This window comes from Arachis hypogaea, chromosome 5 (assembly GCF_003086295.3).
Source record: "Arachis hypogaea cultivar Tifrunner chromosome 5, arahy.Tifrunner.gnm2.J5K5, whole genome shotgun sequence".
NCBI classification, from domain to species: domain Eukaryota; kingdom Viridiplantae; phylum Streptophyta; class Magnoliopsida; order Fabales; family Fabaceae; genus Arachis; species Arachis hypogaea.
This window is the reverse complement of record NC_092040.1, coordinates 30,624,903-30,769,081: the sequence shown is the minus strand read 5'-3', so window position 1 is coordinate 30,769,081 and position 144,179 is coordinate 30,624,903. Positions and strand designations below refer to the sequence as shown.

Below are 144,179 nucleotides of genomic sequence, written 5' to 3'. Positions count from 1 at the left end.
AGGTGGTAAAAATGCAGAAGTGTTTGTAAAATTTGTTAGCAAGATATTTTTAAATAAAAATTTAGAGTGTTAGATGAATTTATGATGGTACAAACGGCTAAGAATTTTATGGTCAAGGGCTAATGATTAGTAAAAAAGGTCTGTGAAAACAAGAAAGCTAGGGAAAGACTGAGATAATCTCGCCCCTGAGAGTGAGAGAAAGGGTGTGTTGCTTGGAAAACAAGCAAGAGTATTTAGGGTCTCTAGGAGTTATTTGCAGAATACTAGTAGGAAGTCACTTCGGAGTAACTCTTACTGTGCGGTAAAATAACTAACGGCTGAGATTTATTCTTAAAGAAATAAATTATGAATGGATGGCTAAGATTAATTTTGGGACACAATTACAAAGATAGAAATTATTTTACCACTAGTTTCGAGGTTTTTTATTACTAACTTTTTTCTGGCACGCGCAAAACTATCACTAAAAGTGAATTTTTGGCTCAAAAAGTTTCTAGCGAGAAAAATAAACCATTGGCAATCAAGTCTTCACTTTTTACTAGTCAAATTTGACTTAAAGGAATTAATTACCCTCGTAAAGTCAAGTTTGACTCATTAATTACCTTATTTTATTTTATTTTTTTTACCATTGGACCTGCCTCACTAATTCTTATTGAGTCGTGGTTTAAAATTTTGCGGAATAAGTTACAAAATAGTCTAAAAAGTCAGTTATCAAAATTCATATTCTTACAATAGCTGCAACATCTTCTAATTATGATGGAAATACTTATAATAAATGAGGCATGTTGTGAATGCTTTTGGCTTAGGAGTCTGATTGGATATATTCAATCATCACGTGGGTTGTCTGACAAGAAGATAGCCCCTACAACGTTGTATGAAGATAATGCGGCGTGTATTACTCAACTCAAAAGTAGATATATCAAAGGTGACCAAACGAAACATATTTCTCCCATGTTCTTTTTCACATACAACCTTCAAAATCAAAGAACAATTGAAGTTCATCAAATTTGTTCAAGTGATAATTTGACAGACTTATTTATCAAGTCACTTCCTGCATTCTCCTTTAAAATTCTAGTACACAAAATCAGAATGCGTCACTTTTTGAGATATTATATGATGTTGACAATAAGACGAGAGACTATCCTCTTTTTTCTGATAAGGTTTTTATCTATTATTTTTTTATGAGATTTTTTAATGTGATAGTTCTCATTTGTACTTTTTTTTTAGTCAGTTTTTATCCTACAAAATTTTTAATGAGACATATTCCGAATAACATCTAAGAAAAAATGTTATAAAATGATTATTGTTGTGGATGTCATATCATGAAATATTATTATATATAATAAAATATGAAACATACATAATAGAATACGAAACATTATCAATTAATAAAATATGTGTTTTTATAATAGATTTCTACTCATTAGTAAGTGTGTTAAGTAAATAATACCCTACCAATATTTAATTCAATTAAAATTTCATCTATAAATAAATCTTAAAAAAAGATTTTAACATACTAAAAATAACACATAATAAAAAATATACATAATTATCTATCACAAGTAGTCTTTTACAGAAACAAATTCAATAGGAGCGTAAGTAGTACTGTAGTAGGCTTGGTTTCCAAAATTTTAAAGAAGTAAGTATATATATAACAGATTTGTTTTATTATTTTGTTCTCGTTTTAAAAATAAATCTTGGATTTTGTTTAATAATAAGCAAAAAGACTAACTTTATAATTTGTGGTTTTAGAGAAACAATTATTCATATAGTAAACCAATTTTAGTACTCGAATACTATATTATTTTTATAAGGGATGATATATTTTTATTATTTTAATATTTTTATTCTTATTATTAAAAATTTATTAAATATATTAAAAAATAAAAAATTAATAATTTAATAACACTCAAAAAAAATTTATATTTAAATTATTTTATTAATTTAATGATACCCAAACTAATCCTGATATCTAAAGCCTAAAACCTCGCTTGGCTGAACCTTCGTATCAACTTGCAGCTCGGACGCACCCTCGCAGCCCTCCTTCTCCCTTCTTTATTATTACTTGTTTTACTAAATGACAAAAATTAAATAAGATTTGAGATTCTTATCGATTAGGATTTGAATATTTTAAAGTTTGAATTTTATTTTAGAGAGTAAAATATAATTTTTTATTATTAATTTCATAAGTGGAACTAATAATAAATATGAAAGAGAAATTATTCAAAAATAAAAGATGATACTTTATTTTTTAAAATAAAATTCAAACTTTCGAAAATCTAAATTAAAAAGGGTTAGTTTAGTACACAACAAAATCAAAATTAATTTGATTTTAAAATTAACTTTTTTTTTATTTGAAATGAATAAAAAATAGGAACGAAAAACACTTCTACTCTCCAACAATAACATGGCTTTGATGTTTTCAGTTTAAAAGTCTTAAACTGCAACAATCCAACGTTCCAAACCCTGCCTATGGCTTTGAGGGCGGCTGCGGTTGCGGCGCAGCCTTCGTCGCGCAGTTTATGGCGGCTGCTCTCGAGCCGTTCTGCTTATCCTCCGTCGGCTACTGCCGCAGCGTTTGCTCCACAAGCGGTGGAACCCAAATCCTCCCTCTTCGTTTCCGGTATGTGTTACTTCCTCTTTGATTTTGACCTCAGAAAAATTCCGAAAAAAAAATATAGAATTTCATTTTTCAACTTTGTATTTTTATAAATTTGTTAATCAATAATTCAATATCTAACCGGATTTTATCCTCTGCAGCTCTGCTTTGTGAATATGGTTTTGTATTATCTGCCACATGACTATAATGATTCAATATGCTTAATTAGATTTAGGGTAAATTATACTGACTACCTGTTCCATGAAATTAGGTGATTCATTACTAATTGGATTCGTTAATTTAGTGTCCTGTTACAGAAAATTTGGGAGAGACTAGTGTATAGTTTTGCAAATAGAATGGTGTCATATGTAATATTGCATAGCTTGTTTGGAATTCAGTGTAATTTAGACTAGTGAGGGCTTATAGTTTGATATAGTTATTGTTTTCAGCTATAATATGGCTTTTGCTCTTGATAATATGATGTATGAGTGATGATTGATGAGGTTCAAGTACTGAGGAACTAACCAGTAACTTTCAAGTAGTAAGTGTTGGCATTGTTGCGCATAATTTTAACTGAAATTGCTGCTAGGTTTTGGATTTTTGGGGTAGTTGTTTTCGACTCATTTGATGTTGGAGAAGGATTTTCTAGAAAAGAAATTTAAATATTTAATCATGTGATGCTTAATCTACTCATAATTACTCATTACTCTTTAGTTTTGTTACTCACACTATGTTTTTAAATTTTAAATACCAAAGAAAGATCTTCAGTAGGGTTATTGTTTTGAATTTTTTATTAATTCATATGTTATCAGTTAAATGAGGTGATTTGGGTGCTAAAATCTTTTATCTGGAAAGAATTGCATTACAAATTTACAATGCTATTACCTGGCCTGCTTGGCTAAATCTTTTTCACTTTGACAATGTCAAATGTGTTGATTTTCATGTATCTTTAATTTTTCAGGGCTTAACAAACGGACGACATCTGAACGCCTACTCCAAGAATTTTCTAAGTTTGGCAAAGTTGTTCGCAGTTTGTTCTCTTCTCATCTCTAAGTACTAAGTAGATATAACTTTCATGGTGTACTGCTTTAACACTTTGATACCTCTTGTTTTTGTTTCAAGGATATGCATAGTTCATAAGGGTTTCATCTGTGTTGTTTTCAGCTAGGGTGATGATCGATAGAGAAGGTTGTTCTAAAGGGTATGGTTTTGTACAATATGCCACTATAGAAGAGGCTGCAAAGGGCATCGAAAGCATGAATGGAAAGGTAAGCTGGATTAAGCCCCTATGCTAACTTGTGATCTACTGGGAGATAGTAAAGGATTTGTTGTTGTCGTACTCGGATGTGTATTTGCATGCATATTTCGTACAAATTGTGTTCCAATATGACATCTATGTGTGATACTAAGTGCTAATGAATGTGGCAACAGAACAATATCTAGAAGATGAAAGTGTCAAATTTCAACAATGCTTCCATCATTCTTGAAAGCACAGCTTTGCATATTAGCCGCAAATTTTGCAACTGATCTCATCTTTATTTGCTGATTGCTTTGCTTCTGATTGTTAATCCTCCTCAACTTTCACATTACTCTTAATACTGCGAGTTCCCAATGGCGAATGTGATTGATAATGAGGATCCTTTTCTAGCTTATTCATGCTGATGTGATGTAGGAGCTAAGTTGCTCTTGTTAATTGTTCTTTAAGGTTGATCCCTTACTTGCTCTTAATTACCTCTTTCTTTGTAAGCTTATTTCTCTGGGTGTTTGCTAATTATTGCTTCCCCATTCTCTACAGTTTTTGGATGGTTGGATTATATTTGTAGAGTATGCCAAATCTATCCCAGAACCTACACAGCAATCTCACCGGTATCTCCGGCAGTAGAGGTTCGTAATTGGCTAAGACGATAAACAGGCCAAATGCGGGTGGCTTGTCTTCGTGCTTCAAATTCTAACTAGAAGCATTAGTTTTTGTAGAAGTTTTATATTGTAGTGCAATGGTTCTCTTTGGATGCCGTGATGTATCATAAATTTGATTTGTAATATCACTTGGTTGAGATGAGAGCTAACATTATTATTCATCATATAAAACATACACATTCACTTGTATTTTCTGGGAAAAGGAAAAAGGAACATTTTTTCCAATCTTCAGTTCTTAATTATATATACATAATTAAACACAATATCTTGCAAATTAAGAGGCAGCCTTTAATTTTTTGAAAAACCACCCAGCAACCCTTTGAGTTGTATAGTCATCAGGGATGTGAAATTGGATAATATCATATAGTAAGAGGCAGGCCTTAACCAAATAATCCAACATTTATTTAATTCTTTGAGTTGTAGTATTTGAATTTCTCAGCTCGGACATTCTTGTGAATTGTGATCCTACGTATGATCCCAAGTATGCACATATATGGGTGAAACTAAGAAACAAAAGTCATGGATCATTCTTTTTAGTTTTTACTATTAACTTTTTACCAAAATTTTCATGCTTAATACCCTCTCAAAAACAATAATAGGATGCATGAATAAGTAGATCCTGAATATAGATGGTTCCATACGCAAGCATCTTGTATTACACAGGATTTGGAAAATGATAACTGAACTAGTAGTCTGATTTAAAAATATATATCCATAACATTCATCTATAACTTAGAAGTCATTCGGAATTAGCTCAATTATTATTCCCAATCTCCCTTTCATAAGTATATACTTAATAATACTTAAAAAAAATCATTTTATTCGGGGTTTTAAATTTTATTTTGTGTATAAAACAACTTATTAACTAAAAACAAACCTTTAAATACAATTTTGATCACTACAGATTAGTATTTGATCTGCCGAGTTAAAAACTAACGTGCGGAAAAAAAAGTCATCTTATTATAATTTCTATAAATACATATGTTAATTACGTCATCATCAATCTAATGATTAAAATCAGTGCCCTTTCAACACGAGACAGGCCACCACCTCCTTTGTCTTGTTTCCGTGAAATACTGAACATGCATATATCACCATCATTATTCATTACCAGCTAATGCTTTTACAAACACTTTTCTAAAGGGGAAAAATATTTTGCTCAATTATACTTTTTTTTTTCTTTTATATTCGTTTTGCTTTAGTTGCCACTCGCCATTTGCCAACACATTTCCACTGAATCCCTAATAGGGAGCCAAGCCAATAATTTCAGTCATTTTCATTTTTCAAGCTTCAAGTCAATAGTAGACTGTTACCAAGAAAATTCAAAGTTGCACTCCATTAAATTGTCGGTGCAACATTATATAATAAGTTGTATCATTTAGAAGAAAAATAAAAATGTTTCTTGATATTTCAACTAACCCAAATCAGAGGTGAAAAATAAAAGCTTGTGTATTAAAATGCTGATTTCCATTAAAATCTAAAAATAATACAGTGAGTGCCAATAGAGGAATCAATATTTTAAAAAACATTTTTTATTTGTTATGCATTCATATAAAAAATTTTAAGACTCTGCCACTTGAATCAACAATCAGAAACATGGTAAATTTGAGCCCGGAAAATAACGCCTACAATAAATATAAGAATTTAGCTAAAATCATAACCCTAACACAGAATTATTATTAATAGAATTTTTTAAACGTTTTATTTTAAGAATATTGTAATGTTAATTGGTAAGAGCACCGACACTTCCAAAAATATTATTAGACTTTTATTTTTTTTAATTTCGTTTAAAATTAATCACAAGATCTAGAAAATTGTCAAGCACTGATGCAGCCGAAGATAAAATAATTAAAACGTGACAGAGGGAAATTAAGATTTTGAAAGAAAAATAAAACTCTAAATGCAATTATATAGGAAATAATGATGGTATTCATTTTTAAGATAGTGGTTAAATTAAAATAAAGTATTGTCAATACAGATTCCATTTGTCCAGGTAGAGTTCATTCAAATTGAACTCCAAGAATCAACTCAGTTTCTCGAATGCAGCGGTGTATAAAAGTATTTTCAAATAACATAAATCCACACATTTTTGTAAAACACAATCCACTCCAACTTTGAACTATTGTGATGAAGAATTGCAGTAAACAATCAAAGAATTCTTTTTTCTTTGGTCTCAACCAATCAAAGATGTTAATGTTGCTTATGGATAAGAGAAATGTTATTTAAATATTTAGCCAATAACTTTTTAGTCTTTGATCAGCCTTTAAGTTAAAAAATTAATTATATTAACTTTTTATATATTCACTTTTCAGTTTTTTCAGAAAACAAATCTCTTACTCAAATTAAATTCGATCTTCATTCCTAAAGCTTAAATCTCTCTCATTCATCAAACCTTCTAAAATTAGTTATATGAATACCCAACTCATTTAAATGAATGAGAGAATCATGTCCAAAAAAATGATTGACGGAAATCTATCTTTAGATTTAATGTTTATATTTTCTCTTTTCTATATTTAAGATATAAAATCATTCTCTCAAAAAATTAGTACATTTAATTTAAAATAAAAGATTATCTAAACAAAAATAATAAACTCTAAATTTAAAATTCTAAATTAAAATCTTAAATCTTAAATTTTATATTTTTAATTTTTATTATAACATTTTATTTTTAATAATTATAATAATAATAATAATAATAATAATAATAATAATAATAATAATAATAATATGAAACATTAATTTATCTTCATAGTTTATAATTTTCAATCAATTAACAATCAATCAGATTACTTGTTATTTACTTCATCTTTTTTTTTTCCTTGTTCTTTCACAATTTTATTATCTTTGTGTACTTTCTATGTACTCTTTATATACTCTTTCCGTTTTATTATCATTACTTTATTTTATTAAATCTGTTAAATAGATTAATTACTAAATTAAGCAAATAGTGATGTTCATTCTTTCATGTTTTTAGTGATTTTCTCTGTGTTAAATCTGTTTTTGTTTTTAGTGTTTGTTTATGATTTTGTTATAATTTGATTTCAGTTGAACTTCTGAAATTTTGATCCAAGTTAAACAGTGATCAACTATGCCTGAGATCTAGACAGTTCAAGGAATTAAATTGAATTTGATTGCGGAGAGATCCATTGAAGACAAATTTAGTATCCACGAGGGCAAATTATTGAAAAACGTTTTATTAAGACATTTACGGTGATAAGAATTTTTATTAAGTGAGGTAGACTTAATTACTAAAAAGGACAAAATTTTGTCAATTGTTATATAGGGGATAAGTGGCATTTAATGAAGCTTGAAAGAAAATTTATGGATTCTAACTATGTTTAAAAGATTTCGATTGTAAATATGATGAATTATTGAGAAAAGTAATTGGAGACTTTTCAATGACATTGCTCTCTCTCTCTCCATAATTCAAGAAAGTTTTATGGAGAGATAACTATGTATAATTTTGTTGTCAAGGATAATGTTGGATATCTGCACGGAGGTATTGAATGTCCAAAATCAATACGAGATATCACAAATGAGATAAAAAATGACAGAGACTACTTCAAAAATGCAATAAAGCAGTATTATACAAATAACAAGAGAGTACCTCGTAAACTTAGTGATGTGTTTATTTTATAGGTCAATGCTTTATATATATTTAATTTTATCTTCATAGTTTACAATTTTCAATCAATCAACAATCAATAACATTTTTTTATCTCTTTTTTTTTCCTTATTCTTTTACAATTTTATTATTTTTGCATATTCTTTATGTACTCTTTATGTACTCTTTCCGTTTTATTATCATTATTTTGTTGTATTAAATCTGTTAAATAAATGAATTACTAAATTAAGCAAATTGTGTTGTTCACTCCTTTATGTTTTTAATAATTTTTTCTGTATTAAATCCGTTTTTAGTGCTTGCTTATGACTTTATTTCCCTTGTACATATCCTTGCTAACACATGAAAAAGTCTAAATATTTTCCCAATTTGTACTAACAATATTTATCTCATTATTGTCAAATAACAGGATTCTTTAATTCTCCATTACAGAAGAAGTTGGAATAAATCTTCCCCCATTTTAATTGCATGTTGTTCGAGGTCTTGTGTTATGGTGGTCTAATAGATGTTATATTTGGAGAGTAGCTTTCAATTTGTAAGATTGTTACTAGAATTTTCTTTAGTCTAATAGATGCTGTATTCTTTATATACTCTTTATGTATTATTTCCGTTTTACTATCATTACTTTGTTGTATTAGATATGTTAAATAGATTACTTACTAACATAAGCAAATTGTGCTTGTTCACTCCTTCATATTTTTAGTGATTTTCTCTGTGTTAAATCCGTCTTTAGTACTTGCTTTACGACTTCATTTTTCTTGCACATATCCTTGCGAACACATGAAAAAGTCTAAATATTCTCCCAATTTATACTAACAATATTTATCTCATTATTGTCAAATAACAGGATTCTTTAACTCTCCATTACGATGATATACAGAAGTTGGAACAAATTTTTTCCCATTTTGATTGCATGTTGTGTTATGGTGGTCTAATAAATTTTGGAGAGTAGCTTTCAATTTATAAGATTGCTACTAGAATTTTCTTTGGTCTAATAGATGCTGTATTCTTTATGTACTCTTTCTATTTTATTATCATTACTTTGTTATATTAAATCTGTTAAATAGATTAATCACTAACTTAAGCAAATTGTGGTGTTCACTCCTTTATATTTTTAGTAATTTTCTCTGTGTTAAATCCGTCTTTAGTGCTTGTTTATGACTTTATTTCTTTTGCACATATCTTTGCGAATACATGAAAAAAATCTAAATATTCTTTTAATTTGTACTAACAATGTTTATCTCATTATTGTCAAATAACAGAGTTCTTTGACTCTCCATTACGATGATATACAAAAGAAGTTAGAACAAATTTTTTTTCATTTTGATTGCATGTTGTTTGAAGTCTTGTTTTATGGTGGTCTAATAGATGTTGTATTTGGAGAGTAACTTTCAATTTATAAGATTGCTACTAGAATATTTTTTGGATTTCTTGGTGGCTTGTGATTTTTTATTAAAAGATTTGTTTTTAATTAGATAGGCGCTGGACTTTATTTCAATCATTGGTAGATAGCTTTCTATGTGGCAAACTCTTTGAGGAAGCTTTGCCTCAAGAATCTTTTAATGATTTTAAAAAAGACGAGAGAGATCGGCCCGCACATAGGCGTAGGAGGATTTAGTTGCAGGTCTCTCAGTCAGTGTTAGCAGAATCGGACTGGACCGGTCCGATTCACCGATATTTTTTGGTGGCTTGTGATTTTTTATTAAAGGATTTGTTTTTTATTAGATAGGCGCTAGACCTTATTTCAATCATTGGTAGATAGCTTTCTATGTGGCAAACTCTTTGAGGAAGCTTTGCCTCAAGAATCTTTTAATGATTTTAAAAAAGACGAGAGAGATCGGCCCGCACATAGGCGCGGGAGGATTTAGTTGCAGGTCTCTCAATCAGTGTTAGCAGAATCGGACCGGACCGGTCAGTTCAACCGGAAAATCGGTGAATTGGACCCTTTATCGGTCCGGTCCGTTGTTTGGACCGTATAAGGTTTAAAACCGTTGTGAACCGGTTAAACCCGGTACGAACTGGCAAAAACCGGTCGAACTCAGTAAAGTTCGGTCCAACCGAACCGGTTAGAAATTAAATTTTAACAAAACGTAACATAAAGAATTTGAACCCCTCCCCCTTGGAAGAGTGACTCTATTGACAGCCACTAAGGTGGGATGGTTTTCATTGATATATATGCAAATTGTAATATATATACATATCTTTTATCAAATAATTTATTTCTACCCAATTTATTTTAAATTTAGTTATAAATTCATTTATTCTTAAATTAATTATATTTTTATTTAACAATAATTATAAACTCATTTATTTTTTTTATAATTATATAATATTTATTAGCATTATTTTTTAATAAATACTTGTAATATATAATAATATAATAGATATAAACTAATTAATAAATTGTTGAAATTTAAAAATAATAGTTATTTTAATATAAAAACAAAATAAAAATATTTATAATAGAGTAAAAATAATAAAATACTTATTATTTCTGGTCTATATTATTTTAAAATATTTTGATATTCTTAAAATATTAGTAAAAATATGTATTTTAAATTAAAATTTTAAATTTTTGACTATTTTTATTTTTTATTTATATAGTACCGAGTCAACCGGTTCAACCAGTGACCCAACAGTTGAACCAGTAATCCAGTGACCCAATAACCTGACCGGTTCGATTACCGGTTCGGTTCTGACAACTATGCTCTCAGTTTCATACAACGTGCATTATAAGTAATGGAGTTAATATTCAATTTGGTCCCTGAACTTATTTGCTAGTTTCAATTTAGTCTCTGAAGTTTCAATTGTCTCTATTTAGTCTCCAAACTTGCTCACATTAGTCCTTGGGACGATTTTCAGTATAAAAACGTTAATAGAATGCTGATATTGATCGTCAGATGCAGTTTTAGTTTTGGCATTCAAATCGCTCTCACTTATTTTGTTAGGTAAAATTTTAATAAATACCACTCACGATGTTGTTTTTAGGTTATTTGAGTGTCAAAATTAAAATCACATCATTTTACAAAATTTAGTGTGGCATCCGGCTATCTACAACAGTGTTCCGTTAACGTTTATACGTTAAAAATTATTTTAAGGACTAACATGAATTATGTTCGTAAAATTTAAAAACTAAATAAAAGCAATTAAAATTTTAGGACCTAAATTAAAACTCACATACAAATTCAGGTTCAAATTAAATATTATCTCTGAATAATGTTAATGACTTTAGTTAGCCAAAGTAATTATAATATTTATTTATTTTATATCTCGTGGACTTTATGTTTTGGTTTTGAAATTTAGACATGGACAAACGTATCTGATCAGCAAGAAAACAGGCCGGAGAGGATTTTGGGCCATGTCAACAGTTTTGGGATAATTTTTGCATGAAGGAAAGATAAAAATAAAGCTGTTAAAAAACGTTCAATAACAGTAGGCCTAAGGATGGAAAAAGCCTAGGTTGGACTAAATTTGTTAAATTTATGTTTATGAAGATGTAATGTAATTAATATATTTTTCCTGTATAACCAAATATATATATTTTCTAAATATAGTCTAATGAGTTCAGAAGAAATTATAAAATAAAATATAGTTAATAATGAGAGTTATAATTACAAGTACATCAGCGATATTTTCTTGTGTTTATTTCTATTTGAGTATGTAGTTTTATATTTGACTTATTTTATTTTCAATAAAAACGAGATAATAGATGTTCTATCCTAATAAAATAAATATATAATATTTAACATAATACAAATTATTAGAATACTTTTAGGATACTATATATTAACATATCATATAGGTATATCTCATTAATTTTATGTTTATTTAGTTTGATATGTAGTTAATTTTGTTAATATAATTATATTATATTCTTGATTTATAAAGAGGGTGGAAAAAGGTTAAGTGGAGCCTACAGTTTAGCCTGTGTTTAGCTTGGTTTAATCTGTTGCAAGTTCAGATTCTTGTAAAAAATTTTGATATGTTAATAGGCTAGACCCAAATTTACTAATTAGTCTTATTGGCCTATAAAACTTACCTGAAAATGTTAACATATAATTAAATATATAAATAAATTTTTAATTATTAACAAAATTATGAGATATTTTAAATTTATTATATTTTAAATATTAAAAATTTTAAAAATTTTATAAATATTAAATATGACATATTACATATAAATATTTTTATTAAAAATAGTTTTTTAAATGATATTTTTATTTTTGTATAAAAAAAATTATCAGGCCTTTTAACAGGCTTCAGATCAAGCCAGGCTGAATAACAGGTCAGGCTTAGTACTTTTAAAAAAGCTTATAGCAGGCTGCAAGTGTAAAACTCGCAAAATTAATAAATAATTAGTCAATAATTTAATTATTATTTAAAAAATTAAAAAAATTAAATTTAATAGTTTAGAATAGAAGAAATAATTAAAATACGAATTTTGACAGTAATTTTAAAGATTTTGACCCAAAATTAGACCAACAAATCAAACCGGTGAAACCGAACCCAAGACCCAATCCATTTCAACCTCCTTTATTGAATTATTTTGATGGTTTAGGTGAACTCTAGCAGCGGATAATCAGTAAATTTTGTCCAATTGATCCCTAGGTAAGGTAAGAAATTATTGAACCATTGAGAATCATTAAATTAGTGAATCTTATGATGATTATAGTGATATTGTGTGAATTAGATTGTGTTCTTGTTGATTTGGAGTTCAATTGGGCAGTTTGGAACGAAATTCGGGTGATTAAGTTTCAGGAATTAACGTTTGGAAGCTTAGAGCTTGTGAAATGAGAGATTTTTAAGGAATTCTAAGCTTAGGGAGGAATCGGCCAAGGTATAGTTTTGGTTTCTTGTAGTTAATGTTTAATGTCACGTGAAAATTTAGGCTAGAAGTCCTTAAGATAGGAATGAATTGAATGAATTATTGATGGATTGTGTATATGGTATATGATGTGTGTATAAAGGGTGAATAATTTGTATGAGTTGGATTATAATTCTGATGACCTCGGCAAGTCTTAGTCCACCTAGGCAAGACTAATGACCTTGACAACTTATCTATATCTTCATGCACCAAGACGTAAATTATATGTTTACAAGGTATGCCAAATGATTCCATTTTCATACATGAACAATTGAACTCCATCTCAATGTCACAAAATAAAACACGCCGTATCTCATTTGGTAATCGGTCCAAACCGATTGAATAAATCACCTAAGAGCCAGTTTGCCTCATATTTATTACCTTCATTGATGCAGCTCGTACAAGGATTGGTTGGAATATATAAAATATTAATAGGGTGTAAACATTGGCAGCATTCCTCTCTAACTGTTCAAAATACGTTTGCATACTGGATTTTTCATTCACACATGTGAGGTTAGCCTGGACCTCTTTCCACCGAATATGGTCAACATATCGATTAAAGTGTTGAATGAATTCAACCAGATTGTACCTTGAATTGACATACTTCGCAATGATCGAGTTTAATCCCTCACACCGAGAGATAGTCTGAAATCCAGCAAAACACTTCCCTCTTATATGTGCAGTTGCATGCCCATGAATGCCTCTTCTTATACATATTTAGGATCCAATTCTTATTTTCGACACTAAATCCGTCAACCATTTCAAACCACTTTTGACGAAATACATCAATTTCATAGTTGCCTAGCATAAACTTTTTAAACATGGAAGTGAACTAGGACTTGCCAATATTACTTGTTGCATTGCGAATTAGATGCTATGCATATAATCTATAATGTGCATTAGGAAAATCTTTCTCAATAGTGAACTTCATTGTTGGATCACCATCCGTGATAAGCGAAACAGGTGCTTTCCCATTTATTGCCACCTTCAATTGTTATAAGAATCACCTATATGTGTCTTTTTTCTCATGGCAAATTAAAGCAATAGCAAAAACAATTATTTGGTTGTGATGATTGACACCAAAAAATACCACCAATTGACACATATATTTATTTCTCTTATAGGTAGCATCAAAAGCCAATACATTGTCAAATAATGAGTAATCTGCCTTGCTGAGACCATCACACCAGAATAAATTACGCAAAGTACTATCGGCATCCATATGATGATTAAAATATATAAAATGGTCATTTGTTGTTTGATCTTTTAGATACTTCAAAGCTGCATATGCATCATCCGGTAACTGGCGCCTTTGCTTTGCTATTTTATTATACATGTCCTTTTGCGTGAAAGAGAAATACTCATAGTCACCTGCCTGATTTGCTAATGCCCGATATATCTATCCAACACTAATTCTACCCTTTTTCATTTAATCATGTGACCAATATCAGTATCGGACATGAGTCTACGCCCACGAAGCAATCCAATCAACCGAGGATCCAGAAGCGGATGATTGTGTTCATTAGAAAAATAAGAAATAAACCAACAGCCACTAGGTGCATCTAAACAAATCTCCATCATTGCACTACAGCCACACCTTGTCTCTGGCATGGATTTCTTCTTAACGTTTTCAATGTCATAATTATTTTGTGGTCTAAATCCTTCATAATAACATACAAAATTTTTCAACTTAAGTACGCTCATACGACTCTTCCTAGTCCTGCCGCTTTTTCGAGCACTAAAACCTCTTGTCCTTGCATATCTATTATAGAACTCAAATACAGTTTCGACATCAGAAAAGTAAAAGTGGCATACGTCTTCATCTCTGATGTTCCAAAATTCAATCATCTCAATGTCTTCGAATGAATCAATGTTATACCTTTCATTGAAGCCGTGATCGGTAAACATTGATTCCACATTTGTGTCGTCTTCATTCATATACTCCCCGTCAACTTCTTCTGATTTTTCTTCATCCTACCCATATTGGTTATATGATATATGCTAATTATTAATCTCTTCATGAAAAAATTCCTGACCATTACTTCCTAAATACTAATACAGAATTCAAAATGAAATCTAAGTGTGTATATAAACTACCAAAAATGATAAAAGTAAATATTTTTAAAATATAAACCAAATTTCTTATATATCATGCACACATTTATGTTTGAACCATTCATGCAAATTAAAGAAAAAAATAACTACTCCAACACTTTTTTTTTCTTTCATAAATAGTTTAAGTTTTTTAATAATTTTTTAAGAGAAATTTTTTTTTTAAATCATATTCTGATTAGCTCTTAAAATCTAATTCATATAGAAAAATTTGAGTGGAATATATATAATTAAATAACTTACACATAAAGTAGTGAGAAGTGTGATAAATACTAATTTAGCTACATCTATGTGTGAAAAATAAAGTTGAACATATTAAAAAGATATTTACTACTAAGATTAATCATATCATAGCCAAAGATAAAAGAGAAATAACTCTTAGCAGAACAAAATTACAAAAGAATAAATATATCTCCTTTTATTCTATGAACAAGAACAGGTTTTGAAAATTGATAGGAGGTAAAAATGAATAAGTGGCAGTGAATTTTTTAGGATAAAAATGATTATAATTTGTGGTTATATGCTTTGTCCTAGTGGTACCAACTACCAACATATCTGTATTTGACTATTTTATAATCTCTGTTAATCCAAACTATACATGTTTTTACAATTTGCTTAAGATAAAAAATTACAGTTTTATTTTTATAAGTTTAATGTATTTGGAATCCTCAACAAGAGTGTTGGTATAGTAACAAAGATAAATTAAAATATAATAATATACTTTAAAATCCTCAACAATAGTAGGAATTAGCCGTAGAAAATTCTATTTGAAAATGATTAATTTCCCTAATACTCTTACTAATAATTCTCCTAACTAATAGATTTAGAAAATCTTGAATATTTTTTTTTAATATTTACAAGGCATTGAACACCTTTATTTTTTCATTTAATATTTTTTTATCTAATATTAGAAGGACTATTAAGAATACATGTTAGAAAGATGTATATATCATTACTAAGTGTTTTTTATATTTACGTGCTCTCATACAAGAATGTAGGACAAGACAAAAATGTGTTATAGCGATAAATTAACAAAAAAATCTATTATTCATAAGATTAAGAGTGCAATTTAGCTTTGACCTGTTGATTTTATGTTTATTCTATTTTTGCTTTTATAAAAAAATTGTTAGTCATTTTTTGTTTAATTGATTTACATATATTTTATTCTAAAAGCTTCCTCTTATTGAATTTATCAAAAAAGAAAATGGAAAGTTTTGGAATGAGCATAAATTTGGCTGTGTACTATTATATGTAAGTGGTAACTATCTACCTTTAATTTTGCTACTAATTAAAATTCTTTATTCCTTTAATTGATTAGGGGTGGCAAGCGGGGAAGCCCGCGCCCGACCCGCCCCGCCCCGCCAGAAGCCCGCCTTTTGGCGGGTTGGCGGGCTGGCGGGCTAAGCCCGCCAAAACTCCTCTTTTTTTTTTTACTATTAACTACTAAGTAATATATATAATTTCACAACTATATTAATAAATTTATAATTTCTAATGGCATAAAAAATTATATTTTTTATATTCACAAACATTAAAGTCTTTGTAATTATAAATATCTAATATGTTAGAATTTGGTTGAATTAGTCCCACATTACTTAGGATAGCAAATGGAGTGGGTGGCCTAGGCTATAAATATGAGGCTAAGTTCTCCATTTGTTTTTGCACCAGTCAAAAATACTTTAAGCTTGTATCTGATTTTTCTTTTCCTCTGTACTCTTTGATTAGAGAGTGTTGTGAGGTGTAGTTAGATATTTGCTTTGAGAGAGTGTGGGTGTACTGGGGTGCCGGTGAGAGAAAGAAGTCTATGTGTTGTAACAATTTTCACATAGTGATATTCTCTGATTGTCATTTGACAACGGCCGTGGTTTTTTCTCCGGTAATTGGAGTTTCTACGTTAAATTCTTGTGTTGTGATTGTGTCTATTTTATTTCTCTGTCAAAGGTGTTTTCTCAAGGGGAAATGGTGTATTATTGCCAACAAGTGGTATCAGAGCTTCGGTTCGGTGGGATTTATTCTTAGTATGCTCTGTGGTTGCAGCCTAGTCTGACCTTCCACATCAGAAAAGAATTTTGTCCTGTGGCTTGAGGTTGATCTTTGGTTGCTGTTGTTGTTGTTGCTGGAAGGCAGTGTGACTCTGTGAGAGTGCAGTTTGGAAAAGGTTCTGGCTAAGGAAAGACCTGGTATTTAAGCGTGTCCATTGTGACCCACCTCTCTTTCCTGGGGACCCTTCCTAGTGCACGGTCTACAGTTGAGTTATACTATTCCAGTATACGGTTGCAACAATGTCAGGGTATTCAAGTGCTGTGAAGCTTGAAATAGAGAAATTTGATGGAATAATCAATTTTGGCTTGTGGCAAGTACAAGTCAAGGATGTGTTGATACAATCAGGTTTGCACAAGGCGTTGAAGACAAGAAGTATCCTCATGGTATTACCGCACTGCCATGGATAAGGATAAGTTGTGGCAATCGGGTCCACAATTGCACACGGGCATTGGTTGGCGTTGAGATGCAAGGTGTGTGGCGGAGTTAGATCGATGGCTGAAGAACTTCCAGGAAAAGCCAATTTGGAAGTTGCACCATGAATTTTCAGCAAGGTTTCGATCTGTACCAAGGTGAAATGCTTGGAGTGGTCTAATTTCAAGTGAGTATACTTTCATGGTGGAGTATGATAGTTCTCTGAACTATGATTGTCGGTATAGACAATGGCAGCAAAGAATTGTCGGTGTTGACAATGGAAGCTGAAGATGTGTGACTATTTCAATCAAGGTGGAGATTGTTAGAATTTGGTTGAATTAGTCCCACATTGCTTAGGATAGCAAATGGAGTGGGTGGCCTAGGCTATAAATATGAGGCTAAGTTCTCTATTTGTTTTTGCACCAGTCAGAAACACTTTAAGCTTGTATCTGATTTTTCTTTTCCTCTGTACTCTTTGATTAGAGAGTGTTGTGAGGTGTAGTTAGATATTTGCTTTGAGAGAGTGTGGGTGTACTGGGGTGCCGGTGAGAGAAAGAAGTCTATGTGTTGTAACAATTTTCACATAGTGATATTCTCTGGTTGTCATTTGACAACGGCCGTGGTTTTTTCTCCGGTAATTGGAGTTTCGACGTTAAATTCTTGTGTTGTGATTGTGTCTATTTTATTTCTCTGTCAAAGGTGTTTTCTCAAGGGGGAATGGTGTATTATTCCCAACATAATAAATATAATTATAAACCAAATTTTCATTCAAAATATAAGTATAAATATTCTCTCCAAAGCAAAATAAATATAATCCAAAACATAATTATAAATATTGTCTCCAAAATAACATAAACATAATTCAAAACACTCAATTTTTATCTTCACACTCTTGTAAGTTAGGTTCAGGGAAGTTAGGTTTTGGCAAAAACTTGCAAAAATACCCCCTCACTAATAAAAACCTTAGCCCGGCGGGAAAGCCCGCCCCGCCCCGCCAAAGCCCACCAAAAATCGCAGTTTAAGCGGTGCGGGTTAGGCGGGCTTTTGCTATTTGGCGGTCCCGATTTTCCAGTCCAGCCCGCCTTTTTTGGCGGGTTACGCGGCCCGACCCGACAGGTTTAGGCCCGTTTGCCATCCCTATAATTGATTGTATCACACGGTAGCAAGAAGAAAAAGAAAGATCAACGAACAGCTTGGACCTGATAAAAGTGAAAGAGAGCTTCGTCAATTTAGTATGAAAAGTTTTTTTTATCAATTCTTTTTTATTGATTTGTTTTTTAACAAATTGATTCTAATTAACAATAACCTAGCAACTAAATTAAAATACTTCTGAAGTTTAAACTAACAAATTTCATAAAATACATCATGAGATAAAATCAATTAAATTTTTTTCTCAGTCATTCTTATTTTATTTTATTTTATTTCATCCAACAAATCCGTATAATTGAAAACATCATTGACTTTCTAATGATATAATCTCTAAAATTTATTCCTAATCTAATGAGTTTTCTCGTATAAAATATTATGTATTATATTTTAATTTTTCACAATCATTATCCTAAAAAATAGGAACCTTATTCAATTAGAAATTAAAATAGTTACTACCAAAAAAATCACAACAATCAAATTCAATCATTCAAGCATAATCAAGGACTTCTAATTCATTTTAAAACCTTTTACTGATTTATTATGAAATTCTTTTGAAATTAAAACAACATTTAATATTCTGATAAACAAAGAACATTTAAATTCATATAAAATTTTTATAGAAAAAAATAAAGTACAATAAAAATAAAAATAAAAATAAAATAGAACTTTAAAGGAGTAGGTCGCAAAGGCAGAGGTGGAAGGTGAAAGATGGAGATCAGAGTTGCTGGTGACGAAGAAGAACAGAGAGGTGACAGAAAATAATGAAGTGGTAGACCCAAATGCAATGGCGGCGGTGGCAGAATGTTGCAGCGTCGAAGATCAGAGAACAAGTACGGTGCAGGGGAGAACGAGCAACCGCACACATGGAGATGATCAGAGAATGACCATAACATAGGAAGAGAATTAGAGAACAACCACAACATAGGAAAAAGAACAAAGAACGAGCGACGTTGATGGGAAGTAAAAAAAGTAACAAAAACTCTAATAAAACTCTAGACTCTTCTCCTTAAAACTTAGATTAAAAAAAATAAGAAGAATGTGTAAAACAAAAAAAAAACTAGAAAGACAAATATTCAATTATCAATTCTTTTAAAAATAAAAAAATAAATTTATTTTATAAATATTTTAGTAATAGTTAATCATATTCCCACATAAAAGTAGAAATAAGAAAATCGTGACCCAAAAATATAATAGCTTCTTGTTTTATTTTAATGAACATTTTCTTTTTTTTTTTCCTTTGCTTTCACTTCTCCATCTTTTTCTTTTTTTTTCTTTTTATTTGCGTTTTTCTTGTTGTTGGATGAACTAATTAAAGTAAGTGATTACAATAATTATCTACTTTGATAAATCCTCTTTCTTTTTTTTTTCTTTTAGGATTCGGCTAATATGTTTTTAAAATACAAATTAAAGTTACTAATTAAAAAAAGTTTTTTAAAAATATATAAAAATGTAAGTTTTTAATACATTTATTGAATTAAAAAAATTTAAAACTTTCATTAATAACAACATTAACATGCATGTACTCTGAGGTAACTAAATCCTTTCTTTGACTAGATGTATTGTTAGCCCGTGTTTGCTGATCTTCTACCATCAAACAATTATTTAGATTATAACTATTTGGTTTAAATAAATTTTTAATTCCTATAAAATACTTGTTTTGTGGTTTTGGTCTACTTATAAAATTTTTCTTTTGGTTGTGGTCCATTAAAATCTAAAAAGTTTTGCTTTTAGTCCCCCTTTTTTGTTTGCTCCATCAAATTAAATATTGACGTATGAGAGATTAAATTGTGACGCAGACAAGATAAAATGTAAGTGAATTATTATCTCAGTTTTTGTTTATTTTTCAAAATAATAATACGATTTTTTAAGATAAAAACGATTAATTTTGGTCTTTATTCTTTATTTCTTTCACATAATGCAGTTTTTATGAGCATTTTTTCATTAATTCTGAACGAAAAACGTTAATATGTTAGATTAAAAATAGACAGAAACCTAATTATCTCTAAATTTAAATTGATTAGAGGTTTATTTGTTCTTATTCTTTAAATAATATTTTTTTCAAATTATTTTTTTATTCATAATATTAATATTTTTTTGAATAAATTATTGAATATATGGTGTAATAAGTACAAATTAATTAATAAATTATTCAAATTTAAAAATATCATTTATTATGAAACTAAATAAAATAATTCTCAAATATAATTTTTAAATATATAAATAATAAACATTAAAATATAGTTAATACGTTAATAATAATAACTCTATGATGTACTATTAGTATTATGATCTAGATAATTTTTACAATAAAATAAAAACTAATGAACACATTATTTGATATATAGTAAAATTTTTCTAACTAATAACAAATTTAATTTTTTATCTCTTTAAATTAAATTAATAATTATATTTGATATCTTTGTACTAAAATACACTATGTGAGTAGAATACTATTAATCAGGTTATAGATCGATGAAGATTTATCAATATAAAAATAATGTGAATTAATTAAAATTTTATGTGTATTAAAATTTAAGTAAATTTACATATATTTTACTCAAAATCAATTAAAATTTTACGTATATTTTGAATAAAATATATGTAAATTTAATTAAATTTTAATATACTTAAAATTTTAATTAATCTATGTTACTCTTATATTAATAAATTTTTATTGATCTATAACCTTATGACAATATGTATTATTAATAAATTAATAATATTATTAATATCTTAAATTTGTGGAGTTTATAAATGGTCTCTATAATATATATATATATATATATATATATATATATATATATATATATATATATTTTATTTAGTATTAGTAGCTTATTTATAGTGTATTTAAGTACAAATATATCAAACAGAATTATTAATTTAGTCTAAAGAGATAAAAAATTAAATTTGTTATTACTCAAAAAATTTTTACTATATATTAAATAATGTGTTCATTAATTTTCACTTTATTTTAAAAATTATATAGATCATAATACTAAAAATATATCATAGGATTATTATTATTAATGTATTAATCGTATTTTAATATTTATATATTTAAAATTATATTTGAGAATTATTTATTTAATTTAGTAACAAATGATATTTTTAAATTTGAATAGTTTATTAGTTAATTTGTACTTATTATACCATATATTTAATAATTTATTAAAAAATATTAATATAATAAATAAAAAAATAATTTAAAAAAGATATTATTTAAAGAATAAAAACAAATAAACCTCTAACCAATTTGAATTTAGAAACAATTAGGTCCCTATCTATTTATGAACCTGATAGGTCAGCATTTTTCATTCAGAGTTGATGGAGAAATACCTACAAAAATTGCGTTATGTCACAAAAATAAAAGACAAGGACCAAAGTGAATCATTTTTATCTTAAAAAATCACGTTGTCATTTTAAAAATAGACAAAGACTAAATTAGTAATTCACTCATAAAATGTTAATGTGGACTAAAATCTTTCATCAGAATAAAGTACGTGGTTTAAAGCCAAAACCCTTTAAATTGTATTAAACCATAAATTTTTCTTATAAATACTACTAAAATAGTGTAACTAAGTATCTTTTAAAAATTATCTTTTATTCAGTTTTTAGAGAAGAGAAAAATAAAAAATAAATAATTTCTCTAATTTTTAAAGTATCGAGACTGTTAACTTAAGAAATTAACTAAATTAATTAGTGATGACAAAAATTATTTTTGGGCAAAATAAATAATTAGTGTTGATTAATTATAATGGTATATTACTAATTATTTATTGTTGCAGACTAAAATTCAATTTTATAGCCCAAATGAAATGAAAAAAAATAGCAAAGATGGTGGGCTGAAAGCAAAAAAATTAGAAGTCCAAGGAAAAGCAAAGAAAGAAGTCAGATGGGCCAAACGAGTTGCTTAATGAATATCCGATCGAAACCCAACTCAATTTCAAATCCCTCCAATTTGGTCTCACTATCAAAGCAATGTTCTTCTCTCCTCTGTCTTAGTCAAATCACAAAACTCAGAAAAGTGAGAAAGAGAAAGAGAAAGCTTCTTTCCTAAGGTGATCATCAAAGAAGTAAGAAAGAGAAAGTCCAAGCTTGAAACGCAGAAGTCTAATCAGCAAACACAAACCAAATCAAGCTTAGGTTAAAGGTAACCCATTTCCTTTTACATGCAACACACTTTCTTCTTTTCAACTCTCTGTCACTCCGTTTTAAGCTATATGAAAAAGAGGATTTCTGTTCCTCTCTGCTGTAAATCCACGCTCTCAAACATGTCTTAGGGACCAAGTTGGTTTTCAAGGGTTTAGATTCGGTTTACCTTTGGAAGACTTTTGTGATTGCTGTTTTATGGCTTTCGGTCAAAATGGAGAAGTCAGAAGCAAAATTTCTACTCTGATGTTTAATGAAAAAAAGTGAGTTTGTGGGTTGGTGAAGCTCAAGGCTCAAGAAGTTGACCTAGGGTGAGCAACCAAGGAACATGCAAGGAGATAAAAAGAAGCTTTCTGCTCATTCAGAACCAAGAAAAGAAAACCAAAGTTTGAAAGTTGTGTTCTGAAAAGAAGTTCCTCGACTTGGATAATGATTTCTTTCAAAGAAGCATTTGGCCAATACTAAAGAACTGTATCTGAGGTTTGCAAATCTGATTTTGCACATAGCAAAGAAGCTGCTGATGAATTCAATCTCCTTCATGTTTTACAGATTATGATGTACTTTTCTATGTTTATCTTTCTGTAATTTTTTGTGAGAAAAGGCACTGTGAGAAAGCTCAAGTAAAAGTCATGAGTGGAAAAAGATTGAGTGATACACTTGAGAGAAAAGCCTAGAGTTATTTTCTGATTTCTTTAGGTATGTCTATGTCTTGTATCTTGTATCTGTAAGGTATCCCTTTCTTAGTTAGGTTAGCACTAAGAGTGAATAGTTAGGTATTAGCATAGCCAATGTCAAGTTAGGTTAGAACTTGAGTGTGAAAGGATTGGGTCAATCCTGTGAAATTGGTGTATGTAATACTTTTAATTATAGTGGAAATTCTTCCATTGTTGTGGAGGAGACTAGACGTAGGTTGCATAGCACAAGACAAATGAACCAGGATACATGCTGGTGTTAGCTTTTCTCTTCTCTGCTGTGTTCTATTTTCTGATATTCATGAGACAAAAATAAATTGTCTCATAAATTTCCGCGGCTGAGTACAAACAGAATTAGAATTGAAAGTTTATTTTAAAAGGTCATAACAACAACTTAAAAGGAAGGCATAGATTCAACCCTCCCTTCTCTAAGCTTACCATAACCTTCAATTGGTATCAAGAGTTAAGGTCTCAAGAATCAAGCTTAATTGCTTGGAGCAAAGATCCAATGGTGAACAACTTGGGCATAACCACAGTTGCCTACACCCTCACTGAAGGCCAGCCAAACAACCGGCCACTTTTCTTCAACGGAAAGAACTATGCCTACTGGAAAGAGAGGATAAGGATCTTCATCTAATCCATTGACTACAACATATGGAAGATTGTTGTGAGCGGTCCCAAGATCCCAACAAAAACAAGTACTGATGGAGTAGTGACTCCAAAAGAAGAAGCTGAATGGAATGAAGATGATAAGAAGAAGATAGAGTTGAATGCTAAAGCAATCAACCTTCTTCACTGTGCTATCAGCTTTGAAGAGTACCAGAAGGTGTCTAGATGCAAGACAGCCAAAGAAACCTGGGAAAAAATCCATGTTACACACGAAGGCACTAAACAAGTCAAAGAAACGAGGATTGATATGCTGCGAAAAAAGTACGAGATATTTAACATGAAGGATGGAGAAAATATTGATGAAGTGTTTGAGAGATTCTCAATCATAATCAACAACCTTGATGCTATGGGTACAAACTATACAGAACAAACCTTGGTGAGAAAACTCCTTAAAAGCCTCACAAAAGAATGGAAAACCATTGCCACTGTCCTAACCGAGAGCAACAACCTAAGCCCCATAACCTATGATGAGCTGAGAGAAAAACTCCTTGCCTATGAAACCACACACACAAACCCGGACTCAAAGAAAAAAGAAATAGCCCTCAAGTCAAAGGTAGAACCCAAAGAGAGTGAGTCTAGTGATGGTATTTTAAATGATGAACTCGTATTTTTTGTTAGGAGATTTAGAAGAATGATGAAGAACAAGGGCAAGCACAAGGGTTCAAGCTCAAAGGAACACAAGGTGGACTTGAGCAAAGTGACGCGTCATCATTGCAAGGAGGCTGGACACTTCAAGCTAAACTGTCCTAAGCTAAAAAAGGAGGACAAAGGCAAGAAAGAAAGGAGAAGAGTGCTCATGGCAGCTTGGGAGGATCTTGAGAATGACTCAAATGAAGAAGAAGAATCTGAAGGTGAAGATAAAGACTGCTTCATAGCTGGAAACAACAATCTTGATGAGGTAAATTATTATGATTTGACCATTGATGATCTACATGCTATTATTGATGATATCACTTTAAATACCTCAAAACTGCTTGACAAGTACAATGAATGCAGATCTGAAAGAGATGTGTTGAGAGATGAAAATAATTTTTTAAAAGAAAAAGTGAAGGAAACTGAATGTGCTTTGGACATTATTGAAGAAAACAGATTTTTAAAATCTGAACTTGAAAAATTGAAAGGAAAGCACATTATGGATCCTTCTCATGAGTTAATTGTTGAAAATGAAAGATTAAATGATATGATTAAAAGGCTGAATGGTGACTTAGCAAAATTTGCTCAAAGTTCTAGTAACTTGGACAAATTACTTGCAAGTCAAAGACCATTATTTGAAAAATCTGGTTTAGGTTATATAGCCAAGGAAGATGCAATTTTTAATGATTCCTCTATAAAATTTGTGGCCTTCTTCATCAAATATTAAATCCACACCAATCAAATCTGGTATTGGATATGTTCCAACATTTGAAGAAAAATTTGATGAAGTATACACAAGTGAAACTAAACCTTCACCAAGAACCGAACCTACCTCAAACAGGCCAGGTTTGGAATTCAACTCGAAAAATGAGGTAGCTTTCAAGAAACCACCTTTTTACAACAAAACCTCATTTTTGAAAAATCCAAAGGTTTTAAAAAATTCTGGTGAAAATACTTTTGCAAAGAGGAATAATTATAACAAAAATCAGTTTGTCAAAAGAAATGCACCTCTTCCAAAAACTAGAAAATTTCAATTAGTTAATCATTTCCAGTATGGTAGCTCATCAAATTTTCAGCAACATCCATCAGAAAATCATTGTTCTAATTGCAAAAAATTTGGTCACTCATATGAACAATGTTTCATTGAAAAGAGAGTTGTGGGAAACCAAATTTATAATGTTATTTGTGATTTCAATATACTTGGGCAACCAAGATGGATTAACTTCAAAGGATTCAAATTAATTTGGATACCTAAGGCTACTTGAAACTCTCCATGCAGATTTGCCTAGCATCCAAGAACAAAAAGGACATGTGGTACATGGACAGTGGATGCTCAAGGCACATGAGTGGAAAGTCAACTTATTTCATCAAACTAAACAAGTATGATGGAGGCTTTGTGACTTTTGGAGATGATGGTAAAGGTAAAATTATTGCTGTTGGAAAAGTAGGTAATGAACAATCCACTTTCATTGATGATGTATTTTTGGTATGTGGTTTGAAGCACAATCTTTTGAGTATAAGTCAGCTGTGTGATTTAGGATATTTAGTGACTTTCAAAAGACTTGAATGCTGTGTTGTTGATGAGAAAATAAATGAAGTACTTTTTATTGCCAAACGTTTTAATAATGTGTATGGACTTACTCTTGATGAACTAAAGGATCAAAATGTAGCTTGTTTTTATTCTAAAGAATCTGAAAAGTGGTTATAGCACAAGAGATTGGGCCATGCAAGTATGTTTCAAATAAACAAACTTGTAAAGAAAGAATTAGTAAGAGGTCTTCCTTTGATAAAGTTTGACAAAGACATCACATGTGATGCTTGCCAAATGGAAAAACAAACAACAAGTTCTTTTAAACCTAAGGAAGACATCTCTACTAAAAGACCACTTGAGTTGCTACACATTGATTTATTTGGTCCAACAAGAACTCAAAGCCTAGGTGGTAAACATTATGGTTTAGTGATTGTGGATGACTATACTAGGTTTGATTGGGTTTTATTTCTTGCACACAAAAATGAAGCCTTTTCGGCCTTTGAACCTTTTTGCAAGAAAATTCAAAATAAAAAGGATTTAAAAATCTCTTCTATAAGAAGTGATCATGGAACTGAATTTGAAAATAATTTATTTGAATCCTTTTGTGAAAAATTTGGAATATCTCACAACTTCTCTTGTCCAAGGACACCACAACAAAATGGTGTTGTAGAAAGAAGAAATAGAAGCATACAAGAGATGACAAGAGCTATGCTTTGTGAGTGTAATGTTCCAAAATTCCTTTGGGATGAAGCAGTTAACATAGCTTGCCACATTTTGAATAGAACAATCATAAGGAAATTTTTGAAGAAAATCCCTTATGAACTTTGGAAAGGTTACCCACCAAACTTAGACTACTTGCACATCTTTGGATGCAAATATTTTGTTTTAAATAACAAGGATAATTTGGATAAATTTGATCCAAAGGCGTATGAGTATTTGTTTGTAGGATATTTCACAACTAGTAAAGCATATAGAGTTTATCATCAAGATGCTAGGATTATTGAGGAGTCCATACATGTTACATTTTATGGTACTAACTTGGTGCAAAGTATTTTGGAAGATTGTGATGCAGAGAATCAAGCTCAAAAGGATAATGAAACTGCTCAAAATCATGAAAATGAAAATTTTGGACAAGCTGAACCAGAAACTGAAACTGCTGAAAATTCGAGAGACAATTCCATTTTGTCTCATGAATCTGAAGGAAATCCTGAAGCCAGCAGCCCTCAGAATCTAGTGGTACCTGAATCTGCCTCCAAATCCACCAGACCTCGTGAATGGAGATTCTTGAAGAATTATCCTGAGAAATTTATTATTGGAGATGTTTCTCATAGAGTTAGAACTCAGTCTTCAACTAGAAAGGCCAATGAAGAGACAAACATTGTCCTTCTCTCTCAAATGGAGCCTTAGAATGTCAAAGAAGCCCTTAGTGACCCCTCTTGGGTTAAAGCAATGGAGGATGAGCTTCTTGAGTTTGAGAAGAACCAAGTGTGGACTTTGGTTCCAAGGCCAAGTGGAAAGAAAGTGACCGGCACCAAGTGGATATTTCGGAACAAGTTGGGAAAAGATGGAAGCATTGCAAGAAACAAGGCAAGGCTAGTGGCACAAGGATATGACCAAGAAGAAGGAATAGACTTTGATGAATCCTTTGCCCCTGTTGCCCGAATGGAAGCTATAAGACTTCTCTTAGCTTATGCTGCATTTTGTGGTTTTAAATTATATCAAATAGATGTGAAGTGTGCATTCTTGAATGGTGTGATAGATAGAGAAGTGTATGTGGAGCAGGCACCTGGTTTTGAAAATAAAGAGCATTCTAACCATGTTTTCAAATTATCAAAAGCTCTCTATGGTTTAAGACAAGCTCTTAGAGTTTGGTATGAGAGACTTAGCTCTTTTTTTTTTTGAAAAATAATTTTTAAAGAGACACCACACACACAACTCTATTTATCAAGAATTCTAATGATTCTTTCATTTTAGTCCAAATATATATTGATGACATTATTTTTGGATCAGCCAATGAATCCCTTTGTTCTGAATTTAGAAAACTCATGACAAGTGAATTTGATATGAGTATGATGGGTGAACTTAATTTTTTCCTTAGGTTGCAAATTAAACAAACTGAAAATGGTATTTTCATTCATCAAGGAATGCCAAGGAATTAGTTAAAAAATTTGGTATAGAAAATGCGAAACCCATGGGAACTCCCATGCACCCTAATTCAAAATTAGATAAGGGAGAAACTGAGAAAGATGTAGATGAGACTAGGTATAGAGGAATGATTGGTTCTCTTATGTACTTAACTTCCTCTAGACCCGATATTGTGCAAAGTGTTGGATTGTGTTCAAGGTTCCAATCCAAACCAAAAGAGTCACATTTTTCTGTAGTTAAAAGGATCATTAGATATGTTCATGGCACATCCAACTTTGGTCTTTGGTATCCTAAGATTGATGATTTTTCTGCAGTTGGTTATTATGATGCAGATTTTGCAGGTGATAGAGTTGATAGAAAGAGCACTTCTGGCTTTTGTTGCTTCCTTGGAAAGTCCTTAAATGTTTGGTCAAGTAAGAAGAAACCAACAGTGGCTTTATCCACTGCAGAGGCTGAGTATATAGCTACTTCTTCTTGTTGTTCTCAACTTATGTGGTTAAAAACACAGCTCACTGATTATAAGTTAAATGCTGAAAATATTCCCCTACTGTGTGATAATATGAGTGCAATTAATATTTCTAAAAATCTAGTTTTGCACTCAAGAACTAAACATATTGAAGTGAAATTTCACTCAATAAGAGAACATGTTCAAAAAGGGGATATTAGCATTCAATTTGTTAAATCAGAAGAGCAATTGGCAGATATTTTCACTAAACCATTGCCTGAGGACAGATTCTGCATGCTTAGGACTAGTCTTGGAATTTTCAGTTATGATTCAATTTTTGAAAATTGCTAATGTGTTTGCTGGAGCATTTTGTCTCATAAATAGGCATGAGACAATGCTAGGCAGGTGATGAACATTACCTTCAATCAGCGTGGTCTAGGCTTGCTTCAAGTGAAAGTTGATCTGGGCCAACCTCAAAAATTCAGATCATGGGTGGTCCTATATGTTTCCTTAAATTCAACCATCTTTGAGTCCAAATATGAATGTTACATTTTTTTTGTTTGGTTAATTTTTGTTGGGTTGAGTGTTTAATTTTTTTTGAAAGGGTTTCATTTAATATTTTCTGGTCCAAAAGATTTTCAGATTTGATTTAATTTTTCAAAAGGGGTTTTCAAAATTTAAAATTAATTTTTAGTTTTAGTTTAAAATCAAATAAAATCTTTCTTTTATGAGGTCATGTCTTTTCAAGTCTTTTCAAAAAGATGATGCAGTTGCATGGTTTGTGAAAAACTTCCTTTGGGTATGGTTACCAATACTCCCTCTCTTCCCTCCATAACTTCTCCTCCTTCGATTTCTTCCCACTCACTTTACTGCCTCTCTTCCCTCAAAAGCCTGTTTATCCCTTATTGGTCAAATAATTTTATGCCAACATGATATATCATGAAGGCACTGCTCACTCATATGTAAATGGCTGAGACATAGTTTTAAACAATGAAGTATACTGATGTTGGGCCTTGTGCTTACACGTCAGTTAAGTGGGATGATGGTGTTGGTATTTCCTACAATGATGCATTGGCTCACATCTGTGAACATGTTTCTTTAATTGATGGCATCACACCCACTCATAAAGCCCTGGGATATGAGCGTGCTCAGTTGCATCAAATGGTCAACCACATTATACTTCCTCAAAGTGGTTCATATCAAAGGGTTTTCTACACTGATACTCTTGTTTTATATGCACTTCTCACCAAAACTGAAATTTCATTTGCATATTTGATGGTTAGATACATGTTTGACTCTGTTAGGAGTGAAAAAGACAAAGCACTTCCTTATGCCATGTTTCTAACTTGCATATTTGAGTATTTTGGTGTTGACTTGACCAATGAAGATTATCAAAATAGACATTCATATCTAAAGGGAGGTGGTGCAGTGAAACAGCAAAAAGGACCTACTCAATCTAAAAGAGTGGTTCTAGATGATGATGATGAAGAGTTCATTCCCGATGAATCTCCTCCTCCTTCCACCGAGGGTACTTCCATCTCTACTGGTCAAAAATCTACTTTGCTGAATGTAGTCAAAGATGTTGTTCAGGAGTTCGTTTCCCAATCCAATCACATGATTGCTATGAGCAAAGAGCAAAGGAAATTAGCAAGCAAACATGAAAATTTCCTAAGGAAATCAAGGGATAGAGTGGCAGTTTTTATGACATTCATTGATAACCTTCAAAAGGATGAAGATCCAGCCACTTAAGTTTATTTTACTTCATTTGATGGACTGTGCACTGACTCTTTCTTGCAGGATTTACAGTTGATGCTTTTGTTGGTCTTACCTCTTATACACCCTTGATGACAAAAGGGGGAGTAATAGGTTGCTTGCATTCTGAATTGCATTTGAATTGATTGATTTTGACTGCTGCTGAATGGACTATATTGACATAACAATTGAAACTTGCTGTTATATGTGTTGCTGATTATGTAGTATCCCTCAGTCAAGTTACATGTTGTAAATTTCTTTTTGTACGTTTAATGTAAACAGGAAATAAAAGGAAAGAGCATAAATCCAGCGGGAGCTAATCTTGAAAAGGAAAGGGGAGCAACACTAAAGCAAAAAACATCAATCAAAGGGAAGTTTTCTAACTTAACTGAAATTTCAATCCTTTTTGGTTATTGTTTAAATATGTTTATCATCAAGGGGGAGATTGTTGAGTTAAGAAATTAACTAAATTAATTAGTGATGACAAACATTATTTTTGGGCAAAATAAATAATTAGTGTTGATTAATTATAATTGCATATTACTAATTATTTATTGTTGCAGACCAAAATTTAATTTTATAGCTCAAATAGAATGAAAAGCAAATAGCAAGGATGGTGGGCTGAAAGTAAAAAAAAATAGAAGCCCAAGGAAAAGTAAAGAAAGAAGTCAGATGGGCCAAACGGGTTGCTTAATGGATATCCGATCCAAACCCAACTCAATTTCAAATCCCTCCAATTTGGTCTTACTACCAAAGCAACGTTCTTCTCTCATCTGTCTTAGGCTTGGTTTGGTAAAGCTTTTCGAAGATGTGCTTGAGCTTTTTAAAAGCATAAGCACTTCATTTTGTGTTTGGTAAATAAAAAAGATCATGTGCTTGTGCTTGCAGCCTTTAAAAGACCGGGATACTTTTGAAAGCACCTAAGATAGAGCTTTTCAAAGTTGGCTTGTGCTTTTCAAAATTTAAAAGTCTAATATAACCTCATATGTTAACTAATTTTCAAATTTAATACTTGCATTTATGTCTATTATAGTATTTTTAAATTTTAAAAGCTATTTTACCAAATACAGTTGTTGTTACTTGTGTTTATTAAAAGCAATTTTAAATTTGATTTACCAAACATAAATGCCACAACTTTTAAAAAGCCATCTTTTAAAAGTTAGCTTTTATAAGATACTTTTGAAAAGTAAAAGCTTTACCAAACTAAGCCTTAGTCGAATCACAAAACTCAAAAAAGTGAGAAAGAGAAAGAGAAAGCTTCTTCCCTAAGATGATCATCAAAGAAGCAAGAAAGAGAAAGTTCAAGCTTGAAACGCAGAAGTCTAATCAGCAAATACAAACTAAATCAAGCTTAGGTTAAAGGTAACCCATTTTCTTTTACATGCAACACACTTTCTTCTCTTCATCTTCAACTCTCAGCCACTCCGTTTTAAGCTATATGGAAAAGAGGGTTTATGTTTCTCTCTGTTGTAAATCCATGATCTCAAGCATGTCTTGGGGACCAAGTTGGTTTTCAAGGGTTCTGATTCGTTTTACCATTGGAAGACTTTTGTGGTTGCTATTTTATGGCTTTCGGTCAAAATGGAGATGTCAAAAGCAAAGTTTCTACTCTGATGTTTAATGAGAAAAAATGAGTTTGTGGGTTGGTGAAGCTCAAGACTCAAGAAGTTGACCTAGAGTGAGCAACCAAGGAACATGCAAGGAGTTAAAAAGAAGCTTTTTGCTCATTCATAACCAAGGAGAGAAAACTAAAGTTTGAAAGTTGTGTTCTGCAAAGAAGTTCCTCTACTTGGATAATGCTTTCTTTCAAAGAAGCATTCGGCCAATACTGAAGAACTGTATCTGAGGTTTGCAAATCTGGTTTTGCACATAGCAAAGAAGCTGCTAATGAAGTCAATCTCCTTCATGTTTTACAGATTGTGATGTACTTTTTTATGTTTATCTTTCTATAATTTCTTGTGAGAAAAGGCATTGTGAGAAAGCTCAAGTAAAAGTCATGAGTGGAAAAAGATTGAGTGATACACTTGAGAGAAAAGCCTAGAGTTATTTTCTGATTTCTTTAGGTATGTCTATGTCTTTTATCTTGTATCTGTAAGGTATCCATTTCTTAGTCGGGTTAGCACTAAGAGTGAATAGTTAGGTATTAGCATAGCCAATGTCAAGTTAGGTTAGAACTTGAGTGTGAAAGGATTGGGTCAATCCTGTAAAATTGGTATATGTACTTTTAACTATAGTGGAAATTCCTCCATTGTTGTGGAGGAGACTGGACGTAGGTTGCATAGCACAAGGCAACCGAACCAGGATACATGCTGGTGTTAGCTTTTCTCTTCTCTGTTGTGTTCTGTTTTCTAATATTAATGAGACAAAAATAAATTGTCTCATAAATTTCCGCTGCTGAATACAAACAGAATCAAAATTGAAAGTTTATTTTAAAAGGTCATAACAGCAACTTAAAAGGAAGGCATAGATTCAACCCCACTTCTTTAAACCTACTACAACCTTCAGAAACCATAAAAGTGAGTAAAAATTTAAATAATATATTATTAAATTTAAAGACGGACTAAAAACTAAAATTTAAAAAACAAATAATATTTTTGGTATTAAAACTAAAAAAATATGTATTTTACAAGGACCGAAAAAACTAAAGAGAAGAACTAACATAAAAACTTTTTAAATTTTATTAGATTAATACCTTTTAATTATATTCATCTGGTTCATAGTGCGTGCACGCAGAAACCGTGAACCAGAAAAGAAAGTAAGGTGGACCACAAACACATAAATGAATGTCCTCGACGTTCATTATCACAGTTCACAGTTCATCACTTTCTCGAACGAATTAATGGCGACGCGAGTGGGAGTTAGCATAACCGCCGCAATGATCTCAGTTCAGTTCTTGGAGGTGGGATTGAACACTCTGGTGAAATCCGCCAATACCAATGGAATGAGCAACTATGTCTTCATTCTTTACTCCAACCTTCTCGCACTCTTCTTCCTTCTCCCGTCCACTTTCTTCTTTTACAGAAATGCCCCTCCTCCTCCTCCTATCCCCACCTCTGTCCTCTCTAGAATTTTACTCCTTAGTTGTCTCAGGTATATATTTGGACTTACGGAGTATATTAAATTGCTCTTTCGTGTTTCGACTAAGTACTAATTTCGTCTTTAACGTTTTCGATGCAGTACTACAGTGCAGACCCTGATGTACACCGGTATTGGATACAGTTCTCCTACTCTGGCCTCTGCCATGGTGGATCTTATCCCTGCTTTCACTTTCATTATTGCCATTTTCTCCAGGTTTCAATTCTCGCCACTAATCACAATTTTTGTGTTTTTTTTTTTTGTTGCTGTCATTTAAATCTTGTAACTTATCTTTGCTAATTGCTTGAGTTAAACGAAAATATAGTATTGAAACAATTGAAGTAGTTTTATTTGCATAGCTTAGTTCAGTTCAGTTCGGTGGCAGAGAAAAAAACTCGTTTGAACTAGACGGTTTAATTTATGTATTGAGCACACAAATAATGCTTAATAATTATTAGTGTAACGGGCTTATTAACCTACTCTTTTATTTATTAAATGTATATAAGAATAATAAAATGTGAAATTAGTTAAAATAGTATTCAAATATTATAAAGAACAAAATCCATTTTATGGATATTAAAAAAAAAACTATGCATTAAACTTCTCCCAATTCTTATTATAATTGTAAAAACTTAAAGATTTACTTAATTTTAGATTATTGTAGACTGCACTCGATCATCATGTCATATTTTTTTAAGTACTTGATGAGTGATGAGACCTCTAAACACACTCATGCCTTTACTTCTAAGCAACTACAACCACCATCGATCGATAACTTGTAAAATTGATTTGAGATTGTAGATGACTCTCTTGGTCAACTAATTTCATTATTTTATGATTGAATTCCCTGTTTATTTTTTCCTTAATATATACATATTTAATTTAATCATTACATGAGAAGAAATTAAAGAAAAGAAATTTGGACTTAATAATTAACATAACGATGTGGGCTTGCAAGCAGGATGGAAAATCTGAATATGAAACGACATAGCAGCTATGCAAAAATTATTGGGACAGTGGTTTCCATTGCAGGGGCATTAATCGTTACCTTATATAAAGGGATGCCAATAACATTAAGTGGTACTAGTGGTTCCTTGCCAAATAAAATTGGAACTAATTATCTCTCAGCAGAAGCAAACTCAAACTGGATTCTTGGTGGTTTTCTTCTTGCAACTGCTAGCTTTTGCCTTTCAATCTTGTTTGTTGTTCAGGTAACTAAGCAAGTTGCTATCATCTAATTATATTATCCTATTTAAATGGTGGACGTGAAAGTCAATGATGATGACTCGTCTGGTGCAATTTGCAATTATATAACACTAGCTCATGTTACTATTACTAATTGAAGAAGTTTTCGTGGAAAACAGAAATTCTTAAAGTCAGTAGTTTTTAGCAATTTTGACCAGCATTTAGCTAGTATAAAAACTAAATTATTTTCAACAAATAATTTTACTACTTCATGTGTGCAAACTATGTAGCAACAAATTATATTAACTTACGTGTACAAACTCAGATAAATATAGGTACAAACTATTAGGAGTGACAATGGATAGAGTAAGATAGGGTTTGGATCCAACAATAACTCTACCCGCAGGTTGAGAATATCTCCACTCTAACCGTACCCGTTTTTAATCCTCAGGTTACCAAAAAAATGCAACATTATTATATTGCAATCCCTACAAACTATATATTTCTTGTGTGCAAATTTTTGTAAATATAAATATAAATTATTGATAGTCAGGTGCTGATTCTAAACAATAATATTTATTGGCTATATAGGCATTACTGTATAGAAAATATACAAAATTTATGTTTTAAATATATTTATTATACATCTATTAGAGTAAAATATTTAGAAACTTTTACTAATAATAATCTTTGCCTTTATGACACATATTAGCTAAATTCTTTAGTTAAATCTAAATTATACGGGTTTAATTGTGATTTATTCACAACATGTAAATTTGTTTTTTCTAAATGTTGAACTAGTACATCATCACTAGATCAATGTATCTAAGTACAAATGATATATTATGTACTTGTGTTTAGATTTATTGATCTAATTAAGAATGCATTCAATTTTTTAGGATGGCAGATAGATAAAAACAAATTAATAAGATAAACCAAAGTTACATGGATGCTCAATCTTCAAGAATGTACATATGCAGTGTCTAAATTTTGCAATCTGTGAATTTTAGTCACTTTATCAAACTTTATGCCAATCCAACCATTAGATAATTATTTAGGCGTTTTATAAGTTTTAGGATGAACCAATGCACATGCACTAGATTCTGTATTATGTGTCGGGAGATTTCTCCCTTTTTCTTAAAGTATACAAAGATAGCTAGCTAATTGGCTGGACTAATTAAGAATATATGACAGAAATTTAAACGAAAAGTTAAAAACTATATATAAAAAATTAAAATTCGAGAATCTTACTAAACCACGCTTTGAATATTTGAAAACTAAAGAACAATAAAGTTCGCATTATATTATAGGATAAATAGAAAACTGCCCTTGTGAATGGCTGTGTTTGCAGTACTTTAGAATAAGTATTATTTTATTTGGCTTTAATTTTGCAGACATGGATTATCAAGGATTATCCTGAAGAATTTGTAGTAACAACGACAGCTTGCGGTTTTGTTGTAGTCCTCTCCGCCATAGTAGCCTTGTTTGCAGAGCATAATAAAAAAGCTTGGATACTTAAGCCTGATATGGAATTGGTATCCATATTTTATTCGGTAAGTACAAATTGAAAGCTATATCATTGAAAAAAAGTTTAGGGGGATATTTGTAAATACTTTTAAGAAACTATGTATATATATTAGATTATATAATGGTTGGTTTATAGGCAATTTTTGTGGTATCAATACGAAGCGTGGTGACAACATGGGCATGCCGTAAGAAAGGGCCAGTGTATGTAGCCATGTTCAATCCTTTAGCAATGGTCGTTGCTATTGCTATGGGTATAACATTTCTTGGTGACACTCTTTATCTTGGAAGGTATATACTCTCTCTCTTAATTTTTAGTTACGACTATATATATATAAATCATCTTGAACAGTGAATTTATTACTTAATTAATTAATTACTTCTATATATTTTGTGCAGCGTGATTGGTGCTGTTGCAATAGCTATAGGATTCTATTCTGTGATGTGGGCAATGGCTCAAGAGGAAAATATGGTAGTAAAAAACAATGAATTTGTTCCATCTTCAACAGCACCTCTGTTGCCCAAAAAGAACACGGATTGTACATAAATATTCTTCAATTTATATTTGTAATAATTCTCACACGTTTTTTTCTATATATATTAGGAATACTGTTTTCTATAAGATCATTTGTGAATAAGCATATATTTCTTTATTATTAATTGCATCGTGAAATTTATATTAGATGAGTTTTATATCTCATTTACTCGTAAAAGAATGTATGATATACAGATATAGAAACGATATTACAGTGATACTAGACTTTTATCCGAAATTACGTTACGGGAATATAAATCTTTTAAAATTATATCAATTTTATTCTGATATTATAAATTATAGGACAAAAGATTTTATAGAATCAAACTACTTTTACAAAAAGATCGTAGGGGACAAAAGTTTCCGTCGGCTAAGAAAATTAGGATTTCTGTAGATAAAAAATTAAATTATAAGATTTTTAGTTATTATTTTTATTTGAAAGAATTTGATTTATTACTAACAATTAATTTTAATATTCGTTATCTAAAATTTGAAACGATTTAATTTGTATACTTTGACTTAGGTGTTAAGTTTGTTATACAAATACAAATAATTAATTTTTATGCTTGTTATTTAAAAATAATATTTTTTCTCTATGTATATAAAAATATAATTAGCTATTAGCATAAAAAAATTATATTGATATTTATAAAATTAACTTAAAATTAATTTTTTTAAATAATTGAATCTTGATTTAACTTTTAATCATAATATTAATATTCTCTCTAAATTATATTTAATAAATATTTGAAAGAAGAGAAATGAAAATATTTTTTAGAAAAATAAGTAATAAAATTTAAAACTAAATGAGAAAAAACTAAAAAAATATTTATATAACAATAATATTTTTTATTTGAATTATATTATTTTTTAATTTTATTTTTTATAGAACAAAAAGATAGAAAAAATAGAGAATGAGAGAAAAGAGAGAGAAAGATAAAGATGAAGACTGAGAGAGGGAGTTTGTTAATTTTAAAAGAAAAAATTTTATTTTAATTATAATAAAATATATCGGGTGACATATTTTGATTTGTCAAATTATTAATATAAAATATAAATTATATATAGAGTGGGAAGAGTAGAGAGAAATAGAAAAAAAAGAGAGAGATAGATGAGAAATTTAGGAAGAGAGTTTATTAATTTTAGGGAAAAATATTTTCTCTCAATTTTAATAAGAGAATGTTATGTGACGCATTTGATTATTAAATTAGATAATAATATATAAATATATAATAAATTATATATAAAGTGAGAATGGTAGAGAGAAATAGAAAGAAGAGAGAGATAGATGAGATAATTTAGGAATGGAGTTTATTAATTTTGGAAGGAAATATTATTTCTCAAGTTTAATAAGAGTGTCATGTGACACATTTTGTTATTAAATTAGATAATAATATATAATATAATATAATATAATATAATATAATATAATATACAAAATAGCTATATTTTAATTTCAATTTCAATATTTCAATTTTAATTTTAATACAATTAAAAAATTTTATGTTGCACATTTTGACTGTCAAATTTATAATTAGTCATTGATATTGATAATAATATATAAAAGAGATAAAGTGGTTGAAGAAATGAGAGGAATAGATAAAGGGAGAGGGAGGAGGGGAAAACTCTTTAATTTTGGAGGAAAAAATTTGATTTTAATTACAATGAGAAAATGACATGTAGCACATTTTTAGGGGTGTCCGCGGATCGGATCGGATCGGATATGGCCAAAAATTCGATCCGATCCGCATTAAAATCATCGAATCGAATCGGATCCAATATCTGCAGCTTTTAAGGTTGGATCCGATCCGATCCAATCCGCACATTTGTGGATCGGATCGGATCGGATATCGGATATATCCGCAAAACACAAAAATATTTTTAAAGGCTTATTTTTATTAAAAAAATATCAATAAAATTCATTTTTTCTATTCTTTTAAATATGTTTACTCTTAAAATAATATTAAACATACTTTTCTTAAATAATAAATTAAAATAATATAACATATATGATAATTATTAATTGAAATAAAACATAAAAAGAATATTTATTTATTTATTTCTTTAATTTTGCGGATAGACGGATATGCGGATACCAACACAAAATCCGCAATCCGATCCGATTAGTGTGCGGATCCGATCCGAAAGTCTTGCGGATCGGATCCATATCCGCAATTTTCGGATCGGATTCGGATAAACACCGCGGATATGCGGATCGGATCCGATCCATAGACACCCCTACACATTTTTGTTGTAAAATTAGTAGGGGGAAGAAAGAACTCTTTAATTTTGAAGAGAAAGATTTGATTTTAATTGTAATATAACGAGGGAGTGACATATGGCACATTTTGGTTGTAAAATTAGTACGGAGAAATGTAGAACTCTTTAATTTTAACGGGAAATATTTGATTTCAATTACAATGAAAAAGTGACATGTGACACATTTTGATTGTAAAATTAGTAATATACTAATATATAATAGATTTTTCCCAAAAGTTTAAGCCGATAGAAGATGTCCATGAATGATTATATTTTTAACACATTTTTAATGATTAAACTTTAGATTTTAAATCATAAAAACGTTATTACTATGTCATATCAATATCTTTGTCATCATCATTATTATCATAAAATAATTTTTTTGGTACAAAATTTAATAAAAAAATTTTTATTTTAATCTAGAAGCAAACACAATTTTACAATAAGAATATATATATAATTATTATTAAAATAATTATAAAATATACTCCATTTTAAAAAAAAAATAATTAGATATTGGTCTCTCTAACTTTTGTTTTTTACACTTTTTTTCTTTTTTCCTTTTAATTTCAGATTCAGATAAGAGAAGTATGTCTGTTAAGGTTTTTCATCCAATTTCAATCATCGCCATTCTCTCATCCTCTTCCTCTATTGTATCTCTCATTCGCCAATCCTCACCGCCGCAACATGCCTCAGATAACGCCGCAACCTGCTTTCGTCGCTGCGCAACCTGCTTTCGCCGCCGCCGTTTAAGACGCTGCCTCAATGCTTAGAGGTTAGTTAGTCATTATGCCTTTTCAATTTATGGATGCCTTTTCTCTTCCTCTCCCTCTGTCGTCTCTCTCGTCCGCCCATCTTCGCAGCACAACTGTATTAGCTAAAAATGGATGTGCATGTTGGTTTTGATATGTTCTGTCCTTGTCTTGTTGATTGCATGAATTGTGGGAAGTGAGGGACCTACATTTAGAGTTTTTTCCGCCCCTTCACTCTCTTGGATTTGATTTGCAATGATTTTGTAGGAACCGAAGTGCCACAAATCTGTATGGTTATGCTGCGGAGGAAGCTCTTGGGCAAGATGGGATTGAGCTGATTGTTGACTCAGGGATTTCGCCTTGGCTGATGATACTGTAGGGATAGAGTTCCTCTCCGCCGTTGAATCCAATGCGCCACAGTTTCGCGTTGCCTTCTGACACCGTAAGCTCGAAAAAAGATTAAGAATTATGTGATTTGTGGTGTTAGAGGTTCTGCTTCAAACGAAATCTAGCTCCTTTTGATGTTGAATTTCAGTATTCTTAATTGTTGTTCTTTTTAACTGTGACTGTGAATGAACTATATACTTTGCATTATTCACTATCACTCTGTAAATTCTGATTCTGAGACAATTTTTGACTTTGTACAATATATCTTAGATTCTTAGTTGACTTGGGCGTGCTTTGTGTTAATCTTTCCCTAATTAATGTGCAGTGCAATGGTTATGTGGTGTGGTTATGTGCAAAGAACAAAATTGTGTATTTTAAATGGGAAATACAATTGATGTGAATCTTTATGTCAATAATTAAAATTGTTCATCCATTCAGAGGCTCTAATCTGTGGTGGTTTAAGTTGTGGAGGTCCTACTCTTTTCATGCTGCATTTTCTGAATGCTATTTGAAAATGTTTTGCAAAATGCGAAATAGAGAAGAAAATGAGAAAAGGGCACTACAGAATTAAGCATATATTCTGAGTTGTTTGCTCATGCTCATGTCTTTTCAAGGTGATTGTTGTGGTCAGAAAATTCTGTTTTTGTTAGTGATTTTCTTAGTCTAAAGACTTAAGAGAGATTTGCTGTCATGGACAAATGAATTCCTTGGTTGTACTAACATTCATATGATCGGTCCTCTTCAACCCTTTGGTGGCTATTGCAAATGCTGCTTAGTTTTAGAATTTGTACTTAATTAGAGTGTGTTTGGAAATTTTAATGAGATGGAATTGAATTGAATTCTAGAAAGAATTGATATGCAATTCAATTCTCACCCACTTCTTAAATTTGGAATAAAAAGAATTAAATGGAAAAGGAATGGTTAAAATATATGTAATGTTACCTCGTACAGAGGGAAGGGAGAAAAGAAAAGAGAAATGGAAATATTTGAAAAATCAAATTATGTTAGGATTAGTTTAGATATTTTAACTTTAAATTCAAATTTCATTAGGTTGGATTTGTGATTTATCTTGGGCTTGAAGATGAGAATTAAAATTCTCAAAAGAGTTTGAATTCATGTAATTTTTATGTTTTAAAAACAAGAAAAAGAATTTATTTCTCAAGAAAATTCTAATTTTATGCTTTCTAAACACATTTTTAATCTTTATCCTTACTTACACCAAAAAAAATTCTTTATCCTTATTTCATCCCGTATTAACAAGTTCCTTCATAAACAATTATTAGAATATCAATCCAATTTCCAATCAAATTCAACGAAAATATCATTAGCCTTAACAATTCTGTAAGAAAAAACTTGGGGCACCGTAATTATGATAAATTGATTAAATTCCTTTCCTAAGAGTTTAATTCACGATTGTATTGAAGTGGCAATCCACTATCTAAACAAGTGTAACTCAATTATGATAATAACACCGTTGCCTCATTCCCCAACCGACGGTAAATCATACATACATATACAAAGTATGTCAAAATTTCGTATGTTTTGGTCGAAAGCTCCCCTACAGTTGCTAAGGTTTGGAAATCATTTTCAGCAACATGGTAATGGCATTCAATTTCAATAGTTTGAAACGGGGAAATGTCTTGGTGAAAGCTTATAAAAGCAAGAGAACCAATAGCGCGCATAAAGAATAAATCCGTTTTTAAACATGAAATTATGCCTAGTGGATTTCCATCTCATATCATACTGTAATAGTCATCTTCATCACTCATCCCCATGAAACACAATATGGCTAATACAAACACGAAGAAAGATAAACGCTCCATTGCAAAGGGTCCCCAACCAATAACACCAGAATGCTTTAGAATACTTGGAATGGCAATGCTTCCAATAGTTGATGATGGTTATCAGTAGCTAAGAGAAGGGATGGGGTTGAATTTTAGCCCCCTTTTTTTTGCTTGTAGCACTTGCTAGCCTTTGAAATGACTTATGGAGACTTTTTACTTTTTGTCTCGTACCTAGCCATGAGACTTTTTCTTTTTATCTCGTAACCAGGCAAGAGATATTTTCTAGTTTTATCTCCTATGCAGCAGAAACAGAAATGGAGTAGAAGAGAGAGAGAAAATCACACCACGAAGTATCCTGGTTCAGTTGCCAAGTGCAATGCAGCATACATCCAGTATCCACCACAACAATGATGGAATTTCACTATAATAATCATGATTACATACACCAATTCTCCCTAGGAACTATCCTTCCTATCCGGGATAAGTCCAGAATCTAATCCCTAATCCTGAACTTGACTTGGTCACCTACCAAGCTTTCAATTGCTAAGTGGTAACCCAACTTGCAAGGAAATTTTCACAGAATCATGAAACACAACACAGATGTACAAAGGATCTCTAAGGACATCTATGGCTTTTTCCTTTAATTTTGTATACTCTATCTTTTTCTGCTCTATGTCTTTTTCATACAAACCTCACTATTTGCCTTTTTTTCATGAGACTCAAGACAGACAAAACAAAACATAAAATTACAAAACAGAAAATATTGAAGGAGAAGAACGTCTATTAGCTGGGGTAGCTATAGGAACACTGTGCTTTCACTATTTTCCTTGCTTCAAGTCCTAGCTGTTCTCCCTTATTTATAGAAGGGGAAGCCTCCAAGGTTGAAACTCTTGAACCGAGCTAATCTTCTTCTTCTTCAAGCAAAAACTGGTTCGGCCAGAGAGAGAGGAGAGGAAACCGTATGTTAAACCCAACATGCAATTACCTCTGCATCTTCCCTTGTCACCAATCTTCATGAATCCGGGCCTTCTATCTTGACTTGCACTCCAAGAAGGATTCCTAGCCCTTGATGAGTTCTTGATGATGACAGCTCCATCTGCTCTAACTTCTGCTTCTTCCTCCACGTAGCTACAGTAGCTACCTCTTGTGGTGGTTGATCAATAGTAGAGACAAGCCATGCTTCCAAGGATCTTCTTCCTCTGACCAAAGTGGATCTCTTCCATTTTCGGGTATGGAAGGCTTGAGATTACTTCACCACATCTTACCTTTTGTGGTAAAGATCTCAGCCACACCATACTTCAGATTTTCTTTTTCTTGATGCCATCATCACAATGGTCTTGATACTAGCTTCTTCTTCTTTTTTTTTGATAACTTGCCTTAGCTTCCATTTTTTATGGATGTGACCGAGAGTTTGAGAGAGAAGATAGAGAGTAGAAAGAAAAGCATTCAATGGATTTGAACAAAGAAATCAAAATGAATTAATTCCTACTTTCCTTTTACTTAGTAGCGTGTAGTATTAATGATGCCATCAAATCAATTGCATTTTCTCTCTCATATTTCCAATGTCTGCATTAACTCCACTTAACAAAAATTTGAATTCCACAAAATGAAAGATGTGGTATCCGTGGAAGCATGCAACCTTTTTTTTTTTCAATTTTGGACCAAGCTTTGTTGGTCTTACTTCAAGGAAACAATTGGGTTGGCTTAAAGATTTTTAGGCCCAATAATGCATAACAATAATTCAGCCAGTGTATTAAACATTTTTGCATAAGGCTGAATTTTATGTTTCCATTGGGCTTGCTATTTTTCAGCCCAAAGCATATTCTACAAGTAACAGAATTATTAATTAGCAAATATGTATTAAAATTCAAATTAATAATTTTGTAATTAATTATATTAATAATGTTTGATCATCATCAATTTAATTTGGAGTTTTCCAAACTCATCAATCTCCTCCTTGATGACAAACATTATTAAAAAATTGAAATGAAAAGAAATTAGAGATTAGAGTACTCCCTTTGAAGATTAGAATTCCTCTCCCTTTCCAAATGTTACATAGATCCCTTTTAATACATACCATTTTATCAAGAGAAGCTTTACCTGTAACTTTTAGAATCAAGCTTAAAGCCATAATGTATTCAATATATGAAATATTTGAAATGTTGAACAGCTTGATTTATGAGCAGAAGTAGAGTGATAAACAAAACTAATTTGTTATCATATAAATGATTTTCTGCTCAATACAAACATAAAAATTCTGAGTACTGAGTACATTTCAATTAAAAACTCATCAATTGATAATCCCAAAAAATTTTGCTACCTAATCATTTGATCAAAAGGAAAATTTTTCAGCAATCAGAGCAAAAACATAATCATTCAACATTGCAGAAAATTGTCAATCCAACAGAGCATTCATTCAACATATCAGACCACAATGGAATTATCAAAACATAAATAAGTTCCAAAAAGAAAACATATCAACTTATTAGATCATTAATCATAATTCAGATCATTAATCATAAAGCATGACCATTGGAATATAGAATGTATGCACAGGGGTGATCATGAATCAAAATGATTTCAGCCCCTGTTATTTTTCAAATTTTCAGCTCTTCCTCCCCCTTTTGTCATCAATGGGAAACCTGTAAAAATCGAAGACAATGGTATGCAAACAAATATAACTAGAACCAGAATATTCAAGAGTTTAACAAAATAACAGTGGTCCAGAATATCTAACAGCATACAAAATACCAAAACATAACTAGAGTTCAATAAGTGACAAATAGATCAATTATCAGACAGGTTATACTCAGAGCCAGATACATCATCCTCATTTGCAGCCCCCGTTTCTTGTTCAAGATTCTGAATCATCAGATTCACTCTTTCTTTGCATTTGGTCCAGGCTTTTTCATTCTCATATGCTTGCTTTCGAGCAGCTTTGTAGGATTGTACCATCATTTTTGACATATTAGAGAATTCAGTGAGAACCTCTTTGATGGATTCTGCAACCTTGGCTAGCTCGTTAGGACGACTCTCAAGATCACTTTCAGATGGTTCAGACGGCATGGAGCATTTTCCTTTGGTACCTTTTACGGAACCAGTAGCGCCTCCTCCTTTGATCATGGAAACTTTATTTTCTACATCCTCATTAGTTAAATCAACATTAAAATATTCAAAGATGCATGTAAGAAAGATTCCATAAGGAAGATTAGCCTTTTTGTCACTTCTAACACATTTCCACATGTGTCTCACCATTAAATATGCAAAAGAGATAGGAGAAGAAGTGATAATAGCAAAAAGCACTAAAGTATCAGAAACGGTTACTCTGTGATATGAGCTACTTTGAGGCATCAGAATATGGTTGATGATTCGGTGCAGCAGTGCTCTTTCAGGAGCAAGAGCCTTGTGGGTCAGAACTGTGCCATCCAGACCGGAGAAGTTCTCACATATTTGGTTCATAGCTATCTGATAAGTAACCCCAACCTACGAATCCCATTTTCCCGTCATATAAGCAGCTGCTCCTTCATCGACATATCCCAAGGTAGCACTGATTGTTTCTCTGTTCAGGGACATGTGAACCCGCTTGACATATAAATGAATAGCGCCATCAACAAACCTCATGTTCGCTTAGAACTCACGAACTAGGGCAGGATACACAGGTTTCTGAATGCTGAACAGGGGAGTCCATTTCAGATTTTCAAAGAGTGTAACAAAGTTGATTCCTTTTGTAGCAAGTGATTCCAAGTTCACTAAGTGGGTCGCACATAAGTAACGCTTCTTCATGACTTCATTATGGAACTCATATGAAGCACATGAGTTAAATCTTCCTAGATCAAAGTGTGAGTGACCTTTGTTGTACTTATCTTTGAAATCAAGTGATTCCAAATTCGGTGGTTTCCTGGTGTTACGAAGAATGTAAACTTTTGCATGCTGTGCACTGCGCCCACCAGCCTGAGGAGTAGCTTTCTTTGGTGGTGAATGAGGTAGAGAAGTTTGGGACTCATCTTCTTCGTCGAACACTGGTTCCTTTTCCTTTCCTTTCTTTCGAGATGACTGTCTTGGCTGAATAACTTTCTTTTTCATAGATTCCGTTGAGTAGGAGGATGGTGATGAGGAGGACGTAGAGTGGATGTGAATATGAGTATGTGTTTGAGGGGTAGGAGAAAATAGAGGATTTTTGGAGAAAGGGGTTCGATTACTTTTTTTTGGAGCAACCTTCTTTTTCATGTTATGAAAATGGAGAAGGGAGAGGGAAGATGAAAGAGTGACCGAATAGATTGGGGAGAGGTGGGAGGTTATGAGAGCATTTAATGCTGATTGAAGAGAGAGGGTAATGGGGGTAATGGACCATTAAGTGGCGCGGTTATTAATCAAAGAAAGATTTTAAAATTAAAACTGAAGGGTTAGCTCCTAGAATCAAGGGATGAGGGAGAAAAAGATTTTGATTTGGCAACAACTCTTTCCTAAAAGATTTGATATGACAACTTCCTAAAGGTGTGATTAAAAAATGAGGATCAAAAGGAAACAGGCCAAGGTTATGGATGGTCAATAGAAGATTTGTTTGGGCCCATGATCACTAAAAACAGAATGAATCTCCCCCTGTATCAATGCCAGTTTGTCACGTCTTCCAATTTGTCTCCTCCCTACCTACGAGACAAAATCACACAGAATCAGAAGATTCACAAATTATCAACAGATTTTAATTCTAACATTCCCAAACTGTTTCTCAAAGTATAGAATCTGTCTTCACACAAGGGTTTAGTAAAAATGTCTGCAAGTTGTTCTTCGGATTTTACAAATTGAATATCAGTAGTTTTCTTTTGCACATGTTCTCTAATAAAGTGATATCTCACTTCAATGTGTTTGGTTCTAGAGTGCAAAACAGGATTTTTGAAAATGTTTATTGCACTCATGTTGTCACAAAATAAGGGTATGCTATTGATTTTTAATTTGTAATCTTCCAACTGAGTTTTTAACCAAATTAATTATGAACAACAAGCAGAGGCAGAAATATATTCAGCTTCGGCTATGGATAGAGCAACTGTGGCTTGTTTCTTTCTTGACCACATGTTAAGTGAGCTTCCAAGGAAGCAACACATTCCGGAGGTGCTCTTTCTATCCACCCGATCTCCCGCATAATCTGCATCACAAAACCCTACTGCACCAAAATTATTAGGTCTAGGATATCACAAACTATAATCACAAGTTCCCTTAATGTATCTTGTGATTCTTTTTACGGCTGAAAGATGGGATTATTTAGGGTGAGATTGAAATCTTGAGCACATGCCCACAATTTGTACAATGCCGGTCTAGAGGAGGTAAGATACATGAGTGAACCTATCATTCCTCTATACTGAATTTCATCCACATCTCGGCCATCATCATCTTTATCAAGCTTAGTGTTTGGATGCATTGGTGTTCCTATTTGTTTGGAATTTTCTAGGCCAAATTTCTTGATTAACTCTTTCGCATATTTTCCTTAGTGAATGAAAATGCCACTAGGAGTTTGCTTAATTTGGAGATCAAGAAAGAATGTTAGTTCTCCCATTAAACTTATTTCAAACTCACTAGTCCTGTGTTTTCCAAACTCTTCACACAAGGATTCATTGGTCGATCCAAACACTATGTCATCCACATAAACTTGAACAAGAAGAATATCATCATTTGATACTTTTATAAATAAAGTTGTATCGGTGGTTCCCCTTTGAAATTGATTTTCCAACAAGAAAGCACTAAGCCTTTCATACCAAGCTCTTGGAGCTTGCCTTAGGCCATAAAGAGCCTTGGAAAGTTTAAAAACATGATTTGAAAATTCCTTTCTTTCAAAACCGGGGGATTGAGCCACAAATACTTCTCTATCTATAAACCCATTAAGGAAAGCACATTTGACATCCATTTGAAACATTTTAAACCCCTTGTGGGCAGCATAGCCAAGAAGCAACCTAATTGCTTCCATTCTTGCTACCGGGGTAAAATACTCATCAAAATCTATACTCTCTTCTTGATCGTAACCTTGGGCCACTAGTCTAGCCTTGTTACGAACAACACTTCCATCCTCACCCAATTTATTTTTAAAAATCCACTTAGTACCCATTACCTTTTTACCATTTGGATTAGGTACAAGTGTCCAAACCTCATTCTTTTCAGATTAAGCAAGCTCCTCTTCCATGGCTTTGACCTAAAAGTGGTCTTCAAGTGCTTGCTTCACATTGTGAGGCTCCATTTGGGATAAGAAAGCCACATTGCTTGGCTCGGCTTGCTTTTTGGATGAGGATCTTGTGGTTACTCCTTGGGAAGAGTCACCTATGATAAAATCATGAGGATAACCCCTCATAGACTTTCACTCTCTTGGTTTTTGGGGTAAGGTTGAGCTTTGATGAGCTTCAGTAGATTGTTCTGTTCCAGATTCTCTTACTGGCTCAAGAGACAAAACAGAAATGTCTCCTTCATCCTGATGAGATAAATTTGGGCGGACAGATTCTTCAATAGGGCAGATTTGGGATTTTCTTCACTTGCTTCCTTGTTGACAACATCTTCACAATCTGTATCATCTTCAATCACAGCACTGGGAATTGAATTAGTATCACAAAAAGAAACGTGTATGGATTCCTCTATGATTCTATGTTCTTTGAGGTAAATTCTATAAGCCTTGCTAGTGGTGGAGTATCCAACAAACATCCTTTCATAGGATTTTGGATCAAATCTACCAAGATTTTCTTTATTGTTAAGTACAAAGCATTTACATCCAAAAACATGGAAATACTTAAGATTAGGAGGGGTTCCTTTCCATAGCTCATAAGGGGTTTTCTTTAACCCTTTTCTAATAATAGTCCTATTCAAAATATAACAAGCTGTCTTTACAATTTCAGCCCATAGAAATTTTGGAACCTCATTTTCACATAGCATAGCCCTAGTCATTTCTTGAAGGTTTTTATTCCTTCTCTCAACCACCCCATTTTGTTGAGGGGTTCCAGGGCATGAAAAGTTATGAGCAATTACAAAATCATCACAGAATTTTTTAAAAATCTTGATTTTCAAATTCTTTTCCGTGATCACTTCTTAAGCGGGCTATTTTTAAATCTTTTTCATTTTGAATTCTTTTGCAAAGGGTTGAAAAGGCATTGAAAGCATCATTCTTATGAGCAAGAAAAAGTACCCATCCAAATCTAGAGTAATCATCCACCACCACCAAACCATAGTGTTTACCTCCCAAACTTTGAGTTCTTGTTGGACCAAAAAGATCAACGTGTAATATTTCTAATGGCCTCTTGGTTGAAATTCCATCTTTTGGTTTAAAAGAGGATTTTGTTTGCCTAATTGGCAAGCATCACAAGTAATATCCTTATCAAATTTAATATTTGGAATTCCTCTAACCAAGTTTTTCTTAACTAGCTTAGAAATTTGGTACATGATAGCATGACCCAATTTCTTATTCCAAAGCCATTTTTCAGATTCAAGAGAGGTAAAACATGTTACTTTTTGATCTTTTAAATCCTCAAGAGTCAAACCATACACATTATTGCACCTTTTAGCTTCAAATAAAATATCCCCAAATTTTTCACAAATAACTAAGCACACCAATTTTCTAAAAATAACTTCATATCCAAGATCACATAATTGGCTCACACTTAGTAAATTGTGTTTCAAACCATCAACAAGAAGAACATCATTTATAAAAGATGAGAAGCTTTTACCAACTTTTCCAATGGCCACTATTTTTCCTTTACCATCATCACCGAAAGTGACAAACCCTCCATCATACTCATCAAGCTTAATGAAGAAGGTTGCCTTTCCGGTCATATGCCTAGAGCATCCGCTGTCCATGTACCACATATTGTCCTTCCGCTTGGATGCTAGGCACACCTACAAAATGAGCTCAAGTGACCTTAGGTATCTAATCTTCTTGGATCCTTTCACGTTAAACCATCTTTTTTATCCCAAACCATTGTAGTCAAAAACAATTTTACAAACTTTGTTACCAATCATTCTTTCACCAAAGAAATATTGAATGGGAAAGTGGCCATTCCGGTTGCATAATCTACAAAATCTTTGAGTTGCTGTTTTGCTAAAGCTTGTTGGGTTTTGAAATATTGTATCATTAGAAGATGAGACCATGTTAACAAAAGAAGATTTCTCAACAGATTTTAAAGTTTTATGGAAACCCAAACCAACTTTATCATAAATAGGTTTTTGACTAGCCAAGATTTGATTTAAATTTTCAGAACTTTGAGTAAACTTGGCTAAGTCTTCTTTGAGCCTTTTGACCTCTTTAAGCAAATCTTTATTTTCTTTAAAACAATTTAGATATGCAACCACAAAATGATGCCTTTTACAACTTTTAAGTTGAGCTTTTAACTGCTTGTTTTCTTCAACAAGTTCAACAGTAGTTTCAGCCTCCCTTAATTTATCTTTGAGAAAACCATTTTCAGCTTTAAGAATAGTGATTTGTGATTCAAGATCTTGGTTATCAAGTAAGAAGCATCTAATTTTTTCAGAAAGATGATCAATCATGAGATGGAGGTCTTCAGTGTCACGGTTATGAAATACTACCTGTTCAACGTGATCTGCCATAAGGCACGGTTGAGACTTGGTGTCTGATTTTTCATCATCTTCAGAGTCATTTTCCAAGTCCTCCCAAGAAGCCATCAGTCCTTTCTTCTTTCCTTTCTTCGGCCTCTCCTCCTTCTTCAACTTAGAGCAATCAGATTTGAAATGCCCAGTCTCTTTGCAGTTGTAGCATATCTGATGAGCGGATAATTTATACGCTTTTTGACATTATTTTTAGGTAGTTTTTAGTAGGATATAGTTACTTTTAGGGATGTTTTCACTAGTTTTTATGGTAAATTACATTTCTGGAATTTACTATGAGTTTGTGTGTTTTTCTGTGATTTCAGGTATTTTCTGGTTGAAATTGAGGGACCTGAGCAAGACTTTGATAAAAGCCTGACAAAGGACTGCTTATGCTGTTGGATTCTGACCTCCCTGCACTCAAAATAGATTTCTAGAGCTACAGAACTCCAAATGGCGCGCTCTCAACGGCGTTGGAAAGTAGATATCCAGAGCTTTCCAGCAATATATAATAGTCTATACTTTATTCGTGATTAAATGACGTAAACTGGTGCTCAACACCAGTTCCATGCTGCATTCTGGAGTCAAACGCCAGAAATACATCACGAACCAGAGTTGAACGCCAAAAACACGTTACAACTTGGCGTTCAACTCCAAAAGAAGCCTCTGCACGTGTAAAGCTCAAGCTCAGCCCACGCACACACCAAGTGGGCCCCAGAAGTGGATTTCTGCATCAATTACTTACTTCTGTAAACCCTAGTAGCTAGTCTAGTATAAATAGGACATTTTACTATTGTACTAGGTGTCTCTGACCATTCGGTCTTTTTGACCACGTTACATCTTTGGTCTCAGTTTTATTCTATTATTCATCTTAGGAGGCTATTGATCACGTTTATGGGGGCTGGCCATTCGGCCATGCCTGAACCTTCATCACTTATGTATTTTCAACGGTGGAGTTTCTACACACCATAGATTAAGGGTGTGGAGCTCTGCTGTACCTCAAGTTTTAATGCAATTACTACTATCTTTTATTCAAATTCAATCTTATTTCTGTTCTAAGATACTACTCGTACTTCAACCTGATGGATGTGATGATCCGTGACTCTCATCATCATCCGTCCCTATGAACGCGTGCCTGACAACCACTTCCGTTCTACAAGCGAAAGCTAGAGTGTGTATCTCTTGGATTCCAAATGCACGACGCATGGTTGCCCTCGCCTGACAACCGAGCCTTCCATTCCGTGAGATCAGAGTCTTCGTGGTATAACCTAGAATTGATGGCGGCATTCATGAGAATCCGGAAAGTCTAAACCTTGTCTGTGGTATTCCGAGTAGGATTCCGGGATTGAATGACTGTGATGAGCTTCAAACTCGTGATTGTTGAGCGTGATGACAAACGCAAAAGAATCAATGGATTCTATTCCGACATGATCGAGAACCAACAGATGATTAGCCGTGCCGTGACAGAGCATTTGGACCTTTTTCACTGAGAGGATGGGATGTAGCCATTGACAACGTTGATGCCCTACATACAACTTGCCATGGAAAGGAGTAAGAAGGATTGGATGAAGGCAGTAGGAAAGCAGAGATTCAGAAGGAGCACAGCATCTTCATACGCCTATCTGAAATTCCCATCGATGATCTACATAAGTATTTCTATCTTTATTTTTAGTTTATTTATTATTATTATTCGAAAACTCCATAACCATTTATTATCCGCCTGACTGAGATTTACAAGATGACCATAGCTTGTTTCATACCAACAATCTCCGTGGGATCGACCCTTACTCACGTAAGGTTTATTACTTGGACGACCCAGTGCACTTGCTGGTTAGTTGTGCGAAGTTGTGAAGAAAGTGCTGAGTTATAAACGCACATACCAAGTTGAATGCCATTATTAGAGATCACAATTTCGTGCACCAAGTTTTTGGCGCCGTTGCCGGGGATTGTTCGAGTTTGGACAACTGACGGTTCATCTTGTTGCTCAGATTAGGTAATTTTCTTTTTGTTTTATTTTCAAAAAAAAGTTTCAAAAAAATTTATCCCTATTTTCGAAAAAAATTATTTTAATTAAAAATAAATTATTCTATGGCTTCAGAATTTTTAAGAATGGATTCTAGACTTTCATGAAGCATGTTGAATTCTAGCTAGCTATAAAGCCATATCCCAATCCTTTTGGAATGAGACTTCAACTAATCACCTCAATGCATGTAATGTCATCCTAAAGCTGGTTGGCTATTAAGCCATGTCCAACCCTTGGATTGGAGCTTTAGGCTAACATTGAAAGATTCCTGAAATTCTTCTTAAAAATTTTTGAATTTCTTATTTTCTTTTTCCTATATGTTTTTCGAAAAAAAATTCAAAAAAAATAATAATAAAATCATAAAAATAAAAAATATTTTTGTGTTTCTTGTTTGAGTCTTGTGTCATGTTTTAAGTTTGGTGTCAATTGCATATTCATATTGTTCTTGCATTTTTCGAAAAATTCATGCATTCATAGTGTTTTGATCTTGATAATTTCTTGTTTTGTGTTCTTTGTTGTTTTTCATATGCATTTGTGCATTCATAGTATTTAAGCATTGCAAATTTCTAAGTTTGGTGTCTTGCATGTTTTCTTTGCATCAAAAATTTTTCAAAAATATGTTCTTGATGTTCATCATGATCTTCAAAGTGTTCTTGGTGTTCATCTTGACATTCATAGTATTCTTGCATGCATCATGTGTTTTGATTCATAATTTTCATGTTGTGAGTCATTTTTTATGTTTTTCTCTCTCAAAATTTAAAAAAATATATTTTCCTTTTTTCTCTCAAAATTTCAAAAATTTGGGTTGACTTAATCAAAAAAATTTTAAAATTAGTTGTTTCTTGTAAGTCAAGTCAAATTTTCAATTTTTAAAAATCTTATCTTTTCAAAACTTTTTTCAAAAATTAAATCTTTTTCATTTTTCTTATTAATTTACGAAAATCCTTTAAAATATTTTTCAAAAATCTTTTTCTTAGTTTTATCTTTATTTTCGAAAATTATGCTAACAATTAATATGATTGATTCAAAAATTTGAAGTTTGTTACTTTCTTGTTAGAAAAGGTTCAATTTTTAAATTCTAGAATCTTATCTTTTAGTTTCTTGTTAGTAAAGTAATCAATTTTAATTTTAAATCATATCTTTTTATCTTATCTTTTTCAAAATTTCATCTTTTTCAAAAAAAATTTTATTTTAAAATATCTTTTCTAACTTCTTATCTTCTTATCTTTTCAAAGTTAATTTTCAAATCTTTTTCAACTAACTATTTGACTTTTTGTTTGTTTCTTATCTTTTTCAAAACCACCTAACTACTCTTCCCTCTCTAATTTTCGAAAATATCTCCCTCTTTTTCAAAAATTCTTTTTAATTAATTAATTGTTTTAAATTTTAATTTTAATTTTATTTCGTATCTTAATTTTCGAAAATTATTAACTCCTTTTCAAAATTATTTTCAAAAACTTCTGTCTCTCATCTTATTCTATTTATTTATTCATTTACTAACACTTCTCTTCATCTCAAAATCTCTGCCCCCTATCCTCACCCTTGTATTTGGATTCTCCTTTCTTTATTCCTTTCTTCTTCTACTAACATAAAGGATTCTCTATACTGTGACATAGAGGATTTCTCTTCCTTTTCTGTTCTCTTCTTTCTCATATGATCAGGAACAAGGAAAAAGGCATTCTTTTTGAAGCTGATCCAGAACCTGAAAGGACTCTGAAGAGGAAACTAAGAGAAGCTAAATTACAACAATCCAGAGACAACCTTGCTGAAATTTTCAAACAAGAAAAGGAGATGGCAGCCGAACCCAACAAAAATAATGCAAGAAGGATGCTTGGTGATTATACTGCACCTACGTCCAAGTTTGATGGAAGAAGCATCTCAATTCTTGTCATTGGAGCAAACAATTTTGAGCTGAAACCTCAATTAGTTGCTCTAATGCAACAGAATTGCAAGTTTCATGGACTTCCATCAGAAGATCCCTACTAGTTCTTGACTGAGTTCTTGCAGATCTGTGAGACTGTTAAGACTAATGGAGTAGATCCTGAAGTCTACAGGCTCATGCTTTTTCCTTTTGCTGTAAGAGACAGAGCTAGAACATAGTTGGACTCTCAACCTAAAGATAGCCTGGACTCTTGGGATAAGCTGGTCACGGCCTTCTTGGCTAAGTTCTTTCCTCCTCAAAAGATGAGCAAGCTTAGAGTGGATGTTCAGACCTTCAAACAAAAAGATGGTGAATCCCTCTATGAAGCTTGGGAAAGATATAAGCAGATGACCAAAAGATGTCCTTCTGACATGTTTTCAGAATGGACCATGATAGATATATTCTATTATGGTCTATCTGAGTTTTCTAAGATGTCATTGGACTATTCTGCAGGTGGATCCATTCACCTAAAGAAAATGCCTGCAGAAGCTCAAGAACTTATTGACATAGTTACAAATAACCAGTTCATGTACACTTTTGAGAGAAATTTCGTGAATAATGGAACGCCTCAAAGAAAGGGAGTTCTTGAAATTGATGCTCTGAATGCCATATTGGCTTAGAACAAAATGTTGACTCAGTAAGTCAACATGATTTCTCAAAGTCTGAATGGATGGCAAAATGCATCTAACAGTACTAAAGAGGCATCTTCTGAAGTAGAAGCTTATGATCCTAAGAATCCTGCAATGGCAGAGGTAAATTACATGGGCGAACCTTATGAAAACACCTATAATTCATCATGGAGAAATCATCCAAATTTCTCATGGAAGGATCAACAAAAGCCCCAACAAGGCTTTAATAATGGTGGAAGAAATAGGCTTAGAAATATCAAGCCTTATGCATCATCTTCTCAGCAACAGACAAAAAATTCTGAGCAGAGTACTGATGATTGGATTTTTGACGGTTTAGAATTTCACTAATGAAATCTCGTTGTAAAGTATAGTTTCTAAACCAAACAATAATCCTTTCATACAAAAGTTGTTTGTCACTAGTACAAACCCCTAACATTTATAAACCGAAGTATTCAAACCTCGGGTCGTTCTCCCTAGGAATTACAATAAAGTGTTTTGTTATTGGTTGTGAGTTATTTTGGGGTTTTGATAAGAGGCATGAAAGATAAATGGCAAGAAAGTAAACTAACAACTATAAAAGGCTCTTGGCAAGGTGTGAGAACTAGAAGTCCTATCCTAATTATCATTCTCAATTGTGATGAGAATTGTTCATTGCTACCACTTAGTTAACCCTTATTAAACAAAGGAAAGTCAAGTGGATGAATTGACTTGAGCCACAAGTCCTAGCCAACTCCCAAGGAAAGACTAGCTTTAGTGCACTTCAAACCAATTAGCAATCTCTCCAATTACCAATCAACAAAGGAATTAGATAACTCAAGTGTCACTAATTACTCTACCTAGGCCAAGAGGAACAAAATCTACACTCTATCTAGAAGAGGCATTTCAACAAACACATAAAAGGCAATAAAAGTAAACAACATAAATTGCAAGAATTAAAGAGAGATCTAACTACAAAGGCAAGAGATCAACAATAGAAAAGTAAAGAAGAACAATTATTATGAATTACCTCTTATTGAATTGAAAGAAAATGGAAGGAACAATACTAGATCTACAACAAAATACAAGAACAACATAAAGGAAATTACAACCAAAGAATGGAAGAAGAGTGAATCTAACAACAAGGAATTGAGATGTAGAAGTAGAAGAAAGCAAAGATTAAAACCTAGATCTAAGAACTAATCCTAATCCTAATCCTAATTCTAGAGAGAAGTGAGAGCTTCTCTCTCTAAAACTAATTTTCCCTCCAAAACTAAGCTAAACTAAACTAATGGTAACTAACTTCTAAAGTATGAAAAGTATGTTGATTCCCCTTCAATACTTGACTTAAATAGCATCAGAAATGAGTTGGATTGGGCCCACAAGGCTCCTAAAACCGCTGGAGATGATTTCATTAAAGTGGGTCACGGACAGAATCGGTGCGCGCGCGCAAAGTGCGCGTGCGCGCCCCTGAACGCGAAGCAACATATGGCAAAATTTAAATCATTTCGAAGCCCCGGATGTTAGCTTTCCAACCCAACTAGAACCGCATCATTTGGACCTCTGTAGCTCAAGTTATGGTCGTTTAAGTGCGAAGAGGTCAGCTTGACAGCTTTCTGGTTCTTTCATTTCTTCATGAGTTCTCCAACTTTTCATGCTTTCTTTCTTTATTCCCTTGATCCAATCTTTGCCTCCTAAACCTTAAATCACTTAACAAACATATCAAGGCATCTAATGGGATCAAGGTGAATTAAATTTAACTATTTTAAGACCTAAAAAGCATGTTTTCACTCTTAAGCACAATTAAAGGAGAATATACAAAACCATGCTATTTTATTGAATAAATGTGGGTGAAAGGTGATAAAATCCCCTAAAATCAATACAAGATAAACCCTAAAAATGGGGTTTATCAAGTACCTCTAACTTAGCAAATTTAGTCTCTGATCTGTCTAAGGCCACTTTAAGTTTCATGAGTGAGACAAGGTCCTCCATCAGAAATTTGGAGGCACAAGTGGGCCAGTTGAGTAAGAAAGTAACTGAAACTCCTCCTAGTACTCTCCCAAGCAATACTGAAGAGAATCCAAAAAGAGAGTGCAAGGCCATTGACATAATCAAAATGGCCGAACCTAGGGAGGAAGGAGAGGACGTGAATCCCAATGAGGAAGACCGCATGGGATGTCTCTCAGGCAAGAAGGAGTCCCCTATTGAGGACCTAAAGGAAGCTGAGGCTCATATAGAGACCATAGAGATTCCATTAAATCTCCTTCTGCCATTCATGAGCTCTGAAGACTATTCTTCCTCTGAAGAGGATGAAGATGTAACTGGAGAGCAAGTTGCTCAATATCTAGGAGCTATCATGAAGCTGAATGCCAAGTTATTTGGTAATGAGACTTGGGAAGGTGAACCTCCCTTGCTCATTAGTGAACTAGATACATGGGTTCAGCAAACTTTACCTCAAAAGAAACAAGATCCTGGTAAATTCGTAATACCCTGTACCATAGGCACCATGATCTTTGAAAAAGCTCTGTGTGACCTGGGGTCAGGCATAAATCTTATGCCACTCTCTGTAATGGAGAAGATAGGGATCATTGAGGTACAACCTGCCATATTTTCATTGTAAATGGCAGACAAGTCAGTAAGACAAGCTTATGGATTGGTAGAGGACGTGTTGGTAAAGGTTGAAGGCCTTTACATCCCTGCTGATTTCATAATCTTAGACACTAGGAAGGAGGAGGATGAATGCATCATCCTTGGAAGACCTTTCCTAGCCATAGCGGGAGCTGTGATAGATGTAACAGAGTCAAACAAAGCCCCCACAATGGAGAGGAAGCATGAAAAGCTTCTCTCAGTACAGAGTCAAACAAAGCCCCCACAATCAAACTCTAAGTTTGGTGTTGAGAGGCCACAGCCAAACTCTAAGTTTGGTGTTGAATCCCCACATCCAAACTCTAAAGTTTGGTGTTGGGAGTCTACAACATTGACCTGATCACCTGTGAGGCTCCATGAGAGCCCACTGTCAAGCTGGTGACATTAAAAAAGCGCTTATTGGGAGGCAACCCAATTTTTATTTATCTAATTTTACTTTTCTTTTATTGTTCTTTAATGTTTTATTAGGTTCATGATCATGTGGAGTCACAAAAAAAAATACTAAAATTAAAAACAGAATCAAAAATAGCAGAAGAAAAATCACACCCTGGAGGAAGGACTTACTGGCGTTCAAACGCCAGTAAGGAGCATCTGGCTGGCATTCAACGCCAGAATAGAGCATGGATCTGGAATTGAACGCCAGAAACAAGCAGCATCTTGGCGTTTGAACGCCAGGAATATACCCTGAGGAGAGCTGGCGCTGAACGCCAGAAACAAGCATGGAACTGGCGTTCAACGCCAGAAACATGCTGCAATTGGGCGTTGAACGCCCAACATAAGCATCACTTCGGCGTTTAAATGCCAGAATTGTATGCAAAGGCGTTTTACATGCCTAATTGGTGTAGGGATGTAAATTCTTGACACCTCAGGATCTGTGGACCCCACAGGATCCCCACCTACCTCAACTCACCTTCTCTCCTCTTCTTTACATTCATCCTCTCTTCCCCATAAACTCTCTTCCCTATAAACACTCGTCCCCAAAAAAACCCTTCACCAATCACCTCAATATCTCTTTCCAATTATCCCCCTTCACCACTCACATCCATCCACTCTTTCCCATAAACCCCACATACCTTCAAAATTCAAAATCTCTTTCCCACCCAAACCCACCCTAAATAGCCGAACCTACCCCCTCTTCCTTCACCATATAAACCCCTCCATCCTTCTTCATTTTTCACACAACCCAACCCCCTCTTCTACACCTTGGTCGAATACACCTTCCCCCATATCCTCCATATTTTCTCTTCCTCTTCTTCTTTTCTTCCTACTTTTGCTCAAGGGCGAGCAATATTCTAAGTTTAGTGTGGTAAAAGCATAGCTTTTCATTTTTCCATAACCACCTATGGCACCTAAGACCGGAGAAACCTCTAAAAAAGGGAAAGGAAAGACAAAAGCTTCCACCTCCGAGTCATGGGAGATGGAGAGATTCATCTCCAAAGCCCATCAAGACCACTTCTATAATGTTGTGGCCAAGAAGAAGGTGATCCCTGAGGTCCCTTTCAAGCTCAAGAAAAATGAGTATCCAAAGATCCGACATGAGATCCAAAGAAGATGTTGGGAAGTTTTGACCAACCCCATTCAACAAGTCAGAATCTTAATAGTTTAAGAGTTCTATGCCAATGCATGGATCACTAGGAACCATGACCAAAGTATGAACCCGAATACAAAGAATTATCTTACAATGGTTCGGGGGAAATACTTAGATTTTAGTCCGAAAAATGTAAGGTTGGCGTTCAACTTGCCTACAATGCAAGAAAATGCACGCCCCTACACTAAAAGGGTCAACTTTAGTCAAAGGTTGGACCAAGTCCTTATGGACATATGTGTGGAAGGAGCTCAATGGAAAAGAGACTCCAAAGGCAAGCCGGTTCAATTAAGAAGACTGGACCTCAAGCCTGTGGCTAGAGGATGGTTGGAGTTCATCCAACGCTCCATCATCCCCAGTAGCAACCAATCTGAAGTTACTGTGGATCGGGCCATCATGATTCATAGCATCATGATTGGAGAGGAAGTAGAAGTTCATGAAGTCATCTCTCTTGAATTCTACAAAATAGCCGAAAAGCCCTCTACCTTGGCAAGGCTAGCTTTTCCTCATCTTATTTGCCATCTATGTTACTCAGCTGGAGTTATCATAGAAGGAGACATCCCCATTGAGGAGGACAAGCCCATCACTAAGAAAAGGATGGAGTAAACAAGAGAGCCCACTCATGGAACCCAAGAGACGCATGAGGAAGCTCATCACCAAGAAATCTCGGAGATGACTCAAGGGATGCACTTTCCTCCCAACAACTATTGGGAACAACTCAACACTTCTCTAAAAGATTTGAGTTACAATATGGATCAATTAAGGGTGGAAAATCAAGAGCACTCCATCATTCTCCATGAAATTAGAGAAGATCAAAGAGCAATGAGGGAGGAGCAACAAAGGCAAGGAAGAGACATAGAAGAACTCAAGGACATCATTGGTCCCTTCAAGAAGAAAGCACCACCATCACTAAGGTGGACTCATTCCTTGTTCTTATTTTTTTTTTGTTTTTCGGTTTTTATGCTTTATGTGTGTTTATGTTTTGTGTCTCTACCTCATGATCATTAGTATTTAGTAACTATGTCTTAAGGCTATGAATAATTCCATGAATCCTTCACCTCTCTTAAATGAAAAATGTTTCTAATACAAAAGAACAAGAAGTACATGAATTTCGAATTTATCCTTGAAATTAGTTTAACTATATTGATGTGGTGACAATACTTTTTGTTTTCTGAATGAATGCTTGAACAGTGCATATTTTTTATCTTGTTGTTTATGAATGTTAAAATTGTTGGCTCTTGAAAGAATGATGAACAAAGAGAATGTTATTGACAATCTGAAAAATCATGAAAATTGATTCTTGAAGCAAGAGAAAGCAGTGAAAAAGCAAAAGCTTGAAAAAAATGGCAAAAAAAAAAGGAGAAAAAGAAAGCAGAAAAAGCCAATAGCCCTTAAAACCAAAAGGAAAGGGTAAAAAGGATTCAAGGCTATGAGCATCAATGGATAGGAAGGCCCAAAGAAATAAAATCCAGGCCTAAGCGGCTAAATCAAGCTGTCCCTAACCATGTGCTTGTGGCATGCAGGTCCAAGTAAAAAACTTGAGACTGAGTGGTTAAAGTCGTGATCCAAAGCTAAAAGAGTGTGCTTAAGAGCTCTGGATACCTCTAACAGGGGACTTTAGCAAAGCTGAGTCACAATCTGAAAAGGTTCACCCAGCTATGTGTCTGTGACATTTATGTATCCGGTGGTAATACTGGAAAACAAAGTGCTTAGGGCCACGGCCAAGACTCATAAAAGTAGCTGTGTTCAAGAATCAACAAACTTAACTAGGAGAATCAATAACACTATCTGAAATTCTAAGTTCCTATAGATGCCAATCATTCTAAACTTCAAAGGAAAAAGTGAGATGTCAAAACTGTTCAGAAGTAAAAAGCTACAAGTCCCGCTCATCTAATTAGAATTAATATTCATTGATAATTTGGGATTTATAGTATATTCTCTTCTTTTTATCCTAATTGATTTTCAGTTGCTTGGGGACAAGCAACAATTTAAGTTTGGTGTTGTGATGAGCGGATAATTTATACGCTTTTTGACATTGTTTTTAGGTAGTTTTTAGTAGGATATAGTTACTTTTAGGGATGTTTTCACTAGTTTTTATGCTAAATTTACATTTCTGGACTTTACTATAAGTTTGTGTTTTTTTCTATGATTTTAGGTATTTTCTAGCTGAAATTGAGGGACCTGAGCAAAACTTTGATAAAAGGCTGACAAAGGACTGCTGATGCTATTGGATTTTGACCTCCCTGCACTCGAAATGAATTTTCTAGAGCTACGGAACTCCAAATGGCACGCTCTCAATAGCTTTGGAAAGTAGACATCCAGATCTTTCCAGAAATATATAATAGTCCATACTTTATTCGTGATTAGACAACGTAAACTGGCGCTCAACGCCAGTTCCATGCTGCATTCTGGAGTCAAACGCCAGAAATACGTCACGAACCAGAGTTGAACGCCAAAAACACGTTACAACTTGGCGTTCAACTCCAAAAGAAGCCTCTGCACGTGTAAAGCTCAAGCTCAGCCCACGCACACACCAAGTGGGCCCCGGAAGTAGATTTCTGCATCAATTACTTACTTCTGTAAACCCTAGTAGCTAGTCTAGTATAAATAGGACATTTTACTATTGTACTAGGTGTCTCTGACCATTCGGTCTTTTTGACCACGTTACATCTTTGGTCTCAGTTTTATTCTATTATTCATCTTAGGAGGCTATTGATCACGTTTATGGGGGCTGGCCATTCGGCCATGCCTGAACCTTCATCACTTGTGTATTTTCAACGGTGGAGTTTCTACACACCATAGATTAAGGGTGTGGAGCTCTGCTGTACCTCAAGTTTTAATGCAATTACTACTATCTTTTATTCAAATTCAATCTTATTTCTGTTCTAAGAGACTACTCGTACTTCAACCTGATGGATGTGATGATCCGTGATACTCATCATCATCCGTCCCTATGAACGCGTGCCTGACAACCACTTCCGTTCTACAAGCGAAAGCTAGAGTGTGTATCTCTTGGATTCCTGATGCACGAGCATGGTTGCCCTCGCCTGACAACCGAGCCTTCCATTCCGTGAGATCAGGGTCTTCATGGTATAAGGTAGAATTGATGGCGGCATTCATGAGAATCTGGAAAGTATAAACCTTGTCTGTGGTATTCCGAGTAGGATTCCGGGATTGAATGACTGTGACGACCTTCAAACTCGCGATTGTTGGGCGTGATGACAAACACAAAAGAATCAAGGGATTCTATTCCGACATGATCGAGAACCAACAGATGATTAGCCGTGTCGTGACAGAGCATTTGGACCTTTTTCACTGAGAGGATGGGATGTAGCCATTGACAACAGTGATGCCCTACATACAGCTTGCCATGGAAAGGAGTAAGAAGGATTGGATGAAGGCAGTAGGAAAGCAGAGATTCAGAAAGAGCACAGCATCTTCATACGCCTATCTGAAATTCTCATCGATGATCTACATAAGTATTTCTATCTTTATTTTCAGTTTATTTATTATTATTATTCGAAAACTCCATAACCATTTATTATCCGTCTGACTGAGATTTACAATATGACCATAGCTTGCTTCATACCAACAATCTCCGTGGGATCGACCCTTACTCACGTAAGGTTTATTACTTGGATGACCCAATGCACTTGCTGGTTAGTTGTGCGAAGTTGTGAAGACAGTGCTGAGTTATAAAGGTGCATACCAAGTTGAATGCCATTATTAGAGATCACAATTTCGTGCACCAATATCACCTTGCTGAAGTCTTTCTTTTGTTTCTTTGAGCTGCTTCCTTTGCTTCTTTCCTTGAGTTTTACCATTTTCCTGAAGTTTTTTTTGCAAACAAAACAAATTTATTTTCAGAGAAGTTATCACTGGATTCATCATCCAGAGGGTTAGAAATAGATGTAAGAGCTATTCCTTTTCTTTTTGAATCTTTTTTCAAATAAGTATTTTCAAAAGCAAGTGAATTTCCTCTCAAGTCATCATATGTCATGGAATCAAGACCACTACTCTCAGATATTATTAATGCCTTAGTTTTCCACTCTTTTGTGAGACTTCTCAAAACTCTCCTCACAAGCACAGATTCAGGATACTTGATCCCCATAGCATCCATGCCAACAATTATGATGTTGAATCTTTCAAACATTTCATCTATTAATTCTCCTTCCTTTATTGAAAACATTTCATATTCTCTGTTCAGCATATCTATCCTGGTCTTCTTCACTACGGTAGTTCCTTCATGAGTGACTTGAAGTTTGTCCCAGATTTTCTTTGCCGTTGTGCATCGTGATACCCATCGGTATTCCTCGAAGTTGATTGCATAGTTGAGCAAATTGATAGCCTTGGCATTGAGCTCCACCTTCTTTCTGTCTTCTTCGGTCCAACTAGCTTCGGCTTTAAGAGAGACTACTCCTTCAGCACTTATGATAGTTGGAAATTGAGGACCCTCCAGGATGATCTTCCACAGTCTGTAATCTACTGCTTGCACAAATATCTTCATTCTCTCCTTCCAATAGGTGTAGTTCTTCCCATTAAAAAGAGGAGGTCTGTTGCTTGATTGTCCTTCTGTCAGATTGTAGGACACTAGGTTTGAGCTACTGTTATCTGCCATTTGGATCTTTTCTCTAAGCTGCAAAGCTTGATCTTTTTGAGACCAAGCTTTGATACCAATTGATGGTTATTGGTGGCTAAGAGAATGGGGGTTAAATCTTAGCCCCCTTTTTTTTCTTGTAGCACTTGCTGGCCTTTGAAATGACTTCTGGAGACTTTTGCTTTTTGTCTCGTACCTAACCACGAGACTTGTTCTTTTTATCTCGTAACCAGGCAAGAGATATTTTCTAGTTTTATCTCCTATGCAGCAAAAACAGAAATGGAGTAGAAGAGAGAGAGAAAATCACACTACGAAGTATCCTGGTTCAACTGCCAAGTGCAATGCAGCTTACATCCAGTCTCCACCACAACAATGATGGAATTTCACTATAATCATCATGATTATATATACCAATTCTCCCTAGGAACTACCTTTCCTATCCAGGACAAGTCCAAAATCTAATCCCTAATCCTAAACTTGACTTGGTCATATACCAAGCTTTCAACTGCTAAGTGCTAACCCAACTTGCAAGGAGATTCCCACAGAATCATGAAACACAACACAGATGTACAAAGGACCTCTAAGGACATCTATGGCTTTTTCCTTTAATTTTGTATACTCTGCCTTTTTCCGCTCTATGGGTTTTTTATACAAATCTCACTATTTGCCTTTTTTCCTGAGACTCAAGACAGACAAAACTAAACAGAAAATTACAAAACAAAAAATATTGAAGGAGAAGAATTTCTGTTAGCTGGGGTACCTATAGGAATACTATGTTTTCACTCTTTTCCTTGCTTCAAGCCCTGGCTGTTCTCCCTTATTTATAGAAGGAAAAGCCTCCAAGGTTGAAACTCTTGAACCGAGCTAATCTTCTTCTTCTTCAAGCAAAAATCGGTTCGGTCAGAGAGAGAGAGAGGAGAGGAAACCGTATGTTAAACCCAACATGAAATTATCTTTGCGTCTTCCCTTGTCACCAATCTTCATCAATCCGGGCCTTCCATCTTGACTTGCACTCCAAGAAGGATTCCTAGCCCTTGATGAGTTCTTGATGATGACAGCTCCATTTGCTCTAACTTCTGTCTCTTCCTCTATGTAGCTACAGTAGCTACCTCCTGTGGTGGTTGATCAAAAGTAGAGACGAGTCATGCTTCCAAGGATCTTCTTCCTCTGACCGAAGTGGATCTCTTCCATTTTTGGATATGGAAGGCTTGAGATTACTTCACCACATCTTACCTTTTGTGGTGAAGATCTCAGCCACACCATACTTCAGATTTATTTTTCTTGATGCCATCATCACAATGGCCTTGCTACTAACTTCTTCTTCTTTCTGATAACTTGCCTTAGCTTCTATTTTTGATGGATGTGACCGAGAGTTTGAGAGTGAAGAGAGAGAGTAGAAAGAAAAACATTCAATGGATTTGAACAAAGAAATCAAAATGAATTAATTCTTACTTACCTTTTGCTTAATAGCGTGTAGTATTAATGATGCCATCAAATCAATTGCATTTTCTCTCTCATGTTTCCAATGTTTGTATTAAATCCACTTAACAAAAATTTGAATTCCACAAAATGAAAGATGTGGTATCCGTGGAAGCATGCAGCTTTTTTTTTTCAATTTTGAACCAAGCTTTGTTGGTCTTACTTCAAGGAAACAATTGGGCTGGCTTAAAGATTTTTAGGCCTAATAATGCATAACAATAATTCAGCCAATGTATTAAACATTTTTGCTTAAGGTTGAATTTTATCTTTCCATTGGGCTTGCTATTTTTTGGCCCAAAGCATATTCTGCAAGTAACATAATTATTAATTAGCAAATATGAATTAAAATTCAAATTAATAATTTTGTAATTAATTATATTAATAATGCTTGATCATCATCAATTTAATTTAGAGTTTTTCAAACTCATCAGTTGAGAATCCACTCAAGAACTTGGCTAAATTCACCTTGTTGCTCCATCATTCATCAGACCACAAATGAAAAGTTGAATTATTAATAACCTTGGCTCGGTATACAATCTTATCTTTTTTTTTCTTTTTAAATTATTTTTCAATTAATGCATGAATAATAACAATTTACCTGCTATCATATTCAGAAAATACAGAAGAATCATTAGACCCCGCAAAGAACAGCAGAGGCATTGGGAGTAGCACATATGTTATAGCTACAAGAAAATAAAATACCAAATGTAATAATAAACCAAGAATGTTCGGTCACATTAACATCTCATTCCCTTAAATCTTCAAGAAATAAATACAGAGATGCTTTATCTCACCACTTAGCATCAGTCACCCATTATTATACAGAGCACATGCCTGCCACATAACATAAATACAACTAGGTAAGCAACAATTACTTTGTTACCAATAAGATGTGATGCATTTATAAACAATGAGAAGAACACGGACCAAAATTTGCAAGACAATTCCCCGGAGACTAAGATTGCCAAAAAGGCAAGTTTTCTCGTGCTTAGGCAAGAACGCAAATATCCTGGTAAGTCTTCCATCTTCAACTCACCTCATGTTACACATAAAAAGGGCTGGAGTAAAAAATCTCATTATCATAATGCTATATGGATATTAAATCAGAAGAAAATACTAAATCAAAACCAATTCTAATTTCTAACAAAGCTGTCATAGATAAGATGAAAGTGTAAACTAACCACACTGATATTCAAAAGTTTGGTTTTATTCTATCACAGTGCCTGTTGCATAAGCAAAGAGAAAGAAAATCTAGTGATTTAAAATCAGCATCAGGTAAGTCCAATGCAATATTAAAACAACAAAAATAGCAGCAGCAGCTATGTAAATTAATGACATAACGAAGAGAATAAAGGCCATATTTTTTATGAGATAGCTAAAATGCAATATGATTTCAAACCTAATTCAACTAATAGACATTATATTGTTTCAATCATAATTTGCCATTGATAAATCACTATTTTATGGTTTATCTTGTGCTCAATTGAGTAGTTTTTATCAAGCCTTTGCCCACTTATTCATATAATTTGCATGGTTTTACATTCTCCTTCCCGATTTTGTGCTATGATTAAAAACATACTTCTTTGGCTTTTATCTCCTTTTATTTAATCCTCTCTTATTACCATTATATGCCTTGATATGTGTGTTAAGTGATTTCAGGAATTACAGGGCAGGAATGGCTTAGAGGATGGAAAGGAAGCATGCAAAAGTGGAAGAAATACAAGAAGTTGAAGGAACTGCAAAGCTGTCAGCCTGATCCTCTCGCACTAAAACGATCATAACTTGAGCTACAGAGGTCCAATAGATGCGGTTTCACTTGCGTTGGAAAGCTAACGTCCGGGGCTTCGATTTGATATATAATTCGCCATAGTGGCCATACAGATAGGTGACGCAAACACGCGCTCCACGCGGACGCATCGCATCTGCGAATCTCATTCCGCGCGGACGCGTGGAGGACGCCTCCGCGTCACTTTGCCGCAACCTGTACGGACCAGATTTCACAAACAGTGATTTCTGGGCTATTTCTGACCCAGTTTTCGACCCAGAGAACACAGATTAGAGGCTATAAAGTGGGAAAATGCATCCATTCATAATTATGCATTCATAATTCATAATTTTAGTTTTAGATGTAGTTTCTAGTGAGAGAGGTTCTCTCCTTTCTCTTAGGATTAGAATTAGGATTTTTAGAAATTAGAAATTTTTATTATTTCAACTCCCAATTTTTCTTCTTCATCACAGGTTCAATATTCCTTTTTACTTTATATTTCTCTTTTACTCTCAGATAATTTAATGCTTGTCTTACATATGTTGCCTATTTGGCTTATGAGCCATTAATGTTAGGATTTTCTTTATTTAATATAAATTGAGGTATTTCAGACTTATATGTTATGGATGCTTTAGCTTTATCCAATTTATTTTCATTCCAGTAGATTTACTTTTCTCTTTTTGGTCTTGGTTAGGAAATCAGTAACTCAGGAGTTATTAGACTCAACGTGATCGATAATTGTTATCTTTGCTAATTAGCTTGAACTTCAATAATCCCAATCTTTTTCTAGGAATTAACTAGGATTTGAAGATCAAACTAATTAGTCACTTGACCTTCCTTTGCACCAGTAGAGGTTAACTAAGTGGAATTAAGATTCAATTTTCATCATCATTGATAAGGATAACTAGGATAGGACTTCCAAATTCTCATACCTTGCCAAAAGTGTGTTTTACAGTTATTTATTTATTTTACAGTCTTTTACTTATTTTAATTGCAATTTAAATTACTTGTTCCTCATTTTTAAAACCCCGATTTACAATCTTCATAACCAATAATAAGAACATACTTCCCTGCAATTCCTTGAGAAGACGGCCCGAGGTTTAAATACTCGGTTATCAATTTTAAAGGGGTTTGTTACTTGTGACAACCAAACGTTTGTAAGAAAGGACTTTTGTTGGTTTAGAAACTATACTTGCAACGGGAATTTATTCTGAATTCTAGACCACACAAAAGTTCTCTCTTCAAAATGGCGCCGTTGCCAGGAATTGCAAACGTGTGCCTCATTATTGGTTATTGTAAATATTTTTCAAAAAAAATATTTTTCTTTTACTTGTTTAGTTGTTTTTTCTCTTCCCTCTTATTTCTGATAGCTATTATGAATTCTCACCCCTCTCCCTTTGAGTTTGGTTCTAATTTTGTTGCAAGGAATAGAAGCTATAACAGTACTATGCATCAAGGTCTAAGCAATCAAAGATGGATGGAGCCACAAGGATCTGATCACCCCTTTTGGCAACAACGTCCTCCTAGATATCATGGACAAAGACCATTTTGCAATGCATGTCCAACTGATAGATTTGGTGGACCGCCTTGTAACTACCAACAAGCCCCACCCTGTGCTCAGAGACCATCCTCTCGACATAACTTCGAACCACCACACTCACAAGCTTCTTTTCACCATTCACTACCACATGATCCTTATTCACCCCAACGCCAATCCAATTACTCCCAAGAACCACCACTCCTTTATGCACCATGTCCATATCCATCAAGCCAAGAATCACAGGTTCGCTTCAAGGAATCAGTAAACCAGTTCAATATAACCCTTCATCAACTGGAGCAAGCAATAAATCAATTATCTTCCAGACGTTCAGCCCCTCAACAGACTCCCATGGCTTTATGTGGAGAATCCAATAAAGAACACAACACAAAGAAGACACTAGAAGCTCCAGTGGACAGCATAGAGCATAACTTCGTACTGGAACAAATAGAGGAAGCTGTCATGGTAGAAGAAGAAGAGTTGGTTGAAGATTTAGGAGATGCCGAACTGCCACCTGAATCCAGAGTTGTGGAGAATTCCGTCAACGATGTTACAATTGATGCTCAAGAGGATGTTGCGCAGCCTCCAATGCAGATATCTTATGAAGAACTAGACGGAATTACCCAAGACACATGTTTCCTTGATGATGATGAATACAAGTCAAGTCCTCTTAGTAATGAACTTGCATCCGCAAGTGAATTCTTTGATACAGAAGAATCTTCTCCAAGTGAATATGAAGATGATGCTGAGGTCGACTTCTCTCAACCTCCTATTTATGACTCAAGTGATGAGGAAGATATCAATGACTTTGATCAAGACATGGTTGAAGTTGAAGAAATTTGCAAAGAAGTGGAGGAATTCACAGAAAACCACAAGGGAGTAGAGCTTGCAGAGTCACTAGAAACACCTATCCCAATGCCATTACCACCCAACACAGACTTCAAGTGGGTAAAATCCTTAGCTTTTATCTTTACTTTTCCACTTGAATATGGTTTACTTGAAACAGATGGCCAGCTTAGAGCTCTTTGCGGCTTTAAGAGCAAAAGGGAAATGACTCGCACTCAGAGCTAGTATGAAAGATTCAAAAAGGTTTCACACTTCAATTTGAGGTACAGGGATTGGTGTCAAGCTCAATTGTAAGGATCTCGGAAGCTGATTGGTCACTGCAGTGCGAATTCAGACTACTCACTACCCGGCTGGAAAAATGCAGATCAAGACAAAGATGGGTGTAAAAGTAGAGTTTGGGATCCTGGAATCTATTCTGACACTCAACACCCCGGGACCCTGGAAACCTGTTTGAAACTACTCAAAGGTTTTATGTGCCTTGTTTGGGACCCCGGAGGATGCTGGCACTCCAAGCATTGGTGGAGATTTCAGGATGAGTTCAAGCACAAGCCACCATGACAAGGAGCTCGCCAAATGTCCAACTTAAGGACTTTAACTAAAAGTGCTGGGTGGGAGACAACCCACCATGGTATGATCGTCCCTTTTCAGTTTTAATTCTAGTATGTTTTGTTTATTTTTGAATATTGATTGAACCTGGAATTTTTGCATAACATTTATTACATTTTTCATTCTGCACACTGCATAAAAAAAGGGGGAAAGCACGCATGCGACGCGGCAGCGTCGCTGACGCGTCCACGTCATCGGTGCGTTGGGAAGAAAAGAAAAGTGAACAGAGAGTCACGCGAGAGCGTGGCTGGAGGGGTGCCTTTGGCACAAATTTATCCACACGACCGCGTCGCTGACGCGTCCGCGTCATGTGAGAAAAACGCCTCTCACGCGTCCGCGTCACCCACGCGAACGCGTGCCTCAAATTCAACGTAAAAAGGGTGCATGGCCGAAAGTTGAGCTAGAATTGGGCTGGACTTGTGCTAGAAGCACAAGCCCTACCACGCGAACGCGTGTCCCACGCGTTCGCGTCGTTTTTCAAATAGGCCATCCACGCGATCGCGTCACCCACGCGACTGCGTCACCCAAGGTTTTGGCAAAAATGCATTTAAACAGAGAGTTGTGCGAACGCGGAGCTGCACTCGCGCCCTAGCACAAAAATCGAGTCACGCGTCCGAGTGCCACACGCGTCCGCGTCACTTGAGAACAATGCGTCCCATGCGACCGCGTCACGCACGCGTCCGCGTCACCAGCGGCGCACAGTTTATCTTACTCTGCCAAAATGTCTTATGTTTTTCTTCTCCATATCCTACTTTTTCTTTTCCTTTCTTATTTTCTCCCTTCCTCCTTCTTTTCCTTCTTTCTATTTTACTTACTTTATCGGCATACTTTTATTCATTGCATTCATGCATATTTTTATTGGTGTTGATATTTATTTTGTGGATTGTTGAGAAATTATTTGATAATTATATATTATTTTTATAGGGTTGCTTGCATGTTCTAATTAATATTTTCCATACCTTATTTAATATGCATGCTTTGTGTTTGTGAAAATGCCCATATGGCATTTTGCACTATTTTTAAATTTCTTTTAAATTTACTACTCTAAATGCCTGCTTTTCACATAACCCCTTCTCTATTTTATTATTTAAAATATAATTGTTTTTACAAACATATTATTAATTTGAGAGACTTGGTAATCTAATTTGGACATTGAATGCTTGACCTATGCTAGTCATGCCCTTTGCCGGCATGCCAATAAACACCTTGCATTCAATTTTCCTCACATGCACTTGCTATATTTCCATTGTTGATTTGCCACATGTACTCATGACCATGTGTTCACATCATTATCCATACTTGTGCATTAATTACCACATTTCCTATTCTTTTCATTGCTATACCCTTGACTGCTAATGTCTTCCTCGTTTCCTTTCAAGATGGCCACCAAGAAAGGTAAAGAGAAAGCTACTCCCATACCACTAGCAAGGAAAGGAACATAAGAGCACTAGCTGAGGAACCACAACCCGTCCACTTGCACATCTTAGCATGCACCGAGGACGGTGCAATCTTTAAGTGTGGGGAGGTCGATATCGATCTCCATGGGTTAGTTACTCTTCTATCTCAACACCAATGGTTTATTTTTCTTATTAGTTGTTGCATTTGCATATTTGATTGCATATTTATTTGATTTTGTGCATTTAGTTACTACTTGGTTGAAGTAATATTTTCTTTTTCAAGAAATTTTTATAGTATTTCACTAATTTAAATCGAAAAATTTGTGTTAAACTTGTTTGGAAGTTGTATTTAGAACATGATTTTTGAGCCAAAGAACACACAACCTGTGAGATTTTGAGCTTAATTGTATGGTTACATTATTTAACCATAAAATTTTATTCTTGTGTGTTTTTCCTTCTCTATGATTATAATCTTTACTTTGTTTCAGTCTATATGTCCAATATAGAATGTAGATACATACCTGCATATGATTAAGGCCATTATTTGAATTTTTAGCTCACTTATCCCAAATAAAGCCTACCTTCTACATCACCCTTGTTACCCCCCTTGAGCTTTTAAATTCTCCCTTGTTTTATAACCACATTACTAGCCTTAAGCAGAAAAACAAATTAAAAATCCCAAGTTGAATCATTGGTTAGCTTAAGATAGAAATTGTGTATCAACTAAGTGTGTGGAAATTTATGGAAACATGGGATGATAGGAAAAAGGTATTAAAATGAATAAATTATTTGAAATTTGGGAGCATGCTCATGTGAGATCAAAATAATTTAAACACCATGTGCATTGATATATTATTCTTATTTTTCAAAAAAAAAGGAAAAGAAAAAAAAATTATTAAGTAATTAAATAAGGAAAAAAAATTACCCCAATGCAAAAATTAAAGAATCAATGCACATGGGATAAAATAAAATAAAAAATTGGTGCATGAGTATGAACACACAAGTGGGAAAATTGGGCAGCTAAGCAAGATTTCTAGATTATATAGAGTATGTATGTGTTAGGTGAAATCTTAGACTAATCAAGGGTTCAATTATTAGCTCACTTAGCCTTATATATATACCCTTACCCTTACCTTAGCCCCATTACAACCTTGAAAAAGACCTCATGAAGTTTATATGTATACATTAAATATTTGTTGATTGGTTAGATGAAGAACAAAGTTTAGAAAGCATGACTAGAGAAGAGTAGAGAGATTAACCCTAGACACTTGAGAGACTAGAGTGCATATACACTACCAGTGAGGGTCCAATGCTTAATTCTATGTTCCCTGTTTCATGAGCTATCTTCTTACAAGTTTACTTGTCTTTTATTGTATAATTTGAATTAGTGAAATCTGATTTATGTTTGTCTTGGAGAACTTATTTACTTTTAACCAAGTAGGTAGAAATATTTTGCATGTAGTTGCATTCACATAGATAGGTTGCATTGCATACTCTCTATCATTCATCTTCACTTCTTTATAGCTTCTCTTGAGCTTAGTATGAAGACATGCTAATGTTTAAGTGTGGGGAGGTTGATAAACCACTATTTTATGGTTTATCTTGTGCTCAATTAAGTGATTTTTATCAAGCCTTTGCCCACTTATTCATATGATTTGCATGGTTTTACATTCTCCTTCCCGATTTTGTGCTATGATTGAAAACATTCTTCTTTGGCTTTTATCTCCTTTTATTTAATCCTCTCTTATTACCATTAGATGCCTTGATATGTGTGTTAAGTGATTTCAGGAATTACAGGGCAGGAATGACTTAGAGGATGGAAAGGAAGCATGCAAAAGTGGAAGGAATACAAGAAGTTGAAGGAACTGCAAAGCTGTCAGCCTGACCCTCTTGCACTAAAACGATCATAACTTGAGCTACAGAGGTCCAAATGATACAGTTCCACTTGCGTTGGAAAGCTAACGTCCGGGGCTTCGATTTGATATATAATTTGTCATAGTGGCCGTACAGATAGGCGACGCGAACGCACGCTCCACGCAGACACGTCGCATCTGCGAATCTCATTCCGCGCAGACGCGTGGATGACGCCTCCGCGTCACTTTGCCGCGACCTGTACGGACCAGATTTCACAATCACTGATTTCTGGGCTGTTTCTGACCCAGTTTTCGACTCGGAGAACACAGATTAGAGGCTATAAAGTGGGAAAATGCATCCATTCATAATTCATAATTTTAGTTTTAGATGTAGTTTCTAGTGAGAGAGGTTCTCTCCTCTCTCTTAGAATTAGGATTAGGATTTTTAGAAATTAGGAATTTTTATTATTTCAACTCCCAATTTTTCTTCTTCATCACAGGTTCAATATTCCTTTTTACTTTATATTTCTCTTTTACTCTCAGATAATTTAATGCTTGTCTTACATATGTTGCCTATTTGGCTTATGAGCCATTCATGTTAGGATTTTCTTTATTTAATATAAATTGAGGTATTTCAGACTTATATGTTATGGATGTTTTAGCTTTATCCAATTTATTTTTATTCCAGTAGATTTACTTTTCTCCTTTTGGTCTTGGTTAGGAAATCAGTAACTCGGGAGTTATTAGACTCAACGTGATCGATAATTGTTATCTTTGCTAATTAGCTTGAACTTCAATAATCCCAATCTTTTTCTAGGAATTAACTAGGATTTGAAGATCAAACTAATTAGTCACTTGACCTTCCTTTGCACTAATAGAGGTTAACTAAGTAGAATTAAGATTCAATTTTCATCATCATTGATAATGATAACTAGGATAAGACTTCCAATTTCTCATAGCTTGCCAAAAGTGTGTTTTACAGTTATTTATTTATTTTACAGTCTTTTACTTATTTTAATTGCAATTTAAATTACTTGTTCCTCATTTTTAAAACCCCGATTTACAATCTTCATAACCAATAATAAGAACATACTTCCCTGCAATTCCTTGAGAAGACGACCCGAAGTTTAAATACTCGGTTATCAATTTTAAAGGGGTTTGTTACTTGTGACAACCAAACGTTTGTAAAAAAAGACTTTTGTTGGTTTAAAAACTATACTTGCAACGGGAATTTATTCTGAATTCTAGACCACACAAAAGTTCTCTCTTCAACCACACAAGATATCATTTCTCTTTATTATTGAACAAGTGAATGACATTTCCACACCTTTTTGCAAACAAGCCTTTGCATATCTGAAATGGTTTAAACATATAATAGTCCCTAAAAGTCAAAAACCCAATCCCACATATTTTTTACCCTAAAATCAACAACATCAAACTTGCATTAGCCAAATAATTGATTGATACCCAAAATCCGTACATCAATCTAGTCCTGATGACAGTATGTTCAAATATAACTAAATTCACGGATACGAAAACCCAAAGCTAAAAGCGAAGGCCATGGAAGCAAATCCTATGAACAAGCACAAGAGTAACGACAATTGTTCTCTCAGATAAAAGAGAGCAAGAAACTAACAATTAGCAAAGTAGAATAAAAAAAAGATGATACACTATAATCTCTAAAATTGAAAGAAGATGGTTCAGCCTGCAAATAAGTGCATGCGATTGGGAACTATATAAGCAAAGCGAGATCCAATATGGGAGAACAATAAACTCCGATAAAACCATAAATTGGTAAGAGATGTGAAAAAAGATTGCAGAATAACACAAATTGAGGAGAAGATTAAGAAACTCGTACCTGAAGAATTAGGTGCTTAGAACGAAGTAGAATTTTTGGTTGTAATTGAAAGGAGATATATGGATCGATGAGGTTGATGTGTATGGAAGATTGAATAGCATTCAGGGTTCAACGGCAATGGCATTGACCTGCCACTCAGACTTAGCTACCAGCCAGCACATCGGTCCAAAATCCTAACACACTCTTCTGCGGATTATAGAATCGGCGACAATACTGAAAAAACCTAGCAGATTAACGCGATGGCGAAGAACAAGAACACAAACCGAACGAAAGTGTAGTGCGGCGGGAGAGTAGTAGCTGACATAAGGACATCAAAAAAAAGAATTCTGACAGAGCCAATGGTAATGATGCTGAGTGTAAGAGAAAACTCTAACAGAGACTCTTTTCTTTAAAAGACTGGCTAAAAAAGAACAGAAAATTTTGAAAAGCTAAAAATATGAAGGGAGTAAATGTCTTATTTTTAGTTCTTTCAGAAACAAAAAAAATGGAGTTTTATTTGTAAATATTTTTTCTATGGTTAATGTTACTCCCATACAAAAGTGAGAATAAAGAATCTGTTGCCATATATATATATATATATATATATATATATATATATATATTAAAAATGTTATTAGTGGAGCACTTGTTCCACAAATTTAAAGATATAGATTTATTCCTCATTTTATATAAAATTGATAGCTAAATGTTATTAAATAATTTAATAAATTTAATTAAATTATCCTCTAATAATTTTCAATTATTAACTTCATATAATTAAAAGCTTAAAACTATTCATGAATTATGCATTTACTTATTTATATGGCATATATAGTCGCAATCAACGCGAATTGCGCCGTGCAAACCATAATAACTGGAGTCATAGTCACATAGAGTAGTTCCCTTCTTAAGAAGCAAGGCAAAATGTGTCTTTTTTGTCACGTATCGCCTATCAAGAAGAATAAGTAGTGTGATTAAGACTGAACAAAACAAACAAGCAAGAGAAAGAAAGAATGGTGAACAAAAATGTGTTCCCATTTGTGGGAATGGTGATGGTTGTTATGTCACAGAGTGGGGGAATGGTGATAAACAAAGCCGCTATGAGTGATGGAATGAATAAGTATGTCATGCTTCTCTATTCTTACGTCATCTCCACCTTCCTCCTCCTCCCCTTTCCAATCCTTCACTACTTCAGGTTCTTTAACAATTTCTTATTAAATAATCAATTCCTTCCTAATTATATATATGAATTAGCATTTTCTACGGTCTTTTAATTTTCTTTTTTTTTTTTGTACTTAGCAGATCTGATGAACGTACTACTACGCTCACGTTCTCCTCACTATGGAGCTTCTTTTTGCTTGGTTTGATCGGGTTGGTATTTGTATATGTTAATCTTACCAAAAAAGGAAACCATTTAATTACAATTTATTACATTCTACGTACATATACATATTGATTTCTATTATTGTTTTAACGGTGCAGATGCTCAGGGCAGATATTGAGTTACGTTGGCATAGAACTTAGCTCACCGACTCTTGCTTCCGCCATGCTTAACCTCATACCTGCTTTCACTTTTCTACTAGCTCTTATTTTCAGGTACCGTGTATTCTTATCTTCTCGGATTGTTTTTTTTTTTTTTGGGCTCCACAACTTTTATTAGAGTAATCTTATTGGTACCTAATTCTATGTTATTTGAAAAAATACAGAAAATCAAGTGTCTAACCACTCAAAATTAAACAACTCAATTAATTATAATTATTAATAATTAATTTTAAATTTTTAAATTCAAAACTTTAAAAATTTTAAACTGATCCCCACCCCTCATGGCCTCACCTTTCAATCTCTATACTCAAATTAACGCACCCTTTTATAACTCTATCATCCACATTACATTCCTCACTTCTCATGTCACTATTCTCTCGTACAAGGAACAAACAAACAAAAACAAACCCTAGAGAGTTTGTCTCTTTTTCTTTTATTTATTTGATTTTATTTTCAATCTTATCTCTTCACTGGAGCTGTTGAAACGCGGTCATTTCGGGGCCATCGTTGCTGAGTTTGAAATTGGAAATGGTGGGACGAGGGAGCAGGAGGGAGGGGGCGCCGGTCATAAACAGCTCCAACGTGTTCGCAGCGCTCGGAAGTGTGCACACAGTGAGATCACTGAGTAAGATGGAAGCCTTTTGGTGCATTGTTCCAGCAAGAACCTGAAGAATTTTCATCATAACAGCGTCCTCAGACATCGTCAGTTTTTTCGAGTCGACAATCTGTGATGACGGTAACAATGACTTTCATGACTTCTCTGGCACCGGGAGTCCTTTCATCGAACACCTCGAACTTGAGGATCTTGAGGATGGAAGAGAGGGCGACTGCTATGGAAAAGAAAGAATGAAGGAGAGGAATTCTTAAAAAACTATGAAATTTTAAAAAAAATAAAGATATTCACATTTGCAATACAAAAAATATATAAAAGAACATCCATTTAGTATGAAAAAGAAATATTCTGATACTTAGCAGAAGAAACATCCATGTATATTAACTTATTTATTTATGATTTAAAATATTGGTTATTAAATGTTTCATCACATTCAAATTAGGAAGACGTTCAGTATCATTGCAACGTGAATCACGGAATAAACTGATTCAATTAGCTTCCGTCTCTTTACCCTCCTTCCCTCTCCAAATGCCTAAAACATAATAAATAAAAAAATAGATTCAGAACCATCCAATTTACAAAGAAAAGAAACATCCTAATGCATAATATAAGCACCATCCACGTAGAGATTTTAGATTCACCCAAAGGCATTTGGCTAATTTTTGGCTGATACCCTCTTGATTTCCTAGCATTGTTGATTTTATTTTGAACATTATTCCTGTGGTTGCATTAGATTCTTGAAAAATTCCCGTGTAAGTAATTATTTGTGGTACAATCTCATAAAAAAGTAAATATTCATTCTTAAACGATAAATATATTTTAAGTAACATTAACAAGACATTTATAATTAGTATACCAAAAAATTATACGTCAAGAATAATTTTAGATAAAGAATGCTACAGAGCCATCAGAGTTATTATTTTTGAGCATCGATTACTCACTAATGTTTAAAAGTATAAAATAAAGTATGTTGTTGAATTATTAAACTAAAAGAATTAGATTAAATAAATTGAGTTGATAACTAAGTGTTGGTCAAAAATAATAAATTCTGATGATTTATAGCATTTCTCTCTAGACTGATGATAGTACTGTATTGTAAGTAATTGTAACATAAAAATGATTGAATGGTTTAGGATGGAAGAAGCATGTTGGAGAGATTTGAGGACTCAAGCTAAAGTGTTAGGCACTGCAGTGTCAATTGGAGGAGCATTTGTTGTGATATTTTTCAAGGGTCCAGCAATCTTGAATAATACACAGTCCACCACACTCTCACTTCAATTTTCACAGCAAGTGAATTGGATCTTAGGAGGATTCTTCTGTGCTTGTGATTCTTTCTTAGGTGCCCTTTGGTATATTTATCAGGTTAATTAATTAGTACACAAACAACACTACTCAATTATGTAGTATATATGTTGCTTTTATTTTACTTAATTACATTCACACATGATAATAATGATATGGTTACAGACTTCAATTGCAACGAAATGCCCTGAATTAATGGTGATGGTGTTCTTCCAGAGCTTATTTTCAACGTTGGAGTGTGCATTATTTGCGTTGTTTGCGGTTAGAGATGCAGAGGCATGGTTGCTCAAGCTTCATACAGGTTGGCTTGCCATGCTATATCAGGTAACAAACAATCTCACACCCAAAGCGTGATTTTTGTCAAAAATGAGCTCCTAAATCAGTTACTGTATATTTTTGTATATAACTATATGTATTGTTTAATTTATTTTTAATGTGTATTTTGTATTCTAATATATATTTTATTCAAGTAGCTGATTTGGTGACTGAATTTTTGTATACACTTAAGAAGGTTGTTGGTGTAATGTGTATAGGGAATAGGCGCAAACGTGATACGGTTCATCTTATTGACATGGTGCGTGAGACGAGCAGGGCCTCTGTTTTGCTCCATGTTTAAGCCAGTGGGAATCATCTTCACTGTTTTCATGGGTGCAATCTTCTTGGGGGATCATTTTTACCTTGGAAGGTACCTAAATTCAAATTCAAATTCAAGTATTTCTTATCTGATCTCTTTCTTAAGTGAATTCCAACATGTATCTGTGCAGTTTGGTTGGTGCGGTTATAATTGTAGCAGGGTTTTATGTTGTGATGTGGGGAAAGGCTGCTCAAGAGGACAAGATTGACATTCATTACTTGGAATCAGCATCTTGTAATAATAATGTTCCCCTCTTGCAAAAAAACACCGCGTAGTAATAACTAGTGGAAATCCATCAACATCTTATTATGCTGTCAAGTGGAATCGCATCGAAATTTAAAAAATGATGAAGGTAGTGTTGATACGGATATTAAGAGATTCGATGTATACAAGTTTTTATGCTACTCTTGGTAAGTTTTGGAGATGAAAAATACTGAAATGTGTAAATGTAAATTTTTTTTTTTTTGAAAAGATATAATCTTAATGGATTACGACTTTAGAACCAACTATACCATTTACAAAAATACTATATTCACACTAAAAATCAGTTATAATATAGTTGTGTATAAATATATATATTATTTAACTTATTTTTAATATATGTTTTATATTTTAATATATGTTTTATATAATTAGCTAATTTAATAGTTGATTTTTAGTGTATATAAAATATTTTTTATATCTTTATATTCAAATTGTTTAGCTTCAATTAATTTGATCATTGATTTATTAATAGAAGATACTTAACCAAAAATAAAGAAACGAAAGGAAAATGATTTATTGATAAATACTTTATTTCTACATCACTACATGTATAAAGTAAGATTTCTCATTTCTTCATTTAATAAAAAATTAAAATTAGACTGATAGCATTTCTCAATTAGGTGTTACTGTGTTAGTGGCCAAAGATATCTTGGCTACTTAATTAGAGTATATTCAAAGGCCACGATAAGTACATTATGAATTGTACTTGAAAAAAAGTGAGTAAATTGGGAATTTAGACAAAGCATTACGACACAGCAGAAGCTTCCTATAAACGTGATTGCGTGAATTTCAAATCAACTATAAGTAGGTAATATTGATTTGTGAACTTGTATAAACAAATTAAAATAAGTTGGAGTGATGAATTAATTAAAGAGAGCAGAGAGAAATTACAGAATCAATGAAGATTCCAGGAGTGACAACACTAATGGTAACAGTTCAGTGCTTGGAAGTGGGTTTGAACACATTAATCAAAGAAGCCACAGCCAAAGGAATGAGTGACTTTGTTTTCGTTGTGTATTCAAATGCCATGGCCCTCTGTTTCCTTCTACCTTCTGCCTTTATCTATTACAGGTTCTAATTTATTTAATTATTTTTCCCATTTGCTATATTATTTTTAAGTGAATTTTTTATGAAGTTAATAATTAAAAATCATTAAAAAATTATTTAGTCAAATTTATTAAAATAATTTAACAAACAAAGACGACTACATTTGAATTTTTACATGTAGTTGGACTCTAGTATTTGATTTAATGACACTTTATTCTTTTTCTCTTCTTCTTTGCCACTTCAAAATCATAGAAAGAGAGGTTTCCTACCAATCACAAGGGCAGTTGTCTCCAGAATATTTCTTCTTAGCATGGTTAGGTATGTTTAACCGACCTCACAATGCTTATTTACTATTTTAAAAACTAATTGCTTAAATACCACTACTTCAAGAAATATTATCAAGAGTAAATTAACGTTTTTATTTATTATCGTTTTGGATAAGTTTTATTTTTATCTCTAACGTTTAAATTATCTTATTTGTATCTCTAACGTTTGTAAAAGTAATTTAATGTTATCCTGTCGTCAATTACAGATTATGAGCTTTACTTTCAATTCTGAAAAATCTCTTCTTAAAATTAGAATACAAATATTTGGGACAGAACCAATAATCTATTCCGAATATATAATAACTCATCAAAAGTTGAAACTAATCTTACAACATTCACATATTCACTTTTTAAGGAGATAATTAAATCTAAACACAAATAGTGGATACAATATTAAAATTAAACACATCTAAGTGAGACCTAATTGAAAATGAATACATTCAAGTGAAAAAAATTAAAAAAATACAATCTGATTTGTTAGTATAATTGGCGATAGGATAACATTGAATTACTTTTATAAATTTAAGGATATAAACAGGACAATTTAAATATTAGAGACACAAATAAAATTTACCCTAAAGACAAAAACGATACTTTACTCTATTATCAATATATTTTCATTTACAAAAAGCATAGGAAACAAATTTTTAATTTGTTAACATTTCAACTTTAGGAGTAGAAATTTATAATTTATTTCAAAATGGGAATTTGACAATAATTTCTGAATTAGGTATGTGTGAATTTGGATTTGATTATGTGGTGGGGTGTTTTTGTGATAGCTGTTGTGAACAGACGTTGATGTATACTGGTATTGGATATAGCTCTCCTACATTGGCTTCAGCTATGGTGGATCTCACTCCAGCTTTTACCTATATTGTTGCTCTCATTTCCCGGTTTGTCAATAATTACATACCCTCCATTTTATTGTGTTTCAAACTTTCAATAAACTAAATATATCATATCTGACATTAACTACTAATTTATAATATAATCAAATTAAGTTTATTTTATAGCAAAGTACAAAAGAAAATACAAAACAAAAATATATTTGATATTTATGATAAATTTATTTATTTTATTGATTAATTATTTTAAAAGTTACATGAAATATCGATAAATATACAAACACATAATAATTAATTTAGTAACTAATTTCTAGTATTATTAGAGTTTTTTATAAAATTCTTTATGATAATCTTCTCTATCTATCTATTTCTCATAAAAGATATATATAAAAAAAATTATTCAATTGAGACAATTTTAAAATACTATAGACTTAAATATAATGAAAATGTTAGGAGATAAAAATAATACATTATTAATAATACTAATTTTTTATAATATATAATTATTTAATTATTTTTTATTATATCTAAGTAAATTACTCTTAATTATATTAGTTCTATTGTAAGTAAATTTATTTTTTAAATTTTATTCTTAAATATTTTTACTCATCATAGAATATTTATAGAATGGTTAATACATAAATTTGTAAAAAAAAAATAGTACATATATGATAATAGAGTATTTATACATGTTTGTCTGCAACGTATTAAATATCTTTAATGTTTTATTTAATTAAATTTTATTTTTAATTTAAAATAAAATTTAATTTTATCTTCTAATAATATTAATTTTTTAATCAATTAAATTTTATTCAAAATTATTTGTTTAATTAATCTAAGTAAAATATTCTTAATCACGTTATTTTCATTTTAAATAAATTTAGTTTTTTAATTTTACTCTTCACATTATTTTTATTCTAAATAAATTTATTTTTTATTAAAAGAAAATAATAAATTGAATAATTATCTATCGTAAAAAAAAATTTATTTAAAGTTAAAAATAACGTTTAATTAAATTAAACATAAAAAAATTAATATATTAAAGACAAAAAGATATAATTTATACTTTATTGTATATGTACTATATTTTGTTTTCTTTTTTTCGAAGTTTATTTATTGGCTATTTTACAAACATGAGTAAAAAATTTGAATTCATAAAGCAATTCATTCTATTAAAATTTATTACCATTTTAGTTGATTTGATAATTCTTCTAAGAATAATGTATTATTTTTTTCTTTAATATTTTTATCCTAATTAAGTCTTTAACATTTCAAAATCGTCTTAATTTTATCTTACTATCAATTCTCTTAATAACAAATCATTAACTATAGGATAATATTGAGATGATTTTGAAATATTGGATATTTAAATAAAATGATTTAAATGTTATGGATAATTTTGTGACTTGTCTCAAACGATACTTTACTCTAAATCATATTGTATAAAATGTATTATATCAAAGAGAAATACTCTAAATTAGTCTATAACTTTAGTTTTTAACAAATTTTAATCACCAAATCAGTTTCAAAATTTTTATTTTATTAAAAAAACAGTTTCACATCAGATTGTTCATCTATACGAAGAGACTAATATAAGACTTTTAAACATTTTTAGAAACTATTATATCTTTTATTAATAACAACAAATATAAGACTATTTTATTTAACTTTTTGTCAAAATTTGACATGAGAATTAATATATCTAACAAAATAAAAGGTTAAAAATTAAAGTGATAATTACATTTTTTTTGAAAATTGAATTGTCCTGCTACAAATATTTTGCAGACTATCGAAGATATTATTCTGTAACTAATTATTAGCTATGGTTGGTAGTTTGGTACCATAGAAACTCTTGCAAAATATAAAGGGTAGAAAGCTCTAAGTCACAAAGTGTTATGTAATTATGTGCATCCATTCTTTCAGGTTGGAAAAGCTTAACATGAAACTACGGAGTGGCAAGGCAAAAAGCATAGGCACTGTGGTCTCAATTGTAGGGGCATTGGTGGTGACCCTACACGAAGGCTTCCCATTAACAAGTCACCGTGGTCCGCCGCATAACATCGTCGTCTCGGGTGAAAACTTAATTCCTGAACCATCGGATTGGGTGCTCGGAGGCTTCCTTCTTTCGGCCGGCAGCTTCTGTCTTTCGCTCGTCTTCATTGTCAAGGTGATTGAATAACTAACTAATTAACCTCATTATCATTCAGACATTGCACACTGCTCTGATTTGATTTTCTAATAACAGTTATATATAAATGAATGTAGACATGGATTATCAAGGATTACCCTGAAGAGTTAATGGTAGCAACAATTTCTTGTAGTTTTGTGATCATCCTTTCAAGTATAGTAGCTCTCATTGTTGACTCAAGTGCACAAGCATGGTTGCTCAAACCTGACACAGAGTTGATAGCTATAGTGTATTCAGTAAGCTAATTTATTTAATGTAATGTACAAATTGAATTTGATGAATGCGAGAAACTAAAGTAAATTGGTATGCAGGGAATATTTGTTGTGTCATTGCGTAGCATTGTGCATATATGGGCATGTAGAAAAAGAGGACCTGTGTATGTTGCTATGTTCAATCCTTTGGGGATGGTAATTTCACTTGCCATGGGGGTCACATTTCTTAAGGACACGCTCTATCTAGGAAGGTATCTATGTACTACAAATTATTATTCAAGTTTTAATTTTATTATTCATCATTATGACGAAATAAATTTTATAATACTTATTACGATTCTCTTTGGTTTATATGTAGCATAATTGGAGCTGGTGTTATAGCTCTTGGGTTTTATGGCGTGATATGGGGGCAGGATCAAGAAGAAAAGATGGTAGATGAGAAAAATAATGGAAGATGTGACTCTGTGTCATCATCTTCTTCTACGGCTCCTTTGTTGCAAAACAAGAGCATTCATGTATAGAAGCCATTCTAGGTTACATGCTATGATGGGAAATTAAACAAAAGTCATGTATCTCAAAGACAAATGGGTTTCACAATAATTGACATATATTCACTCACAACTAATTATTTGATAACAATAATAGAGCTTTTATAGCTTTACAAAATGTGTAAAACCCTGAAAAATAGTAAGGAATTAATTAATAAATTAATTATGCGTCTAAGAAATTAAGGAATTTAAATTTTATAAACTAAAGAAATAAAAATATTTTAAAAAATACGAATTTTAACATTAATTTTAAAAATTTTGATTCAAAATTAAGTTGACGAACCAAACCAATTGAACCGAATCTAAATTAGACCCAAACCCAACGTATAAAAGTATAAAATTCTAATCCAGCCTCCTCTCCCCTTCGTTAATGATGAAACACGCTCAATTTGGGAAGGAGGAGCCAAACCCTTAGTCCACTATTCACTCCTCTCTTGTTTGTCTCATAACTTTCAATTTGGAGTTCCGATTGCTATAACGTTTGCATCCACGCGTTCGTTTTGTCAAGCTCTTCGATTCTAAACAAATAAAGTGGTAAGGATCTTTGATTTTCGTATCCAGTTCTCTATTTTCCTCTTTTTTACGTTTTTGGTTTGGGTTTTGAGAAATTTTGATGATTTTGGTAGTTTAAGTGCAATCTAACATTAGATAATTGATGAGTTTTATCCCAATCATCAATGGGTAATGTAAATAAACTCTAAATCCTTGTGATTTGTCCAATTTTGTGAATCCTAGTACTAATTTTTATGAATAGTATGAATTAGATTGAAATTATGTTGAATTTGGTGTTGAACCGGTGAATTGGAGCACTTGAAACTCAGCTTTGGGTGGTTGGAATTTATTAGGATTGATTTGGAGTCTTTGAAACTTGAAACTAGCTCAGTGTTTTTTTTTTTTTTGCTTAAGGAGGAATCGGCCAAGGTATGGTTTTAGTTTCTCGTAATTAATGTATAATGTCACGTGAAAACTTAGGCTAAAAAGCCTTCAGATAAGAATGAATTGAATGAATTGTTGATTGAATTGTGTATGTGGCATATGAATTATGAATGAAGATTGAATGAGTTGTATTTATTAAAGTATGATTTGATGATTATAAAATGATAATAATTGTTGATGTTGATGAGGTTTGATGAAGATTGAAAATGGTAGATTGTGAATTAAATTGAGCAATTAGGTGTGAAATGATTGAGAAAAAGATGTAGGGGCAACTGGCATTGTTTTGGTTGTGAAATTAGTGGTTTGAAATTGAGAATTTTGGAAAACTAGAGATTTTGTAAACTTTGGTAAAAGATGATTTTTGACTAATTTCGACTGGGCATAATTTAGCTTGCGGACCCTCAAATTTTTTAAACCGTGTTTTGAAAGAAAATTGGGTCTGTGAAGTTTAAAACGTCTGAAGAACGGAATGAAAGTGATCTTTTACGAAAAAGTTATACGAGTTTAAAGTTGGTTGTGTAAAATTGATTTCTATAGACTTAACAGTTTTTCTGAAAAATACAGGGCGCGGAAACATGCATGTGTACGTGAGAATTTATCTCTGTTCAACACCCCTCACGTATGCATGAGGTGGATGCGTACACGACTTTGTCAAATTTTACGCCATGCATACGCGAGAATGACCAAATTTGAATGTGTGCATACGCGGTAATGTCTATGCGTACGCGAGCCACCCCCTATGTTTTGAGAACCTGCGTACGCAGGAGGTGCTCGCGTACACAAGATTGTCAAAAACTACAGTCATGCATACGCAACGGGTGGCATGCGTACACATGACCATCTTATTTTGAAAAAGTTATATTTTTGATATTTTAACCTATTTTCTAACTTTCGAAACCTCTTTAACATCTGTTTAGGGTCCATTAGTGAGTTTTTAAAGCTTTAGAACAATGGTGAACATATCCAGTGAGTTGAGTAGTTATTGAGAAGGAATTTCGAAAAGGATAACTAAGTTAATGAGGTATTGGTAACGCTGAATGAGAAGTGATTGATAAAGATAATGATAATAATGATGAATTGCAATTGAATGAGACATGGATTGATGAAAGGTGTGATGAGAATGACTATGACATTATGAGATGATGATGAATGAGTTTGATTAACATATCATGAGAATGATTATGATAATGAGAGATGAGAATGATTAATGATGAACATGTCTATGAATTTTCTCTGGTTGTAATTGGTGATAGGACACATTTCTCTCTAATGGTGACAGAGCACATATTCTCCTCTAATGGTGACAAGGCACTCTCCCTCTAACGATCAGCCGATGTGCTGAGATAAGTGAGCGCAACAGAGTGACAATGTCCGGGATAGCTACTGGACATGTCGGGTTTGGTTATATAACCGACAGATGAGACTCATCAGTTATAGGATAGGCATACATCAAATTCATTTGTATGTTTTGCTTGAGTGTGCATTGATTTAGTTTGTCTAACTGCTTAGTTATTTTCATCTACTACATGCTTTACTTCCTATATATGTATCCCATCTATGTTTTCTTTATTTGATTTGTATGTGTATGTACTTGAGAGACCCTTCATTTGATGGAGGCGTGATAAGGGTTGTTCCACCCAGTGATTAGGAGGTTTGAAGGAGATAAGAGGTGAAATGTTATATTAGAATTAGAATCCCCTCAAACACAAAACAAAACCCTTTTCTTAATAAATAGAATTCAAATCATAATTCTTTTGTTAATAAATCAAACTCAAAACAAAACCCTTTTATCAATAAATTAAACTCAAAATATGATGCTTTTCTTAATAAATCAAACTCAAAATATAATTTCTTTATTAATAAATAAAACTCAAAACATAATTATTTTCTCAATAAATAGAATTGAAAACATGACACTTTCTGTAATAAATCGAAATCAAATAATATGATTCTTAAATCAAATTTTCTTTTAAATAACGCTTCAAACAAAGTCTCGGAGTTTTATAAAAATTTCGGCAATATCACCTCTAAAATTCGGACTTTGTCATCCTTCAAGAGTCCTAACAACCAAACCAAACACTTCTCGATTATTCAAATTATTTCCAATAAATCATTATCTCAACAACTCCAACTTAACTCAAGAAAATTAACCGAAAACCCATAATTCGAACAACCAATCCAGTAAATCACAATAATTCAACTTCAATTATCAATACGCATTCAACCGCTCAATGATCATTATATCACAATTCAAAAAATAATTTAATAAATCAGTAAATTAATCATTTATCCAAAATAACTCAGTTCAATCCATAAAACTCACATAATAACCAAAATATATTATTTGCATCAATATCAATTTATAACAATTCTTAAGAGTAAAATAAGTTTAAAGAAAGTGCGCCTACCTCAATCGCGACATAACTTCGCGACACAAAACTCCTTTTTCTCCCAGCCCACAGCAGCGGCAGTTTCAATCGTGACTGGCAATAACCGAGACTCGATCCTATATTATCAAAACCTAAGAATTTCTAACCAATCATAACATACTAATTTTCAAAGATTCCAAAATGAAAACGCTTATCGTAACAAAGGATGAACGAGAAAACTAAGCAGCAGCAACTCCGATGGTGGTTTCAGCGACATCAGCGCTATACCTAGTGACCAAAAACTCCGGCAGTGGCGGCGGTGAAGGAGTGGCGACGTCAGTGCGGCTTCCCGGCTGTCAGTGGCACGCGGTGCAACCTCCAGCAGCTCGACGGGATCCCTCTTTCTCGCGGTTCTGATTCCCCGACGACGACGTGATGTCTCCTGGCTTCGATGGTGGCAAAATGGTGAGGATGAGCTCTTCCAGCTCGTGTGCAGCAGCACCGTTAAAGGACGCGGCAGCGGCGACGGCCAAACGCGAATGGCGACGAGGCTGACCGCAACCTTCTCTTCCTCGCACATCGTCCTCCCTCTCGGCGACCACGACGACGGCGACAACTCTATGAAACGGTGGCAACGGCGCAGTAACGGTGGTGGCAGCACCCTTCCGTTGCCGGCACGCTCATCTTCCCTTCCATTTCTCTCTCTCTCTCTCCCACTGTTGTGTGTGTATGAGTGCTTTCCGTGTGTGTGTTAGTGAGCTAAGTGTGTGTGTGAGGCAAGGTGCGGGGTGGGGTGTGGTGGTAGGTTAGATGGAGTGGGTGAGTGTGTGGGTGTATTAGGGTTAGGGTCTTAATTTAGGAAAAAGAGTAAGGGTAGATTGATAATTTCAAATAAAAATAAGAATAATATAGTAATTGAAAATCAATTTTAATTCAACAATAATTATATATCAAAATACTATTTGTTCATCAATTTATAAATTATTTTTAAATAAATATTTTATTTTAAAAATTAGAGATAATATAATTAATTTTTTTTATTCATAAAAATTAAAGTATTAAATTCCAAAATTTTAATTATTTAAATCAATTCATATAAAATTCTTATTATTTTACGATTACTAAAATTTATAATTTAAATATGAAAATTATCCAATAATTATAAAATTAGTTAAAAATTTTAATTTAATTATCAAAATTTGATTTAATTAATTTTAATAAAATAATTTCTAAAATTAAAGTATTTAATGAATAAATAAATTAAAAATTGAACTTATTATAAGGTTTTTTAAAGTTCTGAGTCTTACATTACCAAGAAATATTAATCAATCTAATAGCTTTTATAATGACATACGTCTGTAAGTTTGAAAACTTAAAAATTATGTCATAAAATATGATTTTTAATAGGTAACAACGTTGATTGTATTATTTTGACTTCAAGAATGAATACAATACCAAGAAATAAAATTTTTCAGGTAAATTTCAATAAAGAAAAATCTCCATAAGTATTGCTATCAATGAGAAATTGTTCTACTTTAAAGACAAATATAATTTTTTTTATGAATTTTTTATCTCGGTAGGTTGAAAATTAACCCACCACGTATTAATACTCCATTTATTAAGAGTCTGCTACTAGTCAATGAATTGCTACACACAATGCAGGATTCAAACTCTAAATACTTTCTTAAGCGGGTGAGTAAAAAAAATTACTCAACCAACTTAAGTTGATTAAAACAAATATTAATTATTTTTAATATTTTTAAGTTCTAAAATATTTATAACAATAATTACTATATATATTTTTTGTTTAATTTTTTAATAAAATTTTTATATAATTTTATATATTATCCTGTGTAGGATACAAGAATATACACTAGTAATAATAATAACACAGAAGTTAGATAGCTAGATAAATAGAAGTACAAAATGTTTTATTATTTTAGCTAATTTTAAAATATTTTTATTCAATTTATGTTTAAAAATTAATCGTAAAAATATATTTATAGTTTACTAGTAAAGATTAAAGTTGAGTAACAAATAAAAAATATAAACTTCAACAAACTAAGTAAATCATTAACGGAATAGTATTACATTGTTCTATTTTTTATTAAGTTGATATAATAAATAGGATTTTGCTAACATGTATCCTAAAAACACATTTTAAAGGTAAACTTTTTATATTTCTAATGTATTAAATTCATCAAAAACTTAAAAAATGTTATTATTATACTTTTAAAATATATCTTTAGAATATAACATAACTAAATTTATTTAATAAAATATGTTTTTTACATAAAATTTAATAAAATAATTTTTAAATTTAATTATTTTATTAGTCTTTATAAATTTTGGATTGGATTTCTATTATGCTTCTAATTTTGTAATTAAATTCTTCCCAACTTCAAAAATGTTAGAGTTAAATGAATATTTTTTTACAAATTAAAAATATTTACAATTAAAAACCTAGATTAAAATTGTGACCACATATTTTTTAAAAGAAATTTTTCGTTAATTTTAATTTTTTGATATAAAAATGATTAAATTATAAAATTAAAAATGATATAAAAATTTAATTAAAAAATATAAAAATTTAATTATAAATTTAATAAAATTATAAGGATTAGTAGAATAATTAAACCTCATTTTTATTTTAATACGAGGACAAACATAATTTTAAGAGAGGAACATATATGTATACATACAAATGTATACTTTCTTATAAATATTAAAAATGCTAATGAAAACATTTGCCCCCACAAGGATCTCCATGTATCTGTGCCTGCTTCCACCTTATCTAACATGCATGTCCAGCCTCTTTTAACTTTTTTTTTTTTTTTTTGCAGTCCTGGTTCTGAAGCTACATTTTTCCGAATGTGAATATGTTCGATCTTTGTCTCATCCTTTTTTTTTTCTCTATACCTGTGACATTTAAAAAAGCGAGTAGTGATCTTATCTATACATTTGTAAATATTTGACTACTACTTCTAAAAATGTAACATGATATAATTGGTACTGCTGTTAGTATTAGTAGACTTAGAATTAGTTAGTTACTGTTGTTAGCATTAGTTAGTTAGAATTGCCAGCTAGCAAAGTTGGTTAGGCAGATTAAGTTAATTAGTTTTTATGTAACTATATAAAGATAAGCATGTGATGTAGAAAATGATGATGAATAAAAAAACACAACTTTTATCTTCTCCAATTTTCTCTTTTTCCAAATTCCAATTCACCAACAGCTTCTTCTTCTTTACTGAAACTCCCTCCTCTGTTCATCTCTCTCTCTCACTCCTTTCTCCAATTTCTTCACCCTTCACCTTTGGACTCACCTGACAGAGATTGATGAGAGTTCGAATCTCACCAAGCACGAAATTTCACATGGTGCGGTGAGCGTGGAGGAGAGATTGCAACTCCGATCAACGAGACCAAGGGTGAAAGATCTGAATCTGAAATCAAACCGGATTCATCGATTACCTTCCTTTTTTTTCTTGCTTTCGCTTGGAAGCTATTAAAACCTAATACTTTTCAATTTCTCAATTTCCTGAATCTACATCAATTCCTCAATCGATGATGACAACTGATCAATCGACGATGACAATTGCTGCGAATACAGCCTTTCCTATGGACGCACAATCAATTACAAATTTTCTGAATCAGATCTCTGCGATTCAAGCTCATGTGGCAAGAACTACTGTGAATCCGATGCAAGATCCAGCGAGCCCCTATTTCATCCATCCGAGTGAAAGTCCGGGTAATCCTCTCATACCTGTTAAATTAAATGCAAGCAATTATAGTTCGTGGAGCCGAGGCATGCTTTTAGCTTTGAAATCAAAGAACAAGTTAAAATTCATCGATGGATCCATTGTGAAACCGGATGAACTCGATCCACTGTTTGAAGCCTGGGAAAAGTGCAACACCTATCTGGTGTCATGGATAACTGTATCCCTCAGTCCAGAAATCTCAGAAAGTGTAATTTGGAGCAACAACGCTTCAGGCTTGTGGAAAGAACTGAAACGGAGGTACTATCAAGGTGACAAGTTCAGAGTTGCTGAGTTGCAAGAAGAGCTCTTCCAACTCAAGCAAGGAGATGCCACTATAACTGCTTACTACACGAAGCTACAATCAATTTGGAAAGACTTGAACAATTTCAGGCCAATTCCAGAGTGCACTCATTGTGAACAATCGTGCACATGTGGACTGAGTGTGATGCGAGAATTCAGAAGAGAGGATTACACAACAAGATTTTTGAGAGGTCTCAATGACCAGTATACTGCTGTCAGATCGCAACTGATGTTGATGACTCCCATGCCTGATATAGACACTGCCTTCTCCATGTTAACACAACAGGAAAGACAATTCAATGATTGCCAAGATTCAAAGATTTTCTTTAACAAAGCAATACCTCCTTATCAACCAACTGATGACAGAAATAGAGGGAGAGGCAGAGGCAGAGGAAGACACCAAGGCAATGGTAGAGGCAGAGGTACCATAATGCAATGCACATTCTGCGACAAATCAGGACACACCATTGACACATGCTACAAAAAGCATGGCTTGCCACCCCATCTAAGGCAACGACAAATTGGCAGCATTAATTTCACCACTGCTGAACTACATGCTGAGAAGAGAAATGATGATCTCAGCCAAGTCAGTCTGGGCAATTGCCATAAGGAAGCTAGTGAGGAGCCGAGTTATGATCTCAATTCACTCCAAAAGGAAGCAATTATCAAGTTTTTCAAAGGACAAGAGGCTCAACAGCAACCTCAAGTCACAACTCAGGTTCAACACCCTCCAAATGCTACTTCCATGAATCAAGGTAAAATTGTTGTTTTAAAATATAGTAGCAATATTTCATCCTTTGTTACTGTAAAATCTTCCTCTGGGTCATAGACACAGAGGCCATTGATCATGTCACTTTTGATATGAATGACTATTATTCACACTACCAAGTAAAGCCTATAATTGTTAGAATGCCTGATGGCAGCCACACGACAAGTAACATCATTGGCACCATTAGATTTTCTAATCAATTATTTCTTTCAAATGTGCTATTCATCCCAACTTTTGAATTCAAATTAATTTCTGTTTCAAAACTGACTGATGGATTGAAGTGTCAAATGTTAATTGATGATAAAATCTGTGAGATTCAGGACCAAGCTACTTCGAAGAGGATTGGAGTAGCTAAATGTGCTGACGGTCTCTATACAATGGATAGCCAACCTTTTAATTCTGTTTCTGCAACACACAATAATCATAGCATGCATAATTCAGCAAAGCTGCCGCTCACTTTCACAGCATCACTTTTCACCAATAATGGCACTGCAACTTGCACTGCATCATCAGTTCAAATAAATGCTCTTTGGCATTCTAGATTAGGTCATATCCCTCAAAATAGATTGCATGTGATGCAGAAAACTCATCCATTCATGGATTATAATGAGCAAATAAACCCATGTAACTCATGTCATTTAGCAAAGCAAAAACGCTTACCTTTCTCTTATAGCAATTCTGAATCTGATGCTTGTTTTGATTTGCTGCATCTTGATATCTGGGGACCAATTTCAGTCCCCTCTATTAATGCTCACAAATATTTTTTGACCATAGTTGATGATAAAAGCAGATACACTTGGATTTTTTGTATGAAAGCAAAGTCAGAAACCTCAAACTTGGTTAAAACTTTTATAAAATTTGTTCAAACTCAATTCAATCCCACTGTCAAGTGTCTAAGAACAGACAATGGTCCTGAGTTCACTATGCAATCATTTTATGCATTACAAGGCATTGTGCACCATACTTCATGTGTTGAAACTCCACAGCAAAATGGGATAGTGGAGAGAAAACACCAACACGTTTTGGGGGTGGCTAGAGCATTGCTATTCCACTCATCTATGCCTAAATATTTTTGGAATTTTTCTGTAAAGCATGCTGTGCATATTATCAATATATTGCCAAGCCAATTTTTCAAAGACAAATCACCTTTTGAACTTCTTTTCAACCAAACACCTAACCTGTCCAATTTAAAGGTTTTTGGTTGTCTCGCCTATGCATCAACTCTTTCAAATGGAAGAACTAAATTGGACCCAAGAGCACAAAAATGTGCTTTTCTCGGTTTTAAAGAAAGAACGAAAGGATTCACACTCATTGATATGAAAACCAAAAGAATTTTCACATCTAGAGATGTCATTTTCTATGAAAATCACTTTCCATATTGTGCCCATGATGATTCTAATCTGCATAATGACAATGAAGTTTCACAGCAAAATTACAACTTTGATCCATTCACTTATGATTCTCACTACACTGACTCATTTGCTCCTAGTTCGCATCAACCACACATGCCTCAAACTCATGTTCCACCTACCCATCATCAAAACCATCAAAATCTTCAAACACCATCAAATTTGCATTCTGAATTTGTTAATCACACCCTAAATGAACCTGCACGTTCAGCACACACTGTTGAACAAACAGAAAATCTCACATCACATGCATCACATGCATCACATCAAAATCCACAGCCACTTGAACTTAGAAAATCTACAAGAATTAAAAGGTTTCCAGCCTATCTCAAAGACTATCATTGTAAAGTGAACAATTCAGTTTCTGGTTCCACCCATCCTCTTTGCAGGTACCCTATTTCACAGCATATTTCCTATGATGCACTCAATCCAAACACAAGGTTTTTTCTTTGGCTATTTCAACAAACGTTGTACCTAGTAACTATGAGGAAGCTGCTGCTCACCCTTGCTGGAGAGAAGCTATACAAAGCGAACTTGAGGCTATGAAGAAAAATCAAACTTGGCAAATCACAACACTCCCTCATGGCAAGAAAGCTATAGGCTGCAAGTGGGTATTCAGGATTAAATTCCTCCCTGACGGAACCATCGAAAGATACAAAGCCAGGTTGGTTGCAAAGGGCTTCACCCAAATTAAAGGTGTCGACTTCATTGACACATTTAGCCCAGTGGTTCAAATGTCAACTTTGAGAGTGGTTTTGGCCTTGGCCGCTGCAAAACAATGGCACATCAAGCAGCTGGACGTGAATACTGCTTTCTTGCACGGCGACCTACATGAAGAGGTCTATATGAGGCTTCCGCCAGGGCTTCAACAATCCGAACTGGCAGCAAACTCAGTGTGTAAATTGCGCAAATCGCTCTACGGCTTGCGACAAGCTAGTAGGCAGTGGAATCTGAAATTGACTGAGACATTGAGTTCGGCTGGTTTCTCCAAATCAGAATCAGATCATTCCTTGTACACCAAAATCACAGCTCAGGGGGTTACCATCATCATGGTTTACGTGGACGATTTGGTTTTAACGGGTAATGACCTCACTGAGATTAATTCAATCAAGCAGCTGCTTGATCAAAAATTCAAAATTAAAGATTTGGGGGACTTGAAGTACTTCCTAGGCATGGAAGTGACCCGCTCGTCAAATGGGATCCATCTTTGTCAACGCAAGTATGCCTTAGACATCCTCAAGGACTTCGGCTTCTTAGAGTGCAAGCCAGCTAGCACTCCAATGGATTACACCTCTGCATCAAAATTGTCAAGGAAAAGCAGCACTGCATTAGAGGATCGAGCCCCATACAGACAACTAGTTGGCAGGCTCTTGTACTTGACCAACACAAGGCCAGATTTAGCTTACGCAATGGGAAGACTCAGTCAGTTCATTGATTGTCCCACAGATGTACACCTGCAAGCTGCTCACAGGGTGCTGCGATACTTAAAAGGATGTCCCTCAGTTGGTTTGTTCTTCTCGGCTGCCAATGATTTTAAACTCACAGGGTTCTCGGATGCAGACTGGGCAACGTGTGCAGATTCCAGAAAATCCATCTCTGGCCATTGCTTCTATATTGGAAAGTCGCTCATCAGTTGGAAAAGCAAGAAATAGAACACTATTGCGAGGTCATCCTCAGAAGCTGAGTACAGAGCTTTGGCCCTGGCAACATGCCAAGCTCAATGGCTATCTTACATCATGAATGATTTGGGCATGCCACTGACAGAGCCCATCACACTTTTCTATGACAATAGATCAGCCATCCACATAGCCACCAATCCTATCTTCCACAAGAGAACTAAGCACATCGAGGTTGATTGCCACACTGCTCGAAACCAGCATCTCTCAGGTCTCACACACCTAATGTCGGTTTCTTTATCGAACCAGTTGGCTGACTTCCTTACCAAGGCCTTAGCCCCTGGTCCCTTCTCAAGCAACATTTCTAAACTAGGCCTTTTAGATATTCATAGTTCTAGTTTGAGGGAGGTTGTAACATGATATAATTGGTTGCTGCTGTTAGCATTAGTAGACTTAGAATTAGTTAGTTACTGCTGTTAGCATTAGTCAGTTAGAATTGCCAGCTAGCAAAGTTGGTTAGGCAGATTAAGTTAATTAGCTCTTATGTAACTATATAAAGATAAGCATGTGATGCAGAAAATGATGATGAATAAAAAAACACAACTTTCATCTTCTCCAATTTCCTCTTTCTCCAAATTCCAATTCACCAACAGCTTCTTCTTCTTCTTCACTAAAACTCCCTCCTCTGTTCATCTCTCTCTCTCTCACTCCTTTCTCCAATTTCTTCACCCTTCACCTTTGGACTCACCTGACAGAGATTGATGAGAGTTCAAATCTCTCCAAGCACGAAATTTCACAAAAAAATGCTTCCTTCTAGCTAATTGTTGCCACAGCTCTATCCAATTTTTTTGTATGTTCAAATTAGATGACTTAGCTAGTTATTCAACTATGTGAAAGAATGGTCCACGAACCCCAAATCGAGTAGTTGATTGACCTGTAGCACTTTTTGAAAATCGTTCATCTAATTATATATCACCGGAAGCCCCTCATTTTCTCTTTTTCTAATACTTGTTAAAGTCACCGCATACTAGCAATGGCATATTTTGGAATTGTCCCAAAGAATTCAAAATATTTCACGATTTTCGCTTGTTTGCTGTATTTGGATTTTTTGGTAATTCTCCACGTTAACCTGCTCCCTTTACTTGAAATTTTATATCAAAATAATTATGAGATTGAGTAAGAAAAAGTATAGGTAAACAAGATAAATTAGCTAACTTTTTAAACAATTTCATTTAATAATTAATTTAATTTTTTTTAAATTAAAAATTTGAATAATTAAGAGTTGGTTAAGTAAACTCTAATAAAAAATTGTAAAAATCCTTTTCCTTCTCTCCCACTCCCACTTCCATAGTGGCACACAGAAATTCTTCCTCTTCTCTCCCATTTCCACAGCCACACTGTCAACACTCCTCTCTAGTTGGCGCAGTCGATGTGACACCTAATACCGCACTGACAGGCGACATTCCATAGCCACCTCTTCACATCCACGAAGGAAATCAGAAGCAGCTCCATCGTCCCGTCTCCTTTGCTTTATCATCGTATCGCTGCTTCGTTGTCCAGGGAAAATTGCCCTCCTCAGGAAGGACTGTGATCACCATTCCCTCTCATCTCGTTGGTCTTCTTCCTCAACCAAAGTGCCGATTCGTTGCTGCTCCAGTGCACCACCAGTCTCGCCGCTATGACCACCGCGCGCGTCGTTGTCTCCTTGGTACACCACCTTTCGTGCCGATGGGTAGTTTATTCACCATGTGATTGCGCCACCGGTCCGCCACAAGAACCATCGTCCCGCTACCATTCTCGCTAGTTGAAGGTTTCTGTCTAGCTGTTTACTGCTATTTCTTATATTCTTGCAAGTTATTTTTCTTATCTTTTATAAGCAGGTTTCTTCGATTTCATAACTATTGCTAGTGCTTACTTGGTTTCTATATTTTTATTTGTTGTTTTTGGTATGAATTGTTCTAGAAATTCAAAAAGGAAGACAAAAAACTTTTAGGAAGGAACAAAAACATATATACAAAGATCTAATTCTTTGCAAAGAGTAAGTTCATGTTTGGTCATTATGGCTATCAACTCTCATTCTCCCAATATATTTAGATACACTCTTAAATAATGGATAATAACGCATATAGATAATAGACTTATGTCCATTGCCATGGGCTAGATGAAAATTGAATAATTGATGGAATATTAATTAGACTAGGGTGAAATTTGTCATTGTAAACTAAAGATGAAGGTAAAAAATTGAATAATTTATATTTATTTTTATATTTTTCGGATGTTCTTTTTTGGTACATTTGGATGTTCTTTAGGGATGATATTATGTGTTTCTATTTAAACAATCTGTGATTTGGTTCACAACTAAAAAATTGATTAATACAGACGGATTTATAGACGGATTTAGCCTTTATTACAGACGAATTTTTGGTTACCGACGAAATTACCGACGGATTTTGTCCCTCTGTAAAAGTCCCGTCGGAAATTATTTACCGATGGATTTTTTTTTCCATCGAAAAATTACTGACAGATTTTCCGTCTGTAATTACAGACAAATTTTCAGACAGATTTTTCTTCTGTAATTACAGACAAATTTTCTGACAGATTTTGTCTATAATTTGAACTTTGAAAAATCATCTCACACTCTGATTAGAGACAGAAAATCCGTCTGTAAATCTGTCAATAAGGTAAAATATTTTTTTTTAAATTTTCCCATTGCAAAATAAACCTGTTTTCATACAAAATAAATATAAAAAAACTCAACTCAACTCATATAAATTATGTATTTTTTTTTCTGAGATATATGAAAAATAGATTATCTATATAATATTTCTTTGCATATAACTCTACTTATTCAATAATATACAGTTATACATCCATTTGGAGTGAAAATTACATCCAATGTCTCAGAAACATTAGTAGAGTAGCATCCTTAGAATTTTCTAAAATTTCTTGAACAATGCAAGCTAAGTTAGAGACCACTCATATGGTAAGTGTAGAACTTTATGGCAGCTATGTACACTCTATTGATTCTACAATGTAGATTCTATTGAAGCTGCAATGGCCGCAACGGCAGCAGCTATGCCTGCCACGGATACTGCAGCATGCAACTGAGCATTATGAGTCCTAATTTCCTACTTTTTTCTCTCCTTTTGATCCTTCAGCCATCTTCCCATTGTCCTTCCTCTCAATAAACTCCTATAAAGCTAGTATGCAAAGGTTTACAAGAAGAATAACAAAGAAAAAGAGTAATGAATGATTGAACTTTTATTTTTAGTATATAATCATGAGGTTGAGTGTAATGTACCCCATTTCTGAACAAGTTTTGACTGGAAAGGAATTCTGGATTGATTGCTTGATGGGGGTAAAAATAAGTCCTGCACATAGTGATTGACTGTTCCAAATGACACGTGAAGTCAAAAGAATCAATTACCGTATATCTTGATCTTTTGTCAAAAATATATTTGAGCACTGCAATAGATGTGGAGAAAAAGATCAACACAGTTTCTCAATGATTTATATGATTTGTATGACATCACGGTGCAGATTTGAAATTAGCTACCTATATGCAGTGATCAGAACTCAAGAATTTCTGTGTCCCCGTGAGAGCAATCCGTGAGAGCAATATAATGCAACAACAACAACTGCTCCTAATAAAAAACTAAATTTGTGATGAGACAAATTTGTAAAAGCAAAGATGAGTGAACTCTATGTAACATATCTTAGCAACAAATTTTTTACCGATTGTAAATGTTTGATTTAGCATCATCCGTTCGCGTTAATTATTTCCTGAAGATAATACATATGTTACAAAATACAAACAAAACAGTGATTGAACTTTGACAGATAAGAAATCAAATGGAAGACTGAAGAATTAGAATGTTATAAGTTAATTACTATAGTGATGAATAACTGGATCAGCATGAAAAACTTTTCCAACTCCATGACCAACAAACTGTCTCACGATCCCATAACCGAATTTATCTACATGATCACTAAAATAGAATAGATATCAGCATTAAGCACTGGACAATCAAGAACCCTCAAAGCATATTAACAGAAGTAGATAACTGCTTCGAAGTAAGAAGATGCGAGGGTAGGGAAGAGAAAATGAATGGAGTTAAATTATACAATTTCTTAGACCAAGAACAACTGCTATGAGAATTGTATAATTGCTCAACAAAGACTCTTCAAATAGAAGCCTTAAAATATAATCAATATAAATTGCCTTCATTTTGGTTTTATTCCTCAACAAGCTAGAAAATTTGTTCAATCCTCCTCAAACGGAGGTGAGAAAAAATTCAACGTATAAGGAGAGACCAGTACAAGAAAAATATGTACAACACATGACAGAGTAAATAAGAGAAGTTTCTTACTGAATTATTTTGCCTATCTTTTTGTATTCCACACCCGGACTGCATATTGATATTGCTTTATCTAAGCATTCTTTAGTTACCTGTATCAATATCAAACAACCCGCATAAGCATGAAACAAATGGAGAGAAGACAAACCACCACTCCACAAAGTCGAAGCCACAACAGAGAATTCTAGAACATTATCATCTTGAAGCCTTCTGAAATTAATAGAAGCAAAACAAAAATAAAAGTTACTATAGCTGAGCAAAATATGATTAGTGTTATCAGAACAGGCCCAAAGTACAAATAAGACCTGGACAAAAATTTTATCTAGGGGACATACTAGGAGTGATTGATCGGCAAAAAAAGCATAAGCAACTCACCCTGACTAAGGTGCCAGCATATTGAAGAACCTGTGCAGCAAGCCTTCCAGAAGCTCTCATGCATTATATCCCCTTCTCATCATGCACTTCAGGGCCAGTCACAAGTCCTGCTGGAGTTTTAGACTTTACATGTGGAGGCCTAGGAATATCCTTCGGAACTTCTCGATAAGGAGAAACATTTCCCGGCCTCAGACGTTTGCGTTTGCCTGGCAATTCATCTACATTTCTGCGAAGCCATCATCCATGAGCTTAAGAAATAGGTATGAATCAAGAGTTTCAATATTAAGAGTAGTGTAAAAAGGGAACATTGAGTAGTGTACCTTCTATTGAATAAGAGATTGGTGACTTTCTAAACTATACGATCCTAATTTTTTTTAAACTATACTCCAAAGAACAATGAAACAGGGAATTGTACCAAAAAATAAATAAATATATAAATAAAATACACACCTTTGGATTGTGCTAAGTTCCCTGCTTCCCAGTACAATTGAGTCCAATTTCAGATCTTCAATAGTCTAGAAGTTTCTCTCTTGCGTCACCCCAATAACTTTTTGCAACAATGTTCACCTAAATCAAAACATAACTTCACTCATAAAGGTATCTCTAGAACAATCTATGCCAAAGAATTAAAACAGAAAAAACAGAGAGAACTGCAAATCAAGAACCTCAATATCAGTTTGAACTGCATACTTGTTCATAATCTCTTGCTCTCTAAACTCTGTCAAAGGAATCAGAACTGCAAATATAACCAAACGAAATTAGATTAGATCAATAACACAGGATTAGCACACTTGTAGGAGTATAGCACAATCCTATTGTAGCAACATGAGAGGAAATTGAAATAAATACTATGTTGCTTGAAATGGAGACAAATTCAGATATAGAACTTGTCATTCACCTGGATTCTTGGAGAAATTCAGTTCAATAGTTTCACAAGATAAGATGTGAGCAGAAACCAGCTAAATTTTTTGCTGGGGCTGTAGGAACCTGAGGTAGCGATCAATCAAGAATAAGTAAAAGCTTGTAAGAAACACACAGAAAGAAGAAAATCCTACATGTAGTACATAAAAGACTACAAAAACCATGTATAGTTGATGAGTGTAGAAAAAAAGTTCATAAAATTTTTGCCTTATCAAAGGTAAGTTAGTGGCCCACATGGCTAATCCTGATAGCAAAGCTACTTCTCCAGCCACATTTGAGATGCCAACTTTATTCCACATGAGCATCTACAATGAAAGCTCTTGCAATGTTAGCCTATATAGTTTATGATTGAAAAAGGACTTTGCATTAAACAAGGACTTTGCATTGAACAAGTTGCTTATTGAATTTACCTCTTATATTTGATTAGTGTTGTCCCAAAAGATAATGTAGCAAAGTCCATGGGCTGTGAAGAGGACCATTGCAGTGGTGCTGGCTAGATGTGGTACTTGATACTTCCCTTTAATGTTAGGTCAATGAAGAGCCACTATATATGTTCCAACTTAGAAGAAGAGAAATGTAACAAACAATATTTGATGAAGAATGGGAAGTTCTTTTCTTACACTTGGCCTCATTAGTCAGCAGTAGGGCCACTTGTAGAAACCAGTCATGTAAGTAGGAATATAAGGACCAAATCAAATATAAAAGAAATATGAAAATAAGAGCGAGTTTTGTTAGAGAAATGATTTCAAGGAACCATTCACAAGCAACAGCTTTTTCCATGATACCAATCCGAAAAATCCACCTTTCCGAGAGTAAAAAATCAGTCATACATTATGTGCATGTTTATATATGTTGCAAATAACTAACAAGGTATGAAATAACGTACCTTTGAGTATTGTAATGAGAACATTTACTTTCCAAATAAAAGTATTGTAATTTGAATGAATGAGGGATAAAAAAAAGGGGATAATTTAATTTTATGTATATGTTTGGACCACTACTTTTGTTATATAAATCATGTAAGAGCTAAATATAATGTAATGTCATATGCATGCTTTATTGTATGCTCGTGCAATATCAATTATGGGAACAAAAATTGTCCTCAATCAGCTGCTAGTTTAGATAAGATCAATAATGTACTATATAATATAACAAGTGCTTTTCATATATAGCATCTAATTTTGGTTATTAATGTTTATGCAAAAAGCCTAAAAGCCCTTTCGTCCTTCACCCCTCTCTCACTCTTCTATCCTTAGTTGTTATATTTGCTCCCTCAGTCAAAGTGCTAATAATAATAATAATAATAATAATAATAATAATAATAATAATAATAATGCTTACAAAAAAATAAAATTCACATTCAATTCACAATTTTACCTATTCAACACATTCAAGAACCAACCTAAAACAAAACCATTGACAAGCACTAGCAGAAGTAGAGATGTTGCATCTTTATTTTTAATTCATAAGATTATTAGCTCTCATCTCACAAACTCTGCATCAGAACAGAGTTTCTACACCTTATACCTTGCTTCTGTTCTAGATACCTCAGGACTCATGCTGTCTTTAGGATCTCACTCTAACACATGTTAAGTCACATTTACAAGTATAATAATAGTCACAAAATTAATCTCATTGAGGGGGGATGTATATGTGTGATTCGATTGCATATATGAACATAAGTTTATTACAGGAAACACTTAAATAAAATACACATACTCCAATGTTTTCCAAATTGCAATTCTTCTTTTTCTATTAGATCTGCTATTATGCTCCCCTATGCTTCCGCAACCTCATTAACACACCCTTTTTTCCTTTCATTATTATTCAACCCACCAACCACCCCTAATTTCAAACAAACACTTCTTTCTCTTCTTCCCAGCCTTCACTTTCACTATATATATATAAAATAATATATAAAATAACATATGTGATAAACAGATTGCCATCTCCAAATACAAAGAACCTCACACCTTATGAGCCTTTACATCATCACAGCCCTAATTATCGCTTTCTTAGAATTTTTGGATGTTTTTCATCTAATAAATAATATATAAATGAAAAAGGTAAGGCTGAGTAGTAGTACAGAGTGAAGAAAACTGAAAAAGAATAATTAAAAAATAATGTGAGCAAGAAAGGGTATACGTAGTACCAAAATACCATTGCCAAATGTGTCATTCCAAATCAATATCCCATTTCTGAGGCTTTTCATCAAACAGCTTACATGCATCATTTAAAATGCTTTAATTAAATAAAAAATTTATCACAACAACCAAATAAATCACAAAATCAAAATCAAAACCTAGCTTAATCCCAAATCAAAAATGAACTCAAGCAGTAATTAAACTAACTGGAAGAAAATATGGTAGAAAATTCAAATACTCACCATCGATGTTGGGTTTGAAGAGAAGAAAAAGTCACTGAAAAAGGATTAAAATTTATACTCATAAAAGTAGAGTTAGGTTTATCGAGAGTGATGAAAGTCCCAAAGGTGTTGATGATGGAAGAATGTGGTGGATGACTGTGGTTATGGAACAGCGGTGATGGAAGAATGCGGCACTGAGGAGAAAGATGTGGAATGTGAATGGAGTGTGAAACTCGTTTGGAGTGTGGACTGTGGAGCACAATGGGATAGAAATAGAGTTTTTTTTTGGTGACTAAATAGAAAAGAGAGAAAAAAAAAGACAAAACCAAATTAATTGGCTAGGGTCATATTTAAATCTATTAGATGTTGAAGCTCACTCCATGGTTGGCTCCAATTCGAGTGAATGTCCGCGACAGAAGCAGCTGCTTTAGCCATACAATCTGCAACACTATATTTGCAGTCCTCTGAATTAAAAGAATAGAGACTCTCCAATTCCAATTCATAACCTCCTGAATATGCTTTGCCAAATCCCATTCCAGAATATCCTTACTAAGCATTCTTTGGTTTACCAAGAAAAGAGCTTCTAAACAATCTGTTTCACAAATAACCTCACGAAATCCACTCTCCCAAGCAAGAAGTAAATCTCTCCAAATTGCATACAATTCAGCAAAAAGAACACTGCACACTTTGACTTTTCCAGTGCAACCTTTCAACCAACATCCATCAGGATTGCGAATAATACAACCAAAACCAGTATAGCCAGAAGGAGCAAACCAACTAGCATCACAATTCAATTTAACAGAATGAACTGGAGGTGGAACCCAATGCAAACAAAGTGAAGGAGGAGACAGAGATTGATGCATAGCAAAAATAGTGTGAAACTCCCTTACTGAACTACGAATCAAACTCACCACTTTACTAGCACTCCATGAATCATCTATATTAAATAAGTCATGATTCCTGCTTCTCCAAATCCACCAGATGGTCGAAAAGAAAAGAAAAGCATCTCCACTCCTTGCACCTCTGTAGAGCCAATCATGTAAATTCGAGTTATCTGAATACAGGCCTAAAAGGGTCCAGACCTCCTTGGCACTAGGGCACTCCCGAAGACAATGAAGAATGGATTCAAAACTATTCTGACACCGATGACAGGTGCTAGATAAAGCTAAACCACGACCCAAACGAAACTCTGCCGTAGGAATAGCATTATGAAAACTGAGCCAAATCAAGAACTTATACTTCTCAGGAATATGCAGACGCTATACCCACAACCAATTATCATGCTCATTCCAGTCAAACTTTCTTTTGGCTAGCGAACTGTACCCACTCCTAGCTGAGTAGAGTCTAGAAGATGCCATACCCCACGACCAACCCGAACTCTCTCCAGCATTCAAATCCGGATTATAAGCATTCAAACGCTGTTTGACATCTTCTGGAATGATAGAGAAAATATCATGAAAATTCCATTGATCATCTTTCCAAACATCTCTAATAGTTAAATCAGAGTCAGATATATAAAAGGGACATCTTGAGCAATTGGGCCCTCAATACTCCAATTGTCAAACCAAAAAGATTGATCAAGTGACCCAACGCACCAAGAGAAGGCATCCTTAAGAGCACCAAAAGCCTTTGAGATACTCTTCCAAACATGAGAAGCATTGCAAGGGATAGGGCCATCTAAAACTCCCTCATTCCTCAGATACTTCGCCCTCAATAGAGCAACCCAAGGCTTGTCCTGACAATGAAAAAGTTGCCACACCAATTTACCAAGTAAAGATATATTAACACACGCAGGGTCTCTAACACCCAGGCTGTAACACCCTACCATACAGAGACTTATGCTTAAGTCATAATTCAGAGATGGCAAGGTATTACGACCTCTAAAAATAAAAATTTAGTACGTATAGTAGTATGAATAATTGATTATAACTAGGAGCCTTTGTAGAAAAAGGGGTAAACAAAAATCGCAACTCGAAAGCGCAACACTCTGATTGACAACGTAACGAACAAAGATAACCAACGCGTGATTATATATATACAAAGGAGTGTCAAAAACAGGAATATCAAGACTCAAGATCCGGCTGCGAAGATAACCGATCCGAGCATAACAATATATACATATGATATAATAAGGAAAACCCCAAAGGAAACCTAAAGGGACACAAATACATAAAACCTATTCTCCAAAATCTCCCAGAGGAGGAGTCATCACAGTTTGTATTATTTAATGAAGATAAAACTATCTAAGCAAAACATATAAACCAAAACATAGCCCCGAGAACAAAGGATCTTCGCAAATCTAGAAGTCTCCAGCATGCATCAGCAGGACACCTCACGTCCTGCATCTGAAAACCACAAAATCCGCATGGGTGAGAACCAGAGGTCCCCAGCATGGTAACAGCTTCCACATATATAATACATAATAATGGAGGAAAGCCGAAGGCAATCCTAGAACTTCCTCCAAATAATATCAAAGCTTATAAACAAACTAAACCATAAAGGGCATCTGACTAAAGATACTTCAGTCTAACTAATACTTCCCTTTCCAATTCCTTCAGACCTCCCAACCACCAGCAGGAGTATAATATAGCAAACACAGTTATATCAAGCAAGAAATATACAATTAGGAACAAGTAAGGCATTTAGACAATTAGCAAGTAATATGCAGTCAAATAGGCAATCTCAAACAATTCATATAGTATGCATATGATGAATGCCTGTCCCTAGTGGCTGATGATATCATCTGTCGGTTATAGAGCCAACCCGACAAGTCCTGGTAGCTAACCATTGGACTGTCCCTCTGTCACGCATCCCCAACTCGAGTTATACTCATCATAAACTTGATCATAATCATGATCTATATCCATCACCTTCACTGGTGAATATTTACGGGGGCGAGCTCATCCGGGTCTTTCATAGTGCCCGGCCACACTTATGACATAGGGTCAACAGAGTATCAAGTCTCAACCTGGAGCACGTGGTGGCTAGCCACTGCTACTACCCAGGGAAACTCGTATCTCAGATAGTGGAAGCGCAAATTACAATTATCAATAATTCAGCATAAACATGCATGAATTCTCATCCATGGATCAACATCCATATCAGCCATCCGGCTCACGGTTAAATCCATAACCAGCCAATATTCATAGCATACACAGCTATCCCGGCTCACGGTTCAATCCAGAACCAGCCAATTCATAAACAATTACGGCCCTTCGGCCAATGGCATAACAAGCACTTCCACCACCATCCTCCACATCTCACATAATCATCAATGATCCTCATTGATTATTCATTTTCCCTTGCTTCACTCACAAGTTACCACATCCACCAGCTCCTTCTCTCATAGCTAGGCATATCATAATGATTTAAGATATAAGTGGTGAGATCGGAGGCTTAGAAGTATGAAATTTGGCTTTTAAAACTCAAAAATCAACTTTGGGATGAAAACAGGTCCGCGCGTACGCGCACTCCACGCGCACGCGTGGATGGCCTCAAAAACTCATCGACGCGCAAGCGTCATGCACGCTAACGCGTGGATTAAAAATTTGCCAATCGACGCGTACGCGTCAACCACGCGTACGCGTGGGTGTTCTCGTGCCCCAGGCACAACACTAGCACAGTTCTGGCATAACTCTCTGGAAAATGGCTGGGTATTGGGTGCAGCACCATCGGCGCGCCCGCGCACATCACGCGCACGCGTGGATGGCGCTTTCTGGAAGAACGACGCGTACGCGCCAAGTGCGCCCACGCGCAAGGGGTCATTCTGCTAAAAAATTTCTAAGTTAAAAGCTGCAGAATTCACCAATTTAAAACCCCAATCTTCCAACGGACATAACTTCCTCATTTTAAATCGTTTTTCACCCGTTCTTCGAACGGCACGGACATCCCGGATCCAATTTCATTTCTAAAAAGATTTGGTACAAAACAGAGATCCGTAGTCCAAGTTATGTCCCGCCAAAGTATGCCCAAAAACCATGTTTTTCATTAAAACCACAAAGTGCCATTTTCAAAACAAGCCATTTCTAATTCTTTTCAAAATCAATCAAAACATGCCATTTTCATCCCTTTCCTTTGAAATCAATCAAAATACATCAATTTCAACATCAAGCCTCCTCAACTCACACATTGACACTTTATCACAAATTACAAAATCACTATCTCATCATTTTAACCCACTTCACCCGAGTGGCTCAAACTAAAACATATTGACATATCATATACTCTTCCTCATGCCAATTCTCAACAACACCAATTCCAATAAATCATTATTGCACACAATCAATATCATACTCACCATTAACATGGTCCAACACACAATTCAACCATAACCAATCATCAAGCATATATCACAACATGCATATTTATCATACATCATACCACCAAGGCATCAATAATCATCATCACATATATGACCACATCATATATCTCAATCATTCAACAACATCAACCATTCAATGCCTATCTTAGGGCCTCTAGCCTAAGTATTTCCTACCACATTACATATTAGATACGGGAAACCGAAACCATACCTTAGCCGATTTTCCCAAGCTCCACTGGAGCACTTCCAAATCACTTATCTACAAGCTCTCAAGGCCTCAACACCTCCAAGAACAGATTTTTCACCACCAAACCCTTTCCAAGCTTTTCAAAATCACCAATCAAGCTCCAATATTCACATATACACAACCTAAGCCACAACCATCATACCCATATACAACATCTCAATACCCAAACATCATAGAACAACAAAATACACTAGGATTGAGAATCTTACCACACCCAAGGTCCAAGGAGACAAGATTAACCTTCTCCTTCAAGAGAGTTGGGTCCTATAACATCAAAGAACCCAAAATCTCAACATTTCACCCATGAAACTCGAAAATAAGGGCTGAGATTTCGAACAGCAACACGTGGCTTACCTCAAGATTGGTTGTATGGGTTTTGTAGAGCTCTCCGCGGCGAACGCGTGGCCACAAACGAAGCGGCAATCGGAGCTCTAGATCAAAAGTTATGGTGGTTTGAAGATCAAGTGAGAGATAGAAGGTGGAGAGAGTGTTCTTCCCCCTTTTCCTCTCTTTTTCAGCGTGTGTGTGTGGCTAATGAGGAGAGAGAGTGCTGAAAACTAGGGTTTTGGCTTAGTTATATTGGGCCAAGGGCCCACTTTGGGTCCGGTTGGCCCGGTTTGGCCCGTTCGGTCCAATCTTGGTCCGAATTCTATAAAATTGGTACCGAAATTCTCGTCTCAATCTCCTCTATCATATTTAGCCACAAAAATCACATTTTTGGGCTTTCTAGAATAAATTCTCATTTATGGGTTATGGTGGACGAAATTGTGATCAATGTTCTAACTATTTTGTATGAAATCATTATTATGGCACTGGTTGAATTCACAACTCCGTTCAACTAACCAGCAAGTGTACTGGGTCGTCCAAGTAATAAACCTTACGTGAGTAAGGGTCGATCCCACAGAGATTGTTGGTATGAAGCAAGCTATGGTCACCTTGTAAATCTCAGTTAGGCAGATTAAATTGGTTTATGGGTTTTTGAAAATAGAAATAAGAAAATAAATAATAAAAGGGATAGAATACTCATGCAGATTCATTGGTGGGAATTTCAGATAAGCGAATGGAGATACTGTATGGCTCAAGGACGCCTGCTCTCCCACTGCTTCAACTCAATCCTTCTTACTCCTTTCCATGGCAAGCTATATGTAGGGCATCACCGTTGTCAATGGCTACATCCCATCCTCTCAGTGAAAACGTTCCTATGCTCTGTCACAGCACGGCTAATCATCTGTCGGTTCTCAATCAGGTTGGAATAGAATCCCTTGATTCTTTTGCGCTTGTCATCACGCCCAGCCTTCAGGAGTTTGAAGCTCGTCACAGTCATTCAATCATAGAATCCTACTCGGAATACCACAGACAAGGTTTAGACCTTCCGGATCCTCATGAATGCCGCCATCTATCTAACTTATACCACGAAGATTCTGTTGGGGAATCTAAGAGATACACATTCAAGCTCTTGTTGCATGTAGAACGGAAGTGGTTGTCAATCACGTGCGTTCATGAGTGAGAATGATGATGAGGGTTACTTATCATCACATTCATCATGTTCTTGGGTACGAATGAATATCTTGGAATAAGAATAATAGGGATTTGAATAAAAGACAACAGAATTGCATTAATACTTGAGGTACAGCAGAGCTCCACACCCTTAATCTATGGTGTGCAGAAACTCCACCGTTGAAAATACATAAGTAAAAGGTTCAGGCATGGCCGAATGGCCAGCCCCCTAAAACGTGCTCAATGGCCTCCTAAGATGAAGAATAATACAAAGCTGAGACCAAAGATGAAACATGGTCAAAAGACATCTAATACAATAGTTAAATGTTCTATTTATAATGAACTAGCTCCTAGGGTTTACATGAGTAAGTAATTGATGCATAAATCCACTTCCGGGGCCCACTTGGTGTATGCTTGGGCTGATCTTGATCAATCCACGAGCTGAGGCTTCTCTTGGAGTTGAACTTCGAGTTATGACGTGTTTTGGGCGTTCAACTCCGGATCATGACGTTTTTCTGGCGTTTAACTCCAGACAGCAGCATGAACTTGGCGTTTAACGCCAAGTTACGTCATCAATCTTCGAATAAAGTATGGACTATTATATATTGCTGGAAAGCCCTGGATGTCTACTTTCCAACGCCGTTGAGAGCGCGCCATTTGAAGTTCTGTAGCTCCAGAAAATCCATTTCGAGTGCAGGGAGGTCAGATTCCAACAGCATCAGCAGTCCTTTTGTCAGCCTTCTTCAGAGTTTTGCTCAAGTCCCTCAATTTCAGCCAGAATTTACCTAAAATCACAGAAAAACACACAAACTCATAGTAAAGTCCAGAAATGTGAATTTAACATAAAAACTAATGAAAACATCCCTAAAAGTAGCTCAAACTTACTAAAAACTACCTAAAAACAATGCCAAAAAGCGTATAAATTATCCGCTCATCAGGTTAATTAGCCGTTAATTAACTGGGTTTTACACAGGCCACCAAATTTTTTTGGAGTGATCACGGTCCTCCAATTAACAAGAGAAAGACCTCTACCATCAACTTGACCCTTCCAAAGGAACTGTCTCATCATAGAAAATAATTTATCGCAAACCCAATTTGGAAAAAAAGATACCTGCATATGATAGACAGGAATGGATGCTGCAACAGAATTGATCAGGCAAAGTCTCCCTGCTTTATTTAGAAGCCTTCCTTTCCAATTAGCTAATCTTCCCCTCACCTTTTCAATCACCGAATGAAAAGAAGCCCTACAGGTACGGGAATGGTTAAGGTTAACTCCAAGATATCTTCCTAAGTCCAAAGCAAAACGTATTGAAGAAACACTAGTAAAAATATCTCTTCTACGAGCAGTCACATTTTTAGAACAAAAAGCTTTAGACTTTTCAAGATTCACTTTCATGCCAGATGCCTTGCAAAAAATGTTAAGAGAATGCATGACCATTTGGACCTGACTTTTTGTAGCCTGGCAGAAGAGTAAGAGATCATCTGCAAACATCAAATGAGAAAATTTTGGGCCACCCCTAGTGACAGAAACTAGTTTTCACACACCCTCGACCACTTTATGAGATATATAGCAGGCAAGTCTTTCCATACAAAGCACAAATAAGTAAGGAGACATTGGATCGCCCTGTCTAAGCCCCCTTCTAGGAGCAAAACTATCCAATCTATTCCCATTTCACATAATAGAAAGAGAGGATGCACGGACACAAGTCATAATCAAATTAACAGTGATGATAGGAAAACCAAAAGCAATGAGAGTACTCTCCAAAAACCTCCAATCCACCCTATCATAAGCTTTTTCAAGATTAATTTTAAAAGCAAGAGTACCTTTCTTGGATTTTGTGTGCTTCATGAAATTCAAAATTTCTTGGGTCACAATAATATTATCAGGAGCACCACGACCCGGAATAAAACCTCCTTGTAAAGGACTAACAATATCTGGAAGAAAAGGCCGAAGTCGGTTAGTCAATACTTTGGTGATAATTTTATAAACCACATTACACAAGCTAATAGGCCTGAAATCCTTCATAAAGGTAGGATTATCAATTTTAGGAATAAGCACAATCAGAGTTTCCATGATGCTAGGATTTAAGAACTCTCCCAAAAAAGCGCTCCGGACAATATTCCAAATCTCAGTGCCTACTATCTCTCAATATTCTTTAAAAAAATAAGCTTGAAAGTCATCTGGACCAGGAGCCTTAAAAGGGCTCATATTGAATACTGCTGACTTAACTTCCGCAAAAGAGACAGGGTCAATTAACCTAGCACCAGCCTCAGTGCTTAGAGTGGGCATCAGAACATCCCCTAAACAATCAACCTCAACCTCTTCCGTTGTACCAAAGAGATTCTTGTAAAAAGAGAGGGCTTCTTCCTGGAGAATATCTGGATCAGTAGACCAAGACCCATCTCTAACATATAATCCATGTACTCTATTATGCTTTCTACGCACCAAAGGATAGAAATAGAGTTTAGGTTTAAGTTAATCTTTCCGACGGAAAAGTTTAAATTACAGACGGATTTTTTGTCTGTAATAATTTAATAAAATGCAGCGTTTTTATCCATTTAATTACAAATGGAAAATTCGTATGTAACCATTTTTCACGAAAAAAATTAATTTTTTCAACAGAATTATCGACAGGTTCTTTTTTCCATCTGTAATTTATGCTAATTCATTTTTTATTTTTTGACGAAAAATCCCTCTGAAATTCCGTCTACATTTCCGTGGGATAAAATTCGTCAAAAATATCCGTCTGTAATAACTAGTTTTCTAGTAGTGATTGTTATCTTTGTAGAGTGAATTGAAAAAATAGACTTATAAGAGCAAAGGGCAACCCACAATTCATGAGGGATACATGTTTTATATGCTTTTTAGCAAGCAATTGGATAATTGACCAGAGAAAAATTTTAAAAAAAGAAGATGGATGACTGTGGTAGAAGTAAAGTAAAAGAAATCTGTCTTTGGATGAAGGAGACTTTAGATATATTGGTTCAAAGATAAATTCAATTGTAGATTATAAAAATTGTAGGCATCATTTGCTTTTGGAACCTGCGAACGTGTGGAAGAGCAAGAAATTAGAAAGGGGATATGAGATTGTTGGAACTGAATGAGTCAAAATTGATGATCAACTTGAAAAATTACAACTCATGATTGTTGCAACCTGCAATTTGTCCCCAGTAGTTTCTTTCTTTCTTTATATATCCGTGTTGATATAGTCAAAATCGAAGATTGATATTGAATATAAAATGTAGAATTAGTTGAGAAATATAGTAAGTTGGAGGGTACAAAATGCAATTCATTCTTTTATTCATTTGATTATTTTTGTAAGAATGACAAACAAATAACTAGAAGTGTAACAAAACACTTCTGTCAAATTTTTTTGGTAAAAAGAGATTGTATTTCTTATCATTTGTTACATGTTTAAACATTGAATTATATACACAACAGCAACAAAAATTTTATTCCTTTTACTAATGATTGGATTATAAACATGTCTTAAGATTCAGAGAAGAGTGTATGATAGTTTAACAATGTTCTTCATTACTCTTAGATTTTTAGCAAAATCTTGTAATAAAATTGAGTTTTAAAGTCACATATTACGCTAATGATTAGGAATAGGTCACAAATAGATAGTTTATTGAGTAGAAGCAACTCCGTTCTTTTCTTTTCATTTCATGTTGAAGAATTTTGATTCTACATCAAAATAGAAGAATCAATGATGCCAAAAGCTGTGTGACTATTATTAGTTAAATTTCAATTCGTTTAGACAAATTATCATTGTTAATCTTTCTATTAGAAAAAATTATCATTGACTAACATGCGTGTAATGTTCTATGTTTTATTATTTTACTTATGTGGAATAAACTTTTTTTATTTGTCATTCACATGGATTATGTTAAAGTAACATCCATTTAGTATGGAAAAGGAATATTCTAATGCTTGACAGAAGTAACATCTACTTAGATCTTTACAAAAATATCATGTACCTACACGGAAAAACATGCTAAGTAGGACTTAAAAAAAGGGTCATGCAATTCTTAAAGAAATACAGTCATTCACAGCTGCAACACAAGAAAATTCGAAAAATGTATAAAATAACATCCATTTAGTAAGAAAAAGGAACATCTTGATGCTTGACAGAAGTAACATCCGTTTAGATCTTTGCAAAAATAATCAGGTACCTACACGCATAAACATGATGAGTAGGATTAAAAAAACGCCATGCAATTTTAAAGAAATATAGACATCCACAACTACAACAAAAGAAAATTCGAAAAATATATAAAGTAACATCCAGTTAGTATGCAAAAAGAACATCTTGATGCTTAACAGAAGTAACATCCACTTAGATCTCTGCAAAAACAATCAGGTACCTACTCGGAAAAACATGCCGAATATGATTATAAAAAAAAGCCATGCAATTCTTGGAGAAATATAAACATACACAACTGTAACACAAGAAAATTCGAAAAATGTATAAAGTAATATCAGGTTAGTATGAAAAGGAACATCTTGATGCTTAACAGAAGTAACATCTACTTAGATCTCTGCAAAAACAATCAAGTACCTACTCAGAGAAACATGTTGAATAGGATTTTAAAAAAAGGAAAATGTATCGAAAGTGTCTCAAATGGTGATGGCATTTAATATATACATTATCATAAATTTTCTAAGTATCCTTTTCTTCTGTGGTACGACCTTGAAAACTCCATGTCTTCTGCACTGAATGGCAAAGAAGGGAAAAAAAGAAAGAGAATGATAAGTTCCACAACCGAATCCACATTTGTGTGTGTCTTGATGGTGGCGTGCGACGGTGGGCGGTGAGATGCGGCGGGGCGGCGAGACTTTTCAGCAACACAAATTAGGTGATTTTGTCGTAAAATGTAGCATTTCTAAACACTACAAGAAAAAGCATTTTTTCGACGCCAAAAGTCGACGGCTATTTCTGCCGTCGATATTTTTCGACGGCTTGCTATCGATATTGTCAAAAAAAAATAAAAGAAATATTAAAATCGACGGCCAGTTCGTCGATATTTTTATGAGGCATTAATTTTTTTCTTTTATCATCACATTATCGACGCACCAGAAGTGGAAAATAATTTTATTTTAAATCGACGAATATGGCGTCTATTTTATTATTTAAAATATCGACAACGTTGCCATCGATAAATTTTAACGGTCTAGATCGCTTTCTAAAATAGAATAAACGGTGTAGATTTAATATATAAAATAGACGCTATAGGTGTTACTTTTTATAAATTAAAATTGACAAATTTGGCGTCTATTTTATTATTTAAAATATCGACAATGTTGTTGTCGATAAATTTTAACGATCTAGATCACTTTCTAAAATAGAATAAATGGTGCAAATTTAATGTATAAAATAAATGTTGTAGGTGTTACTTTTTTATAAATTAAAATCGACAAATATGTCGTCGATTTTAATCACCAAAAACCATGGTTGCGAGAACCAGACTGGTCAATAAACCGGTGAAGTCACTGGTTCACAGTTTAATAGTTTGACCGGAGTTCAACCGGTTTAATTAAATATTAAATACAATTATTAAAAATTTAATATATAATTTTAAATATTTGAATTTCAATAAATTTTAACCTAATAAAATTTAAAATTTCAATTTATAACTAATAATCAAAACTAACCACCAATTCAGTAACAACCATCAACCATTGAATTTGCAAACAAAATTTAAATTTGGAACAAACATAATCAGAATTTGAAAAAAAACAAACACAATTACAAAAACATATGAAATCAAACAAATAGACTACCAAATCAAACTACAGTAACATAAAAAACAGAACAAAAACAAAATCTAAAACTTAAAAAACAGAATTACAAAAACCTGATTAATTCATTTAATTAACAAAAAAAAGCTAAAAAAGTAGAAGATAGGAATGAACGAAAATTAAATGCAGAAGATAGCAATCAAAAACCAACAATTAACCTAGAAAAACAAGCTAACAATCAACTTAATTAAATAAAAAAAACAGCAATTAACTCCCAAAAATGGAACTGAAGCAGGGTAGGGATGAAGGCTTACAAACTCAGAATTCAGTAACTCAAAATAACCAGAAATTAGCAGCCACAGAATAAAAAATCAGAAAACCAAATAAAAGTACAAAACAAGCAATGTTAAATTGAAGACCGGCGGCGAAGGAGGAATCCAAGTGACTGCGACGGAAAAGGGGAAGTGAGATCGGGCACAGAGGGGATCGAAGACAGGCTTGACGCGCGAGAAAAGGGGGATCGACGATGAAGATGGAGACACGATTTCAGGGTTGCCGATGACGACGAGGAAAGAGGTGGCAACGCCAACAGCGAGCATACCAGGCGATGCGAGGTGAAGTAATCCAGGAGAAGAGAATCGCGACTGCGGAGCTCAACGTTGGCTGAGGAGAACAGTTCGTCAGTGACGGCGGCGCTGGTCGCTGGCTGCTGCTGTTGGCGGTCTGGGAGGGAGAGAGGGCTGCTTGGGCTTCGTGAGATCAGAGAGAGAGAGAGAAAGAGAGGGGCTGAGTGGTGATGGGTCGTGGCCTCGTGGGTGTGTGCCAGAGAAAGGGGGGTTAATACTAATATATTTTAGTTTTATTTTTTAATTGAAAATCGGAAAAAAACTGTCCGGTTCAAGCGGTTCACCGGTTAACCGCCGATTTGACCCGTTTTTCACCGATTTTTTGCAAACGATTTTTCATCTCAACCGAACCGACTAAAAGACCGGTTTTCGATTAATCTGGTTGAATCGGCCTGTCCGGTTTGGTTTTTAGAACACTGCCAAAAACACATTTACCCGCTTCCACCTCCCGCGTCCAAAGTTCAGAAACGCAATTCCCCCAAATTCCCCCGTTCAACCTTGTTCCGCACCACCTCCTTCTTCCGCGTCCACCTTCTTCCGAACCACCTCCTCCTTCTCCCTTGCCGAAGCTTCCACGGCAGGTTGTGCCCTCGCCGGTGCAGCTGCAGGTTCTGGTCCCTCTAGACACGAAACGGTTCGTCGCCATCAGTGACTTTGGCGATAGAGCTATTACTTCTACCTCTGGATCTGCATGCTTCAATTCATCAATTCACTACTAGGTATTCTTTAATTTCTTGCCTGGTCTTCTTGGTTGACTTCACTTTCTCTTCACTACTGCTGGAATTGAATTAGGGTTTCGGTAACTGAAAGGAGCTGCTGCTGATGAAGACATCATCATGATTGATGAAATATGACTTTCCTAAGCATGAGATGCATGATACAGAATTCTAAAACTAACAATTGAAATTATTTACATACATACAATTGACATATGCTGTGTTTGCAATGTGCTGTGTTTGCAATGGTAAAGGCTGCATTTGATGCAATTGGCTTTGGATTGCATAGTGGAACTCATCCTAGGCTTGGTGTTGTGGACCACATTTGTTTTCACCCCTTGGTTGGTGCTTCCTTGGACCAAGCAGCTACGGCTGCTCGCTCCTTGGCTACGGAAACAGGCTCTACCCTGCAAGGTTAGTTGCACCGGGAAATTTTCATATTTACCTCACTAATGTTATTTGCAAATAGCCAATTATAAGAATATTATCATGTATTTTTTGCACTGCATATTAGAAATGATGACTATTGATTAAGTGTAGTTGCACAAACTTAGATTTAGGCAAATTTATTAGCTTGGTGTTAGTTTATGGAGTCTGTTATATGTGGATTGTGGAAGGACTTAAGGAGATTGTTATTTCATTGATAAGGGGTTGTTTAAAGTTTCACGTGAACAAAATAAATTTTATTATACTATATTCTGGAGGATGCTCTGAAACATAAAACTGATCAATCTCTGCACGGTGGATACTGAATTCATAAAATTGTAGCAATCCACTGTTTTTGCACCTGTTATGATGGGCAACTTATTGTTTTTATGTTTTGACATGTACCTCAAAGCTTTATTGTCGATTCATACACTAACTGTAAATTCAGTTCAATGATAAATTTCGGTTAAAGTCAAAACTCAGAAGGATATGTTTTAATGGTGAAGTTATCAACCCGGAGTACGATTCGGGAAATTGGTGAAGTTATCAACCGTCATGCAACTATGTCAGGCTTTTCAGTGGTATTGCATTCTGTTCCTTTACAATTAATTTTCTTTCTTGCACAACAGATTTGTTTACTAGTTTGTTAGTTACTGATATTCTCCCTTGCCCCTTTAGGTAAAATCATACTGTGGTCATGGAATTGGAGAGCTCTTTCATTGTGCACCAAACATTCCTCATTATGGAAGTATCCTTTTCATGGTTTAAATGCATTGCGAGAAAAAAGTGATTTAACAAAAGCTGTTTTTTAACACTGCATGTCTTGGTTTCTAGCTTCTCCCCCTATCCCTCCAATTTGTTTGTTAAAAACCAACCATGATTGCAATGAAATCAAATGCAGTGAACCTTAACCACTTGCAGGAAATAAAGCAGTTGGTATTATGAAGGCTGGACAAACCTTCACAATTGAACCAATGATCAACGCAGGGTATGTTTCTAAAAGGTTTAAATTGATTACTTACATGGATACACGTCATATTTCTAAAAGATTTAAAGCAGTTTGAGTATTTTTGTTCTTTTCCACCCTGAAAGAAAATGGTCTTACAAGTGCTGGAAGTGACCAACTGAAAAAAAAATGAATCTTCATTGTTTCAAATTTTGGGTAAATTACATTGATTTCTCTATACCTTTTGATTTATTATGCTTAGAAGTGATCTAAGGAAGTCATTGTCCCATTTTGCAAAATACACGAACATACCAAGTATCATCGAATCCCTAGGGAAGATAGTGTATACTTTACAAATGAACAAATATATGTGTAGTATTGTCTAACCTTAGGGGAAGTTAATGTAATTTATCATTAAATTTTTAAAGAAATTTTCTAGAAAGACAATAGCAGTTCCTTTCTCTTTGTACTTACCTCCTTCAAAGATCATGACATCAATGTGACACATAAATTTTTTACATGACCTTGACTAAATCTTTGCAAACTCCTATATGGTATTGGATATCAGAGTACACAATACAATGATATGTTAGTGCTTTAAATCCACATGACCGCTTATCTATAATTTGTTATGTTGGTGAATTTATGGCTTTATGGTACTTTTGTATCGTATTTCCTAAGTACCTTAGGCTATGTATTTTGTAGTTAAATTAACCATTTTTTAACCTTTTTTTTTCAGGTGACAGACACTAGTGTTGAGGTCCTAACAGGGAGGTTGCAGACATCACCCAATGTTTTTCCATGGTTGAAATCATGAAATTTGTGGCAGTTTTCTGAAAAAAAAAATACATAGAATGAATAGAACATTAGACAATATTGCATTGCGCTTTCACTTCTTCCCTCTTTTTGGTGGACATGAGCAAACATTAGTTATTTACTAATTCTAAAATTCTAAGTTTGCTAATTCTGAATGGTGTGCTAGTCTTATTCCTTAGTTTAGTCAAATATCTTGAGTTTCATTAAAAATTTCATGCTTTGAGTGAACTTTTTTCCTTAAAAGAGTTTTATATTTTGTTTTTGTTTGTACTAGGGTAAGCAACCATAAATTAAAGTATTTATTTAATCTCTTTATTTGAAGATATTGAATTCAAAGCTTATGCCTCTGTTCTAATAAATTGCTTAGTACATAAATTGCTTAGTACATGGCTTTAAGTCATCATCAATTTTATTTAATATATAATTTATCTATGATCATTATTGTATAATTTATCTTTGTAAATATATAATTTTAATATGTTTTGGTCGTTGTTATTGTAGGTGAACAACGTTGATGAGACACAGATTTATGTCTTGATGGGAGGCAGAAGTGGTGAGATAAGTGTTTTGTTGTCCAGAAACTTCGTAGAGGCACACTCAATTCTGCAGGGTTCAACAAGCAAAAACATCACAAATTTTATTGTACCAATAACGGTAGCAGCAATAACCCATGTTACACCTGCCAATAATGTTTCCACCACTGATCTTCTAGGTTATTATTTATACTTGTAGAATATATAATAAAATAATATGTGTGACATCATTTTCTTTAAAAAAAAAAAAGAAACTTGTTGTATATAGCTGCATTTTATTCAATACCAATTGTTATATATAATGATTCCTTCTTCTTCTTTTATTTTTTTATTTATTTTTATTAACAGCTTCTAAATGGCAAAGTTCGGCTGCTATTGCAACAATGGTTAGTGGAGAGCAATCTTTGGATGTTGTTAGTACTGAGACTGGTACAACATATTTTGCTATATATAAGCATAATTTCTATTACTAATTAGTGATTATAGTGTTTTCCTATTATATTATTTGGGTTTATTATTATTATTATTATTATTATTATTATTATTATTATTATGTACTTTATTGGATCAAATATTGATGCCCTGGATGTTGATTTTAGTAAGCATATTATAGACAAAAATCGACGGAAACTGTGTCGGTTTTATTGGATAAAATATCGACGGCTACTTTGTCGATTTTAGTAAGCATATTATCGACGAAAATATTGTCAATTTTATTGAATCAAATATCGACGGCCATGTTGTTGATTTTAGTAAGAATGTAAAATCCCTAAAATCATATTATAGACAGAAGAGCTATCAATTTTATTAAATTATTATTGACGGCTAGGCAAGCTGTCGATTTTATTAGTATTTTGAAAAATTGACAAGTTTAATAGTGCCCACCTCCGCCGTCTATTTTGCCGTCGAATTTTAGTCGTTGATTTGGCCGTCGATTTTAACAATGTTCCTTGTAGTGAAACTCAATAAAGAATCACCCGCATACATAGCAAAACGAACATTCTTTTAATGTAAACAGAAACATCTAAAAATTGGAGAGAAAAAAAGTTCCCGATTCACCATTTTTAGATAACTGAATTAAATTACACCTATTCCTAATAAATTTGAAAACTATTCACATACATGATAAACTTCACGTCCATGTTCTTGATAATTAAAAACCAACAATGCTAAAAATAAATCGTCTTTTGTACCATATTTAAAACCAAACTTAAATTAAACCAAAATTAATCTAAATTTAATATAATTTTGGTATCGAATGCCCAAACCACTTTTACAAAACAAAAATTCTGTGCAACGAATGCATGCAGAATCCACAAATTCAGGGAACAAACAACATTATAGAAAATAATTTAAAACATCAATTTTTTGAATCGGAAAGAACAAAAATTTCTTCTTAAAAAAAGCTATACAATCTATAATAACAGTAACATCCAATCTTTAATTGTATCCAATTCAGCATTATTAAACACACATCAAATGAAAAAACCCCAATAAATTCTTTCTTCCAATATAGGGTTTGAAAAAAAAAGCAGATATATATTCAAACGCGATAAAAACAGAGACAAGGGACTCATGGTAGGAGAATGGCGTGTGAGGGAGGAAGAGGAAGGATTGTGAGGTGAATTTTTGAATTTTACTAAATATGAACTTGAAAGGTGAGGTTTGGGGATCTAGTGGTGAGTTTTTGGAGTGTTTTTTCAGTTGTTTGGGTTTTTTTACGGAGTCCATTTGAGTTGGCTAGTAGTTGGCAGATACTGAATTGGTTACCTAATGGAATTGTTTATAATATATGTTTTTGGATTTTTTTTTCATTAATGATGTTTATATTTGTGCCATGATTGAGAAATTTCCTATTTTGACGTAAGAAACTATTAATTTAGTATAACAACTTAAATTCCAATTTTTCATGGAGGATGAAATTAGAAATTTAATCTGAATTATTTAAATTAATATTAATTTTAACTAATGTTTTTTATTTCTTGGTTTAATGTTTTTTGTTTTCACTCTTTTTTTTAATTTTCTCACTTTTTCCCTGATAGGTTGTTTGATGTGGCGGTGGCAAATGGAAAAATCCGTCCCGCCCGGTCCTGTCCCACCAAAAATCCATCATCTGGCGGGTTGGTCCGTCTCACTTTGCATAGTGAGGTAGTCCTGGATTTTTCTCGTCTCGTCTAATGGCGGGTTAGTGAGCCAAACCCGCCAATTTTTTTTATAAATAATTAAATATTAAATAATATATATAATTTCATAACCAGTTCAATAAATTTATAATTTTTAAAGATATAAAAAAAATTATAATCTCTAAATTCACAAACATTAAAGTCTTTATAATTATAAATATGTAATAAACATAATTATAAACCAAGTTTTTTAAAACAAAATATAAAACCAACATTGTCCAAAGCAAAACAAACATTGTCCAAAACATATAATTAAACATTTTCAAGTTTATAATCAATCAATTAAACATAAAACATAATCCAAAATATAGTTTAAAACATCTTCAATTATCATCTTCATCCTCTTATAAATCAATAACATCATAGAGATTTGTAATTGACCCGAAAGCCCACTATAGTGCACGAATTAGGCAGTGCAGCTTAGACAAACTTTTTAAGTTTGACGATCTCTAATTTACATCCCAATCCACCTTTTTTGACGGGTTATACGGGCTAAAATCCACCCTTAGGTGAGAAAAGGGCCATTTTTTCAATTCCAATTGGTCTAATCCGATTTTTATGTTTTTCTTTTTCTACATTTATATAAATTACACAAAAACATTAATATATATAACCAATGTTTTGAAAATCGGACCGGATTAGCCAGTCGGACCGGTTCAACCGGAAACTGGCGTGAAAAACGGTCCGGTCCTCCTTCTAAAACCGTCATTCTCAAAACTGCTAAAAAATTATTGAACCGGCCGGTAACCGGTCGGTTCGACTGGACCGGAAACCAACCAGTTCTTAAGAAACGACGTCATTTTCATTTTCTTTAAAAAAGAAAAAATTAAAAAACCCCCACCCCCCACGTGAGTCCCTCACCCGCATACCCCCCACCCCCACACACACCAAACACCCACACACCCAAGCCCTAAGGTTCTCCAAACGGCCAAACCTAAAAGGCCAATTCTATGGTGCCTATGAGTTTTTGCCTAAATTTTGCCTAACTTACTTTTTGTAGTAGGTTTTGATTTTTTAAAAATTATTTATTCTTATATCTTTTAAATTAAATAATAACTTTTAACTCTTTTTAGTAAATAGGCACCACTTTTTAGGCACCATAGCATTCACCTTATTATATCTAGCTTCGTCAATGGAACTGCCGCCGCCATCTGTGGTTGTCGGCGTCTCCGCGGCCTCCTCCTTCCCCTGTCCCAAATCCATATGGCCAGACCTTCTCTTCTAGGCTTTCTAGCTCGGCACGTCGTCTTGTCTTCGTCGGTGACTTCACTGTTCAAGGCTTCCAGCTGTTGCGCCGTCGTGTCGCCGTCGTCGTCCTGCTGTCAGTGGAAGGTTAGTGAATTTGTTTTTGATTTTGAGCTGTCAAACCCAAAAAACCCCTAAGCTGCTTGAGGTTTTTTGGTTGTTTCCAATCTAGCACAACCTTGGATGAGAGCAAAAGTGACCCTTGGATTTCTTTTTTCCCTATTTTAATCAGCTTTTCATTTTTTTTTTAAATTTGTGTATTGGTCTTTTGTTATTCAACTTGTGAAGTTGTGATTGCTTTTAAGCATTTATCATAGATTCAAAGTTGTAGTACTTTAATGGAAATTCTGAATGGATATCAAAAGCTTATTACAATGGACCCATAATCGCAAATCGTGATGGTGACTATTTGAATATTAATTCATCCTTTATCATATCTTATATTGTGATAATAATTATATTTGATTCGATTATTCAGTTGCAGCTCATTTTCGTCGACATGTTTCTCATATTTTCATTGTATTAAAGAAATTTGAGCTAATTTGATTTTAATCTTCACATTATCGGAATAATAACGAAATGAAGGATGATGGGAAGAGTGTTGTTTCTGCTATGGCCAATAATAAAAATCAATTTTATAATAAGATTCTTATTTTTTGTTCCTGAAATTTTAATTGAATTAAATCCATTTAGTCAAATATTCATGTTGTAGCAGCACTTCATTGCTTCAAAGTTCAAACAAAACAAAGTTCAAATTTTCTTGTAATGTTTTGTAATGTTTTGTATGTTTGTTGCTGTTTTGTAATTGCTGGTTGCTGGGTGCAGGTTTAGTGTCATCACTGATTTGGAATGTTTTATAATGTACGATATTTGTTGCTGTTTTGTAATTGCTGGTTGCAGGTTTAGTGTGATTATTGGTTAATGTTTTGTAATGTTTGGTGCTAAAGACTGATTGTTGAGTTCATATATAGTTGTTTATTTTGACTTGGGTAAAGCGATTTATGGTCATTTTTTCCTGTCTTGTACCAATTCAGATGATTATTTTCAGAAGATGAACACTTATTTATGTATCTTGAGAAACTGTTTCTGTTTGTTATGAGCACTTAGTTTCACCATCAAATGGTCTTCAAAGCAACTCATCCAAAATGCTGCTGCACAAATCCAAGTCTATTGTCTCTTAAAGCCTGCATGCTCCTTCATTTGGTGAAGCCTTTCTAGTATTAGTCCACTGCTAACTTTGTTATTAATAATGTTCTCAAATTTATTTATCTAAGTACTATGTTTATTTTTTTCAGTTGGATTTATGATAATTCATTTGATATTCTTTCTATTCTTGTGAGATATTTCTTTTAATATTTTGTGTATTGATCAGGAATTGTACTTGCTTGGTATCATACTTTCATCTGGCAATTTTGCATTTACTATAAAAAAAAAGGAAATCTTAAAAGAGTAATTCACCACTCCATTGGAAAAACTTCATAGAGTAATTTACCACTCCATTGGAAAAACTTCATATTACTCTATACCCTCAACTTAATACTTACATATTTATAATTTATTTATTATTTTATTCCAAAACAATTTTTTTGGTTGAATCACCGGTTGAACTGGTTGGACCAATAAACTAGTGAATTAGTGATTAGAGCGGTTTGATGATCGATTCGGTTCTCAGAACCTTGTATATAACATATTAATTTGTGGTTAAAAGTCATGTTGTGTATAAATCTTTGCCTCTATAGGGAAATGATCAAACTTTTCCTTCAGTAAGCAGTTAATTAAGAATTTTATTATCTTCTCAGTTCTCTCTACTATTTTATGTCATCACAAATCCTTCAAAATACCACTTAGCTAGCTTCAAAAATACTTAAGAGAAGGCAGATATTGTCTTCCACGAACTCGATGTTAATTAATTTAACCAATCGCAGCAGACATTAGAGACCGCCGCAGCAGACATTGAGACTATGTCCACCGATGATCTTGTTATGTCTACACTCTACACGCTTAGCATAATAGTATTTAATTTGAGCATAAACACTTAAACGTGAGTTCTTAAAATATATCCTAGACATTGTTAAATAATAGAAACTTAATTATATAAAAAAAATTGTGCAAGTGGTACTCCGCGACAAGCTAGGTTTCTAGATTTTGTGATGATTATTAATGCCTATGTGATTGATGTTCGTTGAGTAGGTTAAGTAATTATTTATCCTAAAAATTTAAGTTGTTAAATAAAATATATATAAATTATATATTTAATATATTTTTCACCAAAAAGTTTTTTGAGTTTAAAATAAAAATTATGTATAAGTCTTTTTTTTAATGTGTCCATGTATTTTTTTCATTTTAGGAGAATGTGAATGATAAAAATCTAATTCTAAAATTTTTGTATTAATTATAAAAATTTAAACTGTTAAATAAAAAAATATATGATTATATAATTAACTTTTAGATAAATGTAGAGAATTGAAAGAGAAAAAAATGTTTTACGTGACGAAATGATCAATTTGACTAAAGAATGAATAAATTAAATTTTTTTATCAACATCAATCAACTTTTTTAAAATTAAGTTATTTATTTTAAATTCTAGACATTAAAGCATCGCATACATTTTTAATCTTAAATTTTAAATTATAAATAGAAATTTTAAAATTAGTTAATATTAATTTAATTAAAAAATAATTGTTTATATTTTTTCTTAACAAATATAAAATTTAAGGATGAAATTAAGCATAAAAATATAAGAACCAAATTGTATTGGATAAAAGGAAAGGATCAAATTCAGTCTTAAATATCTCTAGAAACTTCCCAGAAGGGGGCAGGGGGAAGGGAAGGGAGATTGGCTGCCAGCAATCTTGAATAAAATTGGAACTGGGTTGACGTTATGCTGTGATTATATTCTTGATTTGGATCAATTGCCTCAACTTCAAATTTCTTCAGATGGAAGATGTTTTGTTGTTGTATGTCATGTTGATTGTTGTTGTAATGTTGTTGGTGGTGGTACACAATAGAATTAGATTTTTAGACTCTTAGTATTCTGCACGATGAAGAATAATAAAGATAAATGGGCTAAATTAGAAAATAACAGAATTGATTATTCACTGAGACATTGCCTATAAGATTTATAAAAAAAAAGTTAAAATTTATCATTTAAAACGGTGAGTCGGATTAAATAGAAATACCAACAAAATATCATAGATAAAGTTAAAACAAATACTAAACATCACGAAATAAATTATATATATGTATGATAAATATTTTTTTTAATTTTTGACCTTTTATTCATAAGACATAACGTACTCTAATAATCTTTAAATTTCATCTAAACCCTCGTTCACTAATAAAAATAGACAAGACAGCCCCTACAATCAGATAATAATGTAATTGGTTGTCAGTCTGACGTGTCAGATTGAGATTGAGTTATCAAAATAGCAGTGTCAGGTATTAGTTTCTTTGGTTAAAAAGACTAAAAATCCATTCTTTAACATTTTCTTCTTCTTCTTCATCCTCTTTCTCTTTCTCTTTTTCCTCTTCTTTAAAATCATCATCAATAGCTTCTTCCATTTTTTTTCAAAGCCATCATCAATGACTACCCATAAACCAAAAAAGAACCCCTGAAAATTCAAACAAAACCACAAAACTCAAGTTCGTGCCTGCATCGAAAACGAATCCAAGTTCATAACTTTTCTTTTTCCATATCTTAACATTGTTCAGATTCTTGGAGCCTATGAGGATTCTGATTCTCTCTCCATCGTCATTGAGCTTTGCAAACAAAAATCACTATTCAACCGAATTGCTGATCGACCTTTTTCGAAGATAGAGGCGGCTACAAGCTTTGTAAACAAGAAATCCTAACGCACAGGGATGATTTGCAAGGATCCTTGAAGGAAATTTTTAGCAAAGCAAGCTTCGAGTAAGTTTTTAACTTCTCTTTGTTCTTTTCATTCATGATTAGTAAGTTTTTCTAAACTTATATTCTTGTTCCTGGAGATTTACCTAATGGCAATGCTGAGTGATGGAGAAAAATCATCGGTTTAGAATTTTCATAAAAATAATCTCGTCGAAGTATAGATCAAAATCAACAATTAACCCTCAATCAAAGTTTAATTTTGTTTGTCACTTAAGTTAAACCAATAAAAATCGAGAGTATTTAAACATCGGGTCGTCTCTCAAAGGAATTATAGAAAAGTGTGCATGCTATTGGTTATGAGAATTTTTGTGATTTTTAGTATGATGAACAAGAAATATAAATGTGCAAGAAAATAAACAAACAATTAAGATAATATAAATGCTAAAAGGCACTCATGGCAAGAATCAAGAGTCAAGACTTCCTATTTAGATCATTGACCACAACATGATAATTATAAAGGATTAATTTCACTTAATTTTTCTCTAACATCGGAAGGTGAAGTCATATGGACATAATTGATTCTAAAACCAATTAACAACCCTAAATTACCAATCAGAGTGGACATCAATGACATCAAGGCAACTAAGTCCTTAATCTCAAGTCAAGAGTGCTAAAATCTACTCTAAAACTAAACCAAACATTTTATCAAACACTTGGAAGATATAAAATAAAAGCATCATAAAAGTACAATAATAGTAAAATCTAAAGCTATCAAATGCAAGATAACAATAATAACAACTCAATTAAACATTAATAAATATAAGAATATCGAATTGCATTAAATGAAAATTAAAATCAACAAGGGTTCATAAGATATAAGGTAAGTTCTGGCTGTTTTTTTTTTTGTTTCCCTAACACGAAATTGCAAGAAAAACTAAATCAATATAAGTATCAAAACCTAAATCTAAGAGGAATTTAAGTAAATCTACCCTAATTTTATAGAGAAGAGAAAGCTTCTCTCTCTAAAAAATGACCTAAAATATATTCCTAAACTAAACCTAATACCTCTCCCCTTTCATCCTTCTTGAATTTGGCTTCAAATAGCTTCAAAAATGAGTTAGATCAGGCTTTGAGAAGCCAAAAATCACGATCCACGTATTGCATTAAATGAACTCACATGATTGCATTCGTGCGTATGCATGCCTGACCATGTATACGCATGGTTGTAAAAATTGTAAACGTGCGTATGCATAAATGCTTATGCGTACACATAGTTGTAAAAGTTGCAAATTTGCGTACGTATGAATGCTTGTGCGTACGCATGGTCGTAAAAGTTGCAAACGATGCATACGCATGCGTATGCATGGTCATAAAATACTCCAAACTCTATTTCTTCATGAATTCTTCACTTTTACATGCTTTTTTCTCACTCCTTCAATTCATACATGCCTTGTAAACTTGAAATCACTTTATCAAACACATCAAGGCATCGAATGAAATTAAAGTGAATTAAACCTAGCAATTTAAAGGCCTAAAAAGCATGTTTTTACTTTGAAGCACAATTTAAAACGAATTTACAAAACATGCTATTTTAGTGAATAAATATAAGAAAATTTGATAAAATTCACCAAATTCGATACAAGATAAATCATAAAATTGTGATTTATCACTGAGCCTGGTGGTTTCTGTGGCGAAAGAGAGATTTGGAAGTGACTCGGATTGGGCACAACATCATGGCAAGGAAGATGGTGTATACGTGGTTGCTGTCAGAGATGTTCGTGACAGTTTTAGCACTAATCTGGTGGAAGATGGTTTAGGGTGATGGGGGTTTAGAGCGAGAAGGAGAATAGGAGAAGGAAGAGAGAACTACAGTAGTAGTGGTAAAGATGAAACTCGATGATGATGGTGATGGTGATATAAATGTGAAGAGAATAAAAAAGGGGTTTTTAGTTCTTCTAGCATTGATATTTTGACACCTCAACCTCAATTTGACACTCCAAACTGACAATCAGTTGCCATTAGTTAGCAAAAGTTGTCTTGTCTATTTTTGTTAGTAGATGAGGATCTAATAAAATTTATGAATAATTAGAGTGCGTTATATTTCACAAAAAAAAAGATTAAGAACCGAAAAAAATACTTACTCTATATATAATGATATCACATAACGTGATTGCCAATAACACTTAAAAAACTTCACAAAAGTGCTAATAATTTAATGTTAAACCATTGATTAACTTAATATTAGGTGTAATTTTTTTATGAAACATGTTTATAAAATCTCATATAATCCAAAATCATTTAGAGTTGTTAGGGTGAGTCTTTACAAAAAGATTATTTTTTAAGTGATTTTTTTAAAAAAAATTAAAAAATAAAAATAATTTTATATTTAGATGTTTTATGTAAAAATATTTTTTTATTTAATAATTATATTTAAATATAATAATATAAAAATATTTTTTATTTATTTTTTAAAAATTGTTCCAATAATTATGGGTTTTTGGCAGCTTTAGAATCGAATTAAGATGAAATTTTTTCTTCGTAAATTTGATCTTCTAAATTTTGTACTTTAATTGAAAACAATGTGACAAAATTAAATTCATCTAATTTGTCAAGAATTGGAAAAAACAAAAGGTTTTGAAATTTGTCAATGTGAGCATAGTGCAAAGAATGTAGTTGAGCAGAGAAACGTCACTGTACAAGACAACTGAAAGTGAGCTGAGGCCTTGCTATTTATACACACTATCATTTAATGCGCACCTCTATTATCCACAAGCCAATTTGTAAAATAATTAGAGAGGAATGTTAGAGTATCTTTAAAATTTATTATTTTTAATTATTAATTAGTTATTAATATTTAAAAGTACGAGATAAAATATGTTGTTGAATTAATAGATTAAAAAATTAAACTAAAAAAAATAAGTTGATAGTTAAGTGATAGTCAAAAATATAAATTCTAATAATCTTTCAATAATATTTTTGATAATTAAAATTCAATTAAACAAAATAAATAATTTAAATAGCTAAAAAACTCTCTAGGAAATATAAGACCGTCGATTATATAAAAAAAAGTGTACGACTTTTTTAAAAATAGATGTGTCAAGAGTAAATGTTGTATTTACTTCATAAAATAATTATTTGAAGGTTTAGCTCCTGTGATTTTGGTTTGTCTAATGGATGGATTGTTGAAAAGTCTTGTATATGTTACATTAAATAATGCTATGAATATTCACTTTAAGAGTTTTAAAGGAAAAAAAATTATTTCACGTTTTAAATTGAATTACTTTGAATCAACACATTAATATGTCTATGTACGAACACGTGATTCAAAAGATATGTATGTATATGAAAGGTGTGAATCATATATATATATATATATATATATATATATATATGTTATTTGTATATTAAAATCGGCCATTAAAATTAACTACTAATATACACTACAATAATATAGATTATTTTTAAAAGTTATATATGTAAAAAAAATTAAAATTTGTCAAAAAAATAAATTTTGACACTATTTTAATTACGAAAATATGTTAATAAAAGTTTTATCAAAAATAGTATTTTTAACATATAAGTAATTGTGAAAAAAATTTAAATCTTATTTTAATAAATATTAGCTGTTAAAAATAACTTGTTAGAAAAATTTAAGAATATATTTTATGTGACACTTATTAACCGTCAAAAATACTATTTATTTTGACACTTATTTACCTAAAATATTCTCAACAAAAATTTTTAACAAAGAATGAGATGAGATCTTGAAACTGATCTGAAGAATAAATTGAGATTTTGAAGATAAAGAATAAGTAGTATGATTCCAAACTGAAAGTAGTGTGATGTCAAAATTGAGCCCAGAGAAGAAGAGAAATAGTGGAGTAAATTGAAAACAAATGAGTGTCAAAATTGAAAAGTAATTTTCTACAGTCAAATTATTCATAAAAAACATAGAAAATCTAACATTTGTAATATTTGTCAAAAATATATATTATTTTTGATATTTAATTATGGTGTTAAAAAATAAAGTGTTAAAATAGCTCTCTTTTCTTGTAGTGATATTTGTGTATAAATATATGTATAGTTTAATTTATTTTCAATATGTATTTATATTTTAACATATATTTTATACTATGACTGATTTTAGTGTATCCGTAATATTACTTATATATATATATATATATATATATATTTATATATGTGTGTGTGTGTGTGTGTAGTCTATAGTGGCCACAAGTTTTGGTGCCTATGGTGGCTATGGACTTTACAAAATGATATTTTTAACCAAACAAAATGAAAAATTGAAGCACGTTTCAGTTCTATTAATAAATAATGACATGTTTATGAGTGTAAATAAAAGAAAAAAATTAGACCATTTATCATATTTCTTGACAAAAAAATGATCTACTTAAATTTTAATATTAGAATAATTATCTGCACACCTAGTAAATTAAACATCCGATATATCTATTATTTACATTATTTAATATTTTTATTGTCTACTTATACTTTTCTTTTTTATAATTAATAATTTTAAATTTCACTTGACTAATATTAAAATTTAATTAATAACAGTAACTTTAGACTTCAAATTTTTTATTGCAGAATAAAATGATTATTTTAATTAAAATAAAAGATATAAATAATTATTTATTAACGTGAGAAAAAAATTAATGCAATATAAGTATTTTTAGATACTATCATTTTTTAAATTTTGGGCATTGGTAGCAATTCCATTTTCAACGACGAGAGAAAACGATAGATCATTTTTTTATCAAAAAATATGATAAATGGTCTAATTTTTTTCTTTTATTTACACTCATAAATATGTCATTATTTATTAATAGAACTGAATCGTGCTTCAATTTTTCATTTTGTTTAGTTAAAAATATCATTTTGTAAAATCCATAGTCACCATAAACACCAAAACTTGTGGCCACCATAGACTACAATATATATATATATATATATATATATATATATATATATATATATAAAATAACGTGAATCTTAAAATTTTAATAAAAAATAATTTGTCAATAATCACTATAAATCTCATAAGAGATAGTTTATCCTTTATTTTAAAAAAATATAATAAAATTCACATATATATATATATATATATATATATATATATATATATATATATATATATATAACCATGCTAGTAGATATACATAAAAACTCAATCATCAAATGAATCATCTATTAATTTATACTAAAATATAAAACATACATTATCATTGTTCCACTTTTTTTTTCTTCTACTCTATCCTTGTTCCAGTAGTTATCATTCCAGAACCAAGTAGTTTCCATAAATTTAATAAAAAGTTTTTTTACTCCTACAAACACATCCTTGTGTTCCTCATATTCCATGTATTCCAAAATAAATTAATGAGAAGAAAATTGTAGTTCATGCCTCTATGCGTCTTCTCATCACATAGAACACATTTGGTTTGGTTCCCTGAATTCCACGCCTAGGTAGCCTAGTCTCCCCATGATCACAAACTACACCAATGCAATAACTAAACTTTGGACGGTATTAATCCTTTCCACAATTATTGCTTTGTTACGTTGAATATATTGGTTTTCGACTCCTTTTCGAATTTTTATAAAACACCAGTGAAAAAGATTGGCTCATTAATTTGGTTACGGATGAGGTTGGAGTATTGTTCTGTGTTATGGGATGAGGAGGTGGTAGACCAAAATGTGGGACAACTTTTTTTATTGGAGTTGGTATTAAGAAATCGGACCTAACGACTTGCTTTTTCAGATTTCCTTGAACAAATCGGAGGGTCTGTTTTGCATGGAGAGAGATAAGAAATTAGAAGCAAGGAAATCGGACCTGCGACTTTTACATGATGAAATTTTTGTGTCTTACTTGAAGGTAATCGCATGGTACGATTTCTTTGGTAACAAAAATTCGGATTTAGCATGAACAAATCGTTGGGTCTGACTTGCTAGGAAAAAAAATATTTTTTTATTTTCACTAGAAGAAATCGGATGGTCCGTTTTGTTTATTATATAGTTTTTTTGAAATAGGTTAGAGAATTCCCTCGGTCCGATTTGTGTGTATATATAGACTTGCAAAGAGATGCAAATGTGAATCCGCCGACCAGATCTAACATTCTTCGTCTCGTTCCACTTCTCTTCTTCTTTCTCATGGTTTGTCTCTGAGCTGGTGGGGTTGGAGAGGAAAAAATTGAGAGTGAAGTACTTGTATTTATTTAATTGAGAGAGAAGAATGGATGATAGAGTTTTTTTGAAAGTGTATTATTTTGGTCAAATTTTGTTGCAGATGCCTGAAGGAGTAAAATTTGTATGTGAAGATCCGTTGAATGTTGTTATTCCGTTCACAATTTCATTTGAAGAGCTTAAAGGTGTGATTTATGAGAAGATTGATTCGGTGAGGTCAAGAAAAATATCATGTATTTTATACAGATATCCTGTACTAGTTTTTGGTGGTTTCGTTCAATTTCAGACGAAATATGTAACGGACGAAGCTAGCATGCAGGAGATGTTTTCAATGTACTTTGAAAGTCGTGCTCAAATCTCGTTCATCGAGTTGTACATTGAATTCGAACAATTTGAGGCCGACCGAAATATTTTACGGGAAGACTACAATAGTGACAGTGAAGATGAGTTCGAAAGCAATTACGAGGTTGTTGGTCCAGACGGAGATGAAGAGCAAGGTGACTGCAGCGTGGCTCCGAATGTGACAGACGTTGCAAATGCACTCGCGAACGAAGTGCCATTTGAGGAGCCATCTTTCATGCGAGTTTTGGATTTGGAAGCGATGCATGCTCTGGAGTTTCCGGGCTACATGAGTGCAGGTACTTATTTAGCATTTGTGAAATAGTTTATTTGGTCAAGTTTAAGATAAAAAGAATTTGAGCTAATTAGTTTTTAAGGTGCAATATTTAGGTATTTAGTGAATTAGTGTTTATTAATAAGTAATTTGATTTTAGGTATTTAGTAAATTTGTATTTATTTAGCGGCTTAGTTAATTAGGGTTTATTTATGAATGAGTAATTATTATAGTTTTTATGAGGTTATTTAGGCGATTAGTAATTATTTTAAGTTATTTTGTTATTTTGTATTTATTTCGTGATTTAGCTAATTAGGGGTTATTATTGAGCATTTATTATAGTATTTACTTTTACTTGTTAGGTGGTTACTATTTATTTTTAGTTAGTTAGTTAATTTGTATTTATTTAGTTATTTAGTAAATTAGTTTTATTATAGTATTTATGAAGTTATTTGGGAGATTAGTATTTTTTTAGATATTTAGTTAATTTGTTTTGATTAACAGTATGTATTAATGTGTTTGTATTTTTATTTAATTAAGACTAAGATAATAATGTAATGTATAGCTTCCTTATATCATTGTTGATGTTGTAAGTAGTGATTTAATATTTTACTTTGGTCATTAAACAAATGTGTGTTAAAATACTTATGATATGGCTATCGTCCTGGCAGAAGTTCCTTTTGTCGCAGATGGTGAATTCGCCGTGGAGATGGATACCTCGCGTAGGTATAAAATGGATACCTCGCGTCTAACGAATGCCTACTCGTCATGAACCCAGGCTGATGGTTATATTGTGCTTGGCCGGCATCTGAGGCCATGAACCCCAGCAACTAGCTAAAAGAACCTCCCTCTCCTGAGTCATATTGTGGCTGATGTATCAAGAATGACGTAGGAAACTGTATTTGAGGTACATATTGGCCTGTCTCTTGAGGGTGTACTTCTGGCGGTGGAGGTGGAGGTAGAGGTGGAGGTGGAGGTGGAGGGGCCGGTGACTGTGGGTGTTGCTCTTCATTTTCATCATCCATAACTTGGTCACCTTCATTATCCTCTTGGACCACAAGATCCGACAAGTACAAGTGATTGCCATACTTTGATCGATACCAGTACAAATAAGTATCTAATGGCTGCTGCGGAGCCATGGGGTCCTCAGTAAGAACGTGATTGTACCTGTTTGTCCACTACATCATCCAAAATGAATGAGTCGGGGCTGTGGCCCAATTCTGATTCTTAGGACCAGTTAACACTTCCCCGTGTGTCCTGTCTAGACTCCATTCCTGATGAGGAACTCCCTGAACAAAACCAAACTGTCGTCTAAACCTGTCGGTGGCATGCTATTCAATACACTCAAAGTTGGAACCGTTGCACTCCAAATTACCGCGTGCATGTACATGTCAGCGGGAATTATGTCCGGATCAACACGATCAACAGAATATACAGTCCACAAAAACTGGTAACAATAAAGCAAAGAAATAATTAAAATCCAAACAACTAAATCACTAGACGTGACCCAAATACAACGGTAGTGCAAACACACCTGGCCTTCCTCAAGATCATCAAAGGGCTTCCTAAAATGAGCAAGCTTAAGATATCTATAGACTCGGTCTCCACGCTCCCAGTTTTGCCACCTAATATAACGCATCTCATTAACACTATTGGAATCTAAATATGAAATTAAAATATAATTGTAAGATAGTGTTACCTGTTTGCAAGCGGGAAACTGCGGAGTTTCCTAGGAACCGGCGATAGATACGGTAGCCGCATCCAAGCCCAACAAAGTAGAAGTGTTAGCGGTCCATCTATTTCCTTACAGTCATAACGTGATGCCCTGCATAAACTCCTGTATAGGTGTGCCAGGCATGCTGATCCCCAGCTGTACTGTCCAATACTAGAAAAATCACTGAGCAGAGGTAGAAACTTCCAGTGCACAGATGCCCCAGTCTTGTCTCTAAATAAGATCGTACCAATCAACAACATGATGTGGCACTTGACGTACACCTGTATACTATTTTCATCACTCAAATGTAACCGTTCTTTTAAATCTCGTAGCCACGTAAGTCTTATGCCGCTTCCTCGACACTGCGACTTTAACGGTGCGACCCCAAATTGGTTTAGACACTCCGCCTCTTAGGTTTCGAAACTACTCAAAGTCATCCCTGTAACTGAAAGACCATCGGTTGGAAGACCGAATATCATAGCCACGTCTTCCAGTGTCACGGCACATTCACCAACTGGAAGGTGAAAAGTATGTGTCTCCGGGTGCCACCTTTTCACTAAAGCGTTTACCAGTGCTTTTTGACATTGAACAACCCCAATATGGGCGACATGGTAAAAACCAGTAGACCGTAAATGCTCCTCCACCCTCTGGTCATACCGATCCAGCGGGACAGGGTGATCACATATCAACATCTGTTTACCCTACACACGCATAGCAAATCCCGGTTGTTATTACACAACTATCATGATTCCACAAAAATTAAAGAACAAAATTATTACAGTTAACTAATTAATTTTTCTTACTAATATTATTAAACAGAATTAAAAACAAGTCATTTTTATTACTAATCTATTATGTTGAAAATAATTCTCCACAACACTCCATTAATTACAATTAAGCACACTTATTGCAACTATTATTTAAACATATAATTCTAAATTGTTAAAAATAATTATAACAAGTAAATAAATACTTACTTAACTCTCATTTATAATATTATTACAAAAAATTATAAACAAGTCATTTTTAGGAACTAATCTATTATATTAAAACAAAATTGTAAATAACAATTAATTATACTTAAACACACTTATCTATCTAAGTATCATTCAAATTCTTCTTCCTAAATTTTTTAAAATAATTATTATTCTTAAATAATTAACTATAATTTCTACTATTGTTAAAAATAATTCTACAAAACTATTTCTTTATTTCTAACCCAATCTATTTACCAACCATTGGCTTACAAAAATAACGCAAATTACACATATACATTTCTAACTACATATATTTCTAAATTTCTACAATTAACTATAACTACTTAATTACAACTTCTAATATTACTCCAATAATTTTCTAAAAACGCCTGTTTTATTTATTTATAACCTATTATATTATAAACCATTTTAAACAAGACTCAAGTATAAATACACTTTTTTAAGATATTTATTTTTAAATTTCTATCAATAAAATTATAAACTCAGTCATTCTCAGTTCAACTAGGAAAAATAATAAGCTTAACTAAACTTTAAAACTAATAATCACAATTATGAAGCTCCAGCCAATCAACCTTTCTTCGCTTTGATTTTTGGGAGATTTTCCAAATTTTTTCGGTTGCAGACGGATTTGAGGCAGCAAGGTTTGAGGTTTCAGGGAGGAGGAATAAGGCATGCAAGCCGTTGGGTAGGGAAAGTGACGATGAGAAAAGGGGTTCTTTGGGGTTAAATGGGCCACCGAACTTGGGAGCTACGGGGAGGCGACGAGTGGAGAGATCTGGGACAAATCGGACGGTCCGCGTCCTCACTACAAGTCCCTCGGTCCGACTTGTCACTAGAAAATTCCTGGGTCCGATTTCTCTTAGAGCTGACACCAGGGACGGTTCTACATACACTATTGTGGGGGCAAGCGCCCCACTACAATTTGAAAATTTTTTGAGTAGTATATGATAATAATATTTGTTTGCCCCCATTAGATTATTAAATTTGACCCCACAATAAATTTTTACTCAAATTTTGGTACTTAATCGTCAATTTAAAAATTTTATATTAGAAATTCGTTAGAACTTAGAATGATCAATTCTCAAATTTAAACGAAATTAGTGTTTTTTTTAAATCAGCTCAAAAGAATATTATTTATCTTCTTTTCAAATTAGCTTTAATGTTTGCATAACAACTGTATTAATTGAAAGAACTTTTTTAACTATAAATATAAATAAGAGTCGACTTCTAATTGTGTTAGGAAGTGAATTTTTAAATAACTATTTAGTAATATATATAAAAAGAGAGAAATTTTGATAGTAGTTAATAGAAAAATTATTTAATTTTTTAAAATATAAAACTTAAAATAATAGAAATTTAAATTATATATTATTATTTAAATTACTATTTTAGTATTGTAATTTATATATTAGATATTTTGAAGGCTAATCATATTTTACAATAATAAAATATAATCATAACAATAATTATGTTATATGTACCTAAAAAAATAATTATTTGTATAAAATATATATTAAAATATAAAATACACATTAAAAATAAATTAAACAATACATATATTTATACACAGATATATAATAATTAATAAATAATTTAATATTTAATTTTTTATATACATATATTATTTTTATTATAAAAATGATTATGATGTTATATAAATTTTGTCCCCACTACCAAAATTTTCTGAATCCGTCACTGCCTGACACCATACGTATGTAAAGTTCTCCTCCTCTCCATAACGCCGTCCAGCACCTTCCTTAGTTCCATAACGAAATTAATTTTCGAAAAAGATTTAATAGAATAAATTTCACTTTTATCATAGATAAAATAAACAGTTATTGGTTTAGTTCCACATATATTATTTAGGTGACTTATGGTGGCTAAGTGTGGTTATAGTTGACTGGCTAATAAAATTAGGACACATGGATAAAAAATAATAATTAATGTATTCCTTCAAAGTAAATAGGATTGTTCAAAAAACATTACTGCAATGGCAAAATAGTAATTACAGGTCTCAGAATTATTTTTTTTAATGAATTGGGCCTGAGAGAAATAAACAATAAAAAAAATGGAATTAGAATGAAATGTTCTAAAAATGTGTGTCAAAATAAAAGAAAATAGTAATTGGACATTTAGTAAATTAAATAGTTAGAATGTGGTTTGAAAAAAAGGAGTTTATATAAAATAAAGTAGTAAGTATTGTACAGCCCAAAAATAAAAATAAACATTGTAATACTTAATACTCAAAGGTTTCATGATAAACAATAATAAAATAGTAAAAATTATTAATTAAAATAAAAAACCGCTACTAGTTATATTATACTTATACAATTGCAAATCTTTAATATTTTTTTAATAAAGTAAAATGCATAAATAATATTAGCATGTTAAATTTGGGATTATTTAAGTTAAGAAGCTATATATTTGCGACTAATGGTATTAGAATTAATATTCATGGTGTAGTCAAAATAATTTATATTAGATCAAAAGATTTGAGTATTCAGATATTAGAGATTATAATAAATTAAATTTAAAAGTTGTTAAGTTGAGGATTTAAGATTTAAAATTTAAAAGATATATATATGATTCACGTTTTCATATCTAAATTATTTAATTTTATTAGTAATAAAGTTAATGTACATTTTTTATTATTCTCATAAATAGCAATCTTTTTCTTTTATTTTTAATTATTCTCATAGTATATTTAAAATATAAGTAATATATTGTAGATAAAAAAATAAATGAGTCATCCATGTGGTTAGCCTTTACGATAATTAGCTTAATTATATAAATTTTAGGGTTTATATTTAACTACAAAGATTAAAATTTATTTTGGTCAAACAAAAAAAATTGTTACAAATATGGAGGATATGTAGTTCTTCTATTTATTAATTAAGTAATTTATAATTAATTGAATATTATTTGTAATAATATTAGTTTATCGTTTTCAATTTCTCTCACATAAAATTTAATTTCGTTACCTTTTTAGTGTTTAATATAAAATTCTTTGGTTACAAGTTACAATAATAATTTTCTTATTCTTTTCCTGGTTCTTAAAACATCTATGAAATATAAATAATGTATCATAGATTAAAAAATAACGAGATCATTTTATAGTTAGCGTTTACGGTAATTAACTTAATCATTGGATTTTAAAATTTACCAACTGAGAGAGTGTTTACTCTTTTTTTTTTAAAAAAAATGTTAAAGACTTACAATTGTATAAATTTAATATAGATTTTCACACTTCATCATTATTTAAGATTTTGTTCTACAAATATGAATAATGATAGCGACTTTCTTCATTTTAATTAGTATTTTTACTTTAATATTATTACAAATGATAACAATTGTTTATGATAGAATCCTGAGCATTAGACATTACAATGTTTACTATTTTTATTTTCGTACTGAATACAATATTTACTACTTTATTTTGCATTATTCCTTTTTTTAATCAATTCTAACTATTTAATTCATTGAGTATTTAATTACTATATATTTCGTCTTATTTTAACACACATTTTTTAAAATATACCATTATAATTTTATTTTTTTTGTTTATTATCTATTTCACTCAAAGCCCAATCGATCAAAAAATGATTCTAAGATATGTAATTATCACTCTCACATTGTGATAATATTTCGAGTTACCATATTCTTTTTAAAATTAGTTATACACTAGCTAACTTTTTCATTCATGTGTCTTAATTTTATTCGTCAGTCAATTATAAATAATTTTAACCACCATAAAATATAGTCATTAGAGAACTCACCTATTATTTATGCCTAAATGGTAATTTAAAACCACATATTTATATATACAGTAAAAAAAACACGCATATGATCATTTTTAGCTTATAATTATCGTATAATATTGTATTTATTTATTTTATCTTATTTGAATAAAATATCTTTAGAAAATATGTTTTTGTAAAATATCTATTACATTTACTAATGCAAAAAGAGACGTGAGTATGGGCGATGCAACGAATGTGCATGAAAGGAGTGACACAAATTACAGTACTAAATTAGTTATAAATGCGGGACACATGCCAATTTTTACTAAGTTGAGGATATTTATAGATAAAGTATGATGAGAGACTAGATATTTGTTGATTTTCAAAGTTGGGCGGCTAACACTACAATGCACTTTCATTGGTTGCCCAATTTCTAGTAGTATATAAAAAATAAAACAGGATTATTTATAGTTACCACGTCAACATCTTTATTAATGGTATCAATCCCTAAAGACAGTGGCACAGTTGAAACAAAATTTTGGGAGTAAAAAATTTAATATAAAAATTTAATAATATTATTTATATTAAAATAAAATTTATAAATATAATTATTTTTTAAGTTTGTTACTAATAAAATAATAAATAAATAATTTTATAAATAAAAAATATAAAATAATTTATAATAGTATTTTTTGAATTTTTAATGACATAAAATATTTAATAATTAAATTAGAACTAAGCTATTTAAATTAAATAAATAATAATATATAAAATAATATTAAATTAAATAAATAAAAAATACCTAATCTTTTATATTTGAATTCAAAGACAAAAAATATTGTTTGATTTGATTTGATTATTAAATGATTTTTTTATTTTTATCTTTTTTGTTTGATAAATTTTTTTATATAATTTGATTTTATCTTTTAATTTTGACGTATTATGAAGCCAATAAAAGTCCACTGAGTTCAATCCAAATCCAACATATTTTTAATGTTTAAAACTAAAAATTATTATGTAATAAAAGATGAGATAGGGATTGAACTTGGATATTCTAAATAATAGTAAAGTAATTAAGTCCACTGAACTCTTTTTTATTTTTCAAAGAACTACTACTAATAGTTTTTATAAAAAATTTGAGGGAGAGATGGCTCTCCATTACTCTAGTTAAGCTCCGCCTCTGTCTAAAAATACCACTGAAATATACTTGTATTATTAAAAAATAAATTAAATATTAAAAATGTGTTTAAAAACTTTCAAACATTTTAAGAATACAAAAGAAATACTTTGTCTTTTATCCATTTGACACTAGTTGGGAGGCATTCTCTCAGGTCAAGCTTCATCATGACGATAGCCATTTCCTAAACTCATCTAATAAATACAAAATATCTCTTTACTTGCTGCCTTTTAATCTCCGTAATGACATGTAACCCAATTGGTAACTGTATTTGGTATAGTATATATCTTATAAATAATTGAGGTTACTCAATTCGATGTGTAAAAACATTGTAACTTGTTAAACAAATTAAAGATTGTGTTGTTAATGCCGGTGGTGGTGGCTTAATCATATAAGTGACACTATAATTAGATGCATATCTAGATCTATGAAATTTTTACTTCTCATCACTCTTTATTGGTACTTTCATTGGTTGTATATATAGCCAAGAACACGAGAATGAATGACATGAAGGCGGATATTAAGAAGCTTTACCAAATGATTAAATCGGCAGTGGAGAAACATCAAGCAATGAGGTCCCGAGCCTTTGAGTCAATGAATATAGAATTTGATGTGATTCAATCCTTAATCATGCAACTGTTACATAATCTACACCGTTTCAGCTCTCCTTTTCGTGAACTCTCACATGGTGCAAGCTCAAATGGGGACCATCCGTTTTGTGCATGCTTGCAGTCCCAGAGGGGTGAACTTTGATTTGTGAAAATTCGATGGGAATAATGCTTTGGGTTGGATTTTCTCCGTGGATCAGTATTTTGACTTCTTCTGGGTTTCTGAAGTGTAAGTGGATTTGGCAATGTGACAAATATCTGGATCGGCAATTCCATGATTGCAAATGTCTTAGAGAGTTGCGCAATTCCGTACACAGACCCAATTAAAGAGAGCAGTTGAGCTCAAGTTTGGACTTTCCTTGTTCAAGTCTCATAGGGAATTTCTCTTTAAGATGCAACAAGGAAAGGTGAGTGAGTTTTACTCCTAATTTTTTGTTTTAGCTAATTGTACTCATATTGACCCACCTAATGTCCTTAGAGACTGTTTTATAAGTCGATTAAGGCAAGATATTAGATGGCAGGTGAAAGCTCAGTGTCTTTCAAGTTTGATTCGTGTTGTGACTTTTTAGTGAGATTGTATGAGGATAAATTTACCCCTAACCCATGTAATACTCAAGGCTTGGCTTTCCATCATCATTGGATTGCTAATCAGGGTGTTGCTACTACTCGGTGGCCTACCACACGCCAATCCCAATGACCCGATTGATTGCGTAAAACGCGCAGTAGCAACAGAACTGGGGAGAATATACATAAAAGACAGTTCTATTTCTATTCTGTTAGGATTAGTTTAGTATTAGATTAGTATAAATTAGTGTAGTATTAGTTAGTGATTTCGGTCCTTTCTCCACTCCTCCTTACACCACCACAATGCCATCTACATATGATAAACAAAAATTTCACTCAGAGACTTATGATATTAGTCTGACGAGAAGTTCCAAGCAAGTCATCATTGTGCCAATTAGAAATTTATATAATTATAGCTGGAATTAAAGGATGAGATTGTGAAAGAAGAGCCATTAGAAATACCTTAGAACGAGACCAACACCTTGCAGGTGTAAGATCAACAGATCATTGAGCATCATTTGTCCTATAATGCTATGCATGGTACTGACAGACCAGATTCGGTTTAAATCCTTCATCAATGGCTTAGAGGTTCAGGATTTAATTGATGGGGTAGTTTTAATAGTTTTATTCAGCCTTACATTGCCAAGTTTTTGGACTTATCAGTGGAGTTGACGCTAGGGTTTAGGGTAGTTGTTGGTGATTCTGATACCTTGCCCGTTAAAGGTTGCATTAGCACTGTGGATGTTGATCTGTCCGATTTCATGATCACGATCCCACATGTTTTTGTTCTGAATATGGATAAAGGAGACTTGTCATTAGCACTACTTGGATAAAATTCTTGAGAGCCTACCTAGTGGATTATGATGCAACATTCTTGAGATTTATGCATAAAAAGCAACTCACCACCATACAGGGAATTAAACAATAGGCAGCGGGTTATGCCTAATTCCATCAGATCAAACGACTAATAAACATTGATGCTATGGTTGAAGTTTTTATCTTGAAATTAAAGGACTCCAGCAAGAAAGTACAATCACCATCGCCACTGCCAGTTTCAATGGACCCTGAGTTAAGGCAATTATTGATGAATTATAATGTTGCTTTTGCTAAACCTTCAGGTCTAACACCAACAACAAGCTCATGACCACTTCATTCACTTAGTAAAGGATGCTAAGCCTGTAAAGGCCAACCGTATCGGTATGCTCATAGTCAGAATCCCAGATTGAATTAA

The 144,179-nt window shown here is 33.1% G+C and overlaps 6 protein-coding genes, 1 non-coding gene and 1 pseudogene across 26 annotated transcripts; 5 read left to right on the top strand and 3 right to left on the bottom strand.

Moving 5' to 3' along the window:
* Positions 1–2,367: 2,367 nt before the first annotated feature.
* On the top strand, positions 2,368–4,738 carry LOC112801097 (organelle RRM domain-containing protein 2, mitochondrial). Of its 3 annotated transcripts, none has more exons than XM_025843640.3 (5): positions 2,368–2,620; positions 3,558–3,626; positions 3,761–3,864; positions 4,245–4,301; positions 4,392–4,738. In XM_025843640.3, exons 1-4 carry the CDS (start codon positions 2,470–2,472, stop codon positions 4,266–4,268), a joined length of 348 nt encoding a protein of 115 aa, XP_025699425.1. In that variant the 5' UTR covers positions 2,368–2,469; the 3' UTR covers positions 4,269–4,301; positions 4,392–4,738. The 3 variants fall into 3 exon arrangements, 2 of the variants coding, with proteins under 2 accessions (XP_025699425.1, XP_025699424.1); XR_011881977.1 differs by having other exon boundaries at positions 2,376–2,620; positions 4,028–4,301; XM_025843639.3 differs by lacking the exon at positions 4,245–4,301 and having other exon boundaries at positions 2,381–2,620.
* A 28,643-nt stretch (positions 4,739–33,381) lies between these two features.
* Positions 33,382–37,139, top strand: LOC112801096 (WAT1-related protein At3g28050). The gene is made up of 6 exons (XM_025843638.3): positions 33,382–33,823; positions 33,911–34,024; positions 34,770–35,019; positions 36,388–36,546; positions 36,657–36,808; positions 36,917–37,139. The coding sequence occupies exons 1-6, from the start codon at positions 33,513–33,515 to the stop codon at positions 37,062–37,064; spliced, it is 1,134 nt and encodes a 377-aa protein (XP_025699423.1). The 5' UTR covers positions 33,382–33,512; the 3' UTR covers positions 37,065–37,139.
* Positions 37,140–42,183: 5,044 nt separating this feature from the next.
* On the bottom strand, positions 42,184–66,683 carry LOC112801095 (vacuolar protein sorting-associated protein 55 homolog; annotated as a pseudogene).
* Positions 55,016–55,119, bottom strand: LOC112805116 (small nucleolar RNA R71). The gene has a single exon (XR_003203725.1). It is a non-coding gene; the product is annotated as a small nucleolar RNA R71 (small nucleolar RNA).
* A 9,743-nt stretch (positions 66,684–76,426) lies between the features above and the next one.
* Positions 76,427–80,096, top strand: LOC112801094 (WAT1-related protein At5g40240). Of its 2 annotated transcripts, none has more exons than XM_072237023.1 (7): positions 76,427–76,694; positions 76,802–76,870; positions 76,982–77,095; positions 78,788–79,016; positions 79,173–79,280; positions 79,490–79,641; positions 79,721–80,096. In XM_072237023.1, the coding sequence occupies exons 1-7, from the start codon at positions 76,513–76,515 to the stop codon at positions 79,863–79,865; spliced, it is 999 nt and encodes a 332-aa protein (XP_072093124.1). In that variant the 5' UTR covers positions 76,427–76,512; the 3' UTR covers positions 79,866–80,096. The 2 variants fall into 2 exon arrangements, with proteins under 2 accessions (XP_072093124.1, XP_025699421.1); XM_025843636.3 differs by having other exon boundaries at positions 76,429–76,694; positions 79,122–79,280.
* Positions 80,097–80,276: 180 nt separating this feature from the next.
* On the top strand, positions 80,277–85,138 carry LOC112801093 (WAT1-related protein At3g28050). Its single transcript, XM_025843633.3, has 7 exons — positions 80,277–80,925; positions 81,154–81,219; positions 82,007–82,120; positions 83,996–84,239; positions 84,338–84,496; positions 84,572–84,723; positions 84,831–85,138. The coding sequence occupies exons 1-7, from the start codon at positions 80,753–80,755 to the stop codon at positions 84,991–84,993; spliced, it is 1,071 nt and encodes a 356-aa protein (XP_025699418.1). The 5' UTR covers positions 80,277–80,752; the 3' UTR covers positions 84,994–85,138.
* A 13,845-nt stretch (positions 85,139–98,983) lies between these two features.
* On the bottom strand, positions 98,984–104,461 carry LOC112801092 (methionine aminopeptidase 1D, chloroplastic/mitochondrial-like). 6 transcript variants are annotated; one of them, XR_011881973.1, is made up of 13 exons: positions 104,215–104,461; positions 102,239–104,047; positions 102,036–102,133; positions 101,806–101,894; positions 101,573–101,643; positions 101,358–101,474; positions 100,908–101,133; positions 100,545–100,624; positions 100,066–100,163; positions 99,910–99,957; positions 99,731–99,812; positions 99,476–99,639; positions 98,984–99,374 (listed from the first exon to the last, which is right to left on the bottom strand). XR_011881973.1 is itself a non-coding variant. In XM_072237025.1 (10 exons), the coding sequence occupies exons 6-9, from the start codon at positions 100,965–100,967 to the stop codon at positions 99,947–99,949; spliced, it is 249 nt and encodes an 82-aa protein (XP_072093126.1). In that variant the 5' UTR covers positions 100,968–101,133; positions 101,358–101,474; positions 101,573–101,643; positions 101,806–101,894; positions 102,036–102,133; positions 102,239–104,461; the 3' UTR covers positions 99,421–99,639; positions 99,910–99,946. The 6 variants fall into 6 exon arrangements, 1 of the variants encoding a protein (XP_072093126.1); XR_011881975.1 differs by having other exon boundaries at positions 99,731–99,829; positions 102,239–104,461; XR_011881974.1 differs by having other exon boundaries at positions 99,731–99,818; positions 102,239–104,461.
* A 12,368-nt stretch (positions 104,462–116,829) lies between these two features.
* LOC112801091 (methionine aminopeptidase 1A) lies at positions 116,830–120,537 on the top strand. Of its 12 annotated transcripts, none has more exons than XM_072237013.1 (8): positions 117,012–117,346; positions 117,598–117,757; positions 118,276–118,350; positions 118,448–118,517; positions 118,691–118,757; positions 119,455–119,489; positions 120,033–120,243; positions 120,413–120,537. In XM_072237013.1, exons 2-6 carry the CDS (start codon positions 117,608–117,610, stop codon positions 119,456–119,458), a joined length of 366 nt encoding a protein of 121 aa, XP_072093114.1. In that variant the 5' UTR covers positions 117,012–117,346; positions 117,598–117,607; the 3' UTR covers positions 119,459–119,489; positions 120,033–120,243; positions 120,413–120,537. The 12 variants fall into 12 exon arrangements, with proteins under 12 accessions (XP_072093111.1, XP_072093114.1, XP_072093113.1 ...); XM_072237012.1 differs by having other exon boundaries at positions 119,455–119,519; XM_072237022.1 differs by having other exon boundaries at positions 117,065–117,346; positions 118,242–118,350.
* Positions 120,538–144,179: the final 23,642 nt, after the last annotated feature.

What these genes read in the sequence shown, in the direction of transcription:
- LOC112801097 (XM_025843639.3), top strand. Translation starts at nt 2,470, where the DNA reads ATGGCTTTGAGGGCGGCTGCGGTTGCGGCGCAGCCTTCGTCGCGCAGT. An exon ending in ATCCTCCCTCTTCGTTTCCG is followed by an intron (nt 2,621 to 3,557) that starts GTATGTGTTACT and finishes TTAATTTTTCAG; the next exon opens with GGCTTAACAAACGGACGACA. An exon ending in TCGAAAGCATGAATGGAAAG is followed by an intron (nt 3,865 to 4,391) that starts GTAAGCTGGATT and finishes CATTCTCTACAG; the next exon opens with TTTTTGGATGGTTGGATTAT.
- LOC112801096 (XM_025843638.3), top strand. Translation starts at nt 33,513, where the DNA reads ATGAATGTCCTCGACGTTCATTATCACAGTTCACAGTTCATCACTTTC. An exon ending in CAATCTTGTTTGTTGTTCAG is followed by an intron (nt 35,020 to 36,387) that starts GTAACTAAGCAA and finishes TTAATTTTGCAG; the next exon opens with ACATGGATTATCAAGGATTA. An exon ending in GACACTCTTTATCTTGGAAG is followed by an intron (nt 36,809 to 36,916) that starts GTATATACTCTC and finishes TATTTTGTGCAG; the next exon opens with CGTGATTGGTGCTGTTGCAA.
- LOC112801094 (XM_025843636.3), top strand. Translation starts at nt 76,513, where the DNA reads ATGGTGAACAAAAATGTGTTCCCATTTGTGGGAATGGTGATGGTTGTT. An exon ending in CCAATCCTTCACTACTTCAG is followed by an intron (nt 76,695 to 76,801) that starts GTTCTTTAACAA and finishes TGTACTTAGCAG; the next exon opens with ATCTGATGAACGTACTACTA. An exon ending in TTTTTGCTTGGTTTGATCGG is followed by an intron (nt 76,871 to 76,981) that starts GTTGGTATTTGT and finishes TTAACGGTGCAG; the next exon opens with ATGCTCAGGGCAGATATTGA.
- LOC112801093 (XM_025843633.3), top strand. Translation starts at nt 80,753, where the DNA reads ATGAAGATTCCAGGAGTGACAACACTAATGGTAACAGTTCAGTGCTTG. An exon ending in TCTGCCTTTATCTATTACAG is followed by an intron (nt 80,926 to 81,153) that starts GTTCTAATTTAT and finishes TCAAAATCATAG; the next exon opens with AAAGAGAGGTTTCCTACCAA. An exon ending in TTTCTTCTTAGCATGGTTAG is followed by an intron (nt 81,220 to 82,006) that starts GTATGTTTAACC and finishes TTTTTGTGATAG; the next exon opens with CTGTTGTGAACAGACGTTGA.
- LOC112801092 (XM_072237025.1), bottom strand. Translation starts at nt 100,967, where the DNA reads ATGAGAGCTTCTGGAAGGCTTGCTGCACAGGTTCTTCAATATGCTGGC. An exon ending in ATGCTGGCACCTTAGTCAGG is followed by an intron (nt 100,625 to 100,907) that starts GTGAGTTGCTTA and finishes ATATTGATACAG; the next exon opens with GTAACTAAAGAATGCTTAGA. An exon ending in AAGATAGGCAAAATAATTCA is followed by an intron (nt 100,164 to 100,544) that starts GTAAGAAACTTC and finishes ATTCTATTTTAG; the next exon opens with TGATCATGTAGATAAATTCG.
- LOC112801091 (XM_072237010.1), top strand. Translation starts at nt 117,608, where the DNA reads ATGCAATTGGCTTTGGATTGCATAGTGGAACTCATCCTAGGCTTGGTG. An exon ending in CTATGTCAGGCTTTTCAGTG is followed by an intron (nt 118,351 to 118,447) that starts GTATTGCATTCT and finishes TTGCCCCTTTAG; the next exon opens with GTAAAATCATACTGTGGTCA. An exon ending in AAACATTCCTCATTATGGAA is followed by an intron (nt 118,518 to 118,690) that starts GTATCCTTTTCA and finishes AACCACTTGCAG; the next exon opens with GAAATAAAGCAGTTGGTATT.